Source organism: Citrus sinensis, chromosome 3, assembly GCF_022201045.2.
Source record: "Citrus sinensis cultivar Valencia sweet orange chromosome 3, DVS_A1.0, whole genome shotgun sequence".
NCBI classification, from domain to species: domain Eukaryota; kingdom Viridiplantae; phylum Streptophyta; class Magnoliopsida; order Sapindales; family Rutaceae; genus Citrus; species Citrus sinensis.
Genome location: NC_068558.1, coordinates 6,091,721 through 6,206,374, shown reverse-complemented (window position 1 = coordinate 6,206,374; position 114,654 = coordinate 6,091,721). Strand labels below are relative to the sequence as shown.

The 114,654-nt window shown below is 33.5% G+C and overlaps 14 protein-coding genes and 2 pseudogenes across 20 annotated transcripts; 7 read left to right on the top strand and 9 right to left on the bottom strand.

The window, feature by feature from the left end:
- Window positions 1-2,999: 2,999 nt before the first annotated feature.
- On the top strand, window positions 3,000-5,926 carry LOC102628830 (uncharacterized). Its single transcript, XM_052438276.1, has 4 exons — window positions 3,000-3,340; window positions 3,439-4,612; window positions 5,131-5,416; window positions 5,542-5,926. The coding sequence occupies exon 2, from the start codon at window positions 3,447-3,449 to the stop codon at window positions 4,557-4,559; it is 1,113 nt and encodes a 370-aa protein (XP_052294236.1). The 5' UTR covers window positions 3,000-3,340; window positions 3,439-3,446; the 3' UTR covers window positions 4,560-4,612; window positions 5,131-5,416; window positions 5,542-5,926.
- Window positions 5,927-6,478: 552 nt separating this feature from the next.
- On the bottom strand, window positions 6,479-8,326 carry LOC102628530 (UDP-glucuronate 4-epimerase 5). The gene has a single exon (XM_006477207.3). The coding sequence runs from the start codon at window positions 7,989-7,991 to the stop codon at window positions 6,708-6,710; it is 1,284 nt and encodes a 427-aa protein (XP_006477270.2). The 5' UTR covers window positions 7,992-8,326; the 3' UTR covers window positions 6,479-6,707.
- Window positions 8,327-13,863: 5,537 nt separating this feature from the next.
- On the top strand, window positions 13,864-16,246 carry LOC127901391 (amine oxidase [copper-containing] gamma 2-like; annotated as a pseudogene).
- An 8,599-nt stretch (window positions 16,247-24,845) lies between these two features.
- On the top strand, window positions 24,846-27,870 carry LOC102628236 (amine oxidase [copper-containing] gamma 2-like). Its single transcript, XM_006477206.4, has 4 exons — window positions 24,846-26,306; window positions 26,476-26,589; window positions 26,761-27,311; window positions 27,416-27,870. Exons 1-4 carry the CDS (start codon window positions 24,987-24,989, stop codon window positions 27,624-27,626), a joined length of 2,196 nt encoding a protein of 731 aa, XP_006477269.2. The 5' UTR covers window positions 24,846-24,986; the 3' UTR covers window positions 27,627-27,870.
- Window positions 27,871-30,541: 2,671 nt separating this feature from the next.
- LOC127901390 (uncharacterized) lies at window positions 30,542-31,891 on the top strand. The gene has a single exon (XM_052438566.1). The coding sequence runs from the start codon at window positions 30,542-30,544 to the stop codon at window positions 31,889-31,891; it is 1,350 nt and encodes a 449-aa protein (XP_052294526.1).
- Window positions 31,892-36,515: 4,624 nt separating this feature from the next.
- On the bottom strand, window positions 36,516-38,838 carry LOC102620078 (flavonoid 3',5'-hydroxylase-like; annotated as a pseudogene).
- Window positions 38,839-42,956: 4,118 nt separating this feature from the next.
- Window positions 42,957-45,142, bottom strand: LOC102627946 (cytochrome P450 71AU50-like). The gene is made up of 2 exons (XM_006477205.4): window positions 43,967-45,142; window positions 42,957-43,803 (listed from the first exon to the last, which is right to left on the bottom strand). The coding sequence occupies exons 1-2, from the start codon at window positions 44,915-44,917 to the stop codon at window positions 43,177-43,179; spliced, it is 1,578 nt and encodes a 525-aa protein (XP_006477268.2). The 5' UTR covers window positions 44,918-45,142; the 3' UTR covers window positions 42,957-43,176.
- Window positions 45,143-46,441: 1,299 nt separating this feature from the next.
- On the bottom strand, window positions 46,442-49,774 carry LOC102627656 (flavonoid 3'-monooxygenase CYP75B137-like). The gene is made up of 2 exons (XM_052437848.1): window positions 48,362-49,774; window positions 46,442-47,360 (listed from the first exon to the last, which is right to left on the bottom strand). Exons 1-2 carry the CDS (start codon window positions 49,325-49,327, stop codon window positions 46,740-46,742), a joined length of 1,587 nt encoding a protein of 528 aa, XP_052293808.1. The 5' UTR covers window positions 49,328-49,774; the 3' UTR covers window positions 46,442-46,739.
- A 2,010-nt stretch (window positions 49,775-51,784) lies between these two features.
- Window positions 51,785-55,461, bottom strand: LOC102627361 (uncharacterized). Of its 2 annotated transcripts, none has more exons than XM_015529678.3 (3): window positions 55,217-55,461; window positions 52,906-54,577; window positions 51,785-52,486 (listed from the first exon to the last, which is right to left on the bottom strand). In XM_015529678.3, the coding sequence occupies exons 2-3, from the start codon at window positions 54,572-54,574 to the stop codon at window positions 52,131-52,133; spliced, it is 2,025 nt and encodes a 674-aa protein (XP_015385164.2). In that variant the 5' UTR covers window positions 54,575-54,577; window positions 55,217-55,461; the 3' UTR covers window positions 51,785-52,130. The 2 variants fall into 2 exon arrangements, with proteins under 2 accessions (XP_015385164.2, XP_052294839.1); XM_052438879.1 differs by having other exon boundaries at window positions 51,786-52,486; window positions 52,906-54,706; window positions 55,217-55,460.
- Window positions 55,462-56,876: 1,415 nt separating this feature from the next.
- On the bottom strand, window positions 56,877-58,692 carry LOC102627073 (hypothetical protein). Its single transcript, XM_006477203.4, has 2 exons — window positions 58,525-58,692; window positions 56,877-57,654 (listed from the first exon to the last, which is right to left on the bottom strand). Exon 2 carries the CDS (start codon window positions 57,624-57,626, stop codon window positions 57,090-57,092), a length of 537 nt encoding a protein of 178 aa, XP_006477266.2. The 5' UTR covers window positions 57,627-57,654; window positions 58,525-58,692; the 3' UTR covers window positions 56,877-57,089.
- Window positions 58,693-66,044: 7,352 nt separating this feature from the next.
- On the bottom strand, window positions 66,045-68,280 carry LOC102626796 (MYB-like transcription factor ODO1). The gene is made up of 2 exons (XM_006477202.4): window positions 67,771-68,280; window positions 66,045-67,044 (listed from the first exon to the last, which is right to left on the bottom strand). The coding sequence occupies exons 1-2, from the start codon at window positions 68,031-68,033 to the stop codon at window positions 66,504-66,506; spliced, it is 804 nt and encodes a 267-aa protein (XP_006477265.2). The 5' UTR covers window positions 68,034-68,280; the 3' UTR covers window positions 66,045-66,503.
- A 4,675-nt stretch (window positions 68,281-72,955) lies between these two features.
- LOC102626305 (FAM10 family protein At4g22670) lies at window positions 72,956-77,002 on the bottom strand. 2 transcript variants are annotated; one of them, XM_052437716.1, is made up of 12 exons: window positions 76,788-77,002; window positions 76,644-76,695; window positions 76,390-76,533; window positions 76,138-76,225; window positions 75,963-76,040; window positions 75,797-75,861; window positions 74,903-75,043; window positions 74,333-74,449; window positions 74,121-74,244; window positions 73,996-74,072; window positions 73,850-73,907; window positions 72,956-73,368 (listed from the first exon to the last, which is right to left on the bottom strand). In XM_052437716.1, the coding sequence occupies exons 1-12, from the start codon at window positions 76,895-76,897 to the stop codon at window positions 73,271-73,273; spliced, it is 1,152 nt and encodes a 383-aa protein (XP_052293676.1). In that variant the 5' UTR covers window positions 76,898-77,002; the 3' UTR covers window positions 72,956-73,270. The 2 variants fall into 2 exon arrangements, with proteins under 2 accessions (XP_052293676.1, XP_052293675.1); XM_052437715.1 differs by having other exon boundaries at window positions 73,996-74,244; window positions 76,788-77,001.
- Window positions 77,003-81,640: 4,638 nt separating this feature from the next.
- Window positions 81,641-83,459, bottom strand: LOC102626013 (non-specific lipid transfer protein GPI-anchored 7). The gene is made up of 3 exons (XM_006477199.4): window positions 83,006-83,459; window positions 82,717-82,758; window positions 81,641-81,961 (listed from the first exon to the last, which is right to left on the bottom strand). The coding sequence occupies exons 1-3, from the start codon at window positions 83,322-83,324 to the stop codon at window positions 81,861-81,863; spliced, it is 462 nt and encodes a 153-aa protein (XP_006477262.3). The 5' UTR covers window positions 83,325-83,459; the 3' UTR covers window positions 81,641-81,860.
- An 8,983-nt stretch (window positions 83,460-92,442) lies between these two features.
- On the top strand, window positions 92,443-99,418 carry LOC102625163 (uncharacterized). Of its 5 annotated transcripts, none has more exons than XM_025098744.2 (9): window positions 92,443-92,611; window positions 92,708-92,854; window positions 92,970-93,067; window positions 94,059-94,131; window positions 94,215-94,275; window positions 94,363-94,448; window positions 94,543-94,632; window positions 95,201-95,227; window positions 99,270-99,418. In XM_025098744.2, exons 1-9 carry the CDS (start codon window positions 92,504-92,506, stop codon window positions 99,270-99,272), a joined length of 693 nt encoding a protein of 230 aa, XP_024954512.2. In that variant the 5' UTR covers window positions 92,443-92,503; the 3' UTR covers window positions 99,273-99,418. The 5 variants fall into 5 exon arrangements, with proteins under 5 accessions (XP_024954512.2, XP_052293818.1, XP_006477258.2 ...); XM_052437858.1 differs by having other exon boundaries at window positions 94,363-94,460; XM_006477195.4 differs by lacking the exon at window positions 99,270-99,418 and adding an exon at window positions 98,757-99,222.
- A 152-nt stretch (window positions 99,419-99,570) lies between these two features.
- On the top strand, window positions 99,571-100,530 carry LOC102624882 (21 kDa protein-like). The gene is given in 1 exon segment (NM_001320069.1): window positions 99,571-100,530. A coding segment is annotated over 1 exon segment (618 nt). The 5' UTR covers window positions 99,571-99,607; the 3' UTR covers window positions 100,226-100,530.
- A 6,494-nt stretch (window positions 100,531-107,024) lies between these two features.
- LOC107176861 (pectinesterase inhibitor 10-like) lies at window positions 107,025-108,080 on the top strand. The gene has a single exon (XM_015529926.3). It carries the CDS (start codon window positions 107,072-107,074, stop codon window positions 107,678-107,680), a length of 609 nt encoding a protein of 202 aa, XP_015385412.2. The 5' UTR covers window positions 107,025-107,071; the 3' UTR covers window positions 107,681-108,080.
- The last annotated feature ends 6,574 nt before the right edge of the window (window positions 108,081-114,654 follow it).

Sequence of the window (114,654 nt, the reverse complement as noted above, 5' to 3'; positions counted from 1 at the left end):
AAAAATTTATTTCAATAACATATATAGATCATTAAAACCACAATTTTATCAACATTAAAGATTACGCGAAATTTTATCTTTCTTTACATGTAATCTTATTTAGCGTCAATGTGATGTACATCAAGATGTATATTTGATATTTCAATCAAACCAAAATTCATTATTTTTACGAATATTTTCTTTCAATTTTGATGGACCTTAAATCTCAGTATGCATATGGAGTTGCGTTTATCATATATACGTAAGAATGAAAAAAAAAATTAAAATTAAATAATATTTTAAATTTGGGTGATGTTATTTTTACCTTAATATTTTTGTAAAAGAAAAAAATCATTCTCATCCTTAGGGTTTCATACAATAGTCCATTTTATCCTTATTTTTTAAACAATAGCCCAAAACATCCTTCTGTTAACTCACCGTTAGTTGAATGTTGTTTGTTAGTAATTCAGTCAGGGTAAAAAATGATTTTCCATCAAAGAAAAAATTAGAAAAATAAATAAAAGTTGACATATAACTAAAAATGATTTTATCTAATCCCACTAAATACGAAATACCGAAAAAGGTGAAATTTTTTTATTCCAAACAATTCTTTTTTCACTCTTCTATTTTGGCGGCATGAAATCCTTATAAACCCTAGGTCTAAGTACCAAAAATATCATAATTTTCTTATTCATATAAGTATACTCTCTAATTGCACTATAAAATGGTTTGAATTGAGTTAAAGATAAAGAAGATATTCAACACTTGCAAACACATAAAAATTGATGGTATTTTTGAGTTTTTCTTCTAATGATTTAAAGATATTGTGTTAATTACAGTTTGTTCCTTATGGCTATATCAAACTATATCATCGTTGATTTCATTTAAGAAAAATTAATTAATTTTGCGTACTTTGTAGTGTTATTTAATTGTGTAAAAAAAATATTTTAATATAGTTTGTATCACTTTAATGAAATATCATATTTTGTCCCCAATGAATTACTAATTAACGGCTTTACACTAACGATGAGTTAACAGAATAATATTTTAGGTTATTGTTTGAAAAGTATGGATGAAATGAGTTATTACATTAAAATTTAGGGATAAAAAGAGTTTTTTCCCTTTTGTAAAGCACCCCACATCACAACAAGTTTAGAATATTTTAAGAAAATTTAAATATGTAAAGTAAGAAGTTTGAATAATTAATAATTTAAATCCTTTCTAATTTTTTATTCAGATCTTTTATTATATTTCACCTCTAACATTGCTTAACATAAGATTAATTTGACTATTTTATGCCTATAAGTAAAGTTCCAAATTATTCAAAAATTACTTTAACTTCAATAATTTTTATTTTAAAATAATGTATCAATAATATCGTATCAATAATACTTTATTAGTATGAGAGTGGAACTTTTAAGGTCCCTTTAAAATTCTCATAAAACCCCTATTTTTATTATTTTTATTTTAATACCAAACGTGCCCTTTTCCCATCTTTGTTCTGTTTGTTTGCATTTTTTTTTCTCTTTTTTCACTTACCATCCTCATAAAATAGATTGAATTTATGACAGATGAGATAACTCTTATTATTAAGCTTCAATTAAATTAGGGTGAGGATATTCGAACCCACCAAATCACTCTTCAAATCCACTTTTCTATTAATAATTTTATTACATAATTACACATAATCTAAATTACTATTATAGACAAACAATAATTATATAAAATTAGTTTACTTTTGCTCACTTTTTGAACCCATCGCAAAACTCAATCAAAGTGTGCTTATTTTCTTCTTCTGTAGAGAGTGAACAAGCGTAACAAATTTTTTAATAAGTTCATCCATCATCCAAAGTTGAGCCTTTTCCAAGTTTTGTTTGTTTCTTGTTATAGTAATTTGGGTATACAAGAGGGTGATACTGAATTTTATTAAATTTATTCTTCCTTTTGAATCAAATCTATTTAGAATCCAATTCATAAAAAAATAAAAACAATAACAATAATCTCTTATAGTTTCATATGTTTTATTTTTCTTAGTAGAACGATGCAATTTGTTTCAATCAAAATTTTGAAGCATCCTAAAATTTTGAGATCCAAATGATAATAAGTTAATTTAATTCGTGGTGTACTCTTAAATTTTTTAATAAAAAAAAAACTTTTCGGCTAAAAAAAAAACCAAATTGCAGCGCACCTGGGCAGGAAGAAACAGAGGATGCGATTATACATTTTCAGTGCTTCAGTCTATCAGCTAAAAAGAAAATAAAAAAGAACTCTCATTGTTCCATTGTTTTTCCAGTAAATAATGTTGTACAAAGAATTTAGTTTAACGAGGGGTATATTAGGTATTTAAGTGAGCTTATAAAGTATATTTTTAAATTTTTAAATTTTTAAATTTAGTAATGAGTTTAATAAGTAATTGGATTTAGATAGTATTTTAGTGGGTTCAAATAACTTCATCTATTAAATTAACAAAATATATTTAGGATAATTATCAACTATTCACCTGTCTTTTTGCACTTTTTTGAAAAATAAATAATTCTTAATATTTTTTTATTGAACTCCACTTAAAATTATATTTTTTTGCACACGTTCATTGCCGACTTCAAATCATTAAGAAAACTAAGTTCAAATTATGTTTTTGAAGCGTAGGTGAAATTATCATTATACTCTTATGACGTTAGTAAAGTCTTAACAGTTTGAAAACGGTAATAGACAAGTGAAAAAAAATATAATTTCAAGTGAACCTCAGAAAAAATAAAATAAAAAATTATGTATTTTTAAAAAAGTATGAAAAAAACAAATGGATAGTAGATAATTACCCATACCCATATATTTATGACACGATACTTATGGAATTTATATAAATGTGCATCATTTGCAAGTGTAAGCATTAACAATTATTGAATTTACTTTGTTGATATGTATTCTTTTAAAATAATTTGGATTTGTTATAATTATTTTATGAAAATGGAACAGAAATATCCTAGGCCTTATATTTATAACTAGCGGCTTAGGGGTGGGTAAATTTAATTTCGAATCAACTCGATTCGATTAGATTTCGGCTTAATTGAATTGCGAAAAATATAATTCGAATTCAATCTGAGCATGATATCTGATTCGAACATACTCGAATCAGATCAGATCAAAACCTATAGGTCATTGTCAGAAGGACAAAACGGTAAGACTAAATTAATAAAGTTTCAGAATCGGATTAGAGTGTGTCCCGGAGTCACGTTTTAGAAGTATCCAAACAACCCCTGAAATTACAGTAACGTAGACACCGTTTCGCTGGGTTTTCTGAGAGCCTTTGGCTTTGAAGTTTGAACAGTCAGTGTTCAGTTTGTAAGCTCTTGCCTCCCAAAAGGTTAGTAAAGTTCTCCTTGATAATATTTGACCTCTATGCATATATATTTTTAGATTCATAATAGCGTCTGCAGTTCGTTGACCCATAAATACCTGTAGCTGTAGTGATGTTTCAGAAATTTCTAAACTTATGTGACAGAACAAAGTTTACAAGATTAGAAACCCAGAACCCATTTGTCTCATTGTATAGAAGGTTCCATTTGGAGCCTAATTCTCAAAACCCAGCATCAACGTTAGAGCCAAAAACTGTCCAAAACAATGTGGGAGTTTTTTGGGATTTGGACAACAAACCCCCAAATTCAGTACCCCCATTTGAAGCAGCTATTAAACTAAAAAAATCAATATCTTCTTTGGGGGTCGTTAAATACATGGTGGCATATGCTAATAGCCACGCTTTTAGTTATGTGCCTCAAGTTGTAAGAGAGCAAAGAGAAGAAAGAAAATTGTTTAACCAATTGGAAAACAGAGGTGTAATTAAGCCTGCTGAGCCGTATGTATGTGGTGTTTGTGGAAGGAGATTTTATAGTAATGAAAAACTTGTTAACCATTTTAAGCAAATTCATGAGCGTGAACAAAAGAAGAGGTTGAATCAAATAGAATCAGCCAGAGGGAAGAGGAGAGTGCATTTGGTTGGCAAGTATTCAATGAAGATGGAAAAATATAAAAGGGCTGCTAGGGCAATTTTGACTCCCAAAATCGGTTATGGTTTGGCAGATGAGCTGAAAAGAGCAGGGTTTTGGGTTAGGACAGTGTCGGATAAGCCACAAGCTGCTGATGTTGCGTTGAGGAATCATATGGTTGATATGATGGATAAAAGGCATGTTGAGTGTTTGGTTATTGTGTCGGATGATTCAGATTTTGTGGATGTTTTGCAGGAGGCAAAGTATAGATGTCTAAAGACGGTTGTGGTGGGGGATGTAAATGATGGGGCATTGAAGAGAATTGCTGATGCTAGTTTTTCTTGGAGGGATATATTAATGGGGAAGGCAAAGAAGGAAGCTGTGTCAGTCGTGGGCAAATGGAAGGACCGAGATATTTTGAAGAGGTTGGAGTGGACTTACAGTCCAGAGGTGGAGAAGAAAGCACATGATTGGGCTGATGGGAACGAGGATGCAGATATTGATGATGCGACTGGTGCCAACAATGCGGATTGTATCCCGAAGGAAGATAATGGAGCTTGGTGGGAGCTGGAATCTTCTGATGCCGAAGCTATTTCATAACAATTGTGCTGAAGGCAGTTGGTTGTAGTATGTGTGACTGATTCTGTGACTAGGTAAAGCTCCATTAATTTTTCTTGCTAGCATTTATGGATAGTTCTACTACCTGATAATATGAGTAAATCGTTACTCATAGTAAACAGAGTTAAATTTATATATATCTTTTTTTCTTTTAAAAAAAAAAGAAAAGTGTTGCTGCTGATAATTTAAATTACTGTATTTGGCTTTATGGTATCTTACATAAACTTTGTTGCAGTTTTGAAAAAATAAATCTTGTAAAATTTGATTAAAATGCTAGGAAATTTGATAGCATAGTCCCTGATAAGCTAGTGGAAGGCAAACTCTGTCAGGCATATTGATAGCTTGAATTAAAAGATAGTTCGTTTGTCAGTTGAAGATTTCTTGCTGCAAGAGACGCACTTGAAAAAGTACTTGCAGCGGCCAATGTGATTATGACGCACTCTAATTTTATAGACATTTAAAAGAAATCACAAAAGGATTAAAAAAAAAAAATCTAAAGAATTCACAGGCATGATTCCTATAATTTACCCCATTTTGTTTTACTTATGAACAGTGCTACAGAGGGTGGATTTTTTGGCAATTGGCGTGCTGTTGGGTTTTGTGGCACAAGCATAATCCTAACTTGCTGCAGGACATTTGGACGGTTCAACAGTTCAAAACTTAGCCTCATTGAAATTTTGGGGAAAAATATTTTGGAGCTGTAAGTTGTTGATACTGCTATGAATGTGCTTAATATGGAAGTAGAACTGGATACTATTACAAAGATCTTCTGGAGGGTTTTTGTTAACTGAAATATTGGCTAGCTGCATCTTGTTTTGGACTTAAGCCCCATTTTCAAGGTATATATGTTTGAGATACCGCGTGTGTGTGTGTGTGTCCGTGTGTAAATTTTTTTTTTTCTTTGGGAGAAATCTATATGTGCTGACTAATTACTAATTGTGACTTGATTTTCTTGAATGGGCAGGTACATCATGGAATTCTTGCTTTCTCATATTAGTGGTCATATATTATTGTTACGTACTTACATGATGTGACATAAACTGATAAACATTGGGGTCTGCATCAAATATATTCTCCTTTTCCCTCAGCACCAAATTGTTCATACATTGGAATTGAAGAAGTATCTATTGGCTTCCTTTTCTTTTTTTTTTTTTTCCTCCCCTGGTCGTATGGATGTTCCTCTTAGACATTTGAGATATGTTAAGCCTTCTCCTCAGTTGTTGGAAGAAATAATTATGATATTTTAATTCTTAATTGCAGAATCACTCTTCTTGTCCTTAATTGTGTAACATTCCTTTTGAAGCTAATTGGTGGCAATCCAGAATGAGGACTTTGTCTCCTTTTTATTATCTAGACTGACTTTATCTCAAACTGAAAGTGCCAATACCTATACCGCAGCCACCTTTTTTTTTTTTTTTTTTTGTGTGTACACTCACAAACACACATACATTAAAATTGGAGCTCCTGATTGTGAATATTTGTAGACTAAAAGCACTGCATTTCCGCATTTGTTTTCTTGGCACATCCTAGAGTTCATGATCCGTTAAGTCTTCTTGTTTGAACCTTTGATGAAAAATATTGATATCTTGGTTTGCTGTTTTGGGTTTTCTGTGATCTTGTTTGTACTAAGTTATTGCACTATTTATATGTCTTTGGGGGATTTCTATTTTTCAGTCACAACTTAGGAGAGAGAGACTCCCAACTTGGGGGAGGACTGGAATGGGATGGAATACCAACTACTTAATCACAACACCTCAGCATGATAGAGCAAATAGGGATATCATTTGATGAGTTTCTCGTTAAAATGAAAACCACCAGACTAATCCAAGTAGATATGTATGCCTCTCGGGGGCCTGGAATGAAAGAGGAGCACCGTTGGTCTCCAAATTAGATGGCCTCAATTAGGAAAAGACTAGTACTCATTCAAATTATAATTTCTAAAGGCACATACTTACAAACTACACGGCAGACCCATATATCAGACAGAGTTTAAAAGTTGATCAAAAGCAAATGCTAAAATTTATAAAATGTGCCTTCAAAATGATAAAATTAGTAGAACTCTACGCCAAGGCCTGTACAATGCATAAAACTAAAGGGACGGAACATGGTAACTAATAGCACAAAAGATCACTAGAAGTTCTTCTTTCTCGAAGGAGAAGCGGAAGCAGAATTGTAGTAACTCAAGTACCATCTCACAAACTTTTTCAACCCAGTTTCCAAATCGGTAGTAGGCATATAACCAAGCTCCCTCTGCGCCAAACTAATGTTGGCGTGAGTGAACTGGACATCCCCATTTCTAGGCAAAGGCAGCACTTTCGTCTCAGCCTTCACCTTCAAAATCTTTTCTAACAAACTCACAAGCCTACTCACAGGAACCGGTGTCGTATTCCCCAAATTGAATATCCTAAACTCTGCCGGTCCTTTCTTCTTCCCTCCACTGCCCGTACTCTTCTTCGCAGTATCCAAGGCCGCCAAGCATCCCTTCACAATGTCATCAATATACGTAAAATCCCTCGCTACACTTGCTCCATCAGGGGCCTCATAAACAGTGATTCTTTTCCCTCTAATTATATCTCTAGTAAAAAAGAAATACGCCATGTCAGGCCGCCCCCACGGCCCATAAACGGTGAAAAATCTTAAACCAGTGATCGATAAGCCGTATATATGATTATAAGCATGTGCTATTGCTTCACCAGCTTTCTTTGTAGCTGCATACAAGCTGGCCGGCTGGTCAGTTCGGTCTTTTTCTGAAAAGGGTACTTTTTTATTCACTCCGTAAACTGAACTCGAAGAAGCCCACACAATTGCGGGCTGAGGGTCAGATGATTTGCATGTTTCTAGAAGATTCACGAAACCCGCTATGTTACTATCTACGTAAGAATTTGGATTCTGCATGGCGTAACGCACGCCGGCTTGTGCAGCGAGGTGTATTACGTGAGTGAACGCTACCACGTTGAAGATCTTGTCGAGAAGTGACTTGTCGTTGATGTCGGCATCGATAACGAACACACCTGCTTGCTCAAGCAAGCCTTTGCGAGCCTTTTTCAAGCTTGTTTCATAGTAGTTATTGAAGTTATCAAGGCCAAGAACCCCGTCGCCACGCTTTTTAAGGGCGAGCGACACGTGGGAGCCAACGAAACCGGCTGCTCCGGTGACTAGAACGGTGAGCCCGCTTGTGGAGCGTGGACGTGTGGATTTGACGATTTGTTTCTCCCACTGGGGTCCGCCGAAGGCCGGGGAGGACTGGCCGCGGAAGGTGGCGGAGGGAGATGGAGAGATGAGAAAGAAAACGAGAAAGACTGTAAGGAAGAGGAATGACCAAACTGTGAGTTTCGAGCGGAGGCGGTGGTTGTGGAATTTGTCTGGCTTCAACTTATTGCCCGCTGTGGAGGGCGTTCTATCCAAGTGTAACATTTGGTCAAAGACTAAAGGGTGATGCTTGTTTGAGAGGGATTTCTATCTTTTTTGTTGCAAATGAAAATGCAATTGACTTGATGTTGTGTTTTGTGAGTGGGTGAAGAGAGGAGGTGCAAAGGTTTTGGTGATGGTGTTTGGGGTCATTTTCTAAAAGGCAAGAAAGAGGGTTTATAATATAAGGTAAGTGTTTGGTGGGAAAGGAAAAGTTGTAAATTTTACAAATTTGGAGAAGGAGACAGTTGTTGTTGAAGATAGGATTTCGGGGGATTTTGAGCCTTTTTGTTTTTGATAATCTGTTGGGATTGAGGTGATTAGATTGATCTTGATCCTTTCCTTAGATTTGGTTTCTATTGGTGGAATTTTAACCGATAAATACGATTTAGTAGAATGTACAAAAGAGGAAAAAAAAAAGAATATTGAAATGTTGGGATATTTGAAATAGGAGAAATAACACTTGCGTCTTAATATTTCTCACTTTCACCACTTAGGTCCTTAATTTTTTTTTTTAATTTTTTTCAATGTCGTATTACGTCCCTAACGTATTATTTTAATATTCAAACTTCATTATTAAGTATAAATGTGAAAATTTTCACATACAAAACTCTACATATCTATTTGTTAACAAACATATCATATGACATTTGCAACTAAGGTATAATAGTAGAAGAATTTAGAATAATATTTTCTTTCGTTACCATTTAACCTTTAGAATGTAATGAGTTATTAAAACAATATGCACTTAAGTGATAAAAGTAAAAAACATCAGGGAAACTAAGTGTCGTTCTCCCTTTAAAATATAGATTCTATATTTTCGAACTTCAAGGTCTTGGAATAATGTTTACTATCTCCAGCGTAAATAGATACTACTTAAGAGAGAAATTATAAAATATATCAAAAATAACAAGTTAAAACTTCAAGCATTAATAGCGGATTGATTTTAGATGTTTTTTTTTCTTTTTTATTTACATCTATGGTGTAGTTGTTAGAAACTTGAGAATTTTGCTTGTAAATATAGTAATTTTGATTTGGGGATTTTGGTTGTTAATGGAGACTACTGTTAGATTTAAAAAAAAAATGAGATGAAAAAGTAATTAACTAAATAAAAATCAAAGAATTGGGTCCAAATTTTATTAAACTTTATCAAACTTTTAAAAGGCTATTTACTATTTTGTCAGAATAAAAAAGTAATTAGCAAAATAAAGATCAAGCAATCCAGCGACTTTGAATCTATTTCAGAAAACATAAAATTACATTTCATCCTATATACAAAGTTTACAAATTAATTATGTAGGGGCCAAATCATATTTTTATACCTAATTTTTTATACTTTCTTTATAAATAAATAAAAAATTAAAGTATGTAGGTGTCGTGACCTCCTCTAGCCTTAGATACCCTTCGCCATTGAATACAATCATTTAATGTATGCATGATATATGTAATTGAATTTGATATAACTGCCACATGCAAAATGGTTATACAAAATAAATGCAGACATGTTATAATATTACTTACTTATTGTATGATTGACATAGTCTCTCTGATTTATTTTAAAAATTTTCTACTTAAAGCGTTGATAATTGGATCGAAGATGGATGCTTTTATAATTAACACTAAAATAAAAAAAAAATCAAATTAATGTCTTAATCAACTCCTATAAAACGTAAAACTAGTCAATTATTATTTCCAATATTTGGTAAACAAACACTTCAAGAACGTGTCAGATATGACCAATTGACCATCCTTTAACAATACTTTGTCATGCTCCGAAAAACTTTTTGACCGCCACTAGTCATCATCCTCATCCTCATCCTCATCCTAATCCTCCTCCTCATCGTCGTCATATCACCTTATCATAAATTTTGACACATTTTTCTTACAAGTGGCAGTTGAGCTGTCTTGAGTTGGACTCTCCAGACTTATTTTTCCTAATAAAGGCACGAAATGCCTATATGTATATTATAGAGTTTTCGATCATCAGTGCCGTTCATGATCCGGTGATTATTATTTACTTCGCTAAAATAGAGTTTTCGATTATGCCAAAGAAATATCAAGTATGACTGATGGAAGTGAGGAAGCGATTTTGGTTGTAACGGCGGCTAGAAATTGGTGAGAGTACAGAAACTTGAAAAGAAGGCAAGCCTTTCATTTAACCAAAAAAAAAAAGTACACCAATGAGAGATATCTTGTTTTCTAATTTAAGTTTATCGTGTATTTTTCAAATTTCTTATTGATTACTTAAATAGTTATATAGAAAGTAGCACCACCAAATTTAGTAGTTAAAAGGTCATCATGATATGTTAAGTTGGAAGAAACATAGATGGTTCGTATGTATTTTTATTTTTATATCTATAATGACAGAGATATTTTTTAATACAATATTGGAAATAATATAATCATCAAACAGTAATACAATAAGCGTGATTTAATTAATGTAAGGACTAATTTGGTATATTTTTTAACATAAATATGCGCATGGGCAACATCCAAAGACCAAAATAATCTCACTAAAATGTTCTCCTTGAATTAATTAACTTAAAATTTATACACTACCGCAAGAAGTCGCACCAGTTGAAACAACTAGCTAGCTCCATACATACCAATATCCACTATTATTTTTTTTTTTTTTCAATCTACCTTGCAGCCCACCTTTCTGACCCTCAGTTAAATGTATCCCTGGACTTGAAGCCCTTAACGATTTCTTGCTTTCACCATAAGGAGCCGACCAACAGTGTTATTTTTTTGAAGATATATCTTCACCAAAATCTGCATATTTTGCAGTGGTAGTGAGTGGAAGTGACATGTATAGTTTCTTATTGCATATATGGAGATGAATAGGTAGAAAATGAAACAGCAAATGGAAGGGACTGGCTGTCCATGCATTCTTTTCCAGTTTTCCGATTCTTAGCGGAGCTTAATAATCATATATTACACACACGTGTGTTCCTGTTACCTATCTTATACCATTTTCCTCTGGATGTGCAATTCTTATGATGTCGATGAAAGTCTTCAGAAACTCATTTCAAGAGAAGACTTCTATGCGATGGGTTTACAAGCACATGGTGATGCTTGTGAGACGGCACATGCAGTGATGCAATAATATTTATTGCCTCGTTTTTTCAATTCAAAAGTGAAATAAAATCACTATTTACAACCACCAGCAGGTGTGGCTGTAAGGTTATTGTTATAGGGTCACTTTAATTTAAAGCTAAGAAATTAGATAAAAACATTGGAGTTAATAAAATGACTATCATTGGCCATATTCTGGATTATCTTTTCATAAATGTAATGCTGGCTTTAAATTAAAGGCCAGAATTTTAAATTTTTTTCCCCACTAGTATGTATTATGATGTCTTAAAGTGTCTGCAAAGCTCTATTGAGATTTTAGGAGTTTTGATGGTTTTCCAATTTTACTTCCATCAAAGTTTTTACGGATTTTGACATTAGTTTTATTCCAATTTAAACCATTACTTGATACACATAAAACATAATGCTGCAGAATCAATTTTTTTTTCCCCCTTTTCAATAATTTGCAAAATAACAAAGAAGCGTTTCCAGCCTCTATGTAAAATACCAATCACATAAGTTTTGTTTCTGGGCTTCTGTTTTTCTTTTGTTCTGGGACTTCCGACAGCAGGATGGTGTGGGCCGGATGAAGAAAACACAAGGATCATAAAAGTCCAGCGCTTTGCAAAGCGAATCCACCGTCACTTTCTACATGAGGCCCATTGAAGGTGACTGTTGACATACACAGGAGAGAAGTAGTGAAAAATTCCAACACGGGCCGTCGCATCCCGGTGGACCAACACATGCAAACGTGCAAAGACAAGAACCACTAACTTGGTTAGATAAAAGAGTATGATCAATCAAGGAGTGATTGAAGTGATCGCGGGATGTTGTTGTCAAAGAAAATTAATCAATTGGCGTCTCTTACACACTTGTTTTAGAGAATGAAAATGGTATTTTTGATCAATGTTTTCAAAAGGAAAAACATATTTAGCAACTTATTTTGAAAGAGTATATTAGTTTTTTTGTCTGAAAATATATGAAAAAATAAAAAATACATTTGGTGGTTTTTCCTTTTTGTAAAATTTATTTTTCAATTATTTATTGTGGAGCCAATGTACAATTTATTTTTTAATTTATTTTTATTCATCATATATTTAAATAAAATAAAACTTCAAAAAAAAATAAAGGAGCAATTTGACCTCTAAAATTTACTCTAACCTTTTTTATCCTACACTCTCATTTAATAAATTAAAAAAAAATTATTTTTACTCTTCATACTCTTTCAAATGCTAAAATTATCATCCATTAAGATCATTTGATAATGTAATTATTTTCTATTTACAACCATAAAATATTCATGATTCTTATTATCTTAAGTTAATTAATGATCCCAAGCATTTCAATGTTCAAGATTTGTGTTGAAGCTCTTTTAGTTGAGATTTAAGCCTAGTGTTGCAGACCGCCCAAGACATTAGCCCAATTGTCCACAATTTCGAGCTGGGACACTAGGCCCTGGCTATATACATACATATTCCTTCAAATGTAGTTTTTGAAATATTTTAGGACTAATTTTAAAAAAAAATTGTTTTAGTTACATTAATGCAGTAAAAAGACTAAAGAGTTGCGTGGCTTGATGACTTTTCCAAATCAAGTGGGAAAAAGTGAAGTATTTTTATTTGAATCCCTCTAAGTTACAATTAATGTAAGATGCACCATTCACATGAACAGTGTGTGGACGCTACACATGTACTGTTCATGTAAAGAGTGTATCTTACATTAATTATAACTTAGAGATTGTCTTTTTCTTTTATAATGGATTGCATTAGACGACGAAGAGAAAAGAGAAAGTTGTTTGGGATTATTTGTACTTGTATGCGTGTTAAGAGTAAGTGAGTAACAATATTTTTTAAATCTATGTTCATGTTCTTAATAGTAAATTCAATTAAAGCTATTTTAGTAATATAACTTTAAATTCAATTAAGGTTATCTTAAAAAAATAAAATATCAAAATATCAAAATTACCCTTCATTAATCTTTTTTTTTTCTCTTTACCTAACAACTTTTATTTTCTCTCTACTTTCATTTTCTGCAAACTAAACACTCAATTTTGCTTTATTTTGAATTCATTTATTTTTTTGTCTTTCTTAATATATTATGATCTCTGTTTCATACTTTCTATATATAAGAGTTTTTTGCTTGATTTTCATTAATTTTTGTGTTTGGTAAAAATTAATTTCTATATTCGTTAATTTTTATGGCTTATAAAACTTTGTTGATGTTCATTTTTAAATGGCGTATTTTGTTCTTAGTGGTATCAGTTATTTGTAGGTAAAAAAATATATTTAAATGAATTGAAGAGAATTTATGAAATTGTAAAGAGAAAGAGAAGAGAATGTTAATGAAGTAATTTTTTTAAAAATTATTTACATAATAAAATTCTTAACTAAAAAGAGGATATAGAGAATAAATTGATAAGTTCAAATAACCCCACCCTTTAAATATAAATTTATATTATTAAGTAAATATTTTCTAACTAAAAATTATAACCTCTTAATATATCAAAGTGAGGACATTTGAACCTATAAACTCATTTAATTACTCATTAAACTCATTTCTTAATTAAATTTTATATTACAAAAATCCTTCAATAAAATTACTTTCGAATTCTCATGACTTTCTAGCATCTCTTCAATCACAATTGCTAAGTTAGTTCTTCATCGTAGAGTACTGCGCAATACTAGCGTTTTAGACAATAAGTATAAATGAAATTAATGTTTATTGAAGTGGATTCACTTTCCTTTAATAATAATTATTTGAGGGAAAAATAGGAAAGACAGTAAAGCGCCACGTGTCGACAAATGAAATGACTCCAACACAATCTGAGGTACCCCGCACAATTAGGGGTACCTCACGTAACTCGAGGTACCCGGCAGATCAGATGCAAGAGAATTCTCCGAAAATATCCGCCATGAGAAACGTCTCCATCTTTTAAAAGATATTATTCGATTTTGTCATAATTAGGAATCAAGAACGTCGTATCAAAAGGGGGGGATAGCCACCTGCTACCTCTGCCAAAAGTGAAGGACATTGTCCCAAGGACAGTGGTCCTCAGCCGCCTACCCGACAGCTACTGCAGAGGTACCCTGGACCACTCTCCAGCGCGCGCCACATTTCCAAAGGATGAGATATGCCGTGACCATGCACATAACGGCCCAAAAATCATAAAAATGTAAAAGGACGTTAGCAAAAAAGGGTACGCCACGTGGCAGCTGAGGTACTTCATATATAAAGGTGCCTAGGTTTCATTCTACAAAAAGGTTCTCACTCACCATTAACACTCACACTCCAAAAAATAGGTTTTCTTGAACCTTAAACCCTAATTTACAGAGGGCTAGCCAACTCTCTTTACCATAAAAACTTGAGTTTGCTAACTTGAGCATCGGAGTGTGAACGCCGAGGTACTCCGGCTTCACCTCTAACCTCTATTTCACTGTTTTGCAGGCGTGAAGCTCATTTTGAAGGACATCTCTCTTGGTTCTGACCTTTCACCATTGTTACCACTCCCTCTCCCATTCTCACCTCCCCCGAATTTTAAGTACACCACACCGCGCACAGCAAACTAGTGAGGTACCCCATCTTCCCCAAAAATATAAATTCATTGTTCAAGATAGATTTTAGCTTTTCCTACCCCAAAATCTGTTGAAAACAATAATAATAATAATAATAATAATAATAATAATAATAATTTCAGTTCAATTCGACCTATTCGTCACATCTAAGCCCCCTTGCTACGGTTGCACAACATTGCCAAGCCATCTATACTTGACTGAACTTGGAAGCCATAACTTTTGCAAAGAGTTAATACTGAAATTTGAAAAGGAAGAAATTATTTTTTATTAATATCCCGTTTGATTTGGTTTACACTTGCGAAGAATAGATTTACAGTTTGCTTAGACATTACATTAATGAAGACACTAAGTACGGATGTTTTTGGAATTAAGAGGGGTTTGTACTGGAAAATTATGATTTAAAAATTTTTATAACGGGTGTAATGAAAAACTGAGTGTAGATGTATAAAGTATAAATTAGAGTGTAAATAGTCCCGAGAAAAAAAAAGGAATTTAGTTACCCAATCACAAATAAAACAACTCCAGAACTTTTATTCATCTATTTATTTTACATAATTAGGAAAAAATCAGCATTTAATATTTAATGTGGAAGAGATCTTTGAAAAAAGATTATTAAGGATAATTGAACATTGGTGAGCATTGAGTAGGATGGCACCATATTGGGCTAAGGGTTTGGCTCAGTTTGAGTCGGACTTTTTTGGACGAGGATTAAAGTACGAATTTTACATCCTATCTTTTTTTTAAAAAAAATTCATTTTATTTTATAAATTTATAATTTATAAAATTTAATTTTTTGTTAGATTAGGTTTTAAAAATTAAATTTGAATGATTTGAAACTTAAAATATTTACATTTTATTTTAATTTATAACATATATTTAAAGTTTTAAATCCTTTAATCCCAAATTTTATCCTTTAATCTAACATAAAATATATTTATCTGTGTGTTTGAATTTACAGGGGAATCTGGGACAACAACGGCAGTGCATCCTTTTATTGTCTTTATAAATTAATTCTTTCTTTTTCACCAGACAAATGCTGTTTGTGAATTCACCGTGGAAAATTCTTAACAGATAAGGGAAGCCAGACCAAAGGTGACGCTTGTGGCTCGAATGGCAGCATCAAATGGGAAACTATGACTGCATATTTGACTGGGAACTTCAAACGGACGGTTTGATTCTTATTAAGGTCAATTCCATTCTCAATCTTTCATACATATGTAAGTAACTCGTATCGAGAATTTGTACCAGGTGTCCAAGCCGGGATACATGTCTGGGCCCCTGGTATGCGAAAATGTTATCGGCGTAGTTCATGATCACTTCATCACGCTCCACCTGGACATGGACATTGATGGGGCTAATAATTCATTTGTTGAGGTTCATCTGGAGAAGCAAGAGACCTCCCCAGGCGAATCTCCGAGAAAGAGCTATTTAAAAATTGAGCAGTGTGTGGCTAAAACAGAAAAGGATGCTTAAATTAAGCTTAATCTCTATGATCCATCTGAATTTCACGTAATCAATCCCTCAAGGCGGTCTCGGTCGGGAAATCCTTCAGGGCACAAAGCTGTCCCTGGAGGAAATGCTGCTACGTTGCTCAGAAGTGCTTTCACCAACAAATAGGTGCATTCAAGATTCAGCTGCAACACTTTACACGAAAAATTTTATGTTCTTGTTGATTTGATATTACTGTCACAGATACGGCGACCCCGTCTGATCGGAATGAACAATGGGCTGGTGGGCTTTTGGTTTATCAAAGCAGGGAAGATGAAGCACTTGCTGTGTGGTCCGAGATGTGTAATAAAACTGAAAACCCGAAGCTTAGGATGTGTTTGGTGCCGTTTTACACATATCATTTTTCATTTTACAAAAATACAAAAAAAAAAAAAAAAAGGTGTTTGGCTAAGATTAAATAGTATCAGTTTTTATTTTCCAACAAAAATGAAACCATCTTATTTTTAACTTTAACAAAGAAAAGTAAAAAATAACATTTTAACGTTTTCTTATTTTTGTTTTATCTGGGGCCCACTAAAACTGCAACTTTCATGATTTATTTGTCAACAGTCCTGCAAGGGTCTCACAATCCACTCGGACCACTCACTTTGTTAATATTATATTATTTATTTATTTTATAATTTACTGATAATAATAATTAGTGTTTTAAGGAATATCAAATTACTATAATTATATATCATATATAATTTGTGTATAAATTATCCAATAATACAATTAGATAAGGTTTTATATGATATAAAATCTATATTATAAATTATGCCCTTTTATAGCTATTTTAGTTGTTTATGTTGTTTGTTAATAATAATAATAATAATAATAATAATAAGACCATTTAAAATAATTAGATATTGAAAAAAGTTTTATTAAATTATATTGTCATTCTTTTTTGTTATCACCAAATTTTCAGACAAACAATTAAATATATTTTTACTGTTTTCATTTTCATATATTATTTTAAAACAATCAACCAAATGCATTTTTAAATTCACAAAAAATAAATCATTCTTATTGTATAAAGTAAAAACATCATTTAAAAATTATTTTTAAACAGTTGTCACATTCTATGGATTTTTTTATTCGCGTATCAACTGGTAAATTAAAGTTGAGAAAAAAATGATTCTGTACTATGGGTACGCCCTGGGATTTCATCCCACAACCCTGCCAAGGGAATTTTAATTTTGCTGTAATGCCAACCGTCCCATCAATCTCTGATCTAACGCCGGTCAAATTTCTTCCACAGAAATCCAACTCTCCGTCTGCCTGCTGATTGTTTTGCGATCAGATTTCACTGGCTATCATTTCATCCCATCACATGTACACAGCGAAAATTTACCTGAAAGAAAACAGTTGATACTAATTCATTTAACTGGAAAGAAAGCCAAAGCATTTGATCGAAAATTTTGAAAATATCTTGATTTTTAAAATTTTCCCGAATTTATAAAGAGTTTGGTGCATGGTCAGCCCCAAAAAATCCCACTTGGTATCCTGTTACTGCAACCCAGCCCTTATTAATATTCGAAAATATTTTTTATTTGTATTTGAATCAAAGGATCTGACGTAATGGCAATAAACAATTATAAAATCATAAAATATTATAGCGTTAAGTAAAAAAGTAATTTTTTTTAAAAAAAATATTTTTACACCATTTTGTTTTGTCAAATATATATCTAACCACTATAAAATTTTGACATATTCTTTACACTACCTTTATTTTTAAATTTATATTATCAATCAACTATTTTGTCACTAAAAATAATAATTTTATCTTTGAATGAATTAAAAGATTATTTTATTTTATAAAATTTTAAAAAATAAAAAATTATAATTAAAAATATAACTAAATTCAATGAAACAAATAAATCTCAAAATCTAAGATGATAATTTTTAAATGAAATTATAATTATAAAAAATTAGCATCTTATAGTTATAATTTTTTTGTATTTATAATTGTATTTAATTTTTGTAATCAAAATTAAGTATAGAGAAGTTTACAAAAATTAACATAAAGAGAAAAGCTCCCTATAATTATTGTAAACTTCCGCATAATTAATATTAAGAAACTTTCCTATACAAATTAAACAAAACTATAATTACAAAAAATTAACCGGATAATTTTCAAATGAAATTACATTATAAAAAATTACCATATTGGATTTAGATTTATTTATTTTTATAAATTTAGGGATATTTTTGTAATTATAATTTTTATTTTTAAAATTTTGTAGAATAAAATAATTTTTGCATTTATGGGTAAAATAATTATTTTTTAGTGTCAAAGTGGTTTATTAATACAAACTTAAAAACAAAGGTGGTATATAAAACACATCAAAATATTGAGGTAGTCAGATGTAAATATGACAAAAAAAGTAGTGTAGAGACGATTTTTTTTTTTTTTTCAAATAACGTTATAATATAATATAATATAATTTTATAGTAATTTTTGTCATAGTTATATCATTGTTAGGACCACTTATCATTTTTTTGTATTTTCAATTTGTCTTCTCATTCATCAACAGTCAACACTTCTTCGAAGTTTGGAGTGAAGAAATATAATTATGCATGATAAATTGGTTTTTGTCAACACTCAACGTGTAGGTTGGATTTTTATTTTATTTTTTATTTGCCTAATATATCTCTATAATCGCAAGATTATTATGTTAGAGCAATATGTGGAATCTTTCCAAGCATCACATGCCCTGACAATGAAATCATGTGTTGGGTTAGGTGATTAGTTTTGGAATTACATGCTTAATGCTTTCCCTACTTTTCAATAAAAAAATACCCTCTCCGAAACTAAATTCAACCAAAAATTCAAAGGTGATCGAGATACACCTCTAGTGATAAGTATCACATCCCTCGCAATTAAGGTCATTATAAAGAATCAAACTAGCTATTTTGGAATGGAAATATAATAAAAAAAACTAAGATATTATTATTTATGACATGCGCATATAACAAGAACTATTAGGAGTGTCTTGACATTTGCATGTGACAAAGATCAAAAGTGTGCATTAAGAGCACCTCTTAAGAAATATAAATGACAAATGAAAATGTATAATCTTAATTTCTAGTATGCGAGAAAGAGATATATGCATGCTTGTACACAAACAAAAGCGCCGTAGTAAACAAACATAAAATTATATGAACGAAGGGGGGAAATATTTGGTAATAACGGGTTTCAAAAGAGCCATAGCATACAACAAAAAAAAAAGTTGCAACTAACGTTTTGGCACAAACGAAAGTAGAAGTTTCCGATTTTCAATTTCTTTTGTCTCTAAAGTTCCCTCTAAAGTTTTACTTATCACCTCTTCATATGACACTGTTGGTGGTAAATTTATGGGGAATGACAAATGTAGAGAAATACAATAATAATGATGGAACTTTATTACGTAAAGTAATGTGTTTTCAATTAACTCTGTATGTAGGAAGAAAAATAATAGTAATAAGTAAACTGCAAAAATTTTGTGTGCTTCAAGGCACGTTACAAATGTTGCTTTCCTTAAGACGTTATTTGCTCCCACCAATTGAGTGATGCACATGGGTTAAGCAAATATGCCTCCAGGATACAATGAAGCACTTGTTTGTTTGCTTGCGTTGTGCATCGACGAAAGCAAACCAGAATACTCTTGAATGTTGCAAGCCTGCCAAGAAAGAATATATTGTTTCAGCAGAAAACAATATATTGGAATGTGAATGCACAAAAGAAATGGGTGTTTTGTGTTGAAATTCGTACTAGAAAGTAAATGCTAAGAAAAGAGTGGTGTAGGATCATTAATTTCATGTCTAAACGGCTTAAACATGACCCCTATTTGTAGATATACTTGTGCCCTCTAATTTGGGTTATCATCTTCATGATACCCCTTCATTCATGGTCATTGGATCTAGATTTGATTTTAATCAATTGTCCAAATTGAACCATCACCATTTCAAATGAAATGTCACCATAAAATGGTGCCATGAAAAGTTATATCATTTAGTAAAAAAATAAATTTTCTACAAGACACAATTAAATGGACATGTCCTTACAACAAGACATCATTTAATTAGACATGTCTTTAGTGAAAGGTACCTTTTCTATAAGGCACAATTAATAAGACATGTCTTTACCATAAGACACATTTATTTTAAAAATTTTTCAACAGACACTACTTTTACCAAAACTAAAATAGCCATGATCTGGGCCTTGCCTTGTTCATTTCCATTGATATCAGAAGAAATAGTTACAAGAGTTTCTTATTAGTCACGTTTGAATCAATCTGGCCCCGCTATTTTCAATAATTTGTATTTCATATATGAGTATAACTGTGATTGTGATCACGTGCCAACAGTTCAATTTCCGTGTCGAAGCAACGGAAAAAGCAGAATAAAACCAATGCTAAAGTACTCATAATATACTTTGGATTCTAGCGAACATAAGTACAGTTTGTACAAATCTTTCCTTTTCTCCCCAACTCGACCTAAACTGAAAAAAATTTGTACAAATCAAATCCATTGTTTGCTCTCATATATATGCTTTAAAAGATTTAATAAAACGAATCTTACATAATAAAACAATAATGTTATACTCATAAAGTTATGGTACTTGATTTATATTTCAAGTAACGTATTACTAACTACTGCTTAACACATGTTAGGTATTAGTTGACTTTATTTTCACTAATTAATGTGATAGTTTTATATCACTTATTAATAAATAACCTTGGACCAAAAAATATTGTGGACCTAACTAAAACACAAATAAATATACTCCCAACAAAGCCAAAAAAGTTATTAACAAAAAAATTCAGGATTAACTTCTTAGGTTCTTATAATTCAAGGACCATAGGACAAACCTCCTAAGTTCCTCATGTTTGACAAATCACAAAAAAAAAAAAAAACCTCATAGATTTCTAGAATTTGAGTATTTTAGGACAAATCACACAAGATAAAGTAATAAACCTTCTATGTTCCTGAAACAAACGAAGACAAACTTCATACGAGACCTAGATTATCTTAGGACAAACCACTCAGGATAAATTTCTTAGGCTCCTAAGACTTGAGGATCTTAGGACAAATCACCTAGGATAAACATCATGTGTTCTATGATCAAATCCTAAAACAAAACAAAAAAAATCATAAATTCTTATTATCCGAAGATTCTAGGACAAATCATTCATAATAAAGTTCCTAAGTTTCTAAGATTCGAGGATCCTTAAATAAATTAAAGCAGACCACCTATGATAAATCTCCTAGGTTCCTAGGAGACACGCTACTTAGGATAAACCTTAGGCTCTTAGGCTACGTTTGGAAGACATGATTGGATTGGATTAGCTTTTAGGATTAGATTGGATTAAATTAGATTGGATTACACCAGATTAAATATAGTATTGTCTTTTGTTTGGTGCATGTCAGATAGGATTATAATAGTGTTATCCTATGTTTGGCATTTTACAGGATCGGATAGTAAAAATAATAATAATTAATAGGAAAATTAAGTGAAATGCCATATGCTTAAATTTTGACAATAACTTTTGCATAAAATTTGCCTTCTATAAATGAAATCAATAATAAAAAAAAAATACAGCACCTGATTCAATAATATTTCACATCTCAATATGTAACAACTTATATAACCAGTACCTCCAATATATAACATTATCGAAAAAGAAAATAAAGAAAATAGGATAACACTATTATAATGTAAGGTTTGTAATTATGTAATTATAAATAAAATAAAGAAAATAGAGCAGAGGACAATTAATAACAAATGTTTGCATGTAATGATACACATAAGTTGTGGAACATGTTATCCATGTGCAAATATATATAATAAAAAGCCACCAACAGCCGTATAGGTGAATGAACTTTCAATCCTTACTTATATATAGTAAAAATAATTCAATTAATTTTCATAATCAAGCACAAATTGGACGGTGCACTTGACATACTGGAATAAAATTATGCAAATGATATGTCTTTGTAATTCAGTTAATTAAAATAAATTGAAGAGAATAAAGTAACGCACAATTGATAATAATAAGGTCCAAATGAAACAAAACTGTTATGAGGGAGAAAAATAATAAAAACCCACCAACATCTAAACAATATATATTGGCAATGCAAAAATTAAAGGAATATTACTGTAAGTTTGGAAAAAGTAATTAAGATTTAAGTAGGGAAAGCATATAGATTCACTTACTGATTGAAGAAGAAAAGTGAGTTTTCAGTTCCTGCAACCAAGCCAACAACAAAAGAAAAAGGGAAAAAAAGTCAAGTTTAAGATCTGTACTTGAAGCCCCAATTTAATTGGAAGATAAGAATCAATTTAAATAATATTTTGAGTACCTTTGATTGTTGTTCAAATCATCTAAAATAATTTTTGGAGAATCAAGATTTGTTGAGGAAGGAAGATGTGCGTGCTTTGCATTTGTTTGAGAGTAATTGTAATTGGGTTTGCTTTCGACTTGATGAAAGAGAAGAGAGGATTATAGATTCACTAGATTTTTTTATCCAAGATAAACCCACCTAAAAAAAGGGATTGATAATCCCAAGATTATGGGATAAAAAATTAGGTTTATTTTTTAATCTTTACAGCCAAACATGGATATGGATGGGATTAATATTTTTAGTCCTGAAAATTAGTTTTATCCTACCTTTATCCCAGCAGCCAAATGTAGCCTTAGGACCATAAGATTTTAGAATAAATCACCTAGAAAAAATCTCTTAGAACAAATCTCCTTTGAACTAAGCACCATGAGACTAGATCCATTGACAAATAAAGAGGATTGAGAATAAAATCACATATTCAAGAGTCAGTCTTTATAGGCACAAGAAGGCAAGTGCCGCTAAGTGTCACAAGGACTCAAGCCAAATCAGAGTCACTTATAAGTATAGACCCACCATCCTTTTTCAAAGATAAGAAAAAAAATCACTCAAGAGAAAAAAATACTAACTTTCTCTCTCTAAAATTCATATTTCTAAAAATTTGATGATCGACTTGACCGTGTGAGGATTTATACTGACAAAGTCGAGCGTCTAATATTTTTCTTGTATTTATAGAAGATCATTTGATAAAGTTATCTTTATCGCCTAAGGAAATGGACTCATAAAAGAAAATTTAGAGGCCCATTAACATTAGAATAAAGGAGAAATTCATCACCTTCTAATTCAACAAAGAGAAAATATAGTCCTAATTAAAAGACCTATTTTTTGGAATTATTCTTACTAGGACAAAATTCACACTAACAAATGATAACTTCGAAGGCAGAAAAATCGATAAAATACACTATTTTAAAAATATTTTATGAATTTAAGTAACTAATTAAATAAAATTATTTTGAAAAATACCGAACGAGCTATTGGTTTTAGTCAAAATTTATATAATTTATTATACAAGCTTTCTATTTTAACTTTGCAAGCGCTAGATCATATAAATAAAAAAGAGTGATGATAAAGTCATAAATTCTTGTACAAACTGATGTTGCATTAATTTATTGGTTGAATGAAAATAAAAAATAACAAAAATAAATCATGTGAGCCAAGAGATATTTAATTCAACTAATTTTATTATAGCACATCAGTTTTAGGGATGGCAATGGGGAGGGGAGGGGAGGGGACCGATCTCCCCGTACCAATCCTCGATATTTTGAGTATGTCCCCGTCCCCGTCAGAATTATTTGAGAGAATCTTCATCCCCTCCCCGAATAATAACAGGGGATCTCCGAGAGTCCCCGATCCCCGAATAACTAATACATTTTTTTTGTTTTCGATTTTGAGTTAATCATATTAAAATAAAAAATTCAAATAAAAGTAAAGTTCGAAATATATCTTACATTAATATCTATTACAAAAGTCACATACATTAAATTAGTAAGTAACGCAACATGCAAGGGATACAAACTTCTTTTACAAACTATCATGAACAAATTAATAGTCTAATACAAAATTGTTACAAATAAAATCAAATTTAGATTCAAAATTAACTTTTTCAATGGTGGCGTGGGCACTTTATAAATGTGGACTATTACCTTTACAACACAATAGTTAAATCGGAGCAAATCAAAAGTAAATATTAGATTAGATTAGATTAGATATTAAAATTGTGATTCGCTGTGGCCAATTATAACATCTAAAAATAAATAAAAAAATAGATTTAAGTTTAAAATATTTAAAGAATATTAAAATTAAAAAAAATTTTGGGCTAATAGAATCTACTCGGTCTTTTTAATGTCCTAAATAAAAATTTAGGACTTTAATTAGTTAATTAGGCCTAAAAGTTTAATAATATAAATATTTTGATATTTTTTATTTTTACCAATATTTATAATTTTATAATTTAAATTTTATAATTTATTTACTAGTAATTTTAAAAAATTAAAATAAAATTAAAAATTAAAATGGGGAAATGGGTAGGGATGGGGATTCCACCTCATCCCCGTCCCCTCCCCGAATAAGAAATTGGGTAAAAAAATTTCCCCATCCCTTCCCCGAATAAGAAATTGGATATAAAATTATCCTCATACCCTCCCCGAATGGAGAAAATCCCTGAGGGTACCCGTCCCCGTGAGGATTTTTGCCATCCCTAATCAGTTTGTACAAGAATTTATAATTATATCATTCCTCATAAAAAATCAACCACGTCAACAATGACGTGTAGTATATTCGACACTTAATGCGATACTTGTGTCGTGATTCTCTGCATCTCTCGTTCTATATAGTTTGGAATTTTCTTAGCTTCCTTATCTTTCCACTGATATATCTGCATAGTACTGTATACTTCGCATACTTTCACTCTCTGTTCTCCCCCATCACACTGATCCGCGATCGGTCGCTCACTCAAAATAATAATTCATTCCTAATCATTTAGTTTATGGAATCAAGACACTATATTCGCTTCCTGTTTTTCTTCGTCGGCATAGCCACTCTTCTAGCCATCACATGGAACAATCTCCCCTACGCGCCGCCCGACGCGACTGAGGATTTCGACTGCACCACCTATTCATCATGGTGCACCTCCAAGAATCGCTTCCAAAGCAAACCCCTTAAAGAACCCGCAAAATCCACAAGCCACCACCACGACCACGCTTCAGACACGCCTCATCACCCTTTAGACCCGCTCACCGTCAAAGAAATCAATCGCGTCCGTACCATCCTCACCTCCCACGAGCTCTTCAAGAACTCCTTTCCCTACGCGTTCCACTCCATCACCTTGCAAGAACCCAAAAAATCACTTGTCCTGAACTGGAACAAAGGTGACTCTTTGTTACCGAGGAAAGCCTCCGTTGTCGCACGTGTGAAAAACATATCATACGTGTTAGCTGTCGATTTAACGACCGAAGAGGTAACCGTACACGAGACAGATTCATCGTCCGGTTATCCTGCCATGACTATAGAAGACATGACGTCGTCAACATGGGCCCCACTTGCGGACGAGGAGTTCAACCGTACGATCCTTGAGCGAGGGGTTGATCTGAAGGACTTGGCGTGTCTTCCGATTTCGTTGGGTTGGTATGGAGAGAAAGAGGAGAACAGGAGGTTGATTAAGGTGCAGTGCTACTCCATGAAGGATACTGCAAACTTTTACATGCGACCAATCGAAGGGTTGACCATACTCCTCGACATGGACACGAAGGAAGTGTTGGAAATTACGGACAAGGGCAAGAACATACCAATACCAAAGGCCGTCAACACGGATTATAGATATTCCGCTCAGGGGTTGCACCAACGAATGAAGCTGATAAATCCAATATCATTAGAGCAGCCCGAAGGTCCAAGTTTTGTAATTGAAGATGAGCATCTTGTTAAATGGGCAAACTGGGAATTTCACTTGAAACCCGACCCGAGAGCTGGGGCGATTGTTTCTCAGGCTCGGGTGAGGGACCCGGATAGTGGGGAGATAAGGAATGTGATGTATAAAGGGTTTACGAGTGAATTGTTTGTGCCTTACATGGACCCCACTGATGCATGGTATTTTAAGACTTATATGGATGCGGGTGAATATGGGTTTGGGTTGCAGGCCATGCCCCTTGACCCGCTTAATGATTGTCCGCGGAACGCCCACTATATGGATGGTGTGTTTCCAGCTGCTGATGGAAGGCCGTACGTTCGATCAAACATGATTTGCATATTTGAGAGCTATGCCGGTGATATTGGGTGGCGCCACGCAGAGAGTCCGATTACGGGTATGGGGGTAAGGTTTTTTCCGAACTTACGAGGCACAAACATTTTTCTTTTCTCAAGTTTCTAATTTTTTCACTGTACTACGAAATCGCATGTCACGGTTAAATGTTTTGATGGCATAATATGAGTTGCAGGTGTCTTTAATTTTATTGCTTGTTTTGTTAAATTTCTTTTGGCAGATTAAAGAAGTAAGGCCAAAGGTGACGTTAGTGGTTAGAATGGCAGCATCCGTTGCCAATTATGATTATATTGTTGATTGGGAGTTTCAAACAGACGGACTAATCAGAATTAAGGCAAGTGGCTTTTTATGACCAGGATTGCATGAATGAAATGTTATGTCACACTTATTTTATCCTTAGCTTTAATTTGGATCGCTCCATTTTGAATTTTGAAGGCAGGTAAAGTTCAATTTGTTGGTCAAATGGACTTTTTCGCTAATTATTTTTTAGAAATTTTAACCACAGGTTGGACTAAGTGGGATTCTGATGGTGAAAGGCACAGCCTATGAGAATATGAACCAAATTTCCAACCAAGCTGAAAATCTATTTGGCACCCTTTTGTCCGAAAATGTTATCGGTGTAATCCATGACCACTTTATCACATTCTACCTCGATATGGACATAGATGGCTCTGATAATTCCTTCGTGAAGGTAAATATTAAGAGGCAGGAAACCTCACCTGGAGAGTCACCAAGGAGGAGTTACTTGAAAGCTGTTAGAAATGTGGCTAAAACGGAGAAAGATGCACAAATTAAGCTTAAACTCTACGACCCAGCTGAATTCCATGTGATCAATCCGACTAAGAAGACACGGGTGGGGAACCCGGTTGGGTACAAGGTGGTTCCTGGTGGCACTGCTGCTAGCTTGCTTGATCGTGAAGATCCACCTCAAAAGCGGGGCGCATTTACTAATAATCAGATATGGGTTACCCCGTATAACGAGAGCGAGCAATGGGCTGGTGGGTTGTTTGTTTATCAAAGCAAAGGTGAAGACACTCTTGCAGTTTGGTCTGACAGGTGAGAGCTGATTTGCCCTTGATTTTTCAATTTGAATGTTGCAATCACTCAAGATTAAGCTGCATTTTAGTTTCTGAGTAATCATTGAATTTTGCTTTTCCTAGGGATCGATCGATTGAGAATAAGGACATTGTTCTCTGGTACACGCTTGGGTTCCATCATATACCATGCCAGGAAGATTTTCCCATTATGCCTACTGTATCCTCAAGCTTTGATTTGAAGCCAGTGAATTTCTTTGAGAGTAACCCCATTCTTCGGATCCCACCAAATGTTGAGAAGGATCTTCCTGTTTGCAAGGCAGCTGCTTCAGCTTGAAACCCAATTCTCTGTCTCTGTTGTAGAACTTGCGTAATTGGTGGGTAACGACGGAATAGAAAACTTTGCCCACGTACACATATAGTGTCTCAACACATATCGGTGACTATCACCAATAAAATCAAAATATCAGGGACACTACAGTTGGTTCTATTGTAGCTTGTTAGTTTTGCTTCTTATCTATGCTCTGTACTGAAAACCTACTCTTTGACGGAATCGACTTTTTGGAAATTTTACTTGGTTATACTGTAGCTTATTTGTTTTGCTTCTTATCCATGCTGGCAGACCTAAAAATTTCAATTTGATCACTAAGAACCTGCACGTCGAAATGGTGATCTCCAAATCATCTTTTTGGAATTTAGTTAGCCTCTGATTCAAATATCTTTTCCATAGGATGTCGAGAAAAGCTAAAACTAATTAAGCTCATCAACTGGGGTCTTGATAGTCCCTCTCAGACCTCAGTAAACAAAGGCTATCGAAACATTTTTTAGTGCTTTGGCAGCGGCAATCTCGAGGGCCATCAAATAATAAAGATTATTAAACTCTACACAAACTGATTACTCGATAACGCCAATCTCATGTGACTCTCCGCACAAAGGGCTTGGAATCGATGTGAAAAACAAAACCAACCTAATAATTAATTAGGATGTGCGCGACAGTATAGGCATCGAAAGTGACCAAAAAAAAAAAAAAGATGTCGCCGTCCCCACAGGATAGTAAAAGAAGAAGTTTGATTCGCAGGTTATGATACCTTCTGGGGTGCTGTAATAATTTTCATTTCATTATTATCTAATTACTGAATAGTGCATATGAAGATGACTGGGAGCTCATTTTTTTCTGGCATTGGGAGTTGGTGTACTGTCATTTTTATCATATTGCTTATTTCTTTTTCTTTTAATTATAGTCTTACAAGTACAAAATCACTAACTACATTGCTTTGTACACAGTGGCCACTGGCCATAACGATGACCTCCCTATAGATAATTAAAAGGGTAAATCGCACTAAAAAGGATACATGACACTGATGACAGGACATTATTAAGCAACTCCTTGAAAGGTTTGGGGCAAACAACATGTTACCAACAATAGTAAGAGTGTTTATGGTTTGGTGGTGAAGGGTGATGTAAGGAGAAGTTTCATGCATGAAGATTATTGGGGAACCCCTTTGTCAAATTTCAAATCTCTTAAAAAGAAGAAAAAGAAGTAAAAAGGGGAAAAAAGTACCCACTGGTCACCCACCCGCTTTTGTTTTTGTTGATGCGAGATTCTGGTTATCCTCGTTCTACGACCAGGGTCTCTGCTCGATCAACTTCACCACGACCAGGATCTCTCCTCGTAAAGCTTCTTCTCCAGAGGTTTCTGCGCACACAGACAGGTCAGAGTACGCCGGTTGTTTTCCCAGCGCAAACCCTCCGACGCTCAAGTCAGATATGAAGGTTCGGGGAACGCTTGCCACAAATCTTATGGCTGTTAGGTTGTTTTCTCTCTTTTCTTAGTTCAAATAGCAAAAAATCTAACTCTTTTACCTTCGTTGGCTACCTTTTTATAGGCTTCCTCTGAGTTCCGGTCTTCCGCAGTTTACGCCCGTTGTTCTCCCCACGCTCGGATGTGGATGTCCCATTATCTTTATGATGGGCGAATGGAGATGGACCTCGTGCCTTGATTCTCGGATATGAAGGCACGTCTCGTCAACTGCCGTTGACCGGGTCTCCTCGCCTCGAACCCTAGCGGGAGTGACCCTATGCCTCTAGCAAGGGTTCCGCCTCGCGAATGGCATATTCGTGGACGAGCAGAATATTCCTGCTCCTGTTCCCTTGCTACCTGGCTCTTACAGGAGACACCTGCTCGCAGAATTCTGCCACCAAACATATGCTCATCACGTCTGGTCTCACCGAAGTATTTCCCTCAAACAGTTTTCTTTGTTTTGTCCTTCTCTAAGTAACAATAGATTAAACCCATTTCTTGATCTAGTAATAGTAGGCTATGCGAAAACTTGAGACTTGAGAAAACTTGAAACTTGGATGCACACATCTAAGTTACTGCAATGTCTATTGAAAACGATAAAACCAGAATAAAAATAAAAATAAAAAACGACACAATACTCGTGTGCTTTAACCTCATAGTAAGGTGGAAGTGAAAAATTGGAGCTAAATCCACCTTGATGCCATTTTTAGATTTAAAAAAAAAATGCACTATTTACTTCGCTCTAAGATGCTTAGTACTACACATGTCCTCCATGTAGGCTATATAACCTAGTAGTTAAGGAAAATGACGATAACTTGAATAAATATGTAAACGAAACTAACTTGAAAATGATTTGAATGATTTAGCCTGAATAATCAGTTTAACTCATTTTGCAATTATTTAGTACATAGGTCATCATGTATACCACCAAAATAAATATGTAAGTAAAAAAAAAGTTATATTAGATATATACAATTATTTAGTACATAGGTCATCATGTATACCACCAAAATAAATATGTAAGTAAAAAAAAAGTTATATTAGATACATATATAACAAAGCATTCACACAAGTAATTTGTAAACGGAAGAATGACAGTTTTAGTTCTTTTTTAGAAATTATTTTTACCATTTTAATAGCATTAAAAAGCTATTAAATACTAAAATGGTAAAAATAATTGTGAAGAGGGACTAACTATGACATTCTGGAAACCCAGATATCTCTTTGTGTGCTTTTTCTCTTTGACGAGAAAACACCAAATGGGAGCTAGGATCGGATTTGTGGAATCCGGAAATGTGCTCAGTAGGTGAGCGTCATTATAGTTCTGTTTCTTTTTCGTTTTCATTGATCTTTATAAACCTTTTTCTTGAGTTTGTAAGAAGGAAGTCAAAAGGGGAGGTTGAGGAGATCTTTGTACTCTTCTTTAAAGTAAGGGGGTTTGTTTTAAAATGATGGAAACGGAAGAATTAATTAGAAAATGCAGTGCGATAACATTGGAGGAAGAAGAGGAGGACAAAGTCATATTTGGGGGTAGTATGAAGGCAAAAGGGGAAAAAATAGCAGCAGGTTGCCTGGTGGGGAAAATCCTTTCCACGAGAGGAATCAGCTATGAAGGAGTCAAAGCTGCTCTTCAACAAGCATGGCGTCCAGTGGGTATGATTAAGGTAGAAAGCTTGCGACACAAAATCTTCATGTTCAAGTTCTATTCAGAAGAAGATAAAAGGAGAGTGCTAATGGGAGGGCCGTGGCACTTCGATCGAGCCCTCATTGTTCTGGAGGAACCCAAAGGGATAGGAAATGTCGCAGACCAACCTTTCTCACATGTCTCTTTTTGGGTTCAACTACACAATGTGCCTCTGATGTGTATGCAAATTAATACAATACGAGAAATGGGCTCAAAGATTGGGAGAGTGGAAGATGTAGCCACTGATGAAACAGGAGATTGTTTTGGAGAATATATACTTGTCAGAATCTCAATAGACATCACAAAAAGGCTGAAAAAGGTCCTTAGAATCCAACAAGAAAATGGAGAAGAGATAGTGGTAGGTGTGGTTTATGAGAAGTTGCCAGATTACTGTTTTTGTTGCAGCCATATCGGGCATCAGTTTAGAGAGTGTGCACAGTACAAGGGCCAACCAAAAGAGAGTTTGGCATATGGAGCATGGTTAAAGGCAGTCCCGTTAGCTGATCGTATGAGGTTCCAGAAGAGCAAAGACAAGGATAGAAGGGAGTATCGAAGATCAGAAAGCTCGGAAAACACAGAGACCCACCACCACCAACATCCAAACCCGACAGAAGCAAACGGGGCAGGGGCAGGGCAAGACAAAGATGCAGCCAACAATAATTTAATGAGATTAAGACACATTGAAGCGGAAACTGACAACTCATTAATGCCTCAAGGGACACAATCGAGACGAGATCAAATCAGTAGGGAAAATCAGCTTGTTGCAGCTGTGTTGGGAGAAAAGCCTGAAAATATGGGTCAAATGGCGGGAATTATGAGTGGAAATAAAAATGTGGAGGGAAAGGAAGGGAACCAAAATTCTCAAACGGGCCGAGAAACACACCAACTTGCATCAACCCAAATGAGTTTAGTTGAAGAGGTAGTGGATAATGGGTCTTTTCTAAAGAAGCCCAAAGCTAAATGGAGAAGATGGAAAAACCAGGCCCGAAGGGCTCAAGACTCGAGAAACTCCAAAGCCGTTCTGAAAAATGCTAAGAGGGCCAATTGTGAAAAGATAGCTTTTAGCCCAACAAAAGAAGTTAAAGCTCTCAAGCCCAAGCACGAACACATTAAGTAGAGTTATGAAGGGATCCCTTTCAGCAAAGCTCAAGCTGAGTTGGGAAGAAACAACTATAGAAGTAGCAGAAGCAGGAAGAAAGACGGGAATTAAGATATCGGTGGAGGCTGGAATCCAGCCCCGCCGACAGCAATGAAAATAATAAGTTGGAACGTCCGAGGTTTGGGGAATACTCGGACGTTTCTTGCATTAAGGGAGATTCTCCAAGAGCACAAGCCGCAAATTCTTTTTGTTTGCAAAACAAGAATAAAGCCTAGGCAAATGACGGATAGAGTAAAGTGTTGGGTTTCGATAATTGTTTTAATGTAAGTAGGAATGGTATGAGAGGCGGTCTAGCACTGTTATAGAGCAGCGACGTGAATGTAGCTATTGCCTCATACAGTAATCACCACATAGACGCCATAGTTCAAGGAGCAGAGGGGATGAAATGGAGATGTACTGGGGTGTATGGGCACCCGGAGAACAGCCAAAAACGACACACATGGACACTTTTAAGGAGGTTGGCAGGTTTGTTCACTCTTCCATGGCTTTGCTTCGGGGATTTCAGTGAAATTCTGAATTTAAAAGAGAAGCTAGGGGGTAGAGAAAGAAACTTGAATATGATAACAAAGTTTTGAGAGGCTGTAAATGATTGTAAGCTGATGGACTTAGGGTGCAGGGGATACCCTTTTACCTGGTCGAATAGGAGGTTTGGGCCGCATTATGTTGAAGAAAGGCTTGATAGATTTCTAGGGAGTGAGGGCTGGAGGAGCAGTTCTTTTGATTTGATGGTTTCAAATTTAATCTCTTGGGGTTCCGATCATAGCCCTATCATGCTGGAAATGCAAGACCAAAAAAGGTTCTTGTGCCTTAAAAGAAAACGGAAGCCAAGGATTCACTATGAAGATATGTGGGGCCATTATGAAGAATGTAGGCGTATTGTGGATGAAGAATTGAGGCAAGGGGGCAGCCGGTTCGATGGGGATCTTGTGCAATCTTTTCAGAAGGCAACCAATTGCTCAATGGGAAGGCTGCTGGTATGGAGCAAGAAAGAATTCAACAATAGAAAGGAAAAGCTAAAGAGACTAAAGAAAAAGCTCGGTGATATGAAGCTCAATTATCAGCATTTTGAAGAAGCGAATGAATTCAAAAGCACTAAAGATCATATTAAAAGGCTGCTGCTAGATGAAGAGGTTTACTAGAAGCAAAGATCCCGGGCCGATTGGCTTAAAGAAGGGGACAAAAACACGAAATATTTTCACCTCAAAGCTTCGTCGCGGAAAAAAAAGAACTGGATTGGGGGCATTTTAAACCAAGAGGAGGGCTGGACTGACGACAAAGACGAGATTGAAAAGGAATTCCATGAATACTTTGCAAAGTTGTTTACATCTTCAAACCCAACAGAGGTACAAATTGAAGCAGCTCTGGAATGCCTAAAGCCGCGGGTGAGTGCAGAGATGAATGAACAGTTAGATAGGCCTTTTACAGAAGAAGAAGTGACAGCGGCTCTTGCTCAGATGTGCCCAACAAAAGCTCCCGGACCTGATGGCTTGCCTGCAGCTTTTTTTCAGAAGCATTGGAAATTAGTAAAGTCAAGTGTTATCTCCACCAGCCTCTACATCTTGAATGATAAAGGTATAATCTCCCCGCTAAATCACACTCATATTGTCTTGATTCCAAAGATTCAAAAGCCTGAGAGTGTAACGGATTTCAGGCCGATAAGCCTTTGCAATGTTATTTATAGAGTCATAGCTAAAACAATTGCAAATAGTCTAAAAGATATGCTTAACTATGTAATTTCCCTATCTCAAAGTGCTTTCATCCCTAATAGGTTGATCACCGATAATATCATAGTGGGATACGAGTGCTTGCATAAGATTAGACATAGCAAAGGGAAAAAACATGGGCTGGTAGCTCTTAAGTTAGACTTAAGCAAGGCCTACGATAGAGTGGAGTGGAGTTTTTTAAAGCACACCATGTTGAAGCTAGGTTTCTCTAGTAATTTGGTGGATTTGGTTTTGAATTGTATCAGCACAACCTCTTTTTCTATTGTGATAAATGGAGCAGTTTCAGGAATGATCAAGCCTTAAAGAGGGCTAAGGCAGGGGTGCCCACTCTCCCCTTATCTGTTCATTATATGCGCAGAGGTGTTTTCAAATTTGCTTGCTCAGGCGGAGCAGCAAAAGCTTATCTAGGGGCTTCGTTTTGGAAAAGAGGTCTCAGTCTCCCACTTGTTATTTGCCGATGATAGCTTAGTTTTTGTCAGAGCAGCGGTAGAGGATTGCTCTCATCTCAAGGTTGTTTTTGAGTGCTACAGTAGAGCTTTGGGGCAGATTTTTAACTACCAAAAATCATCAATGTTCTTTAGCCAAAACACAGAGGAGGATCGGGCTACTGCTATAAAGGACATTTTTCAGCTGCAGGTGGTTTCTCGCCATGAAAAATATATAGGCTTGTTGTCCATGGTAAGAAGGAAGTCCAAAAGTTTTTTCAATGATGTAAAGCTCAGAGTGTTAAATAAAATTCAGGGCTGGCAGCACAAGTTTTTCTTGAGTGGAGGCAAAGAGGTGCTCATTAAGGCTGTTGCACAAGCAGTCCCAACATTCGCTATGAGTGTGTTCAAAATTCTTTTGGGACTGTGTGATGAGATCCAAAAGGAAGTGGCTAAGTTCTGGTGGGGAACAGATGGAAAAAAGAAGGGCATTCACTGGAGGAGTTGGGAGAAGCTGAGCAAAGCAAAGATAAGGGGAGGCATGGGGTTCTGAGACCTATCAAGTTTCAACCAAGCTCTTGTGGCTAAGCAAGGGTGGAGAATCATCCATAATCCAAACTCCCTGGTGTCTAGAGTCATGAAAGATAGATACTTCAAGCATGTGGACTTCACGGAGGCAGGGCTGGGGTCAAAGCCTTCGTTTATTTGGAGGAGTATCCTGTGGGGGAGGCAAGTGATTCAAAATGGAGCTAGATGGAGAGTTGGGAATGGCCAAAAAGTTAAGGTGTATTCAAGCAATTGGCTGCCCAGACCTTCAACTTTCAGGCCTGTATCAGCTCCAGCAATAAGGGTAGAATCTACAGTGGCAGGGTTAATTGATGGTCAGCAAAAATGGAGGGAGAGGCTGATCCACGACTCTTTCGCAAGGGAGGATGCGGAAGCCATTCTAAAAATTCCCCTCCCTAAAAGACCAAAAGAGGACCAGCTCATTTGGCATTATGACAGAAGAGGGAAGTATTCTGTGAAAAGTGGTTACCAAGTGGCGATGAGACTAAAATTTCCAGATCAACCTTGCTGCTCATCTCAGAATTCAGACCTTTGGGGTGCCCTGTGGAAGCTGGTCGTGCCTGAAAAGATAAAGATTTTCTTATGGCGAGCTATCAATAACATACTCCCTGCATCGGAAAATCTTTGGAAGATGAGAGTAGTGCAGGAGCCAATATGCCAAATTTACAGCAGCAATGTGGAAACTATATCTCATGCTCTGCTGGGTTGTAAAATGGCTAAGAAAATCTGGAGAAGCTCTCAATTCCCAGAGATGCTGGTAGAGAGTAAATCTCATGATATAAGTGAGATGTTACAAGGTCTGACAAAAAAGCAGCATATCAGCAAGATGGAGACTGTTGCAGCACTTTTATGGGTAATCTGGACTGCAAGAAACAAGTGGTTGTTTGAGGGGAGAAAAGATGACCCAATAAGTCTGATGGCAAGGGCTGAGTCAATAGTGGAAGCTTTCAGAAACTCCAGAAAACCTCTCGAAAACTTCCAAGCAAGAAAATAGGATGATAAGGCAAACCAATGGTGTCCTCCCCCAGAAGGCTGGCTGAAAGTTAATGTTGATGCAGCAGTGGATGAAAAAAGACAGGTAGCTGGTTTGGGGGCAGCGGTTAGAGACTAGAAGAGCAACTGCATAGCGGCTGCTATAAAGCCAAGTAGATTTTTTGGAAATGTATCAATGGCAGAAGCAGCAGCCATGGACTGGGGAATGCAGGTTGCTGCTAGAGCTGGAGGAAAATCTATACTGATAGAATCGGATTCCCATGAATTAGTTGAGCTTGTAAATAACAGAATTAGCAGCATGTCAGAAATTGTTTGGGTGATCTTTGAAATTCTGGAAAAAAAGAATGATTTCCAAAATTTTAAAGCTCAGCACATTCCTAGATTATGTAATGGCATAGCTCACTCCTTAGCTAAGTTGGCTTTGCAAAAGAAGGAATCTGTAATGTGGCTGGATGAATTTCTAGCAGATATCTTGTACCTGATTTCATGTTAATCAATGGATAGGTTTACTTCCTTTAAAAAAAAAAAAAAAAAAAACTGACATTCTGCCTTTGCAAATCTAGGAGTTAAATGAATCATTTTATTTAATATAATTAAATAAAATTTTAGTTCATCATGTATACCACCAAAATAAATATGTAAGTTTAAAAAAAAGTTATATTAGATATATATATCACAAAGCGTTCACACAAATAATTTGTAAACGGAAGAATGACAATTTTAGTTCTTTTTTAGAAATTATTTTTACCATTTTAATAGCATTAAAAAGCTATTAAATACTAAAATGGTAAAAATAACTGTGAAGAGGGACTAACTATGACATTCTGCCTTTGCAAATCTAGGAGTTAAGCTCCTTTTTTTCTTAATTAAAATCTAGGAGTAGAGCTCTAAGTTGGGTAATCTAGCTGTTGGAATAGCAACTAGCGGAGTTGCTTTCTCCAGAACAATTCCAAATTTTTCTAAGGTATCTGGCTTGGTTCCATCTGGCAATTTCCAGTTGAACATATGCACAAATGTAGCCAACACATACATTAACATCCTCTCGGCTAGCGGAAGTCCAGCACAAATTCTCTTACCCGAGCCAAATGGAAGAAAGTGAAAGTAATTTAGTTTAGTATCTTCACTTAAGAATCTATTAGGTCGAAATTCTGAGGGATTGTCCCAGAATTTGGGGTCTCTGTGCATAGCCCAAACATTCAGAAAGACCTTAGCGTTTTTGGGTATTCATAACCACCCACATTGCAATCTTGAGTCGTCCAACGGGGTATTAATAATGGAGCTGGTGGGTGCAATCTTAATGCCTCCTTAACAATTGCTTGCAGATATTGCAATTTTTGAATGTGGAATTCTTCAACAGTGTTGTTAATACCCACAACTTCTGCTAATTCTTCTTGGAGTTTTGTGATTACATCTTGATGGAGCATCAATTCAGACATCGTCCACTCCACCACAGATGATGTTGTGTTGGTACCACCAATCACCATGTCCAATTGGGCTGGCAAATTATTATCATCACTCAACAAAATCAAAGCCCTATTAAACAGTCCCCAAGTATACTTAGCAGTTCCTTTTAATTTTCCACTGGGTTTTTAAAATAAAATGTTATGGAGGGATTTTTTAAGTAATAGTTAGAATCTAAAATTTATGAGTTATGACTAAGGGAGAATAACACTTGGGTACTTAATGATTCTCACATTTATCATATAGGTCTTCATTTCTTTTTTCAAGCTACCCATTACATTCCTAACATTTTTCTTTGTTTAAAGCATAATATGATTGGTAATCAAATTCTCTTCTCACCCATGCGAATAGGGTTTGAACCCCAAATGGCCAAATCTAAAAAAATTAAAATAGAATTTTTTATCAATAAACCTAATTGACACTCTAATTACATCAAATTGTAAGAGTAGAAATATAATTTTAGGCTTCTCTTACTATTATATCCTTGTTGCTAGTCTATATATGACGTATTTGTCAAAATTTAAGAAATTTTTTATATGTAAAAATACCACATTCATCATTCACATATAAAGTTTGAATATAAAAATTACATTCATCATTCAGGAATGTAATGACTAATTGAAATAAAATTAGGGACCAATATAGTTTAAAGTGAGAAAAATTAAGACCTAAATGTCATTCAACCAAAGATAAAATTTTGACAGACTAAAGTACCTTAAAAAAAAAATTGAAACCCAAAGATATGTAAACACACATCGACAAAACTCAAATTCTTGTTTCTTATGTACCGTAAAACCTTCTAATCTTTTCTTTTCTTTTCTTTTTTTTAAAAAAAAAGAACTCTTCAGGAATTTTTTTGGAAAAAAAAATGTTGCAATAGGAAAGAAATATTACCATAAAAATGGCATTAATTTGTGAAAGAGAAATCGATCTTCCAGTGTTTGGCTCTTTATACTCCAAAAAGAAACTGCAGAAAGTCGCTCCTGGTGGCATTGTTTGCTCCAACTAGATTAGTATCATCATTTTTCATACGTTGTCGTTGATCAATTACAAAATCAAAGATTCGTTCGATCGATTGTAATACGTTCTTCAAATCTCTTTCAACTCCTTGTAAATCGAACCTGACTAACATAGGAAAGAAATCCGAAACATTAGGTCTTGCCAGTAATTGAAGGGCTTGTGACACTTCTACCCGAAACTCGGCGGCGAGACTTGTCCCCTTGTCACCTTGAGTCGTGCCACCCCATAACATGCTAGAAACCATGTTGATCATCGTTACATATGCAATATCTCCAATATCGATGGCCTTGCTATCCTTGTTATATATCTCTCGAATAATCTTCCGCATCTTATCTCTCCGGAAAGCATAAACTGCATCAAGATTTGCTTTACTTAACACCTCGTGTACGAATAGTTTGCGTCGGATCTGCCACTTAGACCCATATGATGCGAACACAATGTCACTTGCTCCATAAGTTAAAGCAGAAGCTGTGATAGTTGGATTGCGGTTGGCAAATTTTCTGTCATGGTCACGTACCACCTCTTTTACTAGCGTTGGAGAGCTGATAATGATGTACAATTTACTTCGAATCCAAAGCTTATAGATTGGACCATAAACAATGGCCAAATCCATGAAAATGCGATGAAGGTTTCGCCCGAGGAATGGGAGGTAGCCGACGAGGGGCAGGCCACGGGGCCCTGGTGGCAACTGAGAGTTTCCTTTGCCCACCTTCATGAAGAATGGCCACAAGAAACAAATTACGACAACTGTACTGAATAGAATAACGATATTTGTCTGTGAGATTTTATGATCAACTATTTCAGTGATATTAGACAACCATGACGCTTGCCCACCGCTTGTGCTTGATGAGCATAATTTATATACATATTTTACCCTTAATAATATAATTGCTAGTTATATTTATTTGTTATTTTTAATTAATTGAATTGTTTTATTGAATAGGGAATTAATTGGAGATTGTTGATAAAAAGGGCATGAAAACACTTCAAATTGAGAAGGAATAAAGATTAAATTGGAAGACAAAAATGCAACCAAGAATTAATGGAAGTCAAGAAGACCAAAATTGGAAGTCAATCTCTTCAAAGGATGAACGGTGGGCATGCATTTGGAAAGCAAAGATTTGGCAATTTGGAATGCATGTGCTGGGCATTAAAAGAAGAAATCATTAATTGGCCTTTTGCTTTTGTGGTCAAACGTGTGCTTTGCTTTCAAAGTTTAGTAAGGAAATAATTTTAAAAGGCCTTGGTGAGTGGGCTTTATAAGTCGATGGAGAAGAATTAATGCAATTAGAATCCAATAAGGATTAAGCAAGTCAGTAACATTATATAAACGCAAGAGGGCCACGGGAGGAGAGAGAACTGGAGACGCAAGGATTCAAGACAGAGAAGAAAATCTGCAGCAATTCGGCTTCCCCATGGCTGAATTTATTTATTTTGTTGCTCCCAATTCAAGTATGTCTAACTAATTTTCTTATACTGAGGTTAAGGATGAAACCCTATTCAATAAAATAATTATCTTTTTATTTAATTAATTCCCTATATATGTTCTTTGATGATTATGGTTTTTATTTCACATGATTAATTGGATGTTAATAAAATCTTTTCATCAATTCTGTCATGCATTATTGATTGTTAGGATTAATATTCGATTAATTCTATGCTTGGATCTATAAAGTTTATACATGATTATCTTTGATTTTATGTCTTTCATTAAATTGTTTACATGGAGTGCTTAGGAAACTTTGACTCTTTGTTATTCAATATGTTTACATGAGATTCTTAGATGTCATATTATTAAGCAAAAAAAAGAACCTACATTAGATTTAATTACTTGGGCTTAATTGTTATATTCATGAGATGACATAGATTGATTTCGAGTTGTCACTCTAAAATTGGGGATTAATTAATAATTAGATAATTACTAGTTGAATAGTGGTGGATTTTGAAACATTGGTAATTCTTATCTTATTGAATTCTCCTTTATTTTAATTGCTTCTTTAGTTTAATTGGTTTAATTTTCTTAAAAACTCAATTTGCTCAACTAGGTTAGAATTAATATTAATTTTAGATTTAAATTAGACTTTTCAATTTATAACAATCCCTGTGGGATCGACCTCGTTATCACTATTCTATCTCTAGATTCGTGCACTTGCGAGTACATTAAAATTTTCAGTGCTCATCACGTTGGTATCTGCCCTCGAATAGAAAGGAAATTGAAAGAATAGAAGACACTGGGACTATGTATGAGTTGGGTTCTGTAAATTGTTGTTTTTTCTTCCGATGATTGGATCATCGTGAAATCATAAATGCTACTAACTAGCTAGTGTACCGTCGTCGTGGATCTGGCATAGTTGTTAAGAAAATTGATTAATTATATTGCATCCATGAAGCATGAAGTGCACTCTACGTTTATCCATGAAGCATGAAGAACGCTCACCTGACGTTCGGAATCTTTCTTCTTTTTTTGTTCACATTTTGCCATTTGTGAATTGGAAAAGAGTCAAAGTAGAGTTCTCATAATTATTCCCTTTAGTTAACTAAGGTGTCTAAGATTTTGTTGTCATCTATTATTATTATTATTTTTTAAAAGAAAGCAAAATTTTATAAAGTTTAAAGAGTAGGATTTGATTTAATAGCGCTGCAATTTACCTCGACTTTAACTTCAATTAGCGCTGCTATTTACCTCGACTTTAACTTCAAATCGCGCCCCGAATATTGCCAAAAACATTGCGTTTTGCTTTGAATAAGTTTTCCTTTTAATTGCAGCCGTGCAGCACATGTGTGAGCATTCCCTATTAAACCGAACGATGTCACTCTGCTTCAATTCATTGCAGCTGTGCAGCACGTGTGAGCATTCCCTTTGTCCTTCCATTTGCTTTCGTTTCAACTACAACACTCCGCTCAGAACTTCCAATATACTATGGGCTTTACATTGTTTGCCAGAACACTAAGTCTGAAAGCTTATTGAAACTCAATCAAACAATGGATCTAGGTCACATTTCAATAAAAAGAATAAAGAGGCTAAACATTTCCCATAACAAATCAACGATTCTTCCAGGGCACTGGAAATTTTCTAGTGACACAAATTTGTTTCCTATGGCTTCACTTACAATGAGAAAAAGAAAAGAGAGAGATATCCGCATACAAAGGAGACTATGCTTTACACCAGAGGAGAAAGCAGAAAAAGAAAAAAAAAATCAACCCTAAAGCCTTAGACCACTATCAAGACCAGCACGGTTACCTACTCTTCAATGGTCACTGCATCCTCAGCTGCCAAGGGAAAGAAAACAGAGAATCTCCACTTCAGTGAAACAGATAAAACATAGTTCGTTTTCAATTCGGGGCGGTGGTCCGTTTCTGTTTCTCTAGTTCCTCAAAAGAAAAGAAAGGAAAAATGTGTTCGTTTTTTTTTTTTTTTGATATTAATCACGAGGTGTCTTGGGGAGGGCCCCAACTGTGGGAAGCACCTTTAAGCCTGTACCACAATTCAGATTAGAAGTCCCCGCTTGAACTGGGAGGCACAGGTTCTCCCAACAAAGACGACTTCCCTGCGACTCGAACTGGGGAGCAAACCCAATCAAACTACTTAAGGGGACTCCATTGCCAGTGAAGCCAACACTTTGTTGGTAAAAAAAAAAAAAAAGTGTTCGTTTTTAATTCGAGGCGATGGTCCGTTTCTGTTTTTCTAGTTCGTTAAAAAAAAATATGTTAAACGCACCGTTTTCAATTTAATCAAAACGGTGCATTTTAAATTCGGGGCGGGATTCGAGGTTAAAGTTGGGTAAATAGCTTTTTCTTTGATTTAATTTAAAAAGAAAAGAGTAGGGATAAGATAAGATTTTGTCCATATGATGAGATAAAGGACGGTCGGTGAGGAGGTGGCAGCACAATTTCCATTTAACAGTCCCTAGCAAAATGAAAACCGCTCAATGAGGCATATGACTCATTTGTAACAGTAAAATGATGGAACCACACGAGGAATCAGCGGGCATAGTGGCCCACCTTTTAATTGTTATGTCCACAAAATATACATATCTTGCTATACTATAGCCTGAGTCATTGATTTAGAAAATAACTTGCAGACACCAATGGACTTTTAGTCTAGTGAGAAAATTTTTATACTTATAATATTGAGTATAAGTGTTTGAGTTTTTATAAAAGTATTTATGAGGGTTATTTATAATCCTCCCTCAATTATCAAATAATTGAGTGGAACCAGTCTATCCCTCACGAAATATGAGTGAAGTAGATAACTCTTGAATATTTGAGAGGGTTTAAAAAATTTAGATAGCGCTTCAGAGGAGTACATGCCACGAAAAAGGTCTCAATTGTAGAATCTGTTTGCAAATATTAATTGTAATACCTGATGTAATATCAGTAACAGTCCTATATAACAGTATTAAAAAAAAAACTTGCAGACCAAAATTTCAAAAAAAAAAAAAGAAAAAGGTTGCATTGCTCCTCTTTAATTATTTTTTTTTTTTTATATTCAAGTCCTTGAACCAATTACACGCTAAACAAGTTAATAATATTTTAGTCCAATTAAATTTCTAGTGCCAATTATATTCGTATTTTTTAATTGTTCTCTAAAAATTATGTCAATTATGTAATAGATATTTTTTTAAGAAAAAATGTGTATTACCGATTGCAAATTAATTGCTCAACATAAAAATAAAGAGGTAAAAAGGGTGAACGAAATGTCAAAACTAATGTATCAAGGTAAATCCACGAGTATTACTTGAACGTGTACATGCGCGCACACACACACATATATGTATAACATGCTCAACCTAAAAATAAAGAGGTAAGAAGGGTGAACGAAACGTCCAAAAGTAGAGTATCAAGGCAAATCCACTAGTATTACTTAAACGTGCACACGCGCACGTGCTTACACACACATATGTATAACATGACTCTTGTATATGTATTTGCTGTTAAGGCAAGCCACCACATCAATGAAATCAATTCAAAGATCCAGTCTTGTATCCCTTAAACAAAAAGCTCAGTAACGCAAGTCTTCATTACGGACGGACGGGCAAGCGCATCCTGTGACCTACTGGTAGAGCTCTGAATTGTGTAGTCTTGGTGTTGGAATGGCAACCAAAGGCTCCTTTTTCTTAATTACTATCCCAAACTTTTCAGATAAGTCTAACTTTGTGCCCGTTGGCAATTTCCACTCAAATGAGTGCAACAATGAAGCCAAAACAAACATCAGCATCCTCTCAGCCAGAGCAATCCCAGCACACATCCTTCTGCCAGAACCAAATGGCAGGTACTGAAAATTGTTACCTGAATAATCAAATCCACGAGCATCGTTCAGAAACCTCTCCGGTTGAAATTCCAAGGGATTATCCCAAAATTGAGGATCCCTATGGATAGCCCATACATTCAGCAGTAGCTTTGTGCCTTTGGGTATGTTATAGCCACCAATAGTGCTAGACTGGATTGAACTACGGGGTACTAATAGGGGCAGGGCAGGGTGCAGACGCAATGTTTCTTTCACAACAGCATCTAAATACTTTAATTTAGCCAAATGAAATTCTTCAACAAAGGTTTCCATACCCACTACTTCAGCTAATTCTTTCATAACCTTCTTCATTACTTCCGGATGTTGCATCAACTCTGCCATTGTCCATTCCACCATAGTAGTTGTGGTGTCGGTTCCACCCGTAATTATGTCCTGCTTAAAAATAACAAATGTGATTGTAATTAATTTGGTTCCAATGACTGTAAAACAAAATTTTAAATTCAATCATGTAAATCCGAAAAAATAAAATAAACTTTGGGCAAGCAAGGTGATTAGTTTGAAGTACTCTGGAAGCTCAATAAAGAAATTAAACTACCTGGATCAAGGCCTTGATTTGGATAATGCTTATTGATGAAGCGCTATCTTCGTTCTCTTGAAGCTCCAAGAGAAATTGCAAGAAGTCCTTCTTTCCTTCAGTGTCCCCCGCTGCTCCTTTAACTGAGACCTTTTTCCTGTACTGTTCAATAGCACAATTTACAATATTATCAAACCAATGGAAAATCTTCATGGTTCTCCTTTCTATTCTTTGTATATCAAACCGTGAAAGCACCGGAAAGAAGTCCGAAATGTTTGGTGTCGCAACCAACACCATGAGTTCTGCAAGCTTATTTTTCAGCTCGGCCCCGACATTAGTCCCCTTTTCTCCTAATTCAAGCACGCCACCCCATAGCATGTTCTGAATTACATTGATCAAAGTTGAAATTGACAATTCACCGATGTCTATGGGCTTGCCAATGTTGTTATTGTACACGTCTCTAATAGTATTCTTAAACTCTTGTTTTCTGAGACTGTAGCAATCGTCCAGGCTTGCATTACTCATCATCTTGCCCACAAATATTTTGCGCAGCTTTCTCCAATTAGGACCATAGTCGGCGCCTGCAATATCATTTCCACCGTATGTTGAGACCAGTGAGGCGATTGGTGCATCTCGGTTAGCAAATATCATATCTTTGTCACGAACCACTTCTTTAGCTAGTGATGGTGAGCTCACAACTACGAATAATTTGTTTCCTAGCCAGAGCTTGTAGACAGGACCATAGACTCCAGCCAATTCTGTAAATGACTTGTGGAGGTCGTTGCCGAGAAATGGAAGGTATCCTATTAATGGCAAGCCGCGGGGACCTGGTGGCTGTGGAGTACATGCTTTGCTTGATCTTTTTGTTTTCCACCAGAAGAATATCACAGCTAACATGCCAACTAAAGCAGATATAATAGCAGTAAAATTCAGGTCTTTCTCATAGCAGGGATGGTACCCCAAGAAGGCCATGAATTTAATTTTACTGTTGCAGTCGAGAAATACTCGTTGGTAGCCTTCAAAAGAAACTTTGCATTTTTCTGAAATTAAAATTGAACTCTAATGAGAGAAAATCTGGGTTTGATGATGCTGATTAACCATATATCTCGTGATCGCTGCTTTGAGAGATATTAACCATATATCTCATGATCGCTGCTTTGAGAGATAATCCATAATAGTAATTTATTTGGCAGTTGATCATAATAGTAATTTATTTGGCAGTTGATCTTTCTCTTTCTCTGATTGTCAATTACCCCAAATGTAAAATATTCCTTTTGCTGTCACTGAAGGTATGGTTCTCGAGATATTCACAAAAACACCGTAAAACCTCTATCTAATCGAATTGTTGGGAGTGGAGAAATTTATTCTTATAAAGAAGTTATAACTCAATAGAAATATAGTACAAAATTATTGTCTTTACTTAATTATTTTTAATGCAAGTGATATAGAGATAAATCATATCATGTATTAATAAATTAATAAGTGAGTCAAATTCAATGTATAGACATTAATAAATTAATTAGTAAGTGAGTCAAAATTAATGGATAGATATTAATAAAAAAAATACAGTTTCAAAAAACTAATACAAAAAGTTTCATGCCAATAAGCTACAAACATACCTGAGAGTTTATAAATATTTTAACTTCAATAAGAATATGTCTATGCTGACCAATTAATAATACCCACAAGTTAAAAAATGTGGTTGCAACTTCAAAGAACAAATCATTGTTACAAACAACTTTAGAAAAATATTTTATTCAATCTTAATTATTTAATATAACATGACATATATTTTTGAAATATTATTACTATATGGAGGTAAGTTTATTAAAACGGGACCTATAAAAAATATAACTTATTACAATATAAAATTCATGTATAGTTATAATTGATCCCAAATTAGAACCACAATTTTCTATTACTATGAAAAAGTCAGTCTTATATAAAGTATTCATATTTGGCGCTTCTATTGTATTGCATTATCATTTATCATGGTCGGCCACAACAAAACACCAACATCGAGGGCAAACAAAACAAAATAAAACAAAACATTTTGTCGAACGTAAAGTCACGCCTTTGTTGGATCTAAGGTTTTTTTAACACGGGCAAAATGTAGGTAGGTGTCACACTCATTCTCCACTTGAGATTTTATATAACCCAAAGGTCAAACAACTCCAAAATACAAGCGTCATTGGAAATTAGATACAAAAAAACTCTTTTCAATCTTAAGATTTAATGTATAGTTTATTTCTTTATTTTTTTAAAAAATAATAACGTAGAACATCATTCCATTAATTATCTAATATTTGTATAACGTATTGAGGGTGAAATAATATTTTCAGTTAGAGAAATACAAACATTTAAAAGAAAAAGAAAAAAAGAAACCACTCAAACTCAATTAAATAAAATGTTCTAGGGTAGTTGAAGTAACACGATCCGCTAATGGTCTCATTATCAGACAAAAAAAGAACAATAATAATAATAATACCACGGGCATGATTTGTAATATATATATATATATATATAGCCATCGTTAATGTATCACATCCAATATGATTTTACAGCATGGGGCTTCAACCCACAATATGATAAATACTAAATAACATTGATCATCTCCAAATTCAGTACCCCCCTTAAATAGTTATTAACTTGAACCAATTCATTTTATGCAGCAATTTTATCAATGAGTGGTCACTTTAAAGCATAAAAGAATTAATGGCACATCAACCCCATTGATCCTCAAAACATTACACAAAATGAAAGTGCTCACCGCGTAGAACTGTAGCGTACTTGGCTACTCATATAGTGCTGGATCAGATAACCTTGGTGTTGGGATTGCCGCTAGAGGATTCTTTAGCTTCAAAACAATCCCAAACTTTTCCGTAAGATCCACTTTCTGACCCTCGGGCAATTTCCAATCGAAAGAATGCAGAAGTGTGGCAACTGAATACAAGAACATTCTCTCAGCCATTGCTATGCCAGCACATATTCTTCTTCCGGACCCAAATGGAAAATAGTTGAAATCACTTCCGCTGTAGTCCCATTTAGAATTCAAGAACCTCTCCGGATTAAATTCCAAAGGATTCTTCCAAATTGAAGGGTCCCTGTGTATTGCCCACACGTTAACGAAGACTCGAGCACCCTTTGGAACAGTGTAGCCTCCAACAGTGGAGGTTTCAGTAGGGCAATGGGGCACTAATAGCGGCAGGGCTGGGTGCAAGCGCAGTGTTTCTTTCATTACAGCAAATAGATATGGCAGTTTGTAAATGTGGGACTCTTCTACTATGTTGTCTCTGCCAACAACTTCGTCCAATTCTTGCTGGGCTCTTTTGATTACCTCTGGTTTGTTCATCATTTCAGCCATGGCGAATTCAGTTGAGTTGGAGGTTGTATCTGACCCACCAACCACCATATCCTGTCCACATATAAATAGTGCACTCTGTTATGCCAATGTTTCCTACAAAACTATTCACTTCACAATATGCTTTTTTTCTTTTTTTTTCAAATGAAAAGCTTAAAATTCTTCGGGTACAGAAAAAAGAAAGAAAAAGAAAACAAGGGAAGAAACCTTCACATTCCATCGGATCTATTCATTGAAAAGAATTAATTCATTTTTTATGCACCTACAGATGCTATATTGAATTTGAATCTGATTTCGATCAATCTGAGTGACCATCAAGAGATTGATGGCTGAAGTGGTGCACTAACAATCTAAGTGATTACGTTGGACAGTGGGACTATCTTTAAAAAAATATTAAAAAAATCATATTATTTAATTTATAAATTTTACTGTAAGACCCACCAAACCTGATAAATGATAAATCTTTAGTCCACGTAAGTTTTTCTCGCGATTAGCCCATAAAATCATAGCACTTTTATTTTTTTCATATAATTAATTAAGATTTATCAATTTCAAAATGCACGAGTATACGTCACAATTTAAAGGCACAAATAATGTGATACACATACTACACATATTTCATCAAAATCTTTCATAACGGGACAAAAAACTTACGTGGGATGGTCGCATTGGAACCATATCCCATAAACTTCTTCCACAGGAACTTAATTTTATATTTCAGGAAAAATTTGTACAATAATTGACTCTTGGACCATAATAATAGGCAGCAGTTCATGTGGGCCATGAAAAACAAGTATCGCGATATGTGTGTATATTCACATAATTGAAAAACTGGAAAAATAATTAAGTACTGTAACAATTATCAACTAATTAATTAATGAATCATTTTCAAATGAAAAATCAACTTAAACCGTCTATTTAATGAGTTTTAAGCAGGCTTCAGCTCCTTAATTAGGATTGGACAAAGTAATTTAATTAATGGTTTTTAATTCTTGAACCTAGCCAACGGCCAAAAGTGTGTGTAAATGGAGAGAATTAATTAATTAATTACTTACCATAAGCAGAGCTTTGACATGAATCATGGTCAAAGGTGTCTTGGAATCAGCTTCATCCTTCAATTGTAACAGAAATTGCAGAAAATCTTTACTCTCTTTCCCACATTCTCTATCCATCTTCAGACGTTGATCAATCATCAGGTCAAACATCTTATCAAACTTGTTTTTCAACGCACGCGACTTCTTCACCAAACCTTGCAAGTCGAACCGGGCCAACCCGGGAAAGAAATCCGATACATTGGGCGTACCCAACAGCTCCGTCATTTCCGACACCACTTGCCTAAACTCCGCACCAATGCTGGCCCTGTCATCGCCTTGCACTGCGCCTCCCCACAACATGTTCGTTATCACATTCAATATCGTTAAAAACAGTTGCTCACCGACGCCAACGGTTGACCCGGCCCGAGTGTAAATATAACCTACAGTCTCACGGAGCTGACGGCGACGGAGCGCGTAGACGGAGTCTAACGTGGTATTACTGAGCATCTTGAGCACACAGACTTTTCTCAACATCCTCCACTCGGGGCCATATGGGGTCCATACGATGTCGCGTCCGCCGTATGTTATCTGACGGCCGACGATGGGGACGTCACGGTTGGCGAAGGTGACGTCGTGGTCTTTGAGGACTTGGCGGGCGGATGAAGGGGAGGTGACGACGATGGCGAGTTTTTGGCCGAGTTGAAGTTTGAGGACGGGGCCGTAGGTGCGGGCTAAGGTGGCGAAGAAAGTGTGGAGATCCGGGTCGAGAAACGGGAGATTGCCGACGATAGGGAGGCCGCGTGGGCCCGGTGGAGATGGGCATTTTTGTCTCTTCGACCTTGTAAACATCCATGCGTACCAGAAGATTGCGAAGATGGCTGAGATAATTAGAAGCGTGAGGGTGACCCCATCTTCATTAAAGAAAGTGTTTCGAAGATTTTTATATAAAAAAGTTGAGGAGGAGGAGGAGGAGTATTTGAGTGTCATGTCGGCTAATTCCTGATGCCTGACAGGATAATAACAATAGATTGGATCGGAAGGTGGAGAGTTGAAGGCTAGTGAAGAGTGAAGAACGAGCAAAATTTTCAGGTGATGGGGATATTATATTATATTTTTACCTTTCTATATCTATCATCTACGAGAGTGTGGTGGAGATCACGATGATAAATAATACAAGATAATGAAGACAACAAGTGCATATTTTCAGAGCCACGAAAGTTTGGCATTGGTATCTTCTCCTGTCTTGTGATTCCCGTCAGTTTCGGCTCTCCTGAATTGTGGTGAACTTTTGGCCTGATTTGGGACCGCCAGCGGCCAGACTGCCTTAATGATTCCTTCAAATCTTCAATGCAACCAGTAAATATTATATAAATAAACTTCGAGGAAAAATATTTATATTTCGTTTAATTTTGGTTCTCAGGAAAAATAATTATAAATAAACTAATTCTATTTTTAGTTTTTAAGATTTTTACTTTGATTAAAAATAAATTGACTAATGTAGCAAGTGCTATTAATATAATTGATGGTTAATAAATAAAAAATAATTAAATCTTAATTATTTATTAATATTAAAATATAAGTGACATAAAATTTATAAAAAATTAAAAATACTCAAACCAATAAAGCATCTCAATCTAACGTAAAGTCGGCGAGGGGGAATACTAAATACTACTTATTGGACAGTCAACTTAGGCCGGCGCGCGGAGGCAAACTAATACAGATTTACAAATGCAAGTGGGTGGGTCCATGTCCTACTGTAACATTCCTGACACATGTTACTTCAAAACTTTCAACTCACTTGAATTAAAGTAAGACTTGACCTTTGTATTTAATTACCAATTTGCCATTCGCGCTCCACTCCTCGATGGTCCAAATATCTGCAATCCAACCCAAAAATTCATTTTTCAATCATATCTCTTTGGGCTTTTCTGCTTGCACACTACTACCAGTTAAAAATACAATTGCAATTTGCAGAGGCCTTAAAGGCAAATTAAAGTGCATGCGTATTCTATCTTGTTTAAAATCATTAGAATCTTCTATGCTTAAAAAAAAAAAAAAAATTACTTCTGATGGCTGGTGCTCTCATAAATTTTTACAGAAACCACTTACGTTTCCCTTGTCGATATGTCGTGTTTGTTTGGTTTTAGTAATTTTTAACGGCTACTATTTCGAGTTGCATTGTGCTTCTTTTCTGCATTGATCTTTTTTTTTTCCTTCTTTTCTGAAATGATTCCTTACTTTAATTTATAAGCCTAATATTGCTTTTTGAAAAATAATTGTTTGAATTTTTATCATCCTGGTAGCCAATAGCCACGAAAATAAGGGGGAAAAAAAGCCATGAAAATAGGAGAAAAGCTTTCGTCCTGATAGATCAATCCCCCACAACCTTGTCTGATTCGTAATTTGATCAATCAATCCTGTCATTGCTGAATCCATTGACTAGGAATGTAAATGGGGCGGATTCTTATGGATAATGGTATTTTCAAATTCGTATCCGCTGCTTTTTTTTTTTTTTTAATATTCGTTCCTATTAAGTTTTTAATAATACTAAATTCGTTAAATAGATTAGCATTCTCCCCTTACCTCATCATTTATTGAAAAAATAACTTAATTACTGATTAGTAGTTAATAAATAAAAAATATAAAGAAATCTAATATTATTCATACACTATTATTAAATGATATACGACAGAGGATCTTTAAAAATTTAGTAGAATTCAAATCAAAAGAATATCATATTCCTTCGTTAATCACCCATTATAGTATGGGTATTTAACGAATTTTTCGGGTAATATTGGCCACTCGTTTCTTCAAAATTTATTATATATATTTAACATCATTTATAATGTAAATATAACACCAACTCAACCAAATAAATTTGAATATTTTACATTATTTAAATCACATGCATAAGAATAGTTAAAAATTAACATTAATCATATCAAAAACTATCTATGTAATGTTGGGCTCGAACTTACACATACCGCATCATGGAAGAATGAAAGAAAATTCTCTTAAAAAAGTCTCTCATAAAATAATTGTGCAGACTATAAGTGTTTATATTTTCAAAAATCGATATTTTTCTTTTTATTGTTTCTTTCTTAAAATTAAGTTTTTTAAAAATTTTAATTAACTTCAATAACTGTTATTTAACAATATATAAATTTATATTACATTACAATATTAAAAGCATGTTAGGTAAATTGGTTTAACTGATTTAATTAAAAATAATTTTTTATATTTAAATCATAATAAATGTAGTACAAATATGAACATAATAATTTTGTTTTTATACCCAAAAGAATCGGATTTGGATATTAAGCAGATAATGAAACATTTTACTAAATTCATGCCCATTAATTGAACGGAGGATAAATTCACAACTGTGCCTCTATCTGCACCCACTAAAACAAAAGAAAAATTTAACTTATTTATTGCAGATATCCATTCGGATCCGATACTCATGAATGAAAATGACGTCTTTACAATCGACTAAGCAGTGTCGCCGGCACAAGATATGGTGGCAAAAATTGGTGTCGCGTCCATGCTCCCTTGGGCCTTGGCCTATGTGGTTATTACTATTCTACGAAAATGTCCATATCTTTCATTACCAAATTGGCTTAAGAAATTAAACACAAGAACCCTAAGTGGAATTTGGAAGGCATTGTAATAACATTCAAACAGCAATCACATGTTATTTCTAGCTACATTTTATCTCATCAAATTAAATACTTTAATATACAATCAAGGATTGAGTATGCTATACCCTTTTTTCAATTTCTTTATCAGTTCAAGGACTACTTCTGCATTCAAGGGGCAAATTGTCTAACCATGAATCATCCAATAGAGGCGCTAAAGATTCCGACTCAGAGGGCCATTCTAAACTAACATCTACTTCATCATAGATGATAGGTTTACTTTTCCCATCTCTACTTCGATAAATGGCCTGTAACCGAAGGTTGCAGTGCACAAAAAGCAAATCATTGAATTTTTCCATTTCTACTTTGTTACGTTTCTTGTTATGTATGCTCTCAAAGGTGCTCCAGTTCCATCTGTACCAATAGGAACTACAAGGCTGACTCAGTATCCGTATAGCAGCTCTCTGCAGTGTAGGAATTTCATAACCATAGCTTGCCCACCAATCACCTACAGATGCATGAGGGCTTATGAGATATAATTGCAATTTTTAAAGTTTACACAAGCCCATAATTTGTTTCCTCAGATGAAATCAAGAAGAAATCATATAGTAGCCTCTACCCAGAAAACAAGGGCCATTTATAGATTCAACTCAACCAATTCAAAATATCAATAGCTATCTTGCACTCATTGGTATTGATAATTAATATGTCTTTTCCGACTAGAGGATCATTATTATCCAGGGGTATGAATTATCAATCCAACAGGTCTAGCACTGGTAAAATAGTAATAAAGATTACAAGCTGGAAATGGATGGCTATGCTATATCCATGTTGCAACTAAGAAGGTAATGTTCCCCATTTCCCTAAGATATATACACTCTAAGCAATACAATAAGTTATTTGAAAATAACTTCAGTTTACACATACCTGGGGCATTCAGTTTCCTTCCCAAGACTGCAAAATCAGTTCCAAGTGCACCTTGAGCGTTTATGTATACTGGATGCTCCTTGGTGATCTCTATTTTATCTTTATCTGCTGTAGCCAATTTTATCATGGCTTCTTGAAATCCATTCCTCATCCTCAAATCAATCTTGAAGTTTGGATTGTAGAAAATTGAAGGGTTTAGAAATGCTGCTGCTGCATGTAATGGTGAATGAAGCTGCATATTCCATCTCCTATCAATTATATCCCAAATGGGCACATATTTCTCTTCAACTCCCTTATAGTATGCCTGAATAGCAAGCTTTGCCCTTTCTATTCCCTCATACATATAGCCCATGGCAGGCATGTCTCCATCAACAATCCTCAAGATTTTAACAAGTGGTTCAGACACACTAACAACTTCATGTGCTGACCTCCAAAATCTGTCCAAATACAACAAGGACTTTATAGCTTGAGCATCAGGGCGTCTACTATAAATGGAGGATAACCACTCTGAATGTGAGAACATGTGTTTTAAATTTTCCTCATGAATCACAATGGACCTCAAGGATAGATAATTAGCCACAAATCTAGTAATTCTTGGCCTGATCAGTTCCCTTCCACCAGTGAACTTTCTCATCATATTAAGTGTCCATGCATGACTGTATAAGTACTTTGTGATGGTCTTTGCCTCCTCCAAGACCATAGCCACCCACTCTTGTTTGCTGATATCCTCCAACATCTTATCAATACAATAAGCAGCACAAGGAGACCAAAACAATGAACTGTACTTGGTCATAAGAAGTCTTCCAGCATAAACATAACATGCAGCACTATCTGTTATTACTTGAATAACATTTTCCACCCCAACATCCAAGACAACTGACTCAAGCAACTCAAACAAGAAAGTAGCATCCTCTTCATGACCTGACACATCAACTGACTTCAAAAACAGTGTCCCTTTTGGGCATGCAACCGAGAATACTACAAGTGATTTGGTCCTCCCATCAGACCAATTATCACATAAGATCGTGCAACCTGTTTCTTTCCACTCCTCTCTATATTTCTTACAACAGTCATCTATGTCAACCTTCACTTTTTCCAAAAGGGTAGATCGCAACTTTTCATAACTTGGGGCAATATAACCTACCCCACACTCTGCAATAGCATTCACCATTTCCTGATAATACATTGACTTAGCAGCACTAAAAGGTATAGAATTATGGAAGAAAAATACAGCAATCTTTTTATCAGTGTCATCCTGCCTTTGCTTCTGAGTGTCATCCACCATAGGCTGTATGCTTGGTGAAGGGTGTCGAAATAACAAAGACGGACAGGAGCTACCATGCTGCCCACTAGACCTATTGTTCTGATGAATGCCACCACTAGCAGAAGAGCTGTTTTGTTGTCCATTAGCTGTTGCCTTCTCCACCTTTGGCCTTTTAGGATTTTTCTGTTTCTTGGGAATGCTCAATATTCTTTGAATATGATCTCGAACATCATCAGGGACTTCAGAACAGGGTACTATATCTTTGTTTTTTATTTGAGCTAAATGAAACTTCATCCTGTAAACCCCTCCACTGAACTCCCGCTGACAATAATTGCACCTGACTTTCTGCCTTGTTGCATCAACAAGCACACAGTGCTCCCAACAGGCATCTCTTCCACGAACCATGATCTCCGTAATAAATAGCAAACTTAGTCAGAATTTTTATCTCAGTGACTGGAGGTACCCATACCATTACATAAAGTCATTCAAACTCTATCATAATCTTCCAACGAACTGCTTATCTATCAGATTTGACATCTTTTTGCAACAAATAAACAAAATTTAAAGTGATCAGAGCCTTGATTTGACTCGCATTGTCAAAATTATAATATTCTCACTAAGCAAAAGTATAGAAGGCAGCTATTTTATGGCAGCCTTGCTTCTTTCTTTTAATAAACCATTCAATTATTGGTAGGCATTTTTGTTCTTCCATAAGCCAGCTAATTCACATGCCAAATTTTGAATTTGCTTAACAAAGTTTTAAATTCATTTTTCTTGTTTGTGGTTGGTTTGTCACAAAGGTACTAGCTAATTATCACTTATCTTTTCCTTTACCATTTGTATCAATATAAGCACTTTATGTTCTAACTTATGAGAGTTTGGAAAAACAAAAAATCATTAGCCAAATTAAGAATATTAACAGCTTAAAGCAACTTTTAAAAAAGAAAATTAAAGATACATACTGAATATTATTATTATTATTATTATTATCATTACACTAACCAAGTGAGCTGAAATAAAAGGTTAGAAAAATAAAAAATGGGTTACCTAGCCGTAGAGAGAAGTACTTCTTGTAAGAAATTGGTGGTGGAGTTAAAACCGAAAAAATCGGAGCGGTCGGAATCTGGGAAATTTTGGACCGGCGATTTGACGGGACGCGATTGCGGAGGAACCGAGGAAATGAATTACCACGGCGATAAATTAAGACAACTCGCCGAAACGCTCGTGCACGTTAACGAGGAGTAGACGTGGAAATCGCGAGACGATTTCACGTGATTAGCGTGTGCTTGAAATTTTCGCTTAATTAGAATAAATTTCCACAATTTGAAAAATAAGGCTAATTTTTAATAACCAACTTTTTGAGAATCGAAACTATATAAATTTAGAACTTCATGACGGTTTACAATGAATTTCACAAAATATAAGATGAAAAATGTATGATGAATTGTAAAAGTGATAATTACTCGCATTCTAGCTAAACCTTAATTTTTAAAAAAAGTATTTTTTTTAAATGGTTAAAAGAAAAATCCCACGAATGTAAATGTACCATTTTTTTTTTTAATTTTATGAAGATGAACGTAGGTGTATTTCAAATAACTTGGATGAAAAAGACACAGTTAAGGGCATTGGCTATATAGATAGATATTAGTGAGTGAATGTAACCGTCTAATTGTAATCAAGATCCAAAATTAGTTGGTTAATGATGTGTAATATTTCACCCCATTGTAACTTATGATTTCTTGTAAACGCCAATAGCGAGTTTGAAGATCATTATAATGTGCGAAATGTGATCATTCTCTTTCAAAATTCTTAACAGATGTTCGTACATTTGTTCTACAAGCTAACTCATCAGCCCCTTAGATGCCTAGTAATTCCCTGCATGGTAAAATAATACCACTGCATCTTCCTCGGAAAATTTTGGCAGCAAAGCTTAAACTCATCACTTAGAATTAAAATAATCACAAATTCATCCCCCCACACGCACACGCAAATATACTAACACAAAAGGTTTCTTTAAATAAAATTTCACTTCTCATTTTAAGAGTGACATAAACTTTCAAAAACTCTTCAGATAAGAATCTTAAAAAAAATCGTCCTTTTCACTTTTCAATCCCTCTTCTATTAATATTATATTACTTTTTATATCATCATTATTGAAGAAAGAGACATATTATAACTACATTATTAAAAAAATGTAGGCTAGTTAAATTTAGTGAGAAAAAAAAATTGATTAAAATAATATAAACTTATTTCTATTTGAAGATTCTTTTAGAAGGGAGTTTATGTATTCACTTATCTGTTCATCACATCAGTAAGTAAATAACCATTTAAAGAGTAAAATTAGATAAATCTTTTGGAAACAAAAAGTAGTGTTGTCAATTAACTTCTGAATACTTGCACAAAATACATACTACTATGGAAGCAGAGTTCCACGATAAGTGAAATGACCAATCCTTCTCCTTCCTATATAACGTCTTCTTCCAAGGATGGAACAATCGATTAGATTACATTGTTCCTCAATAGCATTGAAAATTTGTCGTTATACAACAATGAAAACAAAAAGTAATGCAAATTCTTGCACAAGATATGGGAGCACAAATTGATTTTGCATTACAACACAATACATGAGTTTATACTTTGAATTTAATAGAATTGATGCGCAATGAGGGCACGTATGGAGTCAAAAAGTTAGTTAAAACAAAAGATCTAGGGGTTGAATCAATGTCAGACAGACTTGCGCAAAAATAACTGTTGGGAGATGCAGAGAAGCAAAAGATTTAAAATGAAGCCATCAGAACAACAGCGTACAATGGTGTTCACAGTTTAGTGTTTGGTTTATTTGCACTGCAAAAATTCTATTGTCGTTCAAACTAGCAAAAGGATTGCACTAAATTGTATGACTTGAAAATTTTCATCAATTCTACTTATCTGCCGAACTAACTTGTTGCCTAGCTCTGCGAGAGCAATCTGCGTAGTTTTTCAGCAAAGGGAGACATTTTAGGGGGTCCTTCCCAAATTCCTTATAGCATGACTCACAAGCATCTTTCTCTGCCAAACAGGGCAATGGCTTCTGGTAAGGAAGCTTAAACTCCTGATCACGGAGAGTTTTAGCTCTTTCTGTCACTTCCTGCACCATGTTTTCTTCCTGTTTGTGTATCTTTTCCAAAACCCTTTCACTCTCATGAAGGACAGATCGAATTGCATCCAACTCTGCCGAATGAGCAGAAGGGGATAGTGGCAGAAACACTGGAGGCTGAAGTGGCCATCCTGGAGCTGGAGTTCCCTTCTGTGTTTTAGAATCATCCAATATTTGCTTCTGATTTACCTTGGTTTGGGGCTGCTGGGGCTCTTGTGACTTCCTAGGTTTAGTTTTCTTTGTTTTCTTCTTCACCTTCCCACTGTCTTCAGCTAGTTGACTAACAAGATTGGCACTAATATGAATTGCAAAATCACCCATTATACTGCAACCCCCAGGCAAAATATACCTGAAGAGATCCACATAAGTTATCTTTCTAATCACAAATAAAAATGTAGAATTTCTTCCCACTCTTGATACCAATGATAGACATCAAAACTTTCTTCACATCTCCACCAAGGGTTTAAATGCTAAACTAGGCAATTGATTTAACAGCCAAATGATAGAATTTCATTACAATTTTTAGACATAGTCTAGCCTTCCTTTAATGAATCCATATGCTCAAATAGTGACTTGATATTAATAGCTAGTATTTCCCATTTAATCAAGCACAAAAGACACATCAATAAATGGCAGCCAACAAAAAAATACGTACACAGACAGACAGAAGCTCTTCCTAGAACATTAAATAATATTGGCCGCAGATAATCTTATTGGCCAAAAAATTAGAATGTTCAAACTGTAGAAAACTCCTAAGCATCCAGAACATAGGCATTGTGCCCCAAAAAAAATTGTGGCACCACAATCATTGACTATGTGTATGCAAGAACATTAAATAATATTGGCTGCAGCATCAATTCTAGGTTTGTTAATCTATCATATGATGAAGATTAGATACTGATCGAAAGGTGAATAATTATTCATTTGCATTGCAAACATGTAAAATGAGAAAGCTACTGACGCCCAAAATTCAACCCACTAACAAGATTTTATGTTTCGAGATTACAACCCTAAATATCAACTACAAGTCACAAAGTAGAATGTAATTAAGAAACCCCAGAATCATTTCCATCAAATTAAATGAGACGACGGATAACTCAAAGACTAGGCATGAACTTGAATCAAACCAGTAATAAAATTTCAAAATTCCTATAACAAATCAAATCAACAAACAAATAAAAAGTTACAGCCAAACCCACAAAAAATGAATGATACTCACTTTACTACCGAAGCAGGCAATGCGGCGAAGCAGTATTAGGGTTCGATTATCGTCGGCGATTTCAATTCGTTGTTAGGGCTTGATTTTTGTGTTTTTTTTCCCCTTTCTCTCTTCTCCTGAAAGCGATGCTTGTGTTGAAGTTTGATTAGGATGCACTCACCAGTATTAGGGTGCATGAACGTCTATTATAATACCATAAGCTTTCCTCTTATATCGTCTTATACTATGCCACGTGGTGAAATTTTGTAATTACAAAAATGCAACTATTTTTGGGGTTAGGTGGGATGGCAATTGTGCCCACAAACCTGCCACCAAAACTCACCTGCTGCAGATAATTTTGCGGGTTGCAAGCGGGTTTGGTATTACAAATTAAAACTCATATTTAAATACGAGTGGGTTTGGTATTAACCCAATATCTGATGGACACCTGCATGAATATCCGCTAGACCCGTAATATTTTTTTAAAATATTTTTAATTTAATTTTACTTTAAAAAATTTAAATCTAAAAAATATATAAGGAAAATAATGCAATTATGCAAAGTGCCAAATAATCAAAGTGTTTTTGTATGAACTATTTTTCTTTAACTTAATGCATGAATTATTTCGTTATTATAATTTTTTCGGATTAATATTTGAAAAGTATTATTCTTTGAAAAATATTAATTTTAATTATTATTGTTGGCATCATGTTGGATGGGTGCTAATGATGGTGAATTAAATAAATATCTTCTCTTGGAGCTTGTGTTGAACAATAATATAAAATGTAATTGATATTTTTATATACTAGTTTGTGGTTTTTTTTAATAAATTTGTGTATTTTATACTTAAAATTCAACATTTGTGTTGGATTGATGTTGAAATTTTAATTTTTCATTTACATTGGTTAAATTTAAAATTGAGTATGTTATGTTGAATTTGAGATTATTATTGTAAATTTATGTATCGAACATTTGTGATTTTAAATGTACAAACCTACAAAAAATTCGTTAGATACAATTGCAGGTTTGGTAATTGTCAAAACCCATAAGAGGTGGGTTTTCTTAAAAAAATTAAAATCTACTGCGGGTTGCGGGTGAGTTTGATAATTTAAATTTTGTGCATATTTGGGTTTGGTAATGACAAACTCGCTGCGGGCGGTGCCCATTGCTATCTCTAATTTGGACTTCGTATTCACTATTCAGTCATTAGATTTTATAATTATAGAAATACACCTTTCCAAAATAGTCACTTAGATTTATGGTAAAATATAATTCATTCTAAAATTAATTACTTTTTTATTTATTTTAATATATTTTTAAAAATATTTAAAAATAGGGTTATTTACACTCTAAATTTTACTTTAAAAATATTGTACTTTCTACATGCATTTGCTAAAAAATTTCAAAATTAATTTTTACTCTACACAATCTAACAACAGTCAAAATAGTCCTCCATCTTCATTAAATTTTTTTATTTTCTCTTACATCTATAAACTATTAATCTCTCCTACAAAATTTTAGCATATTTCGTTAGCAATTGATCACCTTTTTTTTAAGCTTATCTTTTCCAATTTTACGATTAATTTCATAGCAGAGTAAAAAGACAGTAGAAAGGTCTACATTTGGCTCCTCATAAGGAAGATTGACAAACGTGTAGGATCAATTTCTATTGGATGCACGCCAATGGGACCCTCCAGTAAGTAGATTGGAATTGATTCCATGTCTTCTTTATATTTGTATCTTGATTTGTTTTGATTCATCTTCAATCTCACTTCAAATTGAATATAAGTTTTTCTTAAAGGAAGTGAAATATTTATTAATGAATAAATAGATTAGATAGTTGAGAAGACTCTCCAATTTTAAATATATACAAAATTTTTATGTTATTAAAATCACACTAATATAAAATACTATTAAGGACAAGTTAACAAAACTTAATAAAATATTTTTTATTTTGATCACTCAACTAACATGAGGGAAGAATATAATTTAGGGAAAATGAGAGAAGAATAAAAGTTTCTAAATGAGCTCAACCGAATTTTTTTTTTTCTAGCTTTGATAAATATTCTTATGCTGTACAGAAAGAAAATAATTATGTAATTTGAATAAGATTTACAGAGGATAATTTTAATATTGGATAGAGTGTGTACACTAAATATTTTTTTTCTTTTTTAAAATTTATCATATGAGTGTATAAAATAAAGTAGTATTCTCTATTCTCTATTTAAAATTTCCTCATGAATCATGATGGAGCTAGTCTAATTATAGATGTGGAGAAAAAGTTGAGAAATAATCAACCTTTTATTTTATATGCCAATATACAACGTCCGGGCAAAATTGCTGGATGCTTATGCCCATCATTAGCAAAAACTTTTGGATTTAATTTAATAATGCTAGTTTAAGACATGCCAGCGTGCTGGCATTTATTAATTTTTTTAAAATTTTAGTGTAAGCCCTGTCAGCATGACTTAATCAAGATGTACCCGATTGAAAATCTTATATCATATAAAGCGGAAAGGTAGATAAAACTGTCTTATTGTCAACCTCAATACTTTTTTTCTAATAAAATCATGCTATATATTTGAATAATTGGATTCTCTTCCAATCTCCGTCGTTTATCCTAATTGCTCTCATGGCCATTAATTTCAAATATGCATACAGTTATTTAGTAGGAGAATGCTATTGCTATTTGAATTATACGAAGATAGAAACAATGGTATTGTAGCATGAATAGTGACATAAACCGCAGTCATATTTTGTCTTTCTATTGTCTTGTTGTTGTTCAAGTAGCAATTTTCTCTTTATTAATGAATGCATACATGATATATATGGTATATCCGTCCACCTAATTAAAACTCTCACTATATAACAATTAACTAACAACTTCGTTCACGATGAGAAGCCAACTTATAGAATCGCTGAATACATTGGCAAGTTTAGTATCTGCAGCAAATTAATATAATGGGTAATCTTCGAATTTAATTTTGTCATTAGTTAACCTTTAGACATGCGTCGTTTATGACATTGTTTCTCTTCTTATAATAGTGATTCTCTTTCTCTTATCATTGAACAAGATTCGAAGAAGTACTTGTTGGTGAATATCAAGACGAGCAAGATGAAATTAACTGTCATCGTCAGCAAATTGCAATGGTATGTGCGAAGATTGCACTTCCTTCGACCAACTTGGATTGTGAATATTTGTTAGATTGAACAACAAGGCCGGTCCGTCTCTCTGACTAAGAAAGTTACTAGCATTTTAACGTGGCTTGTATGACAATAAGAAAATAATTAGGTTTCTCTTAATTGCCGTAAGCTTTTAGCTTTAGATGGTATATCCCCATCAAAAGGGATGGGCAGTAGGGTACCTTTCCCCTCACTCATAATCTAGACTCCGTTTATTTTTCAAAGGTACACTTAATGGAATGCTGTGGAGTCAACTAAATATTGAATAGTTTTCAGGGCATGACCCATTTGCATTCATCAAAACCACACGGATCGAATGATTTAACATTCCACTATATATATATATATATATATACACACACACACATACATACATATAACCACAGTCCACAGTTTTACTCAATTGAGCTTTGAGGCCACACCGCTGACATCAGGCATGGCATCCAATATATATATGAAGGCAATAGGGATGTTGAGAAAGAACCTTAGTTGTAGGTTGTGCTCCATTTTGCACACTTATCTGCTCTTTTCCGTCACATCACAAGCGACCATATTGGTCAATACAAGAAACTATGGTGCGGTTATTTCTTAAATGGAGAAGAATAATTCCTATCATCTAAGTTCATAGTTTGTCCTAATAAATGATATGTGGGTGGAAAAATGTTCAGCTTATTTGACCTGATTACTGATTTTTAACTTGCCTTGCAAGAAATTTATATTGACTGCAAGCCCTATATATCATCACATCTAACTAGAAGACATTAATTAATTAATTCTTGTAGAGCACGTTGTTGGTTAATATCAGTGTGAATAATCATTTTTAAAATATATTTGAGGTCCAAATTTATTAGCGTTTAGTAAAGCTCTAATCAGTATCAATCTTCTTAATCTTGGCAAATACTTCTGTTCAATTTTAGTTCTTTAATCATAAAAGTCACCATCCGGTCCAAATAGTTAATCACATTCAAATCTTCTCCATTAAGCTCATGGTGACATTAATATTTGTGATATTTGATAATCCACTTAATCAGTAGGGATATATCCTTTTGTAAGAGTAGGCTAAGCATGCTTTCATGATCAAAGATTAAACAATACAAATTTTCACTTTGGTACTCATATACATATGTGATGTCAGCTTTCTATGAACTTAGTTTGCAGAGAAATTGGTAGGTATGCATTATTATATAAAAAGATGGGCATTATCTGATTTGATTCTATTCTAGTTAATAATAGAACTAAATTGATGGTGCATTTACTTCTCGAATTAAGAAATTAGAATCCGGAATAAGAATTATTGATGGCGTTTACTTTGCAAAATGAAGGCAAGAATTGTAATCATAATTGTGGGGTCCACCGAATTTGGGAACGGGGAATGGGAGATTGATTCCCGAGGGGTTGTGCGAAGCAATCTCCCATTCCCAAAATTGACCCCCCCCCCACCCCAAACCCACCAAAATAAAAAATGTCCATTTGGTCCTAAGTTAGAAAAATTATTATAATTAATTAATATATTATCATAATTAATTAATTAATATAATTGTTCTAATTAATTTATAGATTTTAAATTTATTATTATTATTTTTATTACTATTATTAATGATATAAATTTTTATAACTAATGAATATATTAATATATTGTTAACAACAATTAATAATAATAATTTTTGAATAAATAATCACTATAATTAAAATATAAAATAATTATTGGGACAATAGTTCATTAAGTACTTTATAGTAATTTGTTACTGTCTAACTTATCCTGATTCCGATTCCAAGATAAAGTAAACACATTAATGACAATCCAGCTCATTCTAATTCTCATTCCTATAGTTCGAGTAAACAACTTATTTTTATTTTCATGCTCCATTTTCATTTCAATTCATTTCCATTCCCACCCATTTTGATTCCAGTTATATAAACACACCATGAAATCAGTTGATTCACAATTTTGTGAAATAAATGTGAATCAAATAGTAGAATCAAACCTCAAGGCTAAAATTAAATACCAAAAGCAATATAATTAGAAAGTAAAGTGTCAGCCAAAAGCCACAATTAAAATTAATTTTTTATATTTTTTATGGTAAAAAATAAGTTGATTACTGTCTAAATCTATACCTTTTGAAGCGTATGTCTTAATATTAGTGTGCAATGAAAGCAAATAGGCAATTAAAAAATATTAGCATAAAATTGTATTTGAGCATGCGTGTACTCCAAATAAAACTATTATTTGATTATTCTACTTTGAATTTATTCAATATTTTTACTATATTGAATTATGATGATCCTTAAAAGAAAAAAATGTCAAAATTTTTTTATTTACATTTAAGACTGTTCAGGATAATGGGATGGAACGAGATATATAACGGGATGGAACTATGATAAATTTTTGTCCCAAAAAATAAAAGGACGTGAATATGTTTTTTTTTTTTTATCTTATTTACATATACGGGATAACACTAGAATTGGCAAATCTCGTCCCATTGCTAATCCTAAATCAAACTTACCCAAACTAAATAAGTTCAGTTCAAATTGGTTTGGTTTTGTTTAATTTGTTTGTTTCAAGTAAGTTTACCATGTATATTCAATAAAAAAAATAACATAATAGTAACATACTATTACTACAACAACAATATTGAGTTCATAAATTCACAAATAATAAATAACATAATAAAATTGAATAAATCAATATAATAAAATCTAAAGCAAAATACCTTACATTTCTAGAACTCCACAACATTTATAAATCCATAACAATAAATCAAACAAAAAAGAAATAACACAAAATCACATATAAAAGAAATTTCAGAATTCCATTGCTAGCTTGCCTTTGATATTCACCACTTCTTGATTCTTCAACATATCTTTTGACAATATTAAAACTTCACACCAAGTTATTTTTTTTTTTGTTTAAATCACTCGATTTCCGGTGACCGCATTGGACCCCAACTAATTCGGATTCGAAGTGTAGTCACAGTTAAGGCTCTTTACCCCTCCCAAATAGTGTGTTTAGTGGGGATCGAACCCAAGAGCTCTTCCCACTTACCCAGCCTGCTCCGCCAACTGAGCCACAACCGTTTGGTGCAAGTTTCGAACTTCAAACCAAGTTATTAATACATATCCATATCCACAATACCTATATTATCTCTCAAAGTGAGCTAAGCACTTACAATTAAATAAATTAAAATATAGTGTATACTATCACATTAATAATCATTTGTATTAACTCAGACCAAATCTATTTTTTACTTTTAATTTTTTACAAACCGTTTAGTTTTTTGGTTTGGTTTGATTTTAAACTGAACCAAACAAAAACCAATTGATTCAAAAATTTATGAATCATTTAATTTTTATTACTCAAACTAAACTGAACTAAATTGGCATAATACAATCTTAATTTATTTGTTTAGGACAAAACCGAACCAAATGCCCACCCCTATTTTATATATATATGTGTTTCTAATTTGATGGCAACTATATTTCCTTTACATCCATGTAAATAGGTTTCGTATCTTATCCCTCTTATTTTCTCAAAAAATTTATCAACTGAACTAATTGACACTTACTCAATTGCAAATCCATATCAATGTGATAGTAATCCTTGCTTCTACTCAGTTCCAATTGATATAAAATAAAAACAAAAAGGTACAGATATTCAGGAGACCGAACAGCCCCTCGATCAATTTAATCGCCAATCACAGGTCAAAAAACCCATTAAGAAAATGGTGATAAGTTGTAGAGTGAATTGAGTAATGGTGCTTTTAGAATTTTATAATGATGAAGCACTATGATCTAAAGTAATGGGCATATTAGGTTAAGAGATAGCATGATTAGGTTTTGCTTAAAGTGCAATTAATTCAACTATTGTGGACATTCTGCCGAAGTGCTTTTTCTGTGGAGGATTATTGATCCCTTGAATGATGATAAGTGACAATAGCTCTTGAAAAGAAATGTTCATGGAGAATGTGCTAACCCGATTCGTCATCTGCTTAAATAATAAGGTTCCGCCCCATAGGACTATCTTATTCTTATGTGTGTGTGTGTGTGTGTGTGTGTGTGGGGCACCATTGTGCTGTGTTTTAGTATAATTTTTAGTACTTGGTATAGTCTGAAGAAAGGACTGGTATCTAATTTAGGATACAAATAGTTTTGATCAATTTAAATTGTAATTCCCAATTATTTTATCCAAATTATTAACCAGCAAGAGGAAAGGAACTGCGAAGAGTACTCACCTTGTTAATGCTTTCACGACATTAATTTATAACAACCACATTCCTATTGCTTTTCTTTCTTATCTGGTTTTTATAATCTCGACAGAGCAAGCACCTTTTATTAAGAAATAAAATTCGCAATACCTGTCGGGAGGGAACGTAACGTATCTTATATATACGTACTCTCCCTGAGAGATATTATAGGATAACATTTTATTGTAACATAAATACAGTATATACAAAAGTTTTCATGATGTTCACAAAACCCACTTAACATATTGATAATTGTCCAATATGCATGTCACCATCTAACATTTACAGAACATTATAGCAGATGTAAGGCACCAAGCAATATCACCTAATTTCATGGGTATGGTTGTTGGTGTCACGGTTTTGACTTGGTTGGTGAGAAACCTCTTAAGAAGCGAGGCTTACCTTCGACCTTCCGACAATATTCTATTAACATATATATACAAAAATAAAATCAACACTGAGAATTTCCTAAATTGAACTAAGTAATTATCAAGCTTACATGGTACTTTGTAGCATGTGCACTTTTGCAGGTTTAGTATACTTTTAATTTGTGATCAATTTTTGCAGAATTAATTGCTAGTGCCTGCCACCCACCTCCAAATTGTTCAGCGTGTTTAATTCAAAGTCACTGAAGCAATCGATTCCAAAATCATGGATACCGAAATCCTGACAGTCCAATAGCCATGAACAATTGTCCTGATGATCCCAAGCTACTGGCAATCCTGTTTCATTGATGTTTTCCTCAACAGGCTGATTACTAATATTCCATGGTGCATCAATTAGAGGAGGTTCATCAATCCACAAGCTGTTCAGTAGGCAGTCATCGTTGCAAATATTTTCTAGCAAGAGTGAATCATCAGTACTGGATGAATTTTCAGTTGGGGATGAGCTTGAGTTGTCTTCAACGTTATTGTTGGTGCCATCACTACTTTCCGCCTTTTGCTGATTGCTGGAGTCTGGCAGCAAATTATCTTCAGCTTTTGTTTCTTTGTGTAAGGGCTCATGAGTGACAGGATCGATTCCCATTTTAAGGAGCTTTTTCTTTATGTGGGTGTTCCAATGATTCTTGATCTCGTTATCGGTTCGCCCTGGTAACCTAGCTGCAATCTTGGACCACCTGTTCAAGATAAGTGAAAAGTTAATTTTAGTTAAAATTTGTAATTAAAAAAAATTATATATAACACGTACTTAATGAGAAATTAGAGAGAGGATGTTTGCTTCTTTGTAGCAAAAAGAAGAAGCACCTTAAGACTTAAAATATATATATATCCGGCTCAATTTTGATTTTTGAATACATAATATAACGCACGATAAAGATGAATGAAAAGATATCTTGCATTTATGCCGACTGTCTCAAGCCATCCTTTGTCAAGGACACCAATAGCATGCGTATGCCGCCTTTTCATTTACTTTGCAAGTAACGAATAAAAAAAGCTTCAATATTTTACATGAAAAATACTATTCAATATATTAATACTTGCAATCAATGATCGTATCCTTTGAGGAGATTAATTAAAGGGCAACTAATGCATTGACCATGCGTAGCTTATTTACTATTTATTCAAAATGCGTTGCTTTCTTCTATATATATAAGATATAAGAATGATGAAGTTGACAGCTTCTATCTCACTGTAAAGGATAATATATTATTTATAATATATTCTTAAACGTGTTATGGTAGAAAAATTAGTTGTGTCCGTAATTATGCCAAACACTATTAATAAAATGATCAATGAATGTATATTAAAAAATTTCTTGAAAATTAAACAACAGATGGATTATGTATTGTGAGAATGATCAAGATATAATTAATTACATCACAAAGGAAATAAAGGAGGGTGACCTGTTGCCAAGACGGGCATGAAGATCGATAACCAGTTGTTCTTCAGCCTCTGTAAGAAGACCTCTCTTCAAGTCAGGCCGAAGATAATTAGTCCAGCGCAAGCGGCAGCTTTTGCCGCAGCGGCGGAGACCGGCAAGCTTCGGGACAGCACGCCAACAGCACTGGCCATTGGTGAGAATAAAGTTGATGAGTTTCTTGTCCTCCTCAGCTGTCCATGGCCCTTTTTTCACCCCAAGTTTGTCACAGCAAGGTTGCCTGCCCATCACTAGCTAGCCTATTAACACAAGTTCTCGCTAATAATACAAGTACTAGTCTCTCACCAGTGCTCCTTCTAATGACTCAATAGCCCCACGAATCCAACCACCTTTATATAATGTTCTCAACTTTCCAGCCTTAATATGATATTCTTATATTCACATCTGTACAGAAGCATATATAATTCATCTATATATACATATATTGAGAGGGAGGATCATTCCTGGTCCCACCATTGGCTTATGAAAGGAACTTGGGAACTAAAATGAGGTGTTCTGGTGTGTGTATGATGCACAAAATGGGGTGATGGGTGGACCAAAGACTCGGTTACATTTAAGCATCTAAATTTTCTTCCCATTTTCCTACACAACCCCACTCCCTGGTTGCACTCTTACTCAACCATGCCATCACCCATTTCGTCATCACTACGTTTACGTGTCCTTATTGCACTGGATTTTACTTATGTGTTGCTGCTCATAACTTAAGTCTTCGGTTGGATCAATCAGAGGGATCGAATCTTTTCGGATTTGGGGAAACCTCTTATGTGGGTTTGACTTCATTTTGACTTACAGTGTTTTCATGAATTTTAATTTAATTTCGGCCCGTATCAGATTGTTTTCAGCATTTCCTAATCAAATTACATAATATTGTTGATTTCTCTTAAATGTCCATGTTACAGTTATCTTGATAGGGAGACGGTCTCCATTTCCTATGATATTTTCTATTTTATTCCCGTTTGTCAATGAATTTAAGGGAAGTTGGGATAGAGAATCCTGATGTGAGGAAAAATTTCCCAATCTCCAAACCCATTCTGCATTTATATATCATCTTTTATAACATTTTATATTATATTAATACATAATGCTAGTAGTATAAAAGTTAAAGTACATTAACATAACCAACAAAGTGTTGGCTCTACTGGCAATGGAGCCCCCTTAAGTGGCTTGATTGAGTTTGCTCCCCAGTTCGAGTTGCAGAGAAGTCGCCTTTGTTGGGAGAACCTGTGCCTCTCGGTTCGAGCGGGAACTTCTACTCTGGGTTGTGGTACGGGCTTAAAGGTGCCTCCCACAGTTGGGGCCCTCCCCATAATACCTCGTGGTCAAAACCAAAAAAAAAAAAAATACATTAACATATCACAATAGTATTCAAATTATTGAATTTTAAAAAATACATATCATCTCCAACATGTTGAAACAATATATATCTTGGAACAAAATTAAAAACAAAAATATGCTTTAGATAAATAACAATTGAAATAAAAATATAAAGTGATGGGGCTTGGGCAAGGGTAGTGTGGGATGAGTGGTGCAAAACAAAATCCTGTCTCATAGTAAGAATTTGTGTATTTCAACCCATTTGGCGGTGGATCCCTCAAAATGAGTGGAGAATTGTACCCTCTTTAATCTTGATTTAAAAAGATTTTATGTGTTTGCTATCCATTAGGAGCAATCATAGATTAAGAATCTAACCTTAAGAACAGGATATGATAGTAAATGCTAGATTCGAACGCCATATCAGTCAGTGTTGAAAGATTGGATTGGAAATTCAAGCCTAAAAATGCCGTGATGCAGCTATATAGAATTTGATTATTATAAATAAATAAATTACGAAGAAATTTTTTTATATTTTTATGGATAGTCAACTTTGTATAGCGTTATGTGGTCAACAATGGCTCAATTTGTTGACCAAATAATGATTTAAAAATTTTCCATATTTTTTTCTCTCCCTCAGCTTTCTTTGGATCATCAATTTAGCTCATTAATTACGTATTCATCATCATTTATTAAGAATGTGTAGTTGTTCTCTTTCGTGTTTCACAAAATAATGCCAGGTTAAACTTCAGAAGAAACCTTAGCATAATGAATTGCCTCCCCATCAAAGCACAAGAGACATAGCAAGTTGCCAAATTAATCTACTTATCTTCTAAGTTCCATTAACATCAACCAATGACACACTCGTCTATAAACCAGGTTATAACTATTAGCATTTAAAAAAAAAAAAAAATCTAATTTCATTATTTGCTCTCACATTGTTCAATCAAGAAAACTTTCTTTTATTTCCTACAGTTTGAATCAAAGTACAACATTATTCTCTGTGGCTAGTTTCAGTTCGCTACTTAGCATAAACAATAAGCTCATGCTTTTAAACCCTAAGTCTGCGATGCAGATATTTCGTACATTTTATGATTTAACCTTTGCCAAGAGCACAGATGCCGTGTGCATTTTATTAAATCAACAAGCTCATGTTTATACGTATCGTAGAATTTTATATGCCACGTACACATCGTTCTAGATTGTTCCATGCCCAAGTACGAGCGAGACGAACTTACAGGATGCTATAATTGAATCATTGGACTTCATATCTGGCCGTTGATTATGGTTATGAAAGAGGAGCTTTTGCCCAACAGATTACACAAGTTGCTTTATCAAACCCTAGTTTTGTGTGTAAATATCAAAGTATCAAACAAGAAGTAACACGCGCCTTGCGTAAGAGGTCACCATTTCAGAGTTCATTTCAAAAATCATTACCTTACAATGCATGAATCATCTTCGTATTATGTACATTAATATTAAGTACCATTTTGCAGCACAATATTATATATATATATATATATATATATATATATATATATATATAACATAGGTAGATATGGAGTAGTTAATAATCTAAAGTGTTGGTCTATTGACTTATATCTCTTGGCTTAAATTTGCAGCTTAGGGTGGGTCCGTTTCTTTGAAGAGCTCATCTTTAGATTTCGCGAGGTTTCTTCATGGCTGTAATGTGATGATCCTCCGACAAGCTTGTAATATTTAAATCACGAAAACCATTATTTAAATCAACAAACAATGTGTCCGCAAAAAATCCCATGTCCGAAGGGGACTCCTCCGAGATCTTGTTACGTCAAAAATCAGACAAGTGATCAAAAAATAACTTGCAAGACACTACACCAATCACCAGGCAATTAATTAATTTTATGTTTAGTCTATTCTGCAGCTATATGCATATGGTATTAATCCTGTAAATGCATACTAGTGGCATAAATTACAGACGCATACTTTCCCCATAAGGAAAGAGAAGAGATAGGAAACAGAACTTGCTAATCCCTACAGGCATGCATTTGTATATATTTCCAACACCCTTGCTGCCTACTTAATTATGATCCTCCAAAAATCAAACTAATACAGATCCAACGACGTATAATTTCTAGTATCCAAGAGAATACACATCGACTCATATCCGTAGTTAAGCATATTTTTAGGTATGACATTGCTTGTAGTGATGGTTTTGTCCGGTTTGAGTTCCGACATAACTGTAGCAGTTGTGAACTCATGATCACAACAGCGACCACATGCGAAAACATGTTCAAATTTTCAAATGCGAAAATATTGCACACGTACCGATTTGATATCTCTCTCTCTTTTTTTTTTTTTTGGGTTGAAACGGTGGCTAGAAATGTTTGTGATTAATGGCTAGCTCCCAATTGTTTATTACTATAAATAGTGATCATTAACGTTTTAACCATCTTAATTAATAATTATTACAAAATCGACCTATATATATTGATTAATATATATGTCGCATCAAACCATCCCACTTGAGCTGATAATGAGCATCCATACAGTGAACCGAATAATTATGACTTAAACACCATCAAGCACATAATACACTGACACGCGAACTACCACGTTTGAATTCATTCAAGTTGCGGTAACTATTTTCCACAGATTTTGGGTGTTTTGATTATTGCAGTGCGGAATAAATTGTGAAGTTCATTTAGGTATTTCATTACGAAGTTTGTGAGTAATGCAATCGTCATTAAGAAAAAGAGAAACGAAATTGACAAATAATGCAACGATAATGCTGGCAACAAACTAACCAGAAGCCTACAGAAACTAAGTCATAGGGTCCAAACTTATAGGGAACCAAATATGGGAAGAGCTAGCCAGCAAAATTGAAAGTAACTAGAGAGCGTAGCCAAAAATCAATTCCACAATTACTGCTCGTTTGATTGATTGATAAGATGTGTTGATCATTTTCGTCCCATAAAAAGTCATGGCAATGGTTGGTGAGGAAAATGAGATTGAAAAGCCAGTGTAAGCTTATGCGCATGTTAAATGTGCAGTTTTTGTAAAACTAAGTAAAAGAATCAAAGCCAGGCCGGTGAGGGTGTTGGAAAATGTTTTCTCATTTTAAACAATGGGTGTTCTGCTTACATTTGCAATAGATAATAAGTCGTTGATATTTGACCTTTATTACTACGCAAAGCGGTGGGTAACTTTTTCAATTGCTGAGGAGTCATTTCTTATGCGACCAACCAGAGAGAATTAGAGAAAGCACCTTAAGTCCCACATGTCATCAGCATCCCGGTCAAATAAAATTGCATGGCCTGAGCAGTGCTGTACGGTTGGGTGGCTAGTCATTTTCGCTTCATATTTGTATTCTAGTTCTACAATTCCCGTCGATGAAAAGAGCAAGAGTCTAACTTCATTAATTTGCTTTCAGAAACACAATTATTGATTCATCTAATGGTTGGTCTGTTTGTACGGAGTCGTCCCTATATACGTCAAATTGGTTTGTTTCAAGCAAATAAAACGAATCTTGACATTCATTCGAAAAATTTGAAAAAAATGGGGGGACAAGGTTGAAGATCTGATCTTGCAAATGTGTGTATCTTTCTCTTATCCACAAAGAAAGCCAATTGAAGGAATAAATCGAAGTTACATTATTAATGAGAAAGAGTGACTTCGGTTTTTCTTAACGATACTTCCCTTGAGAAATCGCACGATACTTCCCTTGAGAAATCGCCAAATCCCAAATTTGGAGAAGACATCCCCTAAGTTCTGTCTGCCACTTAGTAATCCCATAAAATTCAACTAGTAAATAATTTACAACAGTAATCCAACTCGAAAGACAGTCGCACAATAAACAATTCTAAACCAGAAATTATAGGCTATGGCATTCCTTTAATAATTCTGCAAGTAAAAACTAGTCCCAAGTTATGAAAGCACATTCTTTGTTCAGCAACTAAGACAAGAATTTGAGGACGAAATTTTAAACCACTACATAAACTCAATCCTTTCACCCAGAAAGAAAAATTCCCAGCAGATATGTAGATGCAGCTGCCAAACATTCCTAATCCATACCATACCCAGAAATCGTAAGAGCCGCACAAGATTCATGAGATGTGACACACAAAGGTTACCATTCACCAACAACAAAATAAGATGCCAGCCCGGAAAGCAATCTACTTGGGTCCTCCAAACTTGGCCATCATCTTAGCAATTATGGGAGCCACTTTGGGATTTGCTTGATGCTGAGCGAGATTAGCAGGGTTCTTCATTACTGTGAAGCCATCAAACAAGAAAAGGGAAAAAGAGTCAGACACAAGTGAATTCTTCCCAGCGCTGAAGTTAACTTGCCAGAGTATGATAAACTGAATGTACTTGCCAAGGTATATACTTCAACTGAAAAAGAAAAAAAATAAACAAATATAACAACATCATAGTCCACTGTTAAATCAGAACATAGATTGATCTTATGTGACAAGCCTGTTCCTCCTGTTGAGGAAATATGTATTCAATGAAACATTAGAATTAGTACAAAACTACAACTATGGGGCAATGTTCATATTTTCACCCTTCAATTACTATTTTCGAGAACTGTACATAATTATAACCAGAATAATCATCATAACTACAAATAAGATGATTCAAACATTTGCAAATTAGCTGAACAATTAAGAGGCAAAAAGACTACAGAGGAAACAGTCCACATCCAATAGAAGAAGAAAAAAGCCTATGAGCTATCAGGACAGCATGCCTACCATCTTGAAGAGCAGCCATGACTTCTGGATCGCTAAATGCTGCCATCAACTCAGGGTCCTGCAAATGTCAATAGAAAACAATAAATTCATGGCTTAATTGTTTTTTCTTTAAAATAAATATTAAAAAAATAAAGAACAAGGGTTACATTTAATATCTTGCTAAAATCAACATTTCCAGGCCCCCCTCCTGGCATGCCACCCGGGAAGCCTCCTGGCATGCCACCTGGGAAGCCTCCTGGCATGCCACCTGGGAAGCCTCCTGGCATGCCACCAGGGAAGCCTCCAGGCATGCCTCCAGGGAAGCCTCCTGGCATTCCACCTGCTCCACCAGGCATCCCTCCAGGTCTTTCGCTTGAAGATGATTGCTCTTCCTTCTTAGCCTTCTCATATGCAGCCTTTAAGAGATGCTTAAAATCAGAAACACACAACAATAGGTGCAGCAAGACAAGATTGTCAGAACAAAGTAATCATATAGGCAATTACCTGAGCTTCAGCACGACGACGAAGTCTCTCACGCTCAACCTTTCTCTCTTCTCTCTCTCTCCGCAGTCTATCATACTTCCTACGGTGTTCTTCAATCCTCAGTGCATTGGGTTCAACCTGTGTGGCAAAGGAGTTTCCGTGAGTTACTAAAGCAAGTCCACAGTAGTATGACAGTTACATTGTTGTTGTTCACAGTTTTAGTCACAGTTTTAGTCTAGTCAACACAGCCAACAACTTCACATGGCAAACATTTTTAAAAACCTACAGGATAGCAAAAACTATTTCTTTTAATTTATTAAAAAAAAACACACAATAGACGTATCACACTCTTAAGTGAAAAAGTGCAGCAATTGACTCCCTGCAGTAAAAGACTCTTCTCCTTTTTGTTTCTCTTGAACGTAAACTAATAAATTTCTTTTTTTATTGTTACACCTGCTGCTATCAGGTGTAGATCATGCTAGGCAGCAGATCCCTCCTGCAAAGGCACAGTTCCTTTCATATGTATTCTTTCCAAACACTTATGAACATATTAGCTGAAACAATTCCTGAAGCAGGAGTGGGAGAACATACCTTTTTAAGTACAGCAGCTATTTCTTCATCAAAATCTATCTTCGAAGCAACATGAAGATCATGCACAGCCTCCTCCCAGTGACCTAGCATTGCATGTGCCATGCCACGGGTCTTGTAGCCCTTAGCAGAATCTGGGTTAATCTGCGATAAACATTATTGAGCTCTTATAAATTTCTCTCCCAAAAAAATCACATTGAAGCATGCAATTAGATTACTTAGTTATCATTTGAAAAAAAAATAATAAACAAATAATTATATGCATACAATCTTTTGAATTAAATGGAAGTTGGCCGTTGATTCACAGATATAATAATTGTTTGTATTAATTAATCAGATTGACATGTGCTTCACTCACATATTTAGGGAAGGTAATCATGCTGCTGATTAGCTGGCCAGCTTTGGTGCTACTGTTTCTGAATTTGTTTGGCAGTCAGAACCGCCTCCTGTGGTTTTACCATTTCTAGGACTACCTAGTTATAGGTTTAAATAGTTTTTTGTTTGTTCTTGCATGCATAAATTTTAATTTTTTAGGCCCATGCTGTTTAGGGGGCTCTTTATTAAGGCTCATACCTCCCCCTTTTAGGCATCCCTTTTTATTTTTCTTCATTAATAAATTTACTCTCATTCCATTTGGGTTTGCTTTAAAAAAAAAAATGCAAAAAGCATTATCTAAAATCAAGGCTCATCATACGGTTGACATAGGAAACGACAGCCCAACAAAATTATAAATGACAAATATCCATGGCAATGCAATTATGTAGAAACATGCATACTAAACAAGAATTAAACACAGGGGAGGATTACTTATTTAATCACTCATACATCTAGTCACATGCATGAACTACAACAGAATAAAATAATAATATTAACTAAATATTAGAACAAGAAATAAACCTCTAAAGCTGCAGTGGCATCCCGGATGGCAGCATTAGGCTTCTTCATTTTGATGTATACACTGGCTGTCGAGCGTGAAGCATCACGAGCACACGAAATCAGTAACAAACAAACACAACAATCAAAACCATGAAAAACCAAACAGGGGGGAAGTACCAATATTCACCTCTAGTTGCATACATAATGGCTGATGGATTCAGCATAATAGCCTCAGTCGAAAGCTCAATTGCCTCGTCCAACTTTCCTGCATCACACAAAAAGAGAACCATCAAATTTCACAACCATTTGTCTCCACTCAACAATTTATTCGCAACAACATATCCATGCACACAGTATTGTGCCTTCAGAGATGGCTTCCATGGCCTTGGCCTTTGCCTCCGCAGCCGCTTCGCGTTTCTCATCAGTAACTTCTGTCGAACTGTCTCCCATCTGCAAATATCAACTCATTTTCATCATTAAAAATACCAAAAAGGAAAAAGAAATCAAAATGTAAACACATCAATTTAATACTGATCACAAAACCACCAAACGTCATAAATAAATTAAAAAATAGAATTGATTTCACACTTGTAAAACAACAAAAGAACAGCAACCTTCTGAGGAGGATCATTATCAGCCTCCACAATATCTCCTTCAAGCTCAATATCGGACTCGACTATTTCATCCTCTTCTTCCTCTTTTTCTTCTACTTCTACTCTTTGTTCTTCCTCTTCGCTCTCCTCCACCACAGAGGCCCTCTATAGGAAAATGAATGTATGTTTACGATTAAAATACACGAATAAATAGATAAATAAATAATCTACGCCTTTATACACAATTAAAATAGAGTGAGAGAGTGAAAGAGTACCGGTTCGGATTTGCCTTCTTTGTACGCATCGGTAGGCACTTTGGCATGGAGACTAAAACAAATCGTTTAAACATAAATGAGTCAATAAAATGGAGACTAAATTTTTAACAATAGCGAGTAATAAAAAAGTGAAAGTGTCGGTACCTTTCGAGATAGTCGCGGAAGAAGGAGAGGGAGGGGTCGGCGAGAATGGAAGGATTCGATTTGCACTGATCGATGAACTGTTTCAGTTCTTTCACTTTTTCTGCGTCCATTGCCGTCTCCCTTCGTTCAAGGGTTCTTTAGCTTCTCGAAGATTACAGAGTAATTGGCGTGATGTGTCTGAGAGTGCCTACAAGGTTTCGATTTTATTACCTTATACTCTTTCAAGTTGTTAATAATAAAATAATAATAATAATATTTATGCTTTTTTTTTTTTTAAACTGATTAATCATCAGATTACTGCATTACACAGATATTTACAACAACTGCTTATTGTAGCAGAGATATTACACTGATATTTACAATCAGATATACATGATTGGGACTTACATTATTACAATGAATTATATGAAGTACATGCCCAATACAAATAACCCCTCACAGGAGAGAATGTCCATACTCCACTTGCATTTCGCAAGGGAGAATGATTTTTTAAATATAAAGAACATTTAGCCCCCATAATGCTTTTGTGGGGGCTAGAACCGCTGCCCTCACAATGCTTGTGAGGGCAGCAGCCCACCACTTCGGCCAAGGCTGAAGTGGCAATATTTATGCCTTTACTTCCACTTCTCAGTACCCCGTGAATAAAAAGCATAGTTTTAATATATATTTTTTTGGTTCTATTAACTCAAAAATAATTAATTTTAATATTTTATAAAAATATAAAATTAATATTAAAATAAAATTAACAGCATAAAAATTTTAAATAATTTCATTAAAATTTAATATTAAATTAAACTAAATTTTATAATAAATAAAAACATAATATTAAAATAAATATTTAAAAATTGTATAAAATAATTTCATATTATTAATACATGAGATATGTTTTATTAATTGTAAAATTTATTTAATCTCAACAACTTATTAAAATTTTTATAATAAATACGAATATAGTATTGAAATAAAATAATATTTATTTTATATATTAAAAAATTCTATTTTTAGTCTACTAGACAAATTAAATTATTTAAATTACATTTGTGATTCATCAAAAAAATTTAAAGTCAGTTTTTTTAATTACTATCTATGAAAAATATTTTGAAAAGAAATTTTAGGATCCCTTATTAAAAATATAAAAGTTTACGTAATCATTTCTCCAGACCTTAGGGACGTAGGTTTTCTTTATCTTAAATCTTATGACCTGTCCTTTATTGATGTTGCTGCTACTACTATTATTATTGTTCTTTAACTACATCATAATTCAACCTCGTCCCCCGCTCCGAATATGTTGTTTTTAAAAGAAAGAGATTTATCGTCCCAATTACATAGCCAAAAGTCTTGAAAAGTTTTCCAATATATTGATAGATCCGATTTTTTTTTAATATTAAATATTTATTCTTTCGATCATGCACATGGATTTTTTTGTTTATTTATTTTGAGGGGGCGCATATGGAATTGCCCCTTAGGAGTTAACTGCTATGGTGAATTTCGTTTATTTTTATTTATTTAATACAAGCACTTTTCGCGTGTGTGTGTATATATATATACCTTATACAAGTTAAATTTCATTTAAGAATCGCAAATTCTTAAATATCCTCATGATCAATACTTTTTAGTTCATCCGATTCCTCCACAATTTTCATATCATATTAACTAAATTTGAAAAGAGAATACACGAAAGGGTGGGGTTATTTAAACCTATTAAATTTCCCTCTACATTCATTTTACATAATAAATTCATTATAAATATTTAAAAATTTAAAAATCTCAAAATTTACTTTTGTCCTAATCGCTTTTTCTCTCTACCCTACAATTGAACATTCTCTTTGTACTCACATTTAACAAATTAAACATTCAATTTCACTCTTATTTAAATTCAATTATTTTGTCTTTCTTAATATGTCATGATTTATATTTCGTACTTTCTATATATAAGAATATCATTTTTTTTATATTCATTAACTTTCATACTGACAAAAATTTGTTGATTTTCATTTTTAAATGATGATTTTTGCTCCCTTTATTTAGTGCTATCAATTAAAAGAGTATATATGAGTGAATTGATGAAAATTTGTGAAATTGAGAAGAGGAAAAAAAAGTGTTAATCAAATAATTTTTTTCATAAATTATTCATGTAGTAAAATTTTTAATTGAAAAAAAAAAGTGTAGAGAGAGCAAACTAATATATTCAATTAGCCCCACCTTGCATAAAATTATGTACCGACTCTAGGCTCTTTCTTTCAGATGAATGGAAATAATGGAATGGCGCGTTAAGAAAAGATCGGGTCCAGTGGTAGAAGCAAGGCTTGTTGAGTGCTGTCTGGAGGGTAAATGGGCTATGCACGCGTGCGTTTTAGAATTGGATTAACTATTCACACCCTGTCAAAATCCTAATAAACTCCTTTTTGAAAATGCCTGCTCTTTTAAAAAAAAAATATATATATATATTATTTGACACCCTCAAATTATCTTATTAATTCCACTTCTCAATTAATTATATTTATTTATAAAATTATTCTTATTATAAATAAAAATTATAATTAAAATATTTTTTCTCTCTAAATTGTAATCTTTAGTCAATTACCCCATAAATAATTTTCAAAATTATCTTTAATTAAAATTTAGCTGAAACTCGAGCTGTTGTAGTTGTCTTGTTGATACAAAAAAATTTGTTTTGCTATGGAAATCGAAGAGTATTTATAAATTAAAACAAAGTCTTGGTTATGAACTGAAAGCATGATTGTTATGAACTGAAAGCATACTTTAAATTAAAACAAAGTCTTGGTTCATTGACTGATTAAGGTTGATTTCGGAAGAGCTGTGCTCAAAACCACGGTGTCTAGAACGCATTTCATAAACTCCAACTCAACTATATTTCAATGTAACATATCAACGAAGACCTATAATAATCAAACCTTTAACAACCCGCACAAGAAACAAAAAAAAAAAAATTACAGAAAACAAGTCAAGAAACTGTCGGACCAAAATCGCATTTTTTTTTAATATTTTTTAATACTGTTATATAGGACTATAGGTATTACAATTAATATTTACAAACAGATTATACAATTGTGACCTTCTTCGTGGCATGTAGGGATGGCAATGGGGAAGGGGAGGGGACCAATCTCCCCATACCCATCCCCGATATTTTGCATATGTCCCCGTCCCCGTCAGAATTGCTTGAGAGAATCATCATCCCCTCCCCGAATAATAACAGGGGATCTTCGAGGGTCCTCGGTCCCCGAATAACTAATAGTCTAATACATTTTTTTATTTTTGATTTTAAATTAATCATATTAAAATAAAAAATTCAGATAAAAATAAAGTTCAAAATATATCTTACATCAATATTGATCAATTACAAAGTCACATTCAAAATATAAATTATTAAAATAATTATTAAATGTAGATACTTAATTAATATTTTTAATAAAACTATTTACCTCCTGCTCGTCTTGCTCCTCCTGTTCTTCCTCGAGAAATGTGGCAAATTGAGAGATAGCCTTAGATTTCAAACCTAAAACAATGAAAATGATATAAGTAACGTAACTTATAAGTGCAAATATTAATAACTATATAATATAATTACAATGTAAAATAAACTCATACTGCTATTGTAAGCTCGTAACCAACTTTGATAGCACATTAAGGCCTCTAATATGCTTGGATGAAGTTTGTTACGGTGTGGGCTCACAACTCTACCACTGATGCTAAAAGCTTATTCAGAAGCAACTGTTGTAATTGGAATTGCTAAAATATCTCTAGCAATTCGAGCTAATGTAGGATACCTATTAGCATTTGTCTTCCACCAATTCAAAATATTAAAATCTTCCATCCGGGGTATAATTGAATTTAAATAAGAGTGAAATTTAAAGCCTAATAATAGTATAGAAATTTACTACAAATTACAAAAGAAACTTCAATGTTCCATTGCACTTAGCACTCCTCCAATAACCACTTTTTCATCCATCAACTTTCACATTCACAATACCTACATTATCTCTTAAAGTGAACCATTAGCCAAGCACCAATAATTAAACAAAATAAAATAGTGTAAGATATCATATTAATAATCTCATGCATTAACTAATAAATAAAAGCATTAACTTTTGTTACTTAGATGTTCTTCATGTTGAACCACATAAATGAAAGTTAAACAAATCAAAATTATGCAAGCTACTTAAAATAAACTTAAATTTAAATTTTACTAAACACCCCTCATGAAAGTTGATCCTAAACTTATTTTCTTGAATTAATTGATTAAGTTTGTTATCGTTTCCAAAAAAAGGAGATGACTGCAAGTAATTTTGCGTCAATATCAATTCTTCAATCATATCAAAAGTTTTTTTATATTAATCTAGTTTAAGTAGGAGATTTCAATTTTCACAATTTTATTTTCATAAAATCTACTTAAAAAGTTTTTTTTTCTATAAACCAATTCGTTTAGTAGATTGGTTAACCAAACCAAGTAATAAAAACCAAATGGTTCAGAAATTAAAATCTTTCGCCCATTGTCATTATAAAAAAAAGGGTTGATAAGGTTTTGCAATGATTTTTATGACAAAATTTCTGAATATCTAATAATGTTGTTTAAATTCTCGAAAAATCAACTAGTAATACTGCCACAAGTCATGTGCTTGGATCTCTTTCTATAGTCCCTCACTCTTCCTAGACCATGAACTCTCGTCCATTTTTTTTTATAAACATATAATTTAATCGTCTCTCCACTCTGATTAAAAAACATGAGATCAAAATGCAAACCAGTGGTTGCTAGAAGGAAGCAGAAACGGACAGGGAACTGGAGATGCATGAATAGCAATCTTCAATGGTTTTCGCAACAAGAAACATGAATCTTATTTGAAATGCATCGGCATGTATAAAAATGATAACGAATTAACGATAGTCTCCCAAATTGTAAAATACATCAAGAAGCAACTTAACGAACGACAAAATAAGATCTGGAAACTGATGTTCCTAACATGGAAATCTCAATGTTATTTACTCCTCCAACAACTCGAATGAACCCAACATAAATTACTACAATAATAATAATACCGTAATATATTAATAGTCCTAGTAAAGCATCATTGAAGCAGCCCAGAATAAGAGTAAGCTAGTGATTCCAGCCCACGCTTCCCTCGCTGTTGCACCGTTTCCATCATTCCCCGGGGTTCCTGCATGATTTTTGCAAATATTAAGGCTATATCCCGGAGATGCATTCACAATTGTTCTGTATTTTACCTACTAGAATGAAAATATGTGGTCTAAAAATGAAAAACATTAAAAAAAAATGTTTAGGGAAATGTTTGAATTAAGTCATCTTCACCAATGACTTAAACATAATAATAACAATAAAACCAAATCATACTTGTATCATCTATACTACTCAACCGCGATGATTAATGACAATCTAACGGATGTGAACGCTAATACAAAAATCCGTGATTTTGGGTCCAAGTTGGTGGCACCGAAAGCTTATATAAATTAGCTGGCAGCAAAACCACCCCGTATTCTAGTCTTATGCTTCATTAATTAAATTAATATATCCAATAATATCATCAGTTGGCTTCGGGCGCCGTCCCACATAAAGCGGAAGGCCCGTTTCACATTGACATTTATGATTGTGTTTATTTAAAAAAAATAAAATAAAGAGAGAGAGAAGGCAACATCATTTTACATTTTTCATACTTTCACCCACCTACCCAATCAATATATTGATTTTTTTATATTATTTGGAGCAGAATGAAAAAGTTTAAAAATTTACAGAAAATTAATAAAAATATAAAATAAATATATGAGTTTAACGGCGTATTAATTTATATAAAATAAATTTATAATTATTAAAAAATTAAGTTTGTAAATATACCATTACACGTCAAACTAACAACCGTTAACTTGGCAGAGAGTTAGATCAAAATCAAATTGTTACCTGGAGGTGGCACCGATGATCCCGGAGATGGAGCGCCTGAATCTGAGGCACGAAAAGAGAGAAATATGATTCCTCGATAGATCGAAAGAAAATTAAAAAACCAAACTAAATTGCCAACGACAAAAGAGATTGTAGCAGATTATTAAGCTACCAAATGCTGCTTTGGCCGTCAATTACGAAATCTAAACAAATCTAGCGGTTTAGATGACTTTTTGAGATTTTTTTCAAAATAAAAATCAAAATTTGGAACCGTAATTTTATTATTATTATTATTTTAATGTTTGCTTACTTTTGCAGGAGCTGAGATCAGAGGGAACGTTACAATCGCGGGTGAGCCTGAGAGCATCTTCGAGGGAGACGTGGAAAGAAGACAACAAGCCAGGAGTGTTGTAGAGAGTGCAGAGGCAGGGCAACTCATTCGCGACGGCTTCTTTGATGGAGTTGCAGCACTCGGCGTTCGGCTTTGTTGTGGTGTTGAGAAAGCTGGCGCAGGGGACCAGCTTCGACGCGCACGACGGAGTATTCTGCGCATCTGTTAAGCTCGTGGAGGCGATCGCCGCCGCAATCACCGCCATGACCATCAACGTTGCTTTGTTGTGAACAGCCATAATTTTCCCTTCTTCTTTCTTCTTTTTCTTTTTGGTGAGTTGCAAAAAGGCCGTTGGTGTTAAGGTTTTGGTAGGTCTGGTTACCGCTTCAAATATATAAGTAGAGTTACGACTCGGTTTCGTATCAGGAAAAAGTAAAAAGAAGACTGCTTTGGATGAAACCATCGATTTGATTTTTGACTCAATTGTGGAGAGCTGTTTTATGATGTCTCACGTGCCGTGATGAGCGTCCATATCACGCGCCTGATATTTTTATATGATTATTTTATTTTTGCATAATTATGATTTAATGTTAAGTAAAAGCTAAATTCGATTTCGAGCTGTTATTTTTAAAATAAATAAATAAAACTAAATTCGTGGGATCGTAAGATGATCCAGTAGTATGCATCGGAAGAGATAAGCCTAGGATCGAAATTTTTAACAAAATATGTTTAAGAAGGGTGAGATTTGACCATCCAAATTATTGGAATACAATAGAATCCTTCGATTTTGTAAAACGCGTAGGAAAAAAAAAAAAACTTTGATTTATGAGGATAGTGATTAAGTTCATCGAAACGGAAGAAGTTTTTTTTAATTTCGTGGAGCAATATATCAATTGAAATGTCCTAGAGGAATTTTGATTCTTTCAAAGTTATAAAAAGTAAACATTGGTCGGATCTTCATCTACTTTCCATTTCTAAACAAATTTAACAAATGAAAACAGGTTTTGTGTTAATTACGTTACTATCATTTTCCCACCTGTTAGAATCGTATCTGCAACTAATTTCACAAAGTGCTCCCGGCAAAGGAGTGGCTGATGCTCTATTTAAGTTATAATTCCATAGCTTGTAATTTAGTGGATTGCTTAAGCTAAATTGTTGTATTTAGGTATTCCTACTGAGTTTATGACTTTGTCATCTTGTGATGTTTGTTGGCTCTCTTTTTTTTTTTTTCTCAAATTGCATGATATTATTGTTTATATTACAATTCATATTATATAAGATTAATAATGATGTATTTACAATCAAATAATTATTGAAACAGTTTTACATTAAATTTTATATAATATTGTTCGAATTTTAACTCTCTCTAATATTTAAAAAATATTCATTCCACTCATATTTCGAAATAAAAAAACTATTTTCTTTCAATTATTTTTTATAATTGAGGTAAGAATTAAACCCTTATAAAGTATTGTGAGGACTCGAATTTTAAGGACAGCGGTTCTGTGCTGGAGAAAAGGCGGAGTGATCGTGTTTATTCACTTATTAATTAATATATCTTCGTTCAAAAAAAAAAAAAAAAAATTCACGATGACAAGAGACCAAATGTTACATGTAAGAGCGATTTAATAGCCAATTGGCCCATATAGAGGAGTATAAGGGTGATTTCGATTGTGACCCAAATGTTGTTGGAGGAATATGGAATTGCGCTGGCTTCTTGTTGACCCAAATGTTGCTGAAATCAAAATCATTAATTTTTTGAAAATTATAATCTATTAATAATATCTATAGAGAAATGTTTTTAATATTAAACCCCGAATTTTCTAATTTTGATTGTTCCAACATTATTCAAAATGAAAATTGGAAATGTTCAAGTTCAACAATAATACTAGTCTCTATCACGACCAACAAGAATAATTCCACAATTCAAGTTTAAAAATTTCCTTCTCTAATATTCTATTCCTTTGATAGACACTAATTTGAGAATTTTATGAATAATAATAATACTGCTCCTCAACTATATCACAACTTAGTATTACGCGATAGTCATTCATTGAATAATAAAATCGTGTTAATAAATAATTTTATTAAAATTTTAAATTGATGTACTTGAGACTCAAATATCTATATATATATAAAGTTGGGACTACAAGAGGTGATGTGGCATCACAATTTCTCATCTTCTTATATTTTCTATTATCTAATAAATTGGTTGAGATTAAAAAATAATTACATTACAAAATATTAAAAATAGAAAATAATTATTAGATTACAAAAGATTGCATGTCTCTTCCTCTTTCTATTTAAATTCAACAATATGTAACCATTAATAATAATTAATTGTAAGTCTTGAAATATTCATTTATTCTATTATGCCAACAATTAAACATTAGTGGCTTAAAATACATCAATTAATTAATATAGGAAGGAAGGTTCCTTCATCTTCCCTCCACAATGCCATTAGAGCCTAATTTTAATGCCATAATCTCATATTTAATTATTCAATCTTTTGTTTAGTGCCTTTTGGCTTCTTCAAACTCTATAAACATTAAATATTTAAGATTTGTGGCATCATTATTTCTCATCTTTTTATATTCTCTATTATCTAATATATTGGTTGAGATTAAAAAATAATTACATTGCAAAATATTAAAAATATAAAATCATTATTAGATTACAAAAGATTACATGTCTCTTCCTCTTTTTATTTAAATTCAACAATATGTAACCATTAATAATAATTAATTATAAGTTTTGAAACATTCATTTATTTTATTATGCCAACAATTAAATGATTTAAAATATATCAATTAATTAATATAGGAAGGAAGGTTCATTCATCTTTCCTCAACAATGCCATTGGGGCCTAATTTTAATGCTATAATCCTATATTTAATTATTCAATCTTTCGTTTAGTGCCTTTTGGATTATTCAAACTCTATAAACATTAAATATTTAAGATTTGTGACATCATTATTTCTCATCTTTTTATATTCTCTATTATCTAATATATTGGTTGAGATTAAAAAATAATTACATTGCAAAATATTAAAAATAGAAAATAATTATTAGATTACAAAAGATTACATGTCTCTTCCTCTTTCTATTTAAATTCAACAATATGTAACCATTAATAATAATTAATTATAAGTTTTGAAACATTCATTTATTTTATTATGCTAACAACTAAACTTTAGTGGCTGAAAATACATCAACAAATTAATATAGGAAGGAATGTTCCTTCATCTTCCCTCACCAATGCCACTAGAGCCTAATTTTAATGCAATAATCTCATATTTAATTATGCAACCTTTGTTTAGTGTCTTTTAACTTTTTCAAACTTTATAAACATTAAGTATTTAAGATTTATTATGTTTGAGTTTTTTTTAATATTTAACCAACATCCTCTTTAGAAATATTTTCGTGCTTTTATTTTTTACTTATTTAAATTTTTAGTATTGTGTGCTTCATGATGTACTATTTTCTTCATAAGTTGAACAATAATAAAGATAGTTGAATGATAATGGTTAGGGTTTTTAGGATGTGGGAATATGTTAATACCAAGAAGAATGAAGACTTGATTAGTGTGAACATGATTTTTATTAATGAAAAGGTTGTATAAAAAATTTATTCTCTCCTTGTTTTCTCTATTTTTTTCCCAATTGTTTTACACTTAACGTAGCATGTTTTTCTTTTTTGTAGGAAAATCTAATACATACAACAATTAAGAAAAATTTAGTGACAAAGTTTAGGCACATGTTGAGTGATGATGCTTTATACAGTGTCAAGAATTTAAAAGTTGTTTAAACTACACGCGAGTACATACCACTTTCAAATCAATATAAGATTATTTTCTTACTTATAACTTCGCTTAAGTGTTTAGAAGAAGGAACTGCTAAGATTTAGATCAATAGATTCCAATTCATTTCTTTGAATTTGATTGATATACTCATATACGTGTGAATGATAACACAATCCTCTCATGTATTATTTTTAAATTAATAATGTTTGTTAATCTTTAAGTGTTTATTAGAAATTATTGATCCTTATGTTTTAACATATTTATATTATTTTTTCATAATATTACAGATGTTGTCGGAAGTTTATGTGGTATAGGTGATATTGAGATCGTTAGAACTGGTTGAAAAAAAAGATATATAAAAGTTCTAACAATTAGCAAGTTGAATATAACTTGAAACTTATCAACAACTACAAAAGGTATAAGGTCTGTACACTTACACTATACACATTAATATATATTTTTAAAGTTAACAAAAAAATAATTAACTTTCATAAATAACATTAGTTTTATAAGGGTGCCTCATCTTAAAAAAAAATTCATATTTTTTATCAGTTTTATCAAATGCAAAGTAAGAAAAAATGATAATGCTAAATTCTTTTTTCAAAACCACGCGAAATACGGTTCTATTTCCTAGTATCTATATATATATAAAACTGGGACTATAAGAGGTGATGTAACATCACCATTTCTCATCTTTGTATATTTTCTATTATCTAATAAATAGAGAATTTTTCTTTCAAATTTAGCTTTTCATCTTCTCATAATTAATTTGATTATTATTACACAATAACAATTATGTAAATGTTTTAATGAGGCATATTATTTATAATGAACATCCAAGGGGGACTGTTATAAATTTATTAAAATAAATGTGGATGTTCATAATATATATCTCTTAGTCTCCCCACTATCTCTCATTAGCAACATTTAGCTCCCCCTATAACTCCCACTATCTCACAAGGAATTATGATCCATAATTTTTCATTAATTTCATGGAGTGATTATGTAACTATAAAAGGAGAGCTCATCTTTTTGTTTTGTACACACACAATTGGAATGAATAAAATCACTCTATAATATATTCTCTCATTTTATTCTTTATATTGCGTTACTTCTTTATTTGTGTTGCTGGCTACTAGCTTTTTTTTTTGTTTAAACCACCCGATTTCCGACGACCGCATTGGATACTTCTACTATATTCAACATTTCTAACTTTTATTGGTTGATATACGTGTGAATGATAACACAATACTTTGAGGTATTTTTTTAATTATTAATGTTTGTTAATCTTTAAGTGTATATTAGAAATTATTGATCCTTATGATTTAACATATTTATGTTATTTTTCCATAATATTACAGATGTTGTTGGAAGTTTATGTGGTGTAGGTGATATTGAGATCGTTGGAGCTGGTTGGGAAAAAAGGGATATAAAAGTTCTAAAAGATTAGCAAGTTGAATATAATTTGGAGCTTATCAACAACTACAAAAGGTATATGGTTTGTACACTTAACTATACACATTAATATATATATTTAAAGTTAATAAACAAATAATTAACTTTCATAAATAACATTAATTTTATAAGGCTGCCTCATCTTTAAAAAAATAATTCATATTTTTTTATCAATTTAATTAAGTGTAAAGTAAGAAAAAATGATAATACTAAATTATTTTTTCAAAGTCACATGAAGCGCGGTTCTATTTCCTAGTATATATATAAAGCTGGGACTTGAGGATGTGATGTGGCATCACCATTTCTCATCTTTGTGTATTCTCTATTATCTAATAAATAGAGAAATTTTCTTTTAAATTTAACTTTTCATCTTCTCATAATTAATTTAATTGTTATTACACAATAACAATTATGTAAAGATTTTAATGAGGTATATTCTTTGTAATGAACATCCAAGGGGGAGTGTTTTGAATTTATTAAAATAAATGTAGATGTTCATAATATATATCTCTTAGTCTCCCCACTATCTCTCATTAGCAACCTTTAACTTCCCTATAACTCCCACTATCTCACAAGGAATTATGATCTATAATTTTTCATTAATTTCATTGAGTAATTATGTAACTATAAAAAGAGAACTCATCTTTTTGTTTTGTACACACACAATTGGAATGAATAAAATCATTTTATAATATATTCTCTCATTTTATTCTTTATCTTGCGTTGCTTCTTTATTTGTATTGCTGGCTAATAATTTTTTTTATTTTTTTTAAGGTTGCCTTATTTTAAAAAAAATTAATTTATATTTTTTATCAATTTTATCAAGTGTATAATAAAAATAATAATAATATTAATATTTTTTTTAAAGTCGCGTGAAGCGCGGTTCTATTTTTTAGTTAAATAATAAATGAGAACCCTATTACAAGGAATTTATAAAGAATGAATTGGCGAGGTGCCGCCGCGTGTGTGTTTCCTCCGCATCTCAAGGGAAAAGGACGACAAGAATGTGTTGACAAAACAACAAGTCCTCCGTGATTTTGTCGACACGTGTGAAACCATTAAAAGTCTAAAAGCAACTTCCCCCAACTTCGTAAAAATATCACGAAAGTTTACGGCGTTGAAAATGCTTGATGTAATCATGTAATGGAAAATATGGGATGGTAAGTGATCTCAGCGACGCGGTGTGGGTAGCGTACGTTGATCTTTCATTGATCAATTGAATTTTATGTGGTCAAAGTTTTGAAGTTTCTTATAATCAAAGATAAATTATTTGATAATAAACATAACCCCTCTCATAAATCATAATTTTCAATTTCTAGCTGTAGGCCAAGACTTGTGTGTATATAATTGAATTAATTCAAACCAGTTTTGAGTGCAAGAATATGCAATAAATAATTCCTAAAGTTGGGCCACCATTTGCCAATAAAAGGCCGGTGTCATGATAATTATCAAACAAGCCTGAGAGCGTTTGAATCATTCAATTTTTGTGACTCACACCAAAATGATTGTATGTCGTCACGTCGCGTAGCAAGCAACGTACTAAGAAATTGAAGTGTTATTGTTTTATTGTTTTTTTTTTTTTGGTTCGGTATTAATCAGAATTCATGCATTCACATTATTATTATAGAGTGTATTTGTATTGTAGGTAAGTTGCGTCCATTAGAGACAAAATCTACCCGACACTTGAGAAAATTAAATAATTAATATTGTTTGTTAGTGGTTTGAATTATTTGATGTCGAGGAGAGACGACGACGGAGTCAACACTGGGAATATGTGAAGACTAAAATAGGAGTGGCAAAGAAGAGTTATTGACGCAACGCGCACCAACATGACATTGACATTGACATGTATCATTTTGTTTTAGCTTTGAAACGATAATAATTGTTGCGGCGGACTGACCAAAAATAGAGAAGAAAAAGTGCAATTAGAAGTTGTAGAAATGGACGTGGCGTAACAAACCAGCCAAGCCAGCGGCGTCATTCGCCATCACCAACGCGGTATCTGCAAATTTCATCATCTATGGCTGTTAAAAGGAGGAAAAGTAAAAAGAGTGAAGCTATTGGCCCTCCCCCGTAACTTTTCTTGGCAAAGGGGAAAGGAAAAGACATTTGTGTATTGGACGGTAATCAAACCTAAAATGCTCACTGAACCCACATTTTGATAAAATTTCATTTTATGAAGGGAGATTGTCATTTTCTCTCCTATAATAATTAATATATATCATTTTTTTTATTGTTTTTATAATGGTCAAAAATCTTCTGATAGCATAAGTTTACAATATTACCTTTATTTTCAACTACTCTTTTATTTATATTTATTATAAGTTAAATAAATCACATGAATAAAAACTAAATAAAAAATTAAGTATTAAAAACAAGAAATATGTGTTTTGATATGAGTAAAAAAATTAATAATAAAATTTTTTCTTGTACTTATTTATTTTGTGAACATTTTCTTATAATAAATATATAAGAAAATTATTATAAAATGATAAAAAAATTATTATAAGAAAACTTGAATGACAAATAAAAATTTATTATAAAATAATAATAAATTATTTTGCCTATACTTTTTACATTTAATTTTAAAATATTACAAAATGTTTATTATAAGAAATGTTCACAAAATAAATAATTACAAAGAAAAATAATTTTATTATTAATTTTTTTGCTCATATCAAAACATATATTTCTTATTTTTAATACTTAATTTTTTATTTATTTTCTATTCATATAATTTATGTAATTTATAATATATGTAAATAAAAGAATAGTTGAAAATAAGGATAATATTGTAAATTTATAATGTCGGAGGGTTTTTGGTCATTATAAAAACAGTATGGAGATAAATAGTATATGTTAATTACTGTAGAGGGGAAAGTGGCAATCCTCCTTTTACTAAAATATCTATTATGTAAATTGCTGTTACAGGAAAAAAAAAAAAAGATATTTGTTGTTATTATTTGCCATAACCCTTGAGAATATACTATTCAACTTGAACCTATCTACATCCAAAAAGAGGGCTTACCCTGTGATCAAGTCTCATGCTCTTGATGACAAGCTTCGATTATGATTAGAAGCTCCAAGTATATTGATTGCCCACAAAAAAACTAGAGGAAGGAAAAAAAAAAAAAAAACTTTAGTCTTCACTATTTTAAACTTATTTAAATGTCTGTTGTGCAGCTTCTAATTAAATCGTGGAGTTAGTTATTGTACGAAAATTTTATGGGTTATATATCTTATATTTTTCAATCCACGGACAAATGATGTGCCTTTCAAGTTTACTGTGATTCACATAATTATAATAACTCAGCCGTCAGCCCATGTGTTAATCAGGTTGGCTATTTCAAATTTTAATTTTGTTATTCGCCTATACGATTTTTTCCCATAATTATTATGTACTATTTGATTATAATGAAGTTATTATTTGTTTTAAAATAAAATGTTATGAGTTCTACTAATTTTTGTGGTTAATTTTATTTGAACAAATGTTCAGCTGCTTGAGGGAAAAACAAATTGATTATACTGTCTAGATCTTGTTAGTGAGATTGTTTGCTAAAAAAATAAAATGTTTAAATAACAATTAGTTGGTGTTTGAATGGATTTATAGAGTAAAATCTTCATTTTTAAATTTTAGGAGTGGATTTACATAAGAAATGGGTGTAGAGGTTATTTGGAGGAGGAGAAGAAGAATGGATTAATTTGGAAATTAAATTGGAGTTTCAAAATTGCTTCGCATTCGTTTGTGTAAGAAACGAGGATTTTGTTTTTTTTTTTTTGAGGAAATTAGAAGTATGCTAATAATTGGACCACTCTAAAAAGTAATTGCAAGGTCAAGACGGTGCCTTACGGGCTCGCTCCACTTGTTAACCAATTTAGGCCCGTTTGTTTTATGGGCCTCTGCTCTGTACATTTTGAGGCTGTAATTATCACCATTTATCTTATGCAATAAAATGCTTATCAAAGAGGTAAAAAAATAAAATGATACACTACTTTTTAGTTTTATTTATTTACTATTAAATTGCGGAAAATCAATAAACGATAAATTATATTAAAGCAATTGTTATTAACCTCCTACTAAAAGTTAAAACAAATTGTTATTAACCTTACCATTCACGGCTGTGATTCCCGCCAGGAAGGAACTCGCAACTAAAAATTAATGATAATAAATAAACATGAAATGGATAAGAGGCACACATTTTCAGAAACGGTAAACTCCAATGGCCGCTCTCTCACTGGGACTGGGCATAGCCTCCACTGCCATCACCACCGTCCGTACAACCCGGAGACCAGCCCGTACCAAGTTCAGAATCTCCTGCGTTCAGTGGGTAAAGTACTAAACAAAAGAAAATTTACAGTTTTTTTTTTTGTCCTAAAGAAGGCTCCGTTTATACAATTTCAGTAACTGAGTTCTTTGATTGAAGGACCCAGAAGGCATACTGGGGTCGGCCCAGACGGGCCATATCGCAAGATTAGAGTTTAAAAGACGTCTCGAGAAAGATGCTGAGGCACGAGAAGCTTTTGAGCAACATGTTCGTGAAGAGGCTGAGCGTCGCAGAGCTCTTCGCCAAGTAAAATTTTACATCTACATACATGGGGTTCTTGAATCTTGATGCCCATAATTTATAGTTGGTTAACATTGCACTTCTTTTTGTCATGTCTGATATGGTAATGGGTTTGGATTAGTCTCGGGTTTTACCGGATACTGCCGAAGAGATGATAGAGTACTTCCTTGATACTGAAGCTCAGGAGCTTGAGTTTGAAATTGCAAGGCTGAGGCCAAGGTTAGTTCATTTGTTTGATTTATCGTTATATTAAAACAACGAAATGTTTTTAGAAATGCATGCAACTTGATTGACATTTTGCCTCTTCCAAAGTGTATTAATAGATGATGGAGTACAATTCGGTTAAATGCGTCTTTCGATTATAATCATATGTAAATCCTTTTTGTTTCTTCATTTGTCTATGCTTTAGGCAGAATAATTTATATTTTGATGAGAATGAACGGAGTGTGAAAGCTTTAGTAGAGCTCTAACTCCTTCATTCGCTGATAGAAAATGAATTTCCTTGACTTTTCTGTACTTGTAAAGATTATCTACTTTTTGAAGTTTGATGATGAGAAACGATGAGTTCCAACTGCTTGGTCATTCTTCCTTTCTACCTCACCGGGGCACTATACCCTAGTGCGTACCCTGGGAGACTGGGACTTTGATTACCATTTGTGCCACCGTCCTCATTGACTTCCACAGTTCCAGATTACAAAGCTTACTTCCTGGCTTTGGACTACCCCCTTTGACAGTTGGAGAAAAGGAAGAGAAAAAATTAACACTTGTGCCATGTTGGGTTTGAAGAAATGGAGCCAAACAATGGAATTGAAATACACCCTCTTTTGCTCTCATTTCTCTCTCCCGCTCTCCTCTCAGTCTCTTCTTTTCCAACCAAACATGGGCTTAATGTAAGCTTTAAGAATCTGACAGGCATAAGTTTTTTTATTCATTACATTTATATCCACCGTTTTTATTTTGAATATTACGTAAATGTAAACCAAACCCCTCCCTGTACTGATGTGAGCAGAATTTAAATCCCAAACCTCATGTAGTTCGCCAGGAAATCTTGTCGGTCAAACCAACTGGCACCACTTTTATATCCACCTCATTTGGACTGTTGTTTTCTTAGACAATTTAATCTCTTGATTAATGAGATATTTTTTACTTCAAAATCCCTAACTTGAAGTTTTGCCTTCAATAATACCATGGTAACCCATACAATTTGCAGATTGAACCAGGAATTTTTCTCACATCTCAAATTTGAACTAGGCCAACTGCGCTTTGCTGTTTCAAAAACTCAGGTTTGTCCTTCCAACTATATATTTGAGATGAATCCTCTTAGAATGATTGAAAAAATATAGGAAATAGTTGTTGGAACTTGTAGGATATGGAAGACAGATTGATTGAGCTGGAAGCATTACAGAAGGCTCTGCTGGAAGGAACAGGTTTGTTTGTCTCCATAAACCTTGGTGCTGCTGAATTACAAATTTTGCCATGTTTCCATGCCCAACTGCTCCTATTTTCTGTTACAGAAGCCTATGATAACATGCAAGCGGACCTTATAACAGCAAGGAAAAGTCTAACCAAAATCTTGACATCGAAGGATGTGAAAGCAACTGTATGCCTTACTGTATTTGCCTATCTAGTCTCTAAAATTGATACTGTTTGATTGGGTGCTTACCAACTGAATTGAATATTATGTCGCCATGCAGTTACTGGAATTGGTTGAACAGAACAAGATTAATAGATCCTTACTGACACTTCTTGATGAAAACATTGCAAATGCACAAAAGAGTGACCAGGTTAGTGCTGCTGGGAAAATTCTCTCTTATATTCTTCTAGTTAAATCTCTAATGTTGTCATTTCATGATGCTGAGTGTTCAGTATGAAAGTCTCAAAGTTCCCCCAATAAAAAATAGCACCATAGAAAAATCAAGAATGGAGAGAATAGGACAACACAGATTGTCCCGCAAGTTAGGGGTCCATAAGAAATGTCGTATAATCTTGTGTTGACAGTGGATCTTGAAAGTGGTTTTTCTTGGACTTTATATGATTCTCATTGATATTAAGAATTTACAAGACCGACAAAATTTTATAATCTTACCTATATCTTTTACAGTTTTCACAATCACCTATCTCTTGAAACTGGTTTTCTTGGTCTTTTCGTACTTTTGAAGCTTTAAAACTCCTTCATATGAAAATTTGCAATTAGCACTGGGGTCACTTATTTCTCTAACACTATGAATAAGAATCTATGAAACTATTCATAGTATTTAGCAATTGATAGAATATCAGTGATTAGTAAACTGCTGCCTTCAAACTCAGACTAAACCCACAGATCTTAAATAAAGTTTATTTTCTGACCTGCAGAAACAAGTGGCAGCTTTTATGGAAAAGGTTCGTGCGGCTGTTCTCAAATACATGACAGTTTAATAATATTCTTGAGTCAAATAATAAATTTTCATTATCTCAATCCTTATAATGAATTTTCATGAGTTTGGTTTCTCCATTACGGCTATTGACTAACTGCAGTACAGCATTAGGTAGATTAAAATAATAGGAATGAAAGGTGGACTTGGTATGCTTGCATAACTTTACCTACAATAGCATTGTACCATCTTATTTATACTTGATGGGAATACTAACTGGAATTGAATTTTTTTTTTTTTTCAATAAGATAGTAGTAAACCTATATACTCAATTTCTGACAATCATAGTTTACACGAAATACTGTAGGCCATAGAAAAGTTATGGAAGTTGCGTCAAGTCAAAATTAACTTAATTCCTGGTGGAGTGGCTTTCATAAGTTCAACTTAAGTACTTTAGAAGTATAAAGTTCAAATTGAAACCTATCAAAGCATGCCTGATGGCACTAGCTTGCCTGTAAGAAACCGAAGGTGTGAATAAAAGGTTGTGCGTCAAAAATACTAAAGGAAAACTCAGTACAAGCCTTCCAAATCAATGTTTAGGCGATTAATGATTTTCTAAGCTATAAGGATTGATATTTGAAGGTTACTGTAAAGATCAGCGTGGTTCAATCAGTGAAAAAGAGACTACTGTGACATTAAAGTAGAGAATATATTGACAAAAAGAAAAGAGTAGAGATTATATTTTCTCACTTTATAAGGGGGCAACTTCTAATCTGTTAAATTAGTATTGCGTTTACTTATTGGATTATGGGATGGGAATCAGAATCGAAATTGTGAGTCCACCACAATTTGGGAACCATTCTCAAGATTGATCATTTTTTTATAATTAATTAATATATTATTATAATTAATTAATATATTATTATAATTAACTAATTAATATATTATAATTAATTAGTATATCAATATATTAATAATAATTATTAATAATTATAGTTTTTGAATAAATAATCACAATTATTATTATTATTCTTAACAACATTTTAGTAACTTAATTGTTGGGACTCGACTCCCCTTTGATAAGGGTTTATTTGACTCCTCGCTTTAGGAGTAAAATAGATTTCCCTCCCATATTAAAGTGAGGGTTGTTGTTCATGTTGTGCTATCTTAAAATTATAAAGGAGAGTCTCGATTGTCGTCTGATTGTAAAAATATTTGTAGAGTTCTAATTGTGTAAATATATATTTATATATAGGGTTCTATCACTTTGAGGTCACCCCCATGAGGGAAGCATGACCAAGAGCAAGTGATCATTTTGAGTTCGAACTCTATAATATCTTAAATATTATATTAAAAGATATTAAGTGATCATTAAGAAGATGATCGCTCCAACAATTGTTTAAGCTTATTTAGTGATTATTGAGAAGATGATCACTACTCTTGGAATGCTATAAATAGAATGCAAATCCATAAACAAAAAAGATTAAGCAAAGTACAATTTAGAGAAAATTCAAGTCAAAAGAAGCTTAAAGGATTTTTGCAACGTGAATTGAGAGGTTTTTCGGACTTTGTGATCATCTTCCGATCATAAATCAGTAGCACAACTTTGGTTTATCGGTTTTCCGCATATAATCCAGGTATGTGTTTAAATTTGGATTTACAAGTTTTTTTATGTTGATTCTTGCTCAAAAAACAATATTGGTATCAGAGCTAAATAAGTTGTGTTCTGATTTAAGCATGTAAAGCATGATACCCAAGCATGTTCTTTAAGAAAGTTAAATTTTTGTTACAAGAATACATATTAATAGCATGTTACAATTTACTTGCTTTTGATGCCATACAACTAGATTAATAAATAAGTAAATTGTAACATGTCATTAAGGTGTGTTCTTGATAAAAAAAAAATTAACTTTCTTAAAGAACATGCTTGGGTATCATGTTTTATATGCTTAAATCATAACACAACATATATAGCTCTGATACCAATATTGATTTTCGAGTAAGAATCAATATAAAAAACTTGTAAATACGAATTTAAACACATACTTGGATTATATGCGGAAAACCGATAAATCAAGATTGTGCTACTGATTTATGGTCGAAGGATGATCACAAAATCAGAAAATTCTCTCACTTCATGTTGCAAAAACCCTCTAAGCTTTTCTTGACTTGAATGATACTAATGTTGATTATCGAGCAAAAATTAACATAAAAACTTGTAAATCTGAATTTAAACACATATTCGGATTATATGCGAAAAAATAATAAACCAAGGTTGTGCTACTGATTTATGGTCAAATGATTATCACAAAGTCAGAAAATCTTCTCAATTCACGTTGCAAAAACCCTCTAAAATTTTCTCCAAATTGCACTTTGCTTATAGCATTCCAAGAAAAAATGATCACTAAATAAGCTTAAATAATTGTTGGAGTGATTATCTTCTTAATGATCACTTAATATCTTTAAATATTATTTTAATATATTATAAAGTTCTAACTCAAAATAATCACTTACTCTTGGTCATGCTTCTCTCATGAGTGATCTTAAAGTGATAGAACCATATTTACATATACATTTCCAACATCTCCCACTCACACATGATGAGATGTTTATGGTGCAACGAGAACTATCTGTTCAAGCCTCAAAACTCAATTATCATACTAGCAAATGCAACGTGTGACTCATGAACAATAAGTAGGAGCTATATTGCTTTGAATCTCAATTATATTATATACAAAAGAGCTATTCATCATATATTTTAGATTCCATATTATTACATCAAATTCAAGCATACTAAGTCTCGTATCAAAAGCTATGCTGGACAATATACACTATATGTAATCACAATTGTATCAATCATAGATTATACAATCAGTACCAGTGAAAAACATAAGGTTGATGTAAGTAATGAATCTTCCCATCACTTTCATATGTTTTAGTTTCAGATTAACTGCTTTCCTAGACTTGTTTCATAAACCAAATAACATCATAGCTTTAGAAAACAAGTTTAAAGTAGCAAACACTAATCTATCACCTCAAAATATAGTTGATAGTATGTAAGGATACCTATTGAGGTTTATAATACCTCAAAGAAACTTTACACAATGAGAAACCTCAAAGAAACTTTACACAATGAGAAATAAGGGAAAATTTTTTTTTAATTTATTTGGTCATTAAAGCACACGTTGTCTGAAATACGTGCTACAATGAATTCTCTTTTCTGAGAGCATATGTCTAAATTATTTCACAGTACAGATATTAGTTCAGTCGCTACTCAAGCGCCTAACTTGAGTTTTCAATAAGCTTGCTTATTTAAAGCGCCAAATTAAAAGACTCACATCTGGCTTTAATAGATCTTAGTTCAGTCGGTATCGATTGTATAATATAAGATTGATACAATTGTGATTACATAAAGTATATATTGTCAAGCATAGCTTTAGCTTTTGATACAGAACTTAGTAATATATTAGCATATCAAAAAAAAGTAAATAACTTAAGTAAATAGCTTAAGTAAATAACGCAGCATAGATGTGAAGTGTGTAAGGCAAATTGTGCAGTGGGTGGCTAGGTGCTGTACCATATTGCACGTGGGATTGGAGTCGTTGGTGACATGGAATGCTCATATAACTGGGGCAACTTTGAATTGAAAATATGAGTGCCGTTTTGATTTTGATAATCGAGACAGTGACTTGCTTGTATATAACACTTAACAACGGTATGTGTGTATTTAACGCAAGAGCCATCAATCTGTATCCCCAAAAGTTGGTGCATTAAATACAGTATTGAGGTGTGGAGCCCATTACAAAATCTTCAACCTTCCAAATTCCAATCCCTACTAAATTATTTCAAGTATCAGTTTGTGGATAGGTCAGTTAGATGATGTACATTTACGTTTAGATGACAAGATCAAGACTTTAATTAGTTAGATATTTATTTTGTATATTGGTAGACTGTGGTTAGATCATATATTGTCCAGTGTATACTATTATCCTTGGTTGCCAAATCTTGCATTTAATTTTATTATGCTACTGTCCCAAACTTAATCATTTCTTTGGATGATGATACTCCAGTGACGTGTTGGAGCTAAATGATGGTAGGTTAGGCACACGGATTACACGCACGCCAAGAAATATCTTTATTCATAGAAAGAAGATTTAAGGAAATGAAAAGTAAATATCGAAGCTTTTAATTGCATGCCACCGTTTGGAGTGAGATAAATAAATTAAAGGAGCACAAAGAGATTTAAATGTACCAGGAGCTAAGGAAAAGGAGACACGCAATGGCATTTTCTTTTAATTTTTGAAGAAGATGGGCAACGGCCTTTTGAGTTCTATATAAACAATTCCCATCATTTAATCCATTTCTTCTTTCAATAATAGTAGTCTGTCTTTCTGTTGCACCAAGATATATGGCTAAGCTTTCCCTCGTCTCACTAGCTCTCTTCTTCCACCTTTACTTGGCTGGAATGGCAAATTCTGCCATTCCCGGGCATTCCACTCCCGCAAACTTTATCAGAAATTCGTGTAGAGCCTCTCGATATCCAGCGTTATGCGTTCAGTGCCTCTCAGGTTATGGTCATGCCATCCGAAATGAGCATCAGCTTGCTGTAACTGCCTTGTCAGTGAGCTTAAGCAGGGCACGGTCAGCTGCTGCTTTTGTGGGCAAGCTGACTAAAGTTAGGGGAATCAAGAAGAGAGAGTTCCTAGCTGTGAAAGACTGCATAGAGAACATGGGTGACGGCGTAGACCGACTTAGTCAATCCGTCAGGGAGCTTGGCCATGTGGGACGAGCTGTCGGCCAGGACTTTACGTGGCACATGAGTAGTGTGCAGACTTGGGTTAGTGCCGCACTAACTGATGAGAACACTTGCTTAGATGATTTTGATGGTCGTTTCATGGATGGAAATGTAAAGGCTGCGATCAGGAGAAGGGTCACAAATGTTGCCCAAGTCACTAGTAACGCTCTTGCTTTGGTTAATCGATTCGCCGCTAGGCACCAAGCTGCAGCAGTCACCCAGAAGCCTTAGATTTCGTCTAAGGTGACCTCTGCTGTCTTCTGTATAATATGGTATCTCAATATGATATCCCTTAGGTTCGTGCTTAGTCTAGTTTCTGTCTTATATAAGAAAGTTTGGTTTTCTGGGCAACCAACAAAAAGTACAGTCAGTATCTAAACATAAGAGTTTGTGTTCTGCTGTTGCTGCTGCTGCTGCTGTTGTTCTTTTTTTTTTTCCCTCTTTTAAGAGACTTGAATTTTGTTTAAATAGCTTTTTGGAGACTAATTAAATGTAGGATAAATGAAGCTAAAGAGTGTGCCAACTATTGCTTTGAAGATTATCCGCGTCTTGTTTCCTGTATAATAGTGTTAAGCATAATATCCCTCTTGAAATTGCAGGGAGTACATCAACCTTTTTTGAGTTTCATTTGCCGAAAACCCAACTCCCCGTAATTGCTAATTCCTCTTGGCCAGTAGATCCCTCTCTGTCCAGTCCAGAGAAAATAATGTATCTAAAAAAAAATAAAATAAATTTGCAATTGGAAGTGAGTCAGAGAGCTTTTAAATAAACGGATATAAATAAATATTTAGGTGATCCATAGAAATTGAACTTTTATGGAGTTTGGATATGGGAGTACCATACATAGATGAGAGTGAGGGTCCTATTTGAAGCGGTAAAACTTTTATATTATATATAATATACACACACAAAAAGCCACTTTAGTAAGTGGTAAGAACTAGGGTTGTTTAATGATTTAAATTCACTGGATTTCGTTAAATTTAAGTCCAATTTATTTTATATTTTAAATTCAATCCGATCCGGCCGTTGATTGAAATTCAATATAATTCAAATTAATAAAATTAAATCCAATTCAATCTCATCCGATTAATCTAATTAGAATAAAAATTTATAAATAATCGTCGTTAATTGCTCTGAAGAGTTCTAACCACTAACAATTGAAGAAAAAAAGTCAACTCCTTTAAAATTTAATGATTCATGTGTTTTTTTTATTACATGGTTGAAAAAAATAATTGAAATTTGAATGTAAACATTAGTTGTATCTTGTAGTTTGTACATTGTATTATTATTGTATATTTATAGTTATAAAAAAATTAGGTTTTATTTCTTTTAGTAAGTTCAGTATAAAAGTAACGAATGGCTCTTTTAAAAAATAAATAAATAAAATAAAAGTTAATTGGTCGTATTAGATTTTAACACGTTGATACATAAATCAATCTAATAACATTAAATTTTTATTTTACAATCCAATCCAATTCGATTAAAGGTCAATCCAACAAAAATCGAATGCCTATTTAGCTCTTTTCAGTAGCACTTATCGTCATACTTTTCTTTTCTTCTTTTTCACTTTTCTTTTCTTCTTTTTCTTTTTTTTTTTTTTCCTTGAGGGGGGTACAAGATAAATCCAAACTTTAGAAGTTCCACTTCAAAAAATCAGTTGCGTCGCGACGAATAAAACCAGCAAAAACTGTGATACGCGTCGTTTGATAACAATCGACAATCACAATTAGGCCAATTAGCCTTGTAATAAAATTTATATAATTTTCTTAAATTAATTATATTAATGTCTATTTCAACGACAAGTACGTAACTTAGGGGTCAAAGACGGTCCGGCCGGAATCTGCGGGCATAATTAACAAAATAAATTTGAATAAAAAGCATGGACCGTTCGTTATCGACATGGTTATGATTACAACCTCCTTTTGACAAAACTTTTGGATTACTAACTACTTTACCTGACCCAGACGAAACAATCGACCAAATCTCATTATCTTTGACTTGCCACGTCACATTGCACACATCTTTAATCTCCTAAAGCAACAATTAATTCAGGCAATTTTTTATATCAAAGCCTTAGAATCGGCGAAGCAACAAGAAGAAATGGCTTGTTCACAGATGACAAATGGTTCATTAAAAAAAATGAAAATAAAAACAAAAACAAAAACAAATCGTTATCCTGGCAAGTGGCAACTCATTATTATTATTATTATTAGGATAAAGATTAATTTGGGATTATTTCTCATGAAATGGCAATCTCTACTAAAGTATTATAAACACAACTTATCTCTCATTTTGTATGGTAATTTTGTTTAAGGAAAAAAAAAATTATCAACTCATTCTCATTTTTCTTTTATCTTTTGGTGGGTAATTTTCACTATCCTCTCCTCAACTATGTCTAACTCACACTTGAAACAGATTTTATGGCCAATTTCACATTGACCTCCCTTGGACTTAACTAAACTTTACTTTGACCGTTATCATCAAGGTCAATTTTGTAACCTAATTTTAAAAAATCAATATCATGTCTCTCTTTGTTCATGATAAAATGTTGAGTTTTGCCATCCAAATTTATATATATATATATATATACACTTACGTGTGAGTATTCTTATTTTTTTTTATACGGATATATTATTAAACTATATGACTTTATAATTAATTGAACATTGACTATGTTAAACTAAATGGCTTACTAATGTATTTGCAACAAAAAAAAAAATTGAGAGCGCCCACATGAGAGGAAGATTATATATACGCACACTAACAATTTATTTTATTATTAACATTAATTAGTTAATTATGACCAATCATAAAAATCATTTCCATTAATAGTTCTCGCTTCTTCATTAATTTCCTAAATAACATCAACAAGCACTTGGGATGTTTATTATTTAATAAAAAAAATGACATTTCTTTAAAGTATTATGTTAAACAAATTGTGAGCAATCGATTGACATATCCTTTAGTTGTCCGAATTTTTTCAACCATTAGAATTTTTTTTTTTTTTTTTTTAGTGAAACATCTCGGTGAAATTACCAAACGCAAATTTGGGGTGGGGGTGGGGGTGGGGGAGGATATACAAATCTCAAAAGTAATCCTCCACAATGTCCACAAATGCTCAAAGCATTGCCAAACAACTGTAATGGAAAAAATTACAAATAATTGGAATGTTTAATTGTTTGGCTTAATGCATTTGAGGAGAGAATTTTACAACTACATTGTAAGAAGATAATTATGAAAATACAAGTTTATTTTTGTATTAATTTCGTTGATCCTTCGATTTGAGCATCAGTTATTATCATTGACATCCATGCTTGTGTTTGGTTTAAGATTTACTCACACTTAATACCCAATTACTCATGTTCTAAAAGATCTTTTAAAAAATAATAATAATAATAATAATACACGTGTTAACGAGAGGCTAAAATGCAGCTAGCTGCTCACACGTCACGTCACACCAATCAACGCCTATTAGGGAGATTTTTATCCAAGTGTAGTGTGAGTTAAGGGAGCTCGGTGTGGGTTTAGAGTGTACTGTGGGCATATTAAGGGGAGGTCAGTGAAAATTATTATCTTTTGAATAAAAATAAAATAATTTGATATTTATAATAACTTCGAGAGCATTTTAAATATTATTATTTTACGGGGGAGTAGTTCGACATTCATTCAAAGTATTATATAATTTTGGATGAAAGCTAAAACGTTTCAAGTGGCGACAAAGCGATGGCTAAGAATGCCGGGTACAACTGCCTATAAAGGTTAAAAAAAAATAGATAGGCACGCACGGCACATGGGAGGATTAGGATATACACATGTTGCGAAAAAAGATTAATGAGATGGACCCTCTTCGCTTCCCCATTTAACTTCTTTCAAGCCTTGCCAAAAGATTAAAAAATGTTGAAAAAAAGAAAAAGAAAAAGCAAAAGTTTTATTTTTTTAAGAATACTGTATATATAATACTGTTACTGATATTACATCATATATTATAAGTAATATTTACAAATATATTATACAACTGAAACCTTCATCTAATTAATATTTATAAATAAATTATATAATTAAGCCTTTCATCGTGGAATATACTTTTTTAAAATGCTGTTTAAATTTTTTAAACTCTCAATAATATTTAAAAGGTATCGCTTAAATTCTTTAAATATTCTTTAATATTCAAAAAATATTTATTATACTCTTATTTAGATTCTTTAAATTTTTTTTAATATTCAAAAGATATCTACTATACTCATATTTCGTGAGTATACTCATATTTCGTGAGTATAGTAGAAGAAAAAGCTTAAACGCATCGGTGGGGAGCCTCACTTTGATGACCGCCTTTCATTATTGAAGGATCCCAAATAAAAAAAATCAACCTCTCTATTCGCGTGAAAGCAACTTCGGGACAAATTTATGCGGCAGCTAAAACATTAAAAATCTCTTATCTCTTTATGTGCGAGATTTGCTTCCCACGTGGAGAAGCCCAGAGCCCCAAACCTCAACCTCTACTGTCCAAAGTTTGAAAGTTACGATGTTCGATCTCTTCTCCAAAGCCAGCAAACTCAGCGCTAGTCTCAGCAAATATCGTCTCTAATTTTCTTTATTAATTATTCGACCAAGATGGGGTACTGTCAAATATGAAATTTCTGAGAACAAGGGAATCTGATCATGCGGAGCTATCAATGGCCCACCTCGCTCGATACATGTGTAAAATGCGACAAAAATAAAATAATAATGCCGGATTCATTCCAATCCTCATCATTATTTTTATTTTTAGTAGGCTTGTTTTACTATCTTATATGCGTACAAGAAAATTTATTTAGAAAGTTTTTTGAAACTTTTTTTTTGTATTGACGTGTCGGTTTAAATAAGTAGGAAAATTTCATTTAAAGAGTTGTTTTGTGATGTTATAAAACACTTAATAGTCTAATTATCTGAAGGTTATAGTTGGAGTTTATTTATGATGAAGCGTGAATCTCAATCATACATATAAAGTGATAAATAATAAAAATTTATTATAATTCATTATTTATTATTTATCATTTTATATGTGTAATTAAAATTTATACTCTAACATAGATAAACTAACGAGGAAAATGATATTATTCTAATATGATTTCTTCTGAAATTTTTAAAATCTTTTATCATGTGTTTTGTAGTAGTAATATATGAATAAAATTCAATTTTTTATTTATTTGTTAACTATAAATTAATAATTAAATTATTTACTTAGAACATGATCCGATCAGGAAAAAATCTGATCCAACTAACGAACCCTTATCTAAAATCTATTCCTTGCCTTTCTGCTCAGTTCATCCTTAGATAAAACCTCCCAGCTGCAGCTGGCAAGCAGTGCGCGTCCAAACCCATATTTATTACGTGCATTGCGTTTTGGTTAATCAAACGTAGCAGTCAGACGTTGACGTAATATTTGTCGTATGTCACATGGTTATGAAGGCCATACACAGTTGATATGCTCAATTCTTGAATTTTATTATTACCTTTATTTTTCTTGTTTTTGTGAATCGTTCAATTTGAGGACATAATCCTTGCATAAAACCAATGGAATTCTCTTTTTGGCTCATGTGAGATGCGGCCACAGCGTCTATTGGTTATGGTTGCAGCCTTCTTCGATGTGTATTTAAGTATATCATTCATTTAAATGAAAAATGGTTCCTTCACTACTTTGGAAGCACTGGCTTTTGTATTTCGCTGCAAATTTGCCGATCAAGTAAATCACACAATGGATCGCAGAAAAGTCCGCAACAATAGAAATTTTAAAATATATCAGAGATAATAATATAATTAATTAATATATACATAAACATGTATAATTAAATTTAATACAATTATCACTTACATGATAATTTTAAAAAAATATATATACACATATCATAATATCATTTATTTGTTATATGTTTTCATTTACTTATTTTATATATATAGTGTATTTTTTTTTTTTTTGGTTTAAACCATCCGATTTCCGGCGACTGCATTGGGCCCCGACTAATTCGGATTCGGGGTGTAGTCACAGTTAAGGCTCTTTACCCCTCCCAAATGGTGTGTTTAGTGAGGATCGAACCCGAGAGCTCTTCCCACTTACTCAGCCTGCGCCGCCAACTGAGCCACAACCGTTTGGTTTATATATAGTGTATTTTCGCAATCCTTATGAGACTTTTTAGATAATAAAAAAAACAGTTTCAAACACGCCACTTAAAAAAAAAAGAAAAAGAAAAATCCACTGAGTGGAATTACAAAAATGGTATCAAATACAAACAAGGGTAAGTTGTAAAACCCTACGGTTAGAGTGTCATAATAATCTCTGGTTATTGGACCATGTAAGTCATTTCTCAAACAATATGTGGCTTTTTGAGAGGATCTAAAAATAAAATTATTTAAAAATTATATATATACCATCCCAATTCCAAATTAAAGAGACGATATCATACTGAATGAGAATAAGCAATCTCCATTTTCCAAGTTCTAATTTATTAACTGTTTTTATTATTATTAAACGTACACGATATTACCATCCAGGGCAAAAAAAAAAAAGCATTTAAGGAAATTTGTGAAGAATTTGGCGAAACCAAGGGCATTATTACTTGAGCTACCAATTCGTCAAAGAGCATTATTCCTTTTGTACCCTGGAATTTTGCCACCAGTGAAAATTAAGGTTCTTTTACCTCGTGATGGAGTGCTTCTGTGGTCCTTAATTTTACACCCAATTAATGATTATATGAGACAGAATAATTAGCGGTTCCCGGTGTTCCTAAATCACTCCACACAGAAAAATAACAAGTGTAATAATTATATTTTCTTAGAAGTGTACTGTAGTTTTACATTAATTTCTGTTATATAAAAGTAATTATATTAAATTTAAATATATTCTCATTGTGCCTCTAAAAATTATCCATCGGATTATTATTATAATTATATTTACCAATCCAATCGTTACCTGAAATCAGGCTTCTTTTACTCCACAATTAGCGCAGCTAATTGACTGCCTCTCTCTTTCTATAAAGCCACCCTTACTCTACAAAACTCACTATACGAATCTATTTCTTTCTGGAGAGAGAGAGAAAGAGAATGGAAGGTTCATTTTTGAGGCATACACTAGTAGCCCTGCTCATTATTCTCCTTGAATTCTCCACCAACTTAGCCTCAAACCCATCAGATAATTCAAACATAGAGTACATAAGAACATCATGTAGTGGCACAATCTATCGCAGGTTGTGCTACCGCTCACTCTCAGTCTATGCAGCCAAAATCAAAAGCAACCCCAAAACATTAGCCAACACAGCTCTCAACATAACCCTTAAAGCCACAAAATCAACGTCGAGAATGATGGTCAAGATGTCGAGAATCCCCGGCATGATCCCGAGGGAGACCGCAGGGGCAGTGGCAGATTGCATTGAGGTGATCGGTGACTCAATAGATGAGCTCCAAGATTCTATGGACGAACTGGGTCACATCAGGAACTCGAATTTTTGGCTCACAATGGGTGATGTCCAAACATGGGTAAGCGCAGCGTTAACGTATGAAGATACTTGCGTGGATGGGCTTCAAGGTAGGCCCTTGAACGGATATACGAAGACGATGATCAGGAGGCATATTCTTAAAGTTGCACATTTGACGAGCAACGCCTTGGCTCTCATAAATAGTTATGCCGCTGGCAGTAACCCTCCATCTCCCTAAAGGGATCGGATCAAAGCCATTCTAAATCACTAATTAGAAACGCTCTTTCATGCTACTTCATATAGCGTTGTCCTGTATATTTTCGTATCTTTAATTTGTGTCAGACTCAAGAGTGTCGGTCGGTTTTAATTATCCTATTTCTTTGAGATATATTTACATGTGTATAGGACAAAATTGCCATAGGGCTAGCGTGGATTGCAAGCTGATATGTGTGTGATAGACTGTTACTGTAATTTTCTATGTCTATTACAGAAGCAAGATGTAAAATATTCTCTTTTGCACACAGAAAAACTGGGAGCCTGTGTGGGATGCTTCAAGCGATAGAGGTGCGTGTATATCTAAATATCCATCATGTCAATATATATGATTGTACGCAATCGGTGATTATATTCGGCATGAATCCAAATGTGTAGATGCTGTTATATACTTGTTGATTAAACTTCGGATTTGACATTCAATTTACGATATACGATCATAGATATTTATAATCATTTATGGTTCTGCCTGCTTTTGACATCTCCCCTTGCGTTTTGCCTCAATTAGAGGCAAATGAAAGAAAAAGGAGCCGAAATGAATTTCTCGTGCTTTCACGTAACGCCACGTTGCTTGTGCGATCAGATTATTATTGCAGTCCAAGTTGAGAAACGAGTCTAAAATTTCAAGGAGACACGTTAGGTTAATATTTTGATGGGCAATCAGCCAGCACTGTGAAGGCGTCAGCACACAAATTTTATTGGGCAAATTATAAGGTAATTGGTAGCTTGGTCCGCAACTGCATTGTAGCAAACCTAGAAGCTCAATAATGCGTTCACGAACATTACCTGCCTGTAGAGATGGCCAATGGGCCGAATTGCACATGGCATGGCACGCACGTGGGTCATGTCGTACTTAGAATTTTTGGCACGCAAGCCTTAAAAGTACGGCACAATTAAAAATGGGTTAAACATGACATGATAAAAAAATCCGAAATAAGTACGTTTTATTTTTTAATGAAAGTAAATTTAAAATTTTATGATTTTACAAATGACTTTAAATTGAATTTTTTAAATTCATTTAATTCTTAGTTTTAAAAAATACTATAATTGATTTATATTTATAAATTTATTAAATAAATAATTGATATCATGATTTTAGTGAATAAAATTGTAAATATCATGATTTTATAAATATGCATTAATATTATTGTGAACTATAATTTATGACTCTATGTAAGTCTAAGTTAACAATTAAGTTAACCTTTCAGAAAAATTTATTATTATTATTGTTGTTGTTGTTGTTGTTGTTGTTAAATGTTAAAAAAATTCTAATACTATAATGGTGTGTTTACTTGAGGGTTTAGGGAATGAGAATGAATCTCATGTTTACTTAGTAAAATGTAATTTGGAAATGGGAATAAAATATGTGGGTTCCACACAATTTGGGAATAAGGAATGTGAATCTCATTCCCATGGAGGGTTGGGAATGAGAATGAAATATATATTTACTTTTGTATTCCTCTAATTTTTTCATATTTTCTAAATTACCCTTGTTCAAATCACAATTAATTTTATTATTTTAAATGTCATTAATAATAATAATAATAATATTATTATTATTATTAAATTTTATTAACTTTATTATTTTATTTATTATTAATTATTGTTATTATTATTATTATTATTATTATTAATATTATCATTATTAACAATAAAAACAATGATAAAAATAATAATTAATAAAAATAATTAATTTATCATTATTAACAATATTATCATTATTGTTGTTGTTGTTGTTGTTATTATTAATTATTGTTAATATTATTTTTATTAATATTATCATTATTACCATTTATTATTATTATTATTAACTTTATTATTTTAGTTATTATTAATTACTGTTAATATTAGTTTTACTAATAGTATCATTATGAGCATTTATTATTATTAGTATTATTAATTTTATTAATTTTATTTTTTAATTCATATCATTTTTATAATAATATTTATACATATATCTATATAATGAAAATTACATTATTTAATACTGTGGGTATTTTGGTAAATTAATTCTCATTCTCATTTATTTTGCCAAGTAAACACATCAATGACATTCCAGTACATTCACATTCCCATTTATTTTTGCCAAGTAAACATTAGAATCTCATTCTCATTCCAGCCCATTCTCATTCCTAGCCTATTCTCATTCCAGTTTATTCACATTCTATGAAGTAAACGTACCATGAAATTAAACTTAGTAATTAATATTATATTTTCTTGCTATTATTAGTTTATTATCATTAAATATGAACTTGAATTTTAAATTTTCAATTATATTAAATTTGAATAAAGTCATATACCTAAAAAAAGTATATAGATTTAAAAAAAATACGCCAACAACTTAACAAGTGCTCTTAAAATTTTTTTTTAAAAAAAATTATTGGGCTTTTTTCCTTAGGCACGGCACGTGTGCCAGACCGGGCCTAAGTAAAAAAATTTAGGCATGGCATGAGTACGTATGGACCTTACTTTAGTGGACCGGACCAACACGACCCATTAGCCATCTCTACCTGCCTATGGAATAGCAAAGATCAAACGAAATTGGGAGTGAAATGGACTAGTCGTAAAATCGCCGTACTTGAGGTTAATTTGCTTGAAACTGAATGTTCCAAGTGGCAACATTTTTATAGGCATGGGTGACCTTCAAGTTTGCATTATTGTGGGGCGGCCTTGTGGCCCGATAACTGATTATTACCATACATTTCGAGTCGGTGATATGTAGCGAATAAGACTTGCTTCAGTGTTTAATGAGACAAAACGAATAATATTTGGGATTTTTGGTATGGACAAACGTGAAGGATCAGCAGCTAGAAGCAGTAAAAATATATATAATTCTCCCTTAGTACTTTGACAAAGATTGTAAAATATTACTTGTGTATTAAGGAAATGGTATTTGATATGGTGATTGATTAATGCCAAAAAAAGAACTTGGTCACGAAGACATTCCGCATGCAAATCTTGAATCTATAGCATTGTTCATTTCTAGCAGCTGTGTTAAAAAGATTTATTTAAGAACAAAACAATTAAGGAATTAAAGCTTTGAAATAACCTATTACCAATTACAGGCTTCTTCCAGTTGAAGAATGAAAATGATGTTTGGTTACTTAGAAAATAAGAGAAAATGAAAACAGATCTGAGAAAACTTCTTATGCTTTTATTAATCAAATACACGCGTAATGTGTGTTCAATTATTCCTTATATACAAGTACTGAAGTTAAGCTCAACAGCTGAATATAACAGCTTTAACTAATCAATCACGTGTACACATAATTTCATAATCACCAGTCATGACGTGGTATGCCACATCATCAATGCATAACTGATTGATCCTGCTGCTATCATCCTCTGCTCTGTTGGCTACACTACAAGTGTGAGCTTCCTTAACATCCCCCCTCAAGCTCAATGGTCTATTAACAACATTGAGCTTGGAGCGAAAGTAACTGAATTTAGGAAATGACAGAGGTTTAGTAAACACATCAGCAACTTGCTCTTCTGTGGGAATATATCTAATTTCCAGCTCCTTTTTAAGCACTTTGTCTCGGATGTAGTGAACATTTAATTCAATGTGCTTTGACTTAGAGTGGAAAACATGATTCCTAGCTAAGGCACCAGCATTTTGGTTGTCACACCAAAGAACTGGAGGAGGTAACTTCACAATCTTAAGCTCAGAGAATAAAGATTGCAGCCATGACAATTCTGAGCTTGCTGAAGATAGAGCTCTGTATTCGCTCTCTGTGCTGGATTTAGCAACAATAGGTTGCTTTTTAGATGACCAAGAGATTAGGTTGTTACCAAGATATATGCAATAAGCTCCAATGGACTTGCGATCATCAGCATCGCATGCCCAATCAGCATCTGAGTAACCAGTCAATCCAGTGGTTTCAAGTATTCCCTCCTTTTAAATGTGAAGACCATAGGTGATTGTTGCTTGAAGATATTTAAGAACTTTCTTGCAGGCCAACCAGTGTTGAAGTGTGGGAGCACTGAGATATTGGCTGAGCTTATGTACTGAATAGGCAATATCAGGTCTGGTAAGAATAAGATATTGAAGGCCACCAACCAGACTTTCTGTACCTTGTGGGATCCTCAAACTCTTGCCCAAGAGAACCTTGTACAGCTTTTTCAAGCTTGAAACCAATGCTAAAGGGTGTGTCAGAACCTTTGCAATTCAGCATTGAAGCCTTACTCAATAAATCTTTGATATATTTTGTTTGAGAAAGATGCATTCCCTGAGTAGTATAACACACTTCTACCCCAAGAAAATAAGCAACCAGCCCCAAATCTTTAAGAGCAAACATTTTGCTAAGTTTAGTAATGAACACCTCCAGTAGATCAGAATCAGGTCCTGTAATCAGAATGTCATCGACATAGACAAGGACAATGATTAATCCTCTTGTATCATGGTTGATGAAGAGAGAAGTGTCAGCTTTAGAATTGATGAACTGCCAGTCAGTTAGACAGCCTTTGAGCTTTTCATACCAAGCTCTTGGAGCTTGTTTCAGCCCATATAGAGCTTTATTGAGCTTGCAAATGTAGCCTTCCTTAGACTCAAAGCCCTCTGGTTGTATCATAAACACATCTTCAGAGAGTTCTCCATTTAGAAAGGCATTATTTACATCGATTTGCCTTACCTTCCACTCTTTTATAACGGCTAAGCTCAGGATAACTCTGACTGTGGAAGATTTTATTACAGGGCTGAAGGTTTCTGAATAGTTGATACCTGCAGTTTGGTGAAAACCCTTTGCAACCAGTCTTGCTTTGTACTTGGAGATTGAACCATCAGTGTTATACTTAGTTCGAAAAACCCATTTGCATCCAACTGGTTTATAAGAAGAAGATATAGGCACTAAGCTCCAGGTATTGTTCTTCATGAGGGCATCATATTCTTCCTGCATAGCTGCCTTCCACTTAGGATCAGATAATGCCTCAGAGGTGGTGGATGGTTCCAGACTGTTATAGTTGGCAATGAAAGCTTTTGGCTTGAAGATTCCAGCTTTAGCTCTGGTGATCATATTATGTGTAGCTATAAGTGGTTGGACTTGTGTTGGTGGTGATAACTGTTGTGGTGGAACTGATGAGGAAGATGGATTTTGCTGATTTGATTGAGGAATGTGATTATTTGGCTGTATGGAAGAGTTTGAATCAGAAGCTGGTTGTGTGAGTGAGGTAGTGGGAAGGATGTTTACTGGTGTGTTATGAGAAAAATACAGAGGAGAATGATGGTCATTATCAGCTGCATTGGCTTCAAGAGTATCTTGATTGCTATTGGAAACTGGAACTGAAAAATGTTTGAGAAGATTATACTGAAAATCTGAAGATTGATTTCCAGAAGAAGAAACATGAAAAAGTGATGAATATGGAAAGGAAGATTCATTAAACAAAACATGACTAGCTATATAAGTTCTACCAGAAGGGTGTAAGCATTTATAGCCTTTGTGTAAAGGGCTATATCCCAGAAAGACACATTTGGATGTATGAAACTGAAACTTGTGTTTATTATACTCTCTAAGGAAAGGGAAACATGAGCACCCAAATACTCTTAGAAACTTGTAATCTGGTGAAAGTTGAAATAGAGATTCATAAGGAGATTTCATGCTCAATACAGGAGTGGGTAATCTGTTTATAATATAGGCCGCTGTGTGAAAAGAATCCCACCAGAATTTAAGAGGCATGGCAGCTTGTGCAAGTAATGTTAACCCAAGTTCAGTGATGTGTCTGTGTTTTCTTTCCACTAAACCATTTTGATTGTGAGTATAGGGACATGAGTGTCTGAATTGGATTCCCTCAGCAAGAAGATAGTTTACAAAGGATCTGAACTCTCCCCCCCAATCAGATTGAAGACATTTAATGGGTCTGCTAAGTTGTTTTTCGATTTGAGTTTTGAAGATTTTAAAGACATGAAGAGTTTCATCTTTTGTTTTTAATGGAAATATCCAAGTGAACCTGGTGCAATCATCAACAAAACTTACATAATATCTATATCCTTGAGGAGAGATCACAGGAGATGGACCCCATAAATCAGTGTGTAATATTTCTAATGGAAACTTTGTTTTTGTTTCAGTGACAGAAAAATGTAATCTGTGCATCTTTCCCATCTTACAAGCATCACAAGAGTCAAAGGTTCTGTTTCCATTGATAGTCTTAACAAATGAAGATGTTTTAATTACATGATTTAAGACATGAAAGGATGGGTGACCTAACCTTTGATGAAATACAGAGGTGCTTAACAAACACTCAGAATTTATACAGGGAACTGCTGAAGTATGTAAGCAGTTTGTTTTATTTTTGAAATCAGAACTAACACTTGAAAACATTGACAGAGGAGTTAATGGCTCGGTTGACTCAACATTAGCACTGTAACTCTGACCAGATGGTGTGATAAGAGTTTTATTTGAAGACACCAATAGCAATCTGTAGAGACTCTTTTCAGCCTTGCCCTGCAATATTACCACATTCTTCATCTTGTCCTTCACAAAACAAAATTTGTCAGTGAATTCAACCACTATATTATTATCTTTGGTCAGCCTGGAAATACTAATAAGGTTTTTGGTGATTTGTGGTACAAGGAGTATGTCATTTAGCTTAAGTATTGATAAGGCATTATCTTCATTTTCATGCATTTTCAGAACTGCACTGCCTAAGTGAGTTATGTCTAAACCAGCACCATTACCAACAATGAGCTTAGAAATACCTGTGAAGCTTTCAGAAACATGCATGTTGTTCATGTCATTTATCAGGTGATGTGTAGCTCCACTGTCCAGGTACCAGTTTGCATCAGAAGGTCCCTCCATGTTAGCTAAATATGCAGTTTTTGGATTCCTGTTTGGTGGTGGTCTGTATGCTCCAGAGTTAATAAACTCTGTAAGTTTTCAGCAGATGTTTGCAGTGTGTCCAGTCTTGAGACATATTTGACAAGTTGGCTTAGAACTATTCCACTGA

Excerpts from the sequence above, each read along its gene's own strand:
- LOC102626013 (XM_006477199.4), bottom strand. The coding sequence starts at position 83,324 with ATGGCTGTTCACAACAAAGCAACGTTGATGGTCATGGCGGTGATTGCG. Across the intron at positions 82,759-83,005 it reads TGATCTCAGCTCCTGCAAAA|ATTCAGGCGCTCCATCTCCG; the intron begins GTAAGCAAACAT and ends TTCGTGCCTCAG. Across the intron at positions 81,962-82,716 it reads ATCATCGGTGCCACCTCCAG|GAACCCCGGGGAATGATGGA; the intron begins GTAACAATTTGA and ends AAAATCATGCAG.
- LOC102628830 (XM_052438276.1), top strand. The coding sequence starts at position 3,447 with ATGTTTCAGAAATTTCTAAACTTATGTGACAGAACAAAGTTTACAAGA.
- LOC102625163 (XM_052437857.1), top strand. The coding sequence starts at position 92,504 with ATGGCCGCTCTCTCACTGGGACTGGGCATAGCCTCCACTGCCATCACC. Across the intron at positions 92,855-92,969 it reads GTCGCAGAGCTCTTCGCCAA|TCTCGGGTTTTACCGGATAC; the intron begins GTAAAATTTTAC and ends GGTTTGGATTAG. Across the intron at positions 94,633-95,200 it reads ATGCACAAAAGAGTGACCAG|AAACAAGTGGCAGCTTTTAT; the intron begins GTTAGTGCTGCT and ends TCTGACCTGCAG.
- LOC102626305 (XM_052437715.1), bottom strand. The coding sequence starts at position 76,897 with ATGGACGCAGAAAAAGTGAAAGAACTGAAACAGTTCATCGATCAGTGC. Across the intron at positions 76,534-76,643 it reads AAGAAGGCAAATCCGAACCG|AGGGCCTCTGTGGTGGAGGA; the intron begins GTACTCTTTCAC and ends ATTTTCCTATAG. Across the intron at positions 75,044-75,796 it reads ATGCCACTGCAGCTTTAGAG|ATTAACCCAGATTCTGCTAA; the intron begins GTTTATTTCTTG and ends TGTTTATCGCAG.
- LOC107176861 (XM_015529926.3), top strand. The coding sequence starts at position 107,072 with ATGGAAGGTTCATTTTTGAGGCATACACTAGTAGCCCTGCTCATTATT.
- LOC102627656 (XM_052437848.1), bottom strand. The coding sequence starts at position 49,327 with ATGACACTCAAATACTCCTCCTCCTCCTCCTCAACTTTTTTATATAAA. Across the intron at positions 47,361-48,361 it reads ATGTCAAAGCTCTGCTTATG|GATATGGTGGTTGGTGGGTC; the intron begins GTAAGTAATTAA and ends ATATGTGGACAG.
- LOC102627073 (XM_006477203.4), bottom strand. The coding sequence starts at position 57,626 with ATGGGTGATTTTGCAATTCATATTAGTGCCAATCTTGTTAGTCAACTA.
- LOC102628236 (XM_006477206.4), top strand. The coding sequence starts at position 24,987 with ATGGAATCAAGACACTATATTCGCTTCCTGTTTTTCTTCGTCGGCATA. Across the intron at positions 26,307-26,475 it reads GTCCGATTACGGGTATGGGG|ATTAAAGAAGTAAGGCCAAA; the intron begins GTAAGGTTTTTT and ends TTCTTTTGGCAG. Across the intron at positions 27,312-27,415 it reads CTTGCAGTTTGGTCTGACAG|GGATCGATCGATTGAGAATA; the intron begins GTGAGAGCTGAT and ends TGCTTTTCCTAG.
- LOC127901390 (XM_052438566.1), top strand. The coding sequence starts at position 30,542 with ATGGAAACGGAAGAATTAATTAGAAAATGCAGTGCGATAACATTGGAG.
- LOC102627946 (XM_006477205.4), bottom strand. The coding sequence starts at position 44,917 with ATGGCCTTCTTGGGGTACCATCCCTGCTATGAGAAAGACCTGAATTTT. Across the intron at positions 43,804-43,966 it reads AAATCAAGGCCTTGATCCAG|GACATAATTACGGGTGGAAC; the intron begins GTAGTTTAATTT and ends ATTTTTAAGCAG.
- LOC102626796 (XM_006477202.4), bottom strand. The coding sequence starts at position 68,033 with ATGGGCAGGCAACCTTGCTGTGACAAACTTGGGGTGAAAAAAGGGCCA. Across the intron at positions 67,045-67,770 it reads CATGCCCGTCTTGGCAACAG|GTGGTCCAAGATTGCAGCTA; the intron begins GTCACCCTCCTT and ends TATCTTGAACAG.
- LOC102627361 (XM_015529678.3), bottom strand. The coding sequence starts at position 54,574 with ATGGTTCGTGGAAGAGATGCCTGTTGGGAGCACTGTGTGCTTGTTGAT. Across the intron at positions 52,487-52,905 it reads AAGGAAACTGAATGCCCCAG|GTGATTGGTGGGCAAGCTAT; the intron begins GTATGTGTAAAC and ends ATGCATCTGTAG.
- LOC102628530 (XM_006477207.3), bottom strand. The coding sequence starts at position 7,991 with ATGTTACACTTGGATAGAACGCCCTCCACAGCGGGCAATAAGTTGAAG.